This window comes from Narcine bancroftii, chromosome 6 (assembly GCF_036971445.1).
Source record: "Narcine bancroftii isolate sNarBan1 chromosome 6, sNarBan1.hap1, whole genome shotgun sequence".
In the NCBI taxonomy this organism is placed as follows: Eukaryota; Metazoa; Chordata; class Chondrichthyes; order Torpediniformes; family Narcinidae; genus Narcine; species Narcine bancroftii.
This window is the reverse complement of record NC_091474.1, coordinates 198,539,101-198,683,279: the sequence shown is the minus strand read 5'-3', so window position 1 is coordinate 198,683,279 and position 144,179 is coordinate 198,539,101. Positions and strand designations below refer to the sequence as shown.

At 39.9% G+C, this 144,179-nt stretch overlaps 2 protein-coding genes and 2 long non-coding RNA genes across 11 annotated transcripts in view; 1 reads left to right on the top strand and 3 right to left on the bottom strand.

Moving 5' to 3' along the window:
• Positions 1-7,509: 7,509 nt before the first annotated feature.
• LOC138736942 (uncharacterized) lies at positions 7,510-8,324 on the bottom strand. Its single transcript, XR_011340674.1, has 2 exons — positions 8,180-8,324; positions 7,510-7,858 (listed from the first exon to the last, which is right to left on the bottom strand). It is a non-coding gene; the product is annotated as an uncharacterized lncRNA (long non-coding RNA).
• A 35,268-nt stretch (positions 8,325-43,592) lies between these two features.
• LOC138736941 (uncharacterized) lies at positions 43,593-83,753 on the bottom strand. 7 transcript variants are annotated; one of them, XR_011340668.1, is made up of 6 exons: positions 83,703-83,753; positions 71,748-71,808; positions 63,361-63,447; positions 63,191-63,263; positions 48,210-48,283; positions 43,593-43,949 (listed from the first exon to the last, which is right to left on the bottom strand). It is a non-coding gene; the product is annotated as an uncharacterized lncRNA (long non-coding RNA). The 7 variants fall into 7 exon arrangements; XR_011340669.1 differs by lacking the exons at positions 43,593-43,949; positions 83,703-83,753 and adding exons at positions 73,321-73,398; positions 83,432-83,678 and having other exon boundaries at positions 48,075-48,283; XR_011340667.1 differs by lacking the exon at positions 43,593-43,949 and having other exon boundaries at positions 48,075-48,283.
• A 1,664-nt stretch (positions 83,754-85,417) lies between these two features.
• On the top strand, positions 85,418-107,518 carry LOC138737719 (G-protein coupled receptor family C group 6 member A-like). Its single transcript, XM_069888319.1, has 6 exons — positions 85,418-85,704; positions 93,296-93,599; positions 96,098-96,964; positions 97,647-97,850; positions 105,342-105,462; positions 106,311-107,518. The coding sequence occupies exons 1-6, from the start codon at positions 85,514-85,516 to the stop codon at positions 107,327-107,329; spliced, it is 2,706 nt and encodes a 901-aa protein (XP_069744420.1). The 5' UTR covers positions 85,418-85,513; the 3' UTR covers positions 107,330-107,518.
• A 25,176-nt stretch (positions 107,519-132,694) lies between these two features.
• The window catches only part of me1 (malic enzyme 1, NADP(+)-dependent, cytosolic), a 536,434-nt gene continuing 524,949 nt past the window's right edge, over positions 132,695-144,179 (bottom strand). For both annotated transcript variants that reach the window (XM_069887178.1, XM_069887179.1), the window contains one exon: positions 132,695-134,641. In XM_069887178.1, the coding sequence (XP_069743279.1) occupies positions 134,474-134,641 (168 nt within the window). In that variant the 3' untranslated portion in view covers positions 132,695-134,473. The remainder of the gene's footprint in view (positions 134,642-144,179) is intronic.

Here is a 144,179-nt window from a genome sequence, read left to right as displayed (position 1 = left end):
ACTAAGTTCTGGAATCTCACAACACAGAGACAAGCTCAGTTTTGTGTTTCTATTAGACATTCACTGCAGTCAAGAAACATCAAAGGAGAAGTTAGATAATGCCAGATTTTAAGATTCAAGGGAAAGGAGGTGAGACTAACAGGGCTTATCTGTGATGTGGTGCCAGGGAGGAAAGATTAATTAACAATTCTGGTATTAATGGCTAATAAGGACAAGTAAAGATATGTAAGATGATTTTGAAGGAGGTGGAAGTAAGAGCGAGCAGAATTGTTGCCTGAAATTGCCAAAAGAAAAGAAATGGAAAAGATGATTTGTTCATATTGTTGAATTCAATATTGAATCTGGAAGACAGCAAATATGCCTGGTTGAAAAACAATATGTTATTCCTTGAGTTTTATTTGAGCCTCACCAGTGTGTTGTGGGAGTCTGAGGCATGGGAGGCCAGACTAAGAGTGTGATGAAGAGTGAAACTAGCAGGCAACTGGGAGATTGGGATTAAGACTCCAGTATTGACAGAAGTGTTCTGCAAAGTGGTCATTATTTCTGTGTTTGTCTCCCCATGCAAGGAGGGTCACACCATGTGTCAAATTGGATAATGATGAAGTAAATCACTTTTTCCCCCAGAAAGATTGTTTGCATTCTTGGAGACAGAAGGGGAGGAAGTAGAAGAGTCGTGTTTTTATTACCTGCACTTGCACGTGGCTATGGGAAAGGGAGTGGGTATTGCTGGAGATAAGGGGTAAAACAGTGCATTCCAAGAGAAAAGATTGATTCAAATGATGAAAGGAGAATAGAAGAGAGAGAAAAAAGTTGGTGATAGCATCAAATTGGAGGAGCAATACATTCATTGTGAAGTACGGTATGTCGAGAGAAGAACAAGGCAAATTTAACTTGATTCTAAGAGTGGGGGGGGTGGGGTGTAGTGAAAACAAAATTATAGGGAACGAGATCAACATTGTGAAGGTCTTGTCCACTGTTCCAGCGGATAGAGGAACCCAAAATAGAATGAAAAGGAAGAAATTGGAAGCACTGATCATAATGTTAGAACAGACACGACAGAGAGATGGATACACTGGCTAAATGGAAGTAAATCTCTTCAAGAAGCAGATTAGGAATAAAGGAGCCATGAGTTTCCTGTTACTCATCCAACTTAATTCTTAATCCAACTGTAATGGATTTGTGTTTATCTTTAAAGTTGAATTCTTTAATTATAAATTGTATATTTCTTGGTAAATAAGTTATAGAGTTAAAATATTGTATAAGCATCCTTAGTAAGTTAGTTGTGGGCTGGATACAGGATCAAACACAGGTCACAGCATGTTAGAAACACTATTGCACTAAGAGAAAGACCATCAAGGAAGACAAAGCCAATAATGAAACAGAAGTGGTCTTAATTGAAACTCAAGGATTATGTGTGGTTTCTTAAAAAGCTTTTTTTTTAGTATATGCAACATTCTGATGATATGTGCCAGACTTTCCAGAACCAAATCATTTAAGGCACTTGAACAGAGATGAGAAGAGATGAAGTCAGAGATTGTTATGGATATGAGATGGTTTTGAAGAAAGGCAGGATGTTTTGCAGAAATTAAACTAAAACTGTGGTGATGTCATGTCACATGATGTTGGAGAACTGTATACTGAAGGCAGAGAAAGATTTTGGATCAGAAGACTGAAGACTGAAGAGATTAAAGAAACACTTGAAATCCTGGAAAGACAGGACTTATTATAGGAGATATACAACATAAGTGGCCTTTAAATAAGTAAGACCACTCTAACTGCTCTTATAAGAAAAGAGAGACAGCCTCGTGTACCCAGAAGATGGTCACTCCTGTTTAAGAAATAATATTCATCATGAAAATCATTGTTCCACCTCACAAAAAAGGGGGAACTTTTGAAAACATTCATTAAAAATATCTCTCTGAAATACAGCTCATCAAGAGACTTGAGTTTAAAGAGATATGAAGATATAATATTTTAAAATGCTTTATAATTACTGCTGAACCACAATTTAAAAATATACTGAAGTTCAACAATAAGTTTTAAAATTGACTATTCAGACTCAAGTTTAAATTGAAATCAGATTCTCCAAAATCTTAATTTATCTGAATTTTTTTTTTAATTGGATAAATGAGAATATCTGAAACAAATCAGAAATCCTCACTTATCTGAAAATTTTTTGGAGTTGAACTGACCGGAGATGTTGGAGGAGGTATCAGTGATCGGCATTGTGGCCAGCATTTTTTTGGTGAGAATTTAAACATTATTTTAATGTTGTTTCATTGTTGTTTAAACACTGATTTGCTGTTGTTACTGGGTGATTTTTTTAAAAAAAGACTAGTTCTCAATAAAAAGGTTTATCTGAAATAGGCCTGGTCCCAACCATTTGGGATAATCGGAGTTGTACTATAGTTAAGTTTAGAGATAAGTAAGAAATGTTATATTATTAATAGTTTAATAAAAACTATTATTTTGAATTTACCATTATCTGGTGAATTTTCCATTGCTGTTCCTTTGTAAGTGCTAATAAGGTTTTATTAGTTCATAACATCACACCCACCAAACTATCCTTGTCCTCCTCCACTGTTACTTGGAGCTCATTGAAAGTTCAAGAAATGGTACATCATTGTATGACTAGATTTATAACAGCTATGAACTAAAAATGGTGTAGAATCTGAGGTGCCACCGCATGCACCTTGCCCATGTCAGTCCTGCAACCATGCCAACTATGTGCCCAAGGACCTCAAAGCCTTGCTGTCACTTCAATTCTGATAGGCAGAGAGGGCCCTAAGTGATGAAAAGCCCTCTGGCAACATATCTGAGCCCCACTCACTAAATACTCTGATGGCCTTATGGTGACAGATGCCCTTTAGACTACAGGTATTTCCAAATGTTTATCATAATGTAAATTAAAACTTTAGCACTAATTAAAATATAATTTTTAAAAAACAAGCAATTTGACTTAATTTATCTTTTTAATAAAAGTTAATGACTGCATTCGAATGAATGCTACTGCATTGGATTTAACATTAATGGCTGGCATTACATTGAGGAGCTCGTACATTATGGAGTACCCAGATTTATGGTGGTATGTTCACTGTTGAACATATATCAGTGATCTAGCCCATAATTTCATATATATTCAGCAGGTCCAGCATTTGTATTTCAGATTTCCAACTTTTAAAATGTTTTGCATTGGTAATTTCAATTAATGATTCTGTTTCCTCACATAGATTGACAATTTGTTCCTATTGTCTTGTTAACATCTCTTCCTCTACCATGGCTTGTTACCAAAGAACACCCTTGCCTTGCACTCTGTTCCTTATCTCACTCCATCTCCCTCAAGTTCACTGCATCTCAAACTTTGCCAAGTTCTGATGAAATGCCATTGCCCTGAAACTTCAACTCCACAGATGTAGTCTGACTTGCACGAACCCTCGGATCATCCTGAATGACAATTTTACAATCATTAAATAATTGAGGCTTATAACTCAAGAGGATGCTATTGGTCAGTGAGTAGAAATTCAAATGTGTTTCAGTTTTTTGTCTGAACTTAAAATATTAATTTTCTTGTGTCATTAAAAGACAACTTACTAACATCTTCTCAAGGACAATTGGGGTGGTGTTGTACAGAAGATCACCTGACCTCTCTGGCAGGAAACTAATCAGAAGTCATTTTACCTGTAAATCAAGGAATAGTTCCACCCACCAGTGAAGCTGCCACACAATAGGTCCTCGCAGGTCATGCAGGAACACCTAGGCCAGGTCCTCCAGCCAGCTGGGGTATAAAGCCTTCCACGAGGAGCAATTCACTCTCTTGTTTCCTCAAGACAATTCCTGAGCTCCGTTTAAAGTTGCAGGTTGCGGGCCACACTGGAAGACCAACTGTGAAGGGTTGGATCCAGGTTGTGAGCCATGGGCAACCCTATTGTATGTGGTAAAGGGTGAGGCTATTGTGGCATACACCCAGGAGAGACCACTGCATTTTACCTATTATAGTTGTAATTAGATTAGTGTTTCTCTTCTGATTAGTGCATCAGGCTTGCATATTAGAGAGCGGTAGTGTACATTCTTGTATACCCTAGCATTGCTATCGGGAGTGGCGAATATTTTTAATTGACTAGGGTTCAATGAGTATGATTTGCATGTTCCTGTTGTGTATGTGTCTATGTTTCCCTGTTGTGAATTCCCTTGCATGTAAATAAAGATCACAGTTTTCCACTAACTTTGTCTAGAACTTACTACTTTTTGAATCTGTTGAATCTATTCTCACCATCAGTTGGGCAATAAATGCTAGCCTTTCCATTGACAGATGGGTCCTAAAAAATAACCAATAAGAAAAAAAACATTTCACTTTTCCTCTCTGTGTTAGTTGTTCGGACACAAATCAGGATTTTGCTTTTATTTTCAACTCCTGACTTTATTCTTTCAATCGAGAAGATTCAGTTTCTGCGATCAAGAACAAGCCTGCTGGAAGAAATCCTGCAGTGAAATGGGCTGTTGTGCAAAATTAAAATAAAGATTCGTGGATGGACTTCAAAACTCTTGGAAAACTTAGAAAAGTTGCTTCGGAAATATATACAGACTTCTGGCTGCAGTTGAGATGGTGAGTGGCTGGGGAGGATTGGTGCCTGTTTGACACAATTCCTCCTTCTACAATGTTCAAAACCATAAAAGCTGAATGGTGACCCATCGTCTAGCGTTAACACCTCAGTTATGCCTAAAATGAATGTCAGCTCTTTGATTGGATGTTTTGCTGATGTGCATGATCCTGCACTTCGAACATCAATCCATTATGGGGATGCATTGAGAATTGCCCTTTTTATAAAAGCAATGTGAATTCTTTAGATGGTTGTATTGATCACCTCCATGTTTCTGAATCTGGCATGCTGGTTTAGTTCTCCACTTTTGACTGACTGTGTATATTGGAATCTTCTGAATCCCTATTAATTTCACTGGACAATTAAAATTTTGCTTCCTAAATACATTTGGGTGTATTTTATGGATTTTGGGTTGCTGATCATGAATTACACCTGAAAATGTTCCTATTATGTAGTTTTTTTAGATATAACCTATTTTTGTGATTTCCTGTCAAATGTTTAAAATGCTTCAAGCATTAAAAAAAAGACATGAAGTGCAACATTTCAATGAAAATTCATTTTTTTCCCATTCTTCCCTCCTGAGCTTGGTGCAGACAGTGACGGACATGGTAAAAAGATTCACAAGGCCTTGCAACCATGAAAAAGTGGTAACCGGGCAACTGGAATCCATCAGCGTTGGCTAACTATTATTGGACATAAAGTGAGAGGCATCAGATGCTGAGTACCAGTGAAAATCAGCAGAAAAACATTTTTAGGTCAATTTAACTAATGCAATGCATCAGCATCTTTATGCAACTAAAATGCTAAATTCAATAAAAGCTAATTTAATGTTTCTTCAATAGCTGTCATACAGCAAATCTGCTTATCTTTATGTTTAGCATGAAGTTGTCTATCATAATCCACAATTTATTTTTTTTAACAGGAAGCAATTATTTTTTTTAAAGTTGTTGTCCGTTGTATTTGGCCAACATGAAAACTATGGCAATATGATAGAATTTTCAATCTGTTCAGTACAATTTGCTGAGGATCTGTCCTCTCAGGACATTGAGGCTGATTATTCAATGACGTCCTTGATCCACAGACAATTGATAACTTTTGTTGTGCAAAAAGTGGACTGTTTTCTCAATCTGTGCACACTTAGAGAGTATTCTTGGAGATGTGTTGCCTCATTCTTTTGTTTTAGCAATTTCTGTAGCTGTGACTGGAATGATCTCACCAATGAGTTGTAAAGTAAACATTTTGAATGTCTCTATTTGTGTCAGAACCTCTGTATGGTGGCCTGCATAAAGTATTAGCAATTGTTTGAAAGCTTTATCATCAATAGTAGAATAGTATCGAAGTAATCACCTAACCTATGTCCAGTTTATATTTTGCCAGGAACACTTGGTTCCAGACCTCAACATTATGTTAAACCATAAGCTGAATTGTAGACATGATGTGAGTGCGAATTTTCTTGACATCAAGGTTGAATTTGACTGAGCATGGCATCAAGTGGACATGGTCAATGACATCAAAGGAAAATAGTCCACTAGTAGGAATCATTGGAGTTAAAATCTCAGTCCAAGGACATCATGACATGAGTTTCCCATGTTAGTGTCCTCAACTCAGTGATCTTCTTCTGCTTCATCAATGACATTCCATCAGGTTTGAAGTGAGGATATTGACTGATGATTAATGTTAAATTTCATCTCCTCACCAAATAAAGTAGCTTAAGTTTACATGCAACAAGAATTAGATCATTTCCAAATATGGATTGATATATGGCAAGTAACATTTAATAGTGTTGGGCAGTTAATTGATTACATTGGAAGTGTGCTCAATGATATTGATCTCAGAGAAACCTGTATTTGTAACCTTACAACCATAAATTGGAGTTTTTAAGTCCAGAAAATGGATGTCATTTTTAAGTCTTAAAAAAATGACACTTTTTGGTCAACAATTTCTTACATGATCCTTCAAATGACAGGCCCAAACCATACCTAGAGCTAACATGCTTTTATAAACCCACCACATGATAATAGGAACCAATGAGATACAAGCAAAACATAAATGGCTGGAAAAACTCCGATAACCAAATAATTCCTATCATTCTAAGCACACATTTTTAGAAGTATGGTCTGCAATATAATTAGCTTATCAATAAATTGCCAGACTTAAAAGAAGTCACTAAAAGACTTTGCTTTATCGCTAAAGAAGCAGGCTATCTGATTGCATCATGTCCGTTACTGGAAAAAAGAACTATAGCCTCGAGTGATTAAACAGGAAAGTCTGCAGATGCTGTGACTGTAGTGCAATGCACAGAAGTGCTGGAGAAACTCAGCAAGTCATGCAGCCAAAATGTAGGATGTAACCAAAATTTTGGACCTGAGCCCTTTGCCAAGTGTGAACAAAAAGCAAGCAAGTGTCTGAATAAAAAGGCGGAGGGGAGGAGAGAAGAGGAGGGAAGAAGAGGCAGGGGGAGGTGCACAGGCCAACAGGTGAGAGGTGGATATGTGTGGGAGAGCAGAAGAGAAAAAAGCTGGGAAGTGTTAGATGGGGGGGGGGGCATGCTCTGAATGGAGAGGGAAGAGTTTGGAGAGGTAGAGGTTAGGACAGAGGGACAGGGAAATAGAGAGAGATAGAGCGAGGCCTCATGGAAACTGGAAAATTCAGAATTCAGACATACAGCCCATGCCACCCAATTACACCCAATTAACTTACATCCCCCAGTACATTTTTAAGGGTGGGAGGAAACCAGAGGACCAGGAGGAAACCCACAGAGACACAGAGAGAACATACAAACTCCTTACAGATAACATTGGATTTGAATCAGGATCATTGTTGCTGTAATAGCATTACACTAACTGCAATGTTAACCATACCATCAATGTTAATGCTATCTGGTTAGAGAGGGTACAAACAGAACATTAGGTGTTTTTAGGTATGATGTATGAGACATTGGTTTCTAAGTTGCTCAGGACAGAGTGGACGGTTAAGGCTATAGTATCATCTGTGGCCCAGTTTGGATGGTAGGCAAAATGGAATAGGTCCAATGTGACTGGAGTGTGCGCTTTGAACTGTTCCATTACTGGTTGCTTGATCATAAAGGTCGCTCCCTTGGGCACCAGGATGATGATGGCTGCCTTGAATCCTGTGGGGACAGTGGAATGCTGCAGTGAGATGGTGGAGATTTCCATTAGGACCTCAGTCAGCTGGGCCATGCAGCCCTTCAGCACCCAGCCAGGTACATTATGTGGTCCTGCTGCTTTGCATGGGTTCACCTATGATGGACGTAAATCACAAAAATTTGTAGACATTGTGGTTAAGTAAAAATACAAAATGCTGGAGAAGCTCAGCAGGTCAAACAGTGTCCTTTATGTAGCAAAGGTAAAGATAGATCACTGACGTTTCCCCCCCTCCCCCCCACCCCCCACACTTTTGTCCTGATGCCTGCCGGTATTTCCTCACACTTTGATGAAGGCCTCAAGCCCGAAACATTGATGATGTATCTTTACCTTTGCAACATAAAGGGCACTGTTTGACCTGCTGAGCTTTTCCAGCATTTTGAGTTTTTACTTCATCTATGATGGGATTCTCCTCACCTCAGTGCAGTTATGCAGGGAGCCTCTTCTTAAGTGGAAGATAAGGCTTGCTTTGGTGTCAAATCATTTTTCTCATCAAACCGTGAATAGAAGGTTCGAGGAGAAAACCATCCCAGCCTGTACCCATGTTATTTACTGTAATATACCTAATTTCTTCAGTTTATAATAGAAAATGTTTGGTTTAAAATAATATCATTGTGAGGTAGTAATTTCTGAATAAATTATCATCAATAAAGATGTCACCATTTTTTTTAAAACACAGAGACAGAGAGAAAAGTGGAAAATATTGGGAAATGACCATAACAATTTGCTCTGATACATCTTTCATCAAGTAAGGTCAGAGTTCTTTACAAAGGAATTAAAGATTAAATAAAAGTTGATAATTGACTCAGACCAATGCTTGAGATGCAACAGGAACCTTTGTGCATGCAACCTGGACATGTACGAAGGTGAGACCCTTCTGGGTGGAACTGGGCCAAGTCTTTGAAAAAATCAAAGGTAAAGAATTCCCACAGGACCCAGGCTTGTTCCTGTTGGGAAACATAATGGACATAAGACTTACAATGAACCTGTCCAGATTTCAAATCCTGGCATTGGCTAGGAAGTGCATAGTGGTTACCTGGAAATCTGATGCCTGCTCAAGTATTGCATGCTGGAGCACAGAAAAGCAAAGCTGTGTTCCCCTGGAGAAAATTATTTACAACTTGAGGAAAAAGTTTCTTAAAATTTGGCACCATACCTAAATTCCATAGGAGCATAATTATAGTGCCTCGCTACCCTTCCTTCTCTGTCTACCCTTCAATGGGCAGAAGTGGGAGGCATCCCATCCCAACCAGGAAAAAGTCTAGAAAAAGGTGACAGCCTGAGCACTAGCTGCCGTGACATGAGAAACCCATAAATCCCCAATAGATGTTTCATATCTTTGTTGTGAATGTCCTGAATGTTGTGTTAAACTTACTGTGGTTGGTTAAGTGTTAAATTTGGAGGGGGTAGGGGGGAGGGTATGGAAGGGGACAGAAAAAACTTGAACTCTACAGAAATTCTTGTATAGAATTGATCATTGTAAATTGTAATCAATGTTGATGTTGTCAACATTCACATCAATAATATTGATAAATGAGTTTAAGTTTGGGAAATCACAAATACTATATTTTTTAAAATGTTGATGATTGACAATGGTAAAGTGGGTGAGTTGAGGCAGAGAGAGGCAAATTAAAATGTCATGCTTTGAGAAGAGATGCAACAAATATATTCAATTTTAATAAGATGTTATTTTTAACGATAGAGAAAAAGATAAAGCGACAGCCATTTGTTTTATTTAATGGGACCAAAGAGATTTAAAACTTTCTCCTGATTGGCAAGGTGACATGCAGAGATACATATGAAAGCTTGACTGAGGATTGGAGTGGAGTTAACCAAGGTAAAATGGAAGGACACATTGTGGAAGGATAAGGACAAGCACCTGACGCCTGAAATGGGTCGGAGAACTTTGTGCAGTAGAGGCAATCAATTTACATGCACGTTGTGCACCTGCAGGATAGTTTTCGTCATATGAAACCCAGTGTTAAAATATAAACTCATGCTTTCACTGTTCACTATTTATGTTGCTCATTTCATCACAGAAATCATAACTCAACAGACGTGGGACAATCCAATGAGCAAAATATCTGATGATTTGAGAACGTTCATTGATTAAACCCAAAGAGCAAAATGGTGTAATGAGGAGAAGGAAATAACTGAACCAAACTAGAACATAATAATCCTTTCCATCTACACCTTGGCCTTATGTTTCACACAGTCAAAATAAAGGCAAAGATGCCCAAAGCACTCAGAATAATTGTACAAATCTATTGATATCAATACAATAATATTTCTTGAGATATATATTTACCTGGTGTATATTGAACTTGACTTTGAAATGTGGTTCCATTTCACCTTGAATGAACAATTCTACTGCATTTAAAATTAGAACAAAAATGCATCCATTCCTACAATGTGTACTTAGTGTATAAATGTGAGTCAATTTCTAATGCATTATTTTCAACATGGTTCTATATGCCCGTCTTAAGCTTGAACATAGAGAAGAAGCCAAACCCTTGAATTCATGCTGATTCACAAACTATCACTGACCTCTGAATGCCACAGATTCCAGGAAGCATTTTGTCCATTTTCAGAAAATACAATCCAAACTCATCTCAGGAATCCACCGGTTTGGAAACTGAGTGGCTAGTCTTAAATTTATCCATCCAATGGGAATCTGAGTTTCACATTCCTTCTTCTTTCACTTTCCATTGTCTTCAATCAAAAGTCCAATTGGATAGGGTTTAAAACAAATGGCAAATGTGATGCCTCTTGTTATTTGCTGAGCAGTATGCATTAAACCTCTCCATAACTTTATGCCCAACATTTGGAGGAAAAAAAAGAAAGTGAAACATTTCGAGAATAAGTTTGGAATAAGGCAGGAAAAGAAGAAGCCTGGGATAGTGTTCTCAATATGACTTCCTTACTTTAGAGCCTATTTCCTTCTGTTGCTAAAGCTAAAATTTATGTATGGATTAACTGCTTTCTCAGCTTGCTTTGATTTCAGTGATTTTGTACGTATACCTCCAGTTCCTTCTGCACCCGGACCCTTTTTAAAAGAGTATCTTTTATTTATGTTGTCTCCCAACTGAAATGCATCATTTCATATAATTTTCAGCTTGAGAATTCATCTCCCATTCCTCTGCCCCTACCGCCTACTTGTTCATAGTCCCTGCTGAAATTTAGACAAACAGCAGGCCCTTTGGCCCAATTGACCCACAAGCCCCCGTATGTTTTGAAGGGTGGGAGTTTACCCACAAAGCCATGGGGAGAATGTACGAACACCTTACAGACAGTGCTAGATTTGAACCCATAATCGCTGGTGCTGTTAACCACTGCAAGAACCGCCCTTCTTCATAGTCCATAATACTGCCAAACTTTGTGTAAATAAATAGGGAAATTTTAGCTTGCACCCACCAATCTAGGTAAATAATAGAAATAAAAAAGATATTAATCCTAACACTGAATCGTTGGACCACAACCGTGGATCCCCAGAAGATGGATGACCTGGCTTACAGAAATTTGACCTTACGCAAATTGTCCTATAAATCTTTAAAATATTTTTCAAGATAGGAATAGTAATAAAATGTTTTGCGGTATTCATTAATGACTGGATACAGTATAGAGGCCATTTGTTTATGCGCTATGTTAGAGTCCAAAGCCCGCTGCGCAGCTCAGACGGCAAAGTCCTCCTCAGCGACAAGATCTCCATCCTCAACCGATGGTCAGAACACTTCCAATCTCTTTTCAGTACCAACCGCTCAGTCCAAGATTCCGCCCTGCTCCAGCTCCCTCAACAGCCCCTAAGGCTAGAGCTGGATGAGGTTCCCACCCTGGATGAGACATATAAGGCAATCGAACAACTGAAAAGTGGCAAAGCAGCAGGTATGGATGGAATCCCCCCAGAAGTCTGGAAGGCTGGCGGCAAAACTCTGCATGCCAAACTGCATGAGTTTTTCAAGCTTTGTTGGGACCAAGGTAAACTGCCTCAGGATCTTCGTGATGCCACCATCATCACCCTGTACAAAAACAAAGGCGAGAAATCAGACTGCTCAAACTACAGGGGAATCACGTTGCTCTCCATTGCAGGCAAAATCTTCGCTAGGATTCTACTAAATAGAATAATACCTAGTGTCGCTGAGAATATTCTCCCAGAATCACAGTGCGGCTTTCGCGCAAACAGAGGAACCACTGACATGGTCTTTGCCCTCAGACAGCTCCAAGAAAAGTGCAGAGAACAAAACAAAGGACTCTACATCACCTTTGTTGACCTCACCAAAGCCTTCGACACCGTGAGCAGGAAAGGGCTTTGGCAAATACTAGAGCGCATCGGATGTCCCCCAAAGTTCCTCAACATGATTATCCAACTGCACGAAAACCAACAAGGTCGGGTCAGATACAGCAATGAGCTCTCTGAACCCTTCTCCATTAACAATGGCGTGAAGCAAGGCTGTGTTCTCGCACCAACCCTCTTTTCAATCTTCTTCAGCATGATGCTGAACCAAGCCATGAAAGACCCCAACAATGAAGACGCTGTTTACATCCGGTACCGCACGGATGGCAGTCTCTTCAATCTGAGGCGCCTGCAAGCTCACACCAAGACACAAGAGAAACTTGTCCGTGAACTACTCTTTGCAGATGATGCCGCTTTAGTTGCCCATTCAGAGCCAGCTCTTCAGCGCTTGACGTCCTGCTTTGCGGAAACTGCCAAAATGTTTGGCCTGGAAGTCAGCCTGAAGAAAACTGAGGTCCTCCATCAGCCAGCTCCCCACCATGACTACCAGCCCCCCCACATCTCCATCGGGCACACAAAACTCAAAACGGTCAACCAGTTTACCTATCTCGGCTGCACCATTTCATCAGATGCAAGGATCGACAATGAGATAGACAACAGACTCGCCAAGGCAAATAGCGCCTTTGGAAGACTACACAAAAGAGTCTGGAAAAACAACCAACTGAAAAACCTCACAAAGATAAGCGTATACAGAGCCGTTGTCATACCCACACTCCTGTTCGGCTCCGAATCATGGGTCCTCTACCGGCACCACCTACGGCTCCTAGAACGCTTCCACCAGCGTTGTCTCCGCTCCATCCTCAACATCCATTGGAGCGCTCACACCCCTAACGTCGAGGTACTCGAGATGGCAGAGGTCGACAGCATCGAGTCCACGCTGCTGAAGATCCAGCTGCGCTGGATGGGTCACGTCTCCAGAATGGAGGACCATCGCCTTCCCAAGATCGTATTATATGGCGAGCTCTCCACTGGCCACCGTGACAGAGGTGCACCAAAGAAAAGGTACAAGGACTGCCTAAAGAAATCTCTTGGTGCCTGCCACATTGACCACCGCCAGTGGGCTGATAACGCCTCAAACCGTGCATCTTGGCGCCTCACAGTTTGGCGGGCAGCAGCCTCCTTTGAAGAAGACCGCAGAGCCCACCTCACTGACAAAAGGCAAAGGAGGAAAAACCCAACACCCAACCCCAACCAACCAATTTTCCCTTGCAACCGCTGCAATCGTGTCTGCCTGTCCCGCATCGGACTGGTCAGCCACAAACAAGCCTGCAGCTGACGTGGACTTTTTTTACCCCCTCCATAAATCTTCGTCCGCGAAGCCAAGCCAAAGAAAGATGTTAGAGTGCACCACAGCACATTTAAGTAAAAGCCTTGTTTTCTTTTCACCTCACAGAACATAAATATTTTTCATGTTTTTTTAATATATAGGTGGTAGGAGAGAAGTAAGAAGAAACAAAAACCTTACTGATTCACAGGGAAGGGGGCCTTTGAACTTTGAGCAGATTCTGGGGTGAGGGTGTGTACTGACAATTACCACACCAGCAGTGTGAGTATAAGACAGCTTTAATAAACTAATATGTACACTAAGAGGTCTTGTCTCTTTGCAAGACGAACCTGGAAGGCTAGACTGTAGCTCCGGACTGCTTTATATACAAGGTCACCGGGATGACCCCTGGTGACCTAGTGGTGTAATTACATATCACCTGAAGAAAGGTTGAGAATGGCTGCAACAGATAACTGATGTTTTTGATGTGGAGAAATTGAACAATGGACAGTTCTCAGGAACAGAATGTAATGCAATCAATGACCATTTGCAGACACTATGCAAGAGTCAAAGGCTTTATTGATCAGAAGACCTAGACATGCCTCTGCCTGCTGCTGGCTCATGTCCAAGGCAGGTATGAAGGAGGAAACTAGGGCTCTCAGCCTTTATTAGGGGATCTTATGGGGAGGAGCTGCAGGAACAGTAGGCAGCCCAGTAAGGACATGCCTGCAGTACCATGTTCCACCACATTCACCCTTTCTTTTTTGAATGGACTGGCAGGATCATGCAGGGCAATGTCCATCAGCACGGGTCTTGTAGTCCATACAGTTCAAAGGTTCAGCCGCTCCAGCGGTCTTATTCGGCGCTGAGATCTCCGAAGTACTGCTGGCTGTATCGTTTGTTCCAGCGGAATGGTGGTTTGTTCACTCGGCTGGGTGTTGGAGGGCACAGTGTCTGTGTCCACTGGGTCCAATAGGGGGTGGGGAATTTGTTTGTAACAGTGGGGGGGGGGGGAGGTGGAGAATACTCGAGGAGCCATGTTGGAGGTAAGATCACTACTTTATCTATCAGGGTAATCCATGGGGCCGACTGGTCGCTGCACCAGGTCCCAGATGGACACTATATCATTCCGTCCATCCAGGTACCTTACCAGCACATACTAGAGGCTTTTAAAGCAAGAAGTGCACTTCCTCGACAAATAGGAAACATGAGTGCTCGTCCACGATGCTCAGGAAGTAGATGTTCTGATTCGTGGATGGGAGGGGCCCCTTGAAATCCATGCTAAGACGTTCAAAGGGGCAAGTGGCCTTGATGAGTTGGGCTCTCTCTGGTCTGTAAAATTCCGCACAGAACAGGCAATTGTGAGTCAGCTCTCTGACTGATCAGAAGACCCAGACATGCCTCTACATGCTGTTAGCTCAAGTCCAAGGTGGGATTGAGGGAGGAGAGTAGGACTCTCACCCTTTATTAGGGAATTTTGTTGGGAGGACCTACAGGTACAGAAGGCGTTCCAGCCTGCCGAGCCCAGTGAGGACATGCCCGGACATGGCCACAGTGCTGTGTTCCACCACATGGAATTAACATCTAACCAAGGGACAATATTCCTTGTCTGAAAATAAAACATTCCCCATATCCCTTGGTCCTCTCAATTGGCCCTGTATGTACGATAATGTACACACATACACCAAGACCCTTTGGGACTTCACTTCTCTAAGGTAATTACTTCACCAGTTTTCCATCGTGCATTCAATCCTTCAATATTGCTTTTATGCCGTGCATCAATTTTGCTGATCAGTGTAACAATCGCAATACTCTGGAAGTCCATTTGTACTAAATTGACTGCATTAGTCTCATCAACTGTTTTAGACACCATAGTTTAATCTTTTCCTCTACAAGGCCAGACAACAGTAACATTGCAAAATTATACACTCACAATATAATGGGAGGCTTGGCTGTTAAATATTAAACCTATCGCAAACTCACCTCCCCGCAGTCTCACACCAGGCCATCCATGAAGCGTGGTGGAATAGTCTCTCATAATCTCTGCAGGCTGAAATTTGCACCAATGTTGGATCAAAATCACAGTCTCAACAAAAATGGTTCTATTCAACATCAGCTCCTTGGCAAACAAGATGTACATCCTTAACAATTTCTCCACTGCCACAAGTCTTGACTTTCTACTATTGATTGAAACTTGGATAAATGCAGGCAACACTGCCCCTCTACATGAGCTCTGTCCACAGAACTGTAACTTTCTTAGCACTCCAAGGCCCTCCAGATGGGGCAGGAGTCTAGCCATTGCATTTAAAGATGATTCAACTACTGTGTAGTAAACCCCATGGAATTGTCTACCTTTGAGGTACAACTAATCAAAGTGGACCTGGTCAATCTCTTCTTAATTGTTCCCTTATACCATCTACACAAAGACTTTCATTACCGAATTCACCAACTTCCTCTCTAACATCATGCAAAATCTTGAGTTTGGATTCTCAGAAACTTTAATATTCATGTTTGTTTCCCTTGCAAACCCCTGATAGGTGAGCTTATGCACCTACTGGAATCTTTCAACTTAGATCTGCTACTTACTGGACCCACCCACACATTCGATCTAGTCCTGTCAGCCATTAGCAACTCAACATTAATTGATACAGGTGTATTGGACCACACTTCTATCACCTTTGACCTTTCCCTACCCTTCCCCCAAAACAAATCCCAACTCCTCCCCCCCTCAAGTTGCTATTCCCAATGTATTAACTCTCGGACTGCAGAGGAGTTCGCAAGAGCCCACATCCCTGCTCCATGTATTCCCATCATCGAGGCACCCATGTGTCCTGCTTTCCAATCCCGGATGCATGGCTCCACTCATATTGAAAAATCCCAAGCCCAAGAGAGTGCCCTGGCTTAACAATGTGACAAGGGCCTGAAGGAGAGAATGAAGAAAGGCTGAACAAAGGTGGAAGCGAGACAAACTCCATGTCTCCCTCGGGATCCTAAAACACAACCTGAACACATATCAGGATATGGTGAAGGCCGAGAGAACAAAATACCTTGCCAACCTAATTGCCAATAACTCCCATAAACCCAGAGTCCTCTTTAGCACCATAAACTCGGTTGTAGGTCCTCCACCCACTACAAACCTGGACATATCCTCCTGCCAAATGTGAAGAATATTAGGAAAAAATATACTTCCCTCCATCACCTGTAACCTAACTGGACTGCAGCTCTGTCCATGCAACCTGAACGACTTCAATTCCATCACATTACCCACCCTCCGAAAGATTGTGTTTTCCTTGAAACCTATAATCTGCCCCCTTGATTCTATTCCTACTACTGTCCTGAAGGATGTCTTTGACATCACGGGTCCGAGCATCCTCAACATCAATAGCTCCCCAGTCACTGTCCCAATCTGGTTCAAATGCGAAGTGGTTCAGCCCCTCCTGAAAAAACCTAACCTTGACCTCACTATCCCCAAAAATTACAGGCCTGTTTCAAAACTTTTTTTCCTCTCCAAAGTCCTTGAAAAAGTAATACTTTACCAACTATGTCTCTACCTTCACCAAAATAAATTAACAGAAAAGTTTCAGTCAGGAATCAAAGCCCACCACAGCACAAAGTCTGTCTTTTTGAGGGTATACAATGACCTACTCCTGACCATGGATGGAGCAGCGCCACTGTTCAAATGCTCCTAGACCTCAGTGCAACACCGTCATTCATGCTATTCTAATGGACCATCTCCAGCAGGGGGTTGGCATCAATGTTATGGCCCTGAGCTGGTTCAAATCTTACCTCACTGACAGGACATTCACAGTCAACACCTGCCTCAGCCACTCTCTCTTGAGGGGTTCCGCAAGGATCCATCCTTGGCCCCATTCTTTTCTCACTGTACATGCTCACTCTCAGCTATATCATGAAGAAACATGGCATCTCTTTCTGCTGTTACACCGATGACACCCAGCTCTACCTCCCCCTAAAACCAGATGACCAGTTAAAAATCACCATCCTCACCAACTGTCTGGAAGACAGATAATTCAGCATGGCCCGTAACTTCCTCCAACTTAATGAGACAAATTCTGAAATCATCCTATTTGGCCCTACTAATTTCACCAAAAGTTTCATGACTTCCTAGGTAATCTATCCACTTTTATTAAACCCCACGTTCAATCCCTTGCTTTCAAATTTGACAAACAGGTCAATGCCGTGGTGAAGGCCTACTTTTTCCTGCTCTGCACCCTTGTTAAAATAAAACAGTACTTCTCACTCAAGGACCTTGAAAGGGTTATTCACACCCTTATTTTTTCACATCTGGACTACGCTAACTCTCTATAGACTGGAATTAGCCAATCCTCCCTTACCCACTTCCAAACGGTTCAGAATGCTGCAGTTAGGGTCCTGAAAGGTGTCAAGAAGAGGGACCATATCACCCCAATTCTGGGCTGCTGGTGCAGCTCAGAATTGACCAAGTTGCTGCTATTTACATATAAGGCCCTCAACGACCTTCCCCCCTCCCCCCCCCATTATATCTCCGATCTGCTTACGCCCCTCTCCGCTCCCAAGCAGCTCAAATCATCTACCGCAGGACATCTGGCTGTTCCATGCACTAAGTGCACACAAAGGGGAGACCAGGCCTTCATGGTTGTGGCTCCAAACTATGGAAGAACATTCCCTTGACCATTAAACTAGCCCCCTCAATTGCTTTAAATCCAAGTTAAAAATGTACTTTCTGTTATTAGTGTTTAACATCTGAAACCCTTTGTACTTCCCTAGCCTCCAATAGTGTTGTACTATTCACTGCATTTGTGGTCTATTTATAATGTCTTAATGCGTTATACTGTAAATAGTTGTACTACTTTCAATTGATTGCCTTGGTTTGTACAACACTTTGGTCAATCCAAGTTGAAAAAAAATGTGCTATATAAATAAATAACTTGAACTGTCTTTCACAATGAATTTAAATGACAGTCTGAACAAGCAACAAGTTCATGAAACTTGCAGAGAACTCGAGGTGAGACATTGCTCTGGTGAGGTTACTGACAGAGCAGTGCCAACCACTAAGTAACTTTTGGCAATTCACAAATCATGAGGATTTTCTTCCTTGGCACAAGTTACGGGACAATATTAATGTATTAATATCTGTAAAATAAATTATTTTGAAGGCAATGCTACATAAAGGGATGCAACAGTCTAGAACCTATTAAGAAGACCACAGAAGGTATGAATTACAGATCATACATTATCTAATTAAATGATGGCATAAGTTCAAATGGTTGAATGGGCTTTCTCTGATCATATATTTCCAGCATCCATGGGTTGTAAAGATTGAAGATTGATGAGGATTTGTTATATATATGAGAAAAGATAAAGATTGGAAATAAATGAATCTTAATCTCTTGTACCAACTTGCAGCTAGCTGCAGGGAATTATTGGCTGAGGAATGACTATGGACTTTCTACCCCAATGAATAGCATAAGAAAGGGCTAATATTGGGGAGTATGGAGAATCACCTTGAAATAATCAAGGGATTAAAGATACAGTATAAAAAGTCTTGTGTGGAAGATATTAGCAGCTGTTGTGATAAAAATATGTATTCATGTATGCCAAATAAACCTTAGTAACTAAAAAAAAACTTTTTTTTTCCTAAATGGAGAAGGCATTTCCCTTGTGTATTGTGCTTACTACTTAGGTCAACTTTACACTGTAGGCAGAACAAATGTTAAGTAATAACTTATATCTGGGTATTTATAATTTCTTTATCCACTGGATTCTTATCAAAGAGAGAAATAGTACTATAGATGTTCAATATGTTTCTCTGTGATTATGTAGGTCTGTCCTCTCAAGAATGAGTCCAATTCTCAATCCTATTCCATGCTCATGACATATAACAGATGGAAACACCAATGAACATTTTGCATGAAAGTACACATTTACCACCAATACGTAAATGGATTAATCATGGTAATTTCAAGGATTTGAGTCAAATTGAGACAACCGGATGACATACCAAAAGATGATGGGCATCATCTGACCATAGGCTAGATTAGAGACTGAAACTAAATGAGATGTAGAAGCCATAACATTATTCTAAGTAATTAGCAGTTTCATGGATTATCTTCAGCATCTCACACTGGCAGGCTGTAATACCCATTTGTTTCAAACAGGTGCCAATCATATTAGTGCCTAAGAAGTCTGTGGTAACCTGCCTAAATGAATATCGACCAATGGAACTCACATCAACAGTGATGAAGTGTTTTGAAAGGTTGATGTTAAAGCACATCAGCTTCTGTCTGAGTGGCGACATGGATCTGTTTCAATTTGCCTACCATGGCAACAGGTCTATAGAGAATGCCGTCTCACTGACTCTACACAAATTCCTGGAACATCTGGTCAACAAAAATGCATTTAGCTCTTCATCAAATGCTTTTTTGCATTCAGCACCATTAAGATTGATCAGCAAACTCAAAAACCCAGGACTGAACAACCCACTGTATATTTGGATATTGAATTTCCTCACCTCCAGATCATATTCAGTGAGGATTGGTAATAACATCTCCTCCACTATCTCCAACAATACCAGAACATCATAGGGCTGTGTTCTTAGCCCACAGCTATACTTACTATAAATGTGTCACACAGTATGATAACCATACCATCTATAAATTCACTGATAATACCATGGTAGTGGTTTGTAAAAAAGGGGCAATGTCAGAATACAAGAGAGAGATTGAAAACTAGGCTGAATGGTGTAGCAATAGCAATCTCGTACCAAAACTAAGGAGCTGATTATTGAATTCAGGAAGGGAAAGCCAGAGGTACTTGATTCAGTGATCATTGGGGGATCAGAAGTTGACAGGATGAGCAAATTTATGTTCTGGCGATTCACTATTTCAGAGGATCTTTCCTGGACCCAACATACTAATGGCATCATGAAGAAAGAACATCAGCGCCTCTACTTACTCAGCAGTTTTCAGAGGTTTGGTATGACATCAGAAACTCGGGCAAATTTCTACAGATGTGTGGTGGAATGTGGACTGAGCAGCTGCATCATGGTCTGGTATAGGGACACCAATACTCCTGAGTCCTGCAAAAGGTGTAGTGGCCTATCTGACGCAATTGGCAATAAATGACACTGGAGTCAGTTGAGTCAGGAATCAGTCCCTTTATTGTGCTTAACCACAGCTTTTATAGTTCCCACTGCACGTTTCATGCTAAGCCTTCTGGGATGCGGTAGTGATGTCACTTTCCAGCCTAGGGTGTCAGATGCCATAAAAAATGTGGGCTCTTATTCGCACGCTTTTCCTAATTGCTGGTGCCTGACCTGCATCTGGAGGACTGGGACGTTGTTGGAGGCTAGGCACCCTGGTAATGCGCTTGCTTAACTTTTGTGGCTGTGTGCGATTCTGCTGTACACGATGGGCTCCCGCTACAAAGGTAGTGGACACAGCCCATGACATCGCAGGCAAAACCCTCCCAACCATCGAGAACATATACAGGGAGCACTCCCGTCAGAGAGCAGCAGCAATCATCAAGGATCCACATCAACCAGCAAATGCTGTTCTCACTGCTACCATCAGGAAAGAGGTATACTCACACCACCAGTTTCAGGAACAGCTGCTACCCCTCCACCATCAGTCTCCTCAATGGGAAACTCAATCAGAGACTCATTTAAGTTCTCTTATTTTGGCATTTTATTGTTTTTTTTTCTCTCTGTATTGCACATTCAGTTTGTTGACATGTGGACATGGAGTACTTTTTTTTGCACCATCAGTAAGCGGTAATTCTGCCTCACCTTCAGGAAAAAGAATCTCAGGGTTGTATGTGATGTCACATATGCACTCTAACAATAAATCTGAAAACTCTTTTCATGTGCCATCTTCCAATGATAACACGTTATGTCACATGTAATTTAATATCAAGTTTACCAACCACTTGAGGCAAATCCATTTTGTTAGGGAGCAATAAGTATTCCATAACTGAAAATACAGTGAAAATTTTGCATGGATATACTTTATATCTATCTATTTGTATCTACATACACATATATATCTATTAATTAACTTAGTGAAATTGAGTCAGAGAAAAATACAAATAGGAATAGATCTTGAATTCATTGGATTTTCATCCACAAAATTCCCAGCAAGATGGATCTTGGTATTCTTTTTGAAAATTTTATTTATTAAACCATGATGCACATGTTAAACATACAATTAATGAATACAACTTAGAAAATACACAAAATACATACATGATATTTTGAAAACTAATCCCCTACAATCCTCCACCCCCTTCCCTAACCCACCCACCCTCCTCTAATCTACCCCAATGAAGGAGAAAAAAGAAAGAGGAGATCACATCAACATTCATCAGTTAATTACTATGGTTTGGAGCAACGCAACTAACGTGCAGGAAGGGGATTTAAAAATTCAACCCATATGAATCAAATACGAGCTCCAAGTTTTACAATAAAAAAAGATAATTATTGCATAAATTAGATGTTATCTTTTCCAATGGAAAACAAGACCTCAACTCCATATGCCATCTCTGAATACTCAAATCAGTCTCACTTTTCCAAGTAATTGCCAAACATTTTCTGGCCACAACGAAAGCCAATCTCAAAAAAGTGATTTGAAATCTATTTTGTTTTAATTTTAAGATATTACCCAACAAAAACACCACAGGATCTAATAGAAATTTCACTTTCAAAATAACTTCTAAAAATTCCTCAAGTGTATTCTAACAGAGGTTCACTGTCTCATGCGACCAAGTAGAATGTAAAAAGGAATCTACCTCCTTATGACATCTAAAACATGAATCCGAAGAAATAAAATTCTACTTCCTTAATTTTTCCGAAGTTAAATATAATTGATGAATGGTATTCTTAATTTAAATAGAAATAAATATTTGTATAACAAGAAGTATCAAAGCATAATCATTTGTTTAAAAGGTGTCCATTGATGATTAATTTCAAGTAGTGGTTTTCAAACCATTGAAGTGAGACTCTTTTGCATGTCAGTATTTGTTTGCACCAGCATAGAACACATAGAATTTAAAAGTATGCTTCATAGCCCTATCTGAGACCTTAACAGTTAAATAATAGCTATCAGTATCCATAAGCTTCCAACGTTCATACACTGACCAGAGTTTAACATCTATGTTATTGTAAAGGGTATGTCTGCTTCTTTACGTATAATGTGCTAACTTGTGAAAATAGAGGTTGTTCTCTATTTAAAATACTAATTCTTTAGCACAGCTACATCAAATTAACACAGTCAAGATTAAGCAAATGTTGATTGAAGAATTGGATATTTTGAGCCAACTTTTGGCCAAAATATTTCCACATTGCTATCCAATTTAATTAAAACTTGCAGGGTTTGCTCACCCTGAAGATTATCAGCTCCACCTACTTTTTTTCCATGTTGTTACAATGGTAACAAATCAGCTACAAAAGGCCAAGCATTCCAGTCATTCCAGGGTACATTTGGGAAATATTTATCCAAACCAGTTGTGAGAAGAATAATCCTTCATATGCTCTGAAGACTCCATATTGTGATTCTATTTCATCAATTGCAGTGAAAGACAGGAGTGTTACTTAAGAATCTTCTTAATATTTTAATTCCAGAGATGTCATTAATTGGCTATCTCCAATTTCTTTTACCTCATCACTGGCTTCTTTGCAGCCCAATTATGAAAGAGCTTGAGAGAGAGAAAGAAAGAGCATGTATGAAACAGGTAGAGAGATTGTAAAAGAGAGAGAGAGGATGGCTGATAGACAGCCAGACCTCAGACAAAAACACACTGCTGCATCAATCCTGCAAGTCAGGTCTTACCTTAGGTTTTTCCCCTGAATGAGTAAGAACCCTTGAGACAGGAAGGGGAAGGGGATAGGCTGGGGACTCAGTACAGGAATTCTCATGTCCATGTCCTGACAACGAGCACAGTAATTTCTCAATTTATAAGAGATGTGCTTCTGGAAAACATGCTATTATATGAAATTCCAGAATTGGGAAATACTGGGTGAAATGAATTGTGGGTACTTTGATGCAGTGTATACCTATGCACAGAGAGAAGTGCGCTATTAATTTAGTAAATCAAAGATAAATTTCCCAAACATATTAAAGCTGCACATAGGTTTAGAACATAGAACATGACAGATGTTGTACCAACCTATATATACCAAAAAGAAACTTAAAAAACACTAAACCCACCCTACGTTGTAACTCTATTTTTCTTTCATCAGTGTGCTTGTCTAAGAGTCTCTTAAATGCCTCGATTGTCCCAGCCCCACCACCATCACTGGCAATACATTCCAGGCACCCACAAATTGTCCCTGACGATTCCCCTAAACTTTCCTCCCTTCCCTTTGTGCAGATGTTCTCTGGTGTTTGCTACTCCCACCCTTGGTCAAAGGTGCTGACTGTCTCCCTCCCATAATCTTACAGACCTCTATTAAATCACCTCTCATCTGTTTACCATGTTCAGTTTCCATATACATTCTCATCTACTTCTGTTATTCAGTTACACCAAAAGCCATTTACTTAAAAATCTTTATTTCTTATGTGGACCTTCATGAGACAAAAACACTGACTGTACATATTTTTCAGCTGGAAAATGGTAACATTTCTTCAAGAAAAAAGCCACATGTAGACTTTTGTTACTCTGTATTCTTTTATCACAAAATCCACTCTTTTAACAAAGACTCTGAATATTCAGTCAAGGAACAATAATTTTACAATGATTGGAAATTTAAAGACCTTTAAACAGTGTGCCGCATCAAAATATAAAGCAACATACGAGGGCAGGTGTGGCTACAACATGGATGCATTTTTTTGAAACATCCTGATACATGAAATTATTTGATTTATGAATACACAAGATCATTATAATGTCTGAATAACAGTATAGTCAAATTCTTCACACTAGAGGATCAAGATAAATTAATAGAGCTACTTAGAACATTTAAATCAAAAAGAGAAACTAACAAAGTTGATTAAGATCATAAAGAGGAGGATATAAGAGACTATTAATATTAAAATTAGATCATTGTCTATTGCCTTCCCAAGATCGTGTTATATGGCGAGCTCTCCACTGGCCACCGAGACAGAGGTGCACCAAAGAAGAGGTACAAGGACTGCTTAAAGAAATCTCTTGGTGCCTGCCACTTTGACCACCGCCAGTGGGCTGATCTCACCTCCAACCGCGCATCTTGGTGCCTCACAGTTCGGCGGACTGCAACCTCCTTTGAAGAAGACCGCAGAGCCCACCTCACTGACAAAAGACAAAGTAGGAAAAACCCAACACCCAACCTCAACCAACCAATTTTCCCTTGCAACCGCTGCAACCGTGCCTGCCTGTCCCACATCGGACTTTCAGTCACCGACGAGCCTGCAGCAGACATGGAGATACCCCTCCATAAATCTTCGTCCGCAAAGCCAAGCCAAAGAAGAAAGAAGAAGATCATTGTCTAGGCTCCAGGGTCTTTGTGCATGGTATTAGAGAGCTTACCCCTCAACACCCATTGATTTGGTTTGAGTAAAACCAAGAAATATTGATGCTTCACTCAGTCCAACACTCCCTCTTTCACTGCACCTCTTTGGTTAAGATTTGAATCACAGCTGTGAAGTCAAAAACTTAAACCCAAAATGGGCTTCAGTGAGCAGGAGTATTAATGAGATAGGTCTGCTTGAACGTACTGCCATTAATATCTTTCATCATTTTGTTGATGATTGTGAGCAGACTGATTTGGTGGAAATTAGCCATATTGGAATTGTCCTGCTTTTTGTCAGTAGAACATACATGGGCAATGTTCCCTACAGTGTTGTGACTGCACTGGAACAGCTTGGCTGTAGTCCCAGACCTTCATTGTGCACGTTGTTGTCATGTGGAGTGACTTAAAACACTTCTTAAAGCGTTAATCATAAGCTTTCAAACACTCTATTTTCTCAACAATAACTATTTCCATCATTACATTACAAATAAATTGTAGCCTCATTATTTCATATTTGTGGAAAAGATGGTAGGATCTAATAGGTGGCACAGTTGGCATAACAGATAGCGCAAAACCGTTACAGCACCAGCGATCGGGACCGGAGTTTGAACCCTGTGCTGCCTGTAAGGAGTTGGTACGTTCTTCCCACGTCTGTGTGGGCTTCCCCCCGGGACTCCAGTTTCCTCCCATCGTCCGAAAGATACTGGAATTGTAGGCTAATCAGATGTAATTGGGCAGCACAGACCATGGGCCAAAATTGTTTGTTACTATGTTGTATGTCTAAATTTTTTTTTAATTGGAGAAACAAATAATTGTTCAAGCTGAACAGAAAGAGCCAACAGAGTGTGAATGGGTATGTCACCAATAACAAACTGAGTAAACATTTCATCAAACTTTGTTAGTTAAGGATGTTTCTCCAAAAGAATTTAAGACTTCAAAACTGAAAGTATGTGGACTTGGAGGCAACCTGATGGCTTGGATAATGAATTGGTTGGGCAATAGAGCATAGAAGTAATGAATATGAATTAATTTGTAGGATGCAGCAGTGCTGACTGAATGGAATTCATGCTGCTATATTTCTGTAAATGCCTTAGGTTGAGGATCTAATAAGTGAGTCTGAATTTGAACTACAGCAAATGACCACAATGACAGGAAATAGTTGAAATGGAACGTTCATGTATCAGGTAAATAAATAAAAATATGGTAAATAGAGTTTGAAGTAGAAACAAAATCAGTGCTGTTTCTTAATAACAGAAAGCTAGAACTTTTAAATGAATATGTTGGTTCTGCATTACAGTCAAGGCAAGAACTTGTCATCTATCCCCAATTGCCCACTAGGCAGAGGTGATGAGCTTCCTTCTTGATCTACTGCAGAGCTTCCAGTGAAGGTGCTCCCATAGTGCTACTTGATAAGGAGTGCCAGGATTTAGACCAGATGACAAAGAAAAAATGGCAATAGATTTCAAAGTTAGAATGCAAATAGTGGTATTTTCATTTATTAGTTCTTGTGCATTTCATTGAAGTAGATTTCCATTTTGAGGGAGAGCTGTTGGAGGTGCCACAGCAATAAATGATGTGAAATTTGTTGATGGTCCATACCGTAGCCACAGTGCTCTGGTGCTGGAGGGAATGAATATTTGAGGTCATGGACTGCATGCCAATCAAGTGGAATATTGGCAAGTATGTTTAATTTGACAACACCTTCAATCACTTCCATAATGATGGAGAGTAAATGAATTTGGTGATGTTAAGTGAATCAAATGTGTTCGACGATTTGTGCACAGGAGAGACCTGGGAAATTTTCTCCATTATCTATGTTGAAAATGTATTGGAGTAGTTTGCAATACACAAACTTGATGGAGAAACTCAGCAGGTCATACAGTATCCATAGGATGTATAGGATAACGAACATTTTGGGCCTGGACCCTTCTCAGCTCAAGACACAGCTATTTCTGAACTATAGGCCTTCAAAACTATATCCAGAGTACAGGGCTTCAAGGCTATATCTGGAGTACAGGGCTTCAAGGCTATATCTGGAGTACAGGTCTTCAAGACTATATCTGGAGTAGAGGTCTTCAAGATTATATCTGGGTCTTGTCTGGTCCCAAAGCCCCAAATATATCTGGTTCCTTCACTCATTTGTTGATATCGCATGGGGTGAATTGAATTGGCTGGAGATTGGCTCTTATAATCGTGGGGATCTCAAAAGAGATTCCTGATTTCTTTACAAGGCTAGAAGGGGTGATGCATCATCCATAAGATAGCAGGTTCTAGTCTTATACTATTCACCTCCTGCAATTGATCACAGTGTCTTCTTGATGCCCAGTTCTGAGCTTCCACATCTGTTCCACATTTAGTACAAAGCACTGCGTATTGTAGGATTTCCTCAGGTGGAATTTTGTTCACACAAGGGTTCACCACTATCAATGCTTTCTTGGATAGATGCATCACTTGGCAGTGGTGATCAAAAACATTCAAACTAATAACAGCAACTGTTGGTTAGACAAATATATTAAAGGTAAAATGATGTAGGTGGAATCAAGGTACAGATCAGCTGTTATGTAATTGAATAGCAGAACTCAAGGGGCTGAATGGACTCTTGCTCTCCTGAGTTGTTGGCCTCAGGATGAGGAGCCCAATTAAGGGACAGCATTTTCAGGAGTGAAAAGTAGATTTCAGATTTCAAATTTATGTATGAGTACATACATGACATCACATACAACCCTGAGATTAATTTTTTCTTCAGGCGAGGGAGAATTACCACTCATTGGATGTGCAAAAAACATTAAAATGTGCACAGCATATACATGTAAACAAATAGCAGATTGTAAACAGATAACAAATGTAGACAAACTGACTGTGCACTGCAGAGAGAATGTTTTTTAAAAACTCAATAACGTGCACAAGTAAGAATCCTTAAATGAGTCCCTGATTGTTATTATCATCCGCTTGTTCTGCTTCATCCTCATTTCCATATACCTGCACAAGGAACACTTAAACCCACTCAGGAATATTTTTGCTCGATAATAACATTCCTGAGTGGGTTGGCAACATCCAGTAAGGCATGATTACTCTTCTGCTGGTAGAGACCATGGTCCTTTTCTACAAATCCTGGCATCTAATGTGTCTCAATAGAGTTTTGTTTTAATTTGCTAAAAGGTGTATTCTTGAAACAATGCTGGTAATTCCACTCTTGGTTTTCTGGCAAAAAAAAAGTACCTACAGATTACACTAGCTGGCAAATTTCATACACAACTTCTTCTGTCCCTTCCCCTTGGTCTGACTTGATAAAGCTTCAGTGATTGCAGAACTGTGATTTCAACCAACCGATACTTTGTCCCACATGAATATTTTGCTTCATAAGCATTCAGCCTTACTGTGTTTAATTCAGTTTCAATCAATCTCCAAAGAAAATATTCACAAAAGAGCAAAGAGATTAGTTTGAGAGCAATTAGAATGAAACATTTATAGGACTGAATATTTTCAATGAAGAAAATATGATTGGCAGGCGTTAAGGTATATGTGCTTAAAGTCTTGTGACCAGTGATAATGCTGCCTATTTGACACAGGAACAGGAGAGCACTGGTTCAAACTTGAAACTATCAGTTAAATCCGGAGATTAGAGGGTCATTTTCCAATTGAAATCGTTGGAACAACTAGCAGTTCAGCGCTATTACATGTTCAAGAATTGCTTTATCATTTGATATAGTTGAAAATAACCATTATTCAAATGTTATTCACACGTAATAATAAAAAAAATTAAAAATAATCAAACTCAGTTCCATTAACCTCATCTCTTAAGGAAACAGATAAACAGCTACAGCTGAAGTTATGGTGGATACAAGGGATAAGGCCTGACTCATTGAATGGTGAATTGGACTCAAAGGGTTCAATTTCCTTTTACTGTGTTCCTATACTTAAGAAGGCAGAATATTAATCAGAATCAAGATTTATTGTCATGAACAAGTCATGAAGTTCGATGTTTTGTAGTAGCATCATAGTGTAAACATTCATATTATAACCATCTTACAACATTACGATAGAAAGGAAATAACTATAATAGAGCAGGAAAAGTAAGGCAGGGTCTTTGGTTCATTGATTATTCAGGAATCTGATGGCAGCGGGGAAGAAGCTGTCCTTGTGCCGCTGAATACTTGTCTTTAGGCTTCTGCACCTTTTCACCGATGGTAGCAGAGTGAAGAGGGCATGGCCTGAGTGGTGGGGTCTTTGAGGAGAGAGGTTGTTTTTTTTAAGACACTGCCTCATGTAGCTGTCCTCGATGAAGAGAGGTCTGGTGCCTTTGGTGTCACAGGCTGAGTTAACAACCTTCTGGAATGTATTCTTGTCCTGAGAGTTGGCACCTCCATACCAGGCTGTGATATGACCAGCCAGAATGCTCCCCACTGTATACCTGTTGAAGCTTTCAAGAGTCTTTGGTGACATACTAAATCTCCTCAGACACCTGACAAAGTATAGCCGCTGGCAAGCCTTCTTTGTGATTGCATCAATAGTGAGACACCAGGACAGATCCTCAGAGATGTTGATACCCAGGAATTTGAAGTTCTTGACCATCTCCACTACTGATCTCTTGATGAAGACTGGGGCACATTCCCCTGACTTCCTCCTAAAGTCCACAATCATCTCCTTGGTTTTGCTGATGTTGAGCACAAGACTGTTATCGTTATATCATTCAACGAGCTGATCTATCTCCCTCCTGTTCACTTCTTCATTGCCGCTTGTGATTCTGCCAGCAACTGTGGTGTCATTGGAAAACTTGTAGACAGCATTGGAATTGTAGCTGGCCACAATTATAATGGGTAGAGCAATGGACTAAGCAAGCATTCTTGGAGTGCAGTTTTGTTGATAATCAGTGAGGAGGAGACATTCTTTCCAATTTGTACTGACTGTGGTCTTCCAATGAGAAAGTCAAAGAGAGGCCTAGAGTTTGTAGCTTCTTGACCAGCACTGATGAATTAATGGTATTGAAATCTGAGCTGTAGTTTATAAAGAGTCATATGTATGAATTGTAGTTTTCAAGCTGACCCAGAGCTGAGTGGAAAGCCAGCGATATTGCATCTGCTGTGGAGCGATTGTGACAATAGGTGAATTGCAGTGGGTTCAGATCTTTACTTAGGTACATGTTAATTCTAGCCATGACCAATCTCTCAAAGTATTTCATCACCGTAGAAGTTAGTGCTTCTGGGCGGTATTCGTTGAGGCAGCCCAAACTACTGTACTTGGGTACCGGTATGATTGATGCCCTTTTGAAGGCTGCCACAATGAGAGGTTGAAAATTTCCATGAATACTAGTTGGTTGGCGCGAACTTTTAGTCCCCTGCCAAGTACACCATCAGGGCCCAATGCCCTTCTTAATGATGTTCTGACCTCATCTTCAAAAACAGATATCACAGTGTCCTCAGCCTTTTCAGAGATTCTAGTAGGCACTGTTTGGAGGTTCTTCTCAAAGCGGACATAGAAGGTGTTCAGATCATTGGGTAATAAAGCATCACAGCCATCTATGCTGTTCGCCCCAACTTTGTAGGCTGTAATAGCCCGCAATCCCTGCCATAGCTGGTGTGTATCCGTCTCTGCCTCTAGCTTCCTCTGGAATTGCCACTTTGCTTCTAAGATGGCTTTCTGCAGGTCATTCTTGGACTTCTTATAAAGATCCCGATCCCCAGCTTTAAACACCCATATTCTCACCCTCAGAAGGTTGCAGGTCCTCTGATTCATCCAAGGCTTCTGGTTGGGAAACACCTGGTATTTAAACATAGGTTCACACTCATCCATGCAGGTCTTGATGGAGTCGATGACACCAGTTGCATGTTCATTCAAGTCTATGGATGAGTTCTTGAATATGTTCCAGTCCACCAATTCTAAGCAGACCTGCAGACACTCCTTCACCGCCCTCGTCCATACCTTCACCATCTTCACCACTGGTGCTGTACTCTTCAGTCTCTTTTTGTACGCCGGGAGCAGAAGTACTGCCAGGTGATCAAACTTGCCAAAATGTGGTTGTGGTATGGCTGAGTAGGCATACTTCATGGTGGTGTAGCAGTGGTTGAGTGTGTTGGTTCCCATGGTCTCATATGTGACGTGTTGGTGGTAGTTTGTCAGAGACTTCTTCAGTTGGCCTGACCTGATTGAAGTCCCCCACAATGATCGGGAAGGCATCCAGGTGTGCTGTCCCATGAATGTTTATCCCGTGCCAGCCTGATGTTAGCTTGGGGAGAACTGCACACTGCAACCAGGATAGCGGCGGCGAACTCCTCTTGCAACTAGAATGGGTAACACTTGATCACCAGATGTTCCAGGTTGGGAGAGCAGGATTGTGTACCATAATGAACTGATGATGGCAAAAATACCACCTCCCTGGTTTTTACAGATCAGTGCAATGGAGAGTGTAGCTCTTGGACTGCAGCGCCATGTCCGGAATGTCCACACTTAGCCATGTTTCCGTAAAGCACATCACGCAGTGCTCCCTGATGGCTCGCCGATGTTGAAGTCTGGCTTGGAGTTCACCAAGTCTGCCCTCCAAGGACTGCACATTGGCTAGGGGGATGGTAGGGAGTGGAAGCCACAGGCCCCAGAGACTTAGCTTGACCTGTAGCCACCCCCCCCCCACCCCCCACCACCACGTCCACGTGGTCGGGTCTTCTTTACTTGGCTCATGGGTCCTCAGCTGGAGTTGTTGTTGTACCTGGTTGAGCAGTGTAATCTGAGAAACAAGGTGGTTTTCTCTATGGATTTTCATACTTACCTGTTGTAGTCCAAATAAAAACAGTGAAAGAATCACATATATCACTGAACCTCCGAACTTCCCAACCAATTTTACAGCAGGTCAGCCTTGCAAAATTTTGCCCCCTGATATTTCCTGCATTACTACCAACAAAGGGACCACAGAGCAGGTAATTCAAAAGTAAATACAAACCAAAGAGGTGCAAATAGGTTTTTTGTCGAAGAAGAGTAGATTTCTGGTGAAATTGTGGAGAAACGAGTTCTGTATAACTATTTTGGAGGCAACAAGTAAGAATTTATATGCATCTGCACATAGTTCAAGGCAAATGATAACAAATTAATTACCACTGTCAATAGGAATACATATTTTTTTCTTCAGATTAAAAAATTGGCTGAAAATATTAATGAAAATTGCAAGTGCTTTTGAACAAAAATAATAAGGATTCCACATTCCCTTGGGCTGTTTGCTTTGGCTAGAAGCTACTTTTGTACAGCAGGGTGGGAATCAGAGCTACGACGCAATAGTCCTTTGCAACAAAACCCCCAGTGAAAGAAATAGGCTCTGAAATATAGGAGTTTCTGAGGTTTCACTCACCCCATTGAGCCAACTCTTTCCTGTGATACAAAGATTACCAATAATTTGATGAAAAGCTACATTTTCCAAACAAGTTTTGGTTTAATTTAATTTCATCTGTACAATAGCAGATTCTAGAGAAAGCAAAACAGCCCAAGAAAACATGGAATCCTTATTATTTTGGTTCAAAAGCACATAATTTTCATTAATATCTTCAGCCAATTTATTATCTGAAGAAAAAAGTGTATTAATATTGATTACATTGTCTATTCCCTGAAACTGGAATATTATTACTGGAGAATGATATGCACAAAATTAATAATGACCCCAATCCGCATGGATCAGTAATATCACCTCCTTCATGACCACTAACACAGGGACACCTCAAGGCTGTGTATTTAATGGTTGTTCAATTTCTCTACATTCATGACTGCAGAACCGAGTTCAGCTCCAATGCAATCTATAAATTTAATGATAATACCTGCTGCTGTTGTGGTTGACCAAATTACTGGACATAATGATTCAGAATATAAGATGGAGATAAAAAAAAAATCTGGTTGGCTGGTGTCAGAACAACATTCTTATTCTCAACCTCAATAAGACCAAGGATCTAATTGCAGATTTTAGGAAGAGGGGTGGGAGTTGCGGGTGGTGGTGAGGGGTGGGGTTGGGGCTGAGGGATCTTGCAATTGGCATTTAGAGGATTAGTACCTTCAAGTACCTGGGAGACCATATATCAGAGGTCCTCTCCTGGAGCCAGCAGATCAACACATCCATGAAGAAGGTACACCAGCTCATTCACTTTCTAAGAGTCTGCGGAGATTTGGAATGTCATCAATTACCCTATCGAACTTCTACTGGTGTGCTGTGGAAAGTATACAACTGGTTGCATCACAGCATGTTTTTGTAATTTGAACGGTCTGTGCATAAGACCTCTTATCCACTGAATATATCTATGAGAGGTGCATAGGCAGCCAACATCAGAAATGACCTCTATCACCCTGCTTACAACTTCTTCTCACTGCTACTGTGACAGATTATGGATATGGTTCGGGGAGATAAATTTGGGAAGGTTTTTTAGTGCAGGTCACATACAAACATTTCAAAACAGATCTCATTTAAAATACTAGAGCTCTGCTCAAGCTAGACAGGTCAAAGGAACATAGGAACATAGGAAGTAGGAACAGGAGTAGGCCAAAAATGGCCCATCGAGCCTGCTTCGCCATTCAATACGATCATGGCTGATCTAATTTGTGACCTAACTCCACCTACCTGCCCTCTCCCCATATCCCCTAATTCCTCTATCATGTAAAAATTTATCTAACCGAATTTTAAATATGTTTAATGAGGCAGCCTCAACCACTTCCCTGGTTAGAGAATTCCAAACATTCACTACTCTCTGGGAAAAACTATTTTTCCTCATCTCCGTCCTAAATCTACTCCCCCAAATCCTGAGACTGTGTCCTCTCGTTTTAGTTTCCCCGGCCAGCTCAAAAAACCTTTCTACATCTATCCTATCCATACCTTTAATAATCCTATATGTTTCTATAAGATCTCCTCTCATTCTTCTGAATTCGAGCGAATACAATCCTAGATGATTTAATCTTTCATCATAAGTTGACCCCTTCATCCCAGGGATCAACCAAGTAAACCTCCTCTGGACCGTCTCCAAAGCCAGTATATCCTTCCTCAAATATGAGGACCAGAATTGGACACAGTACTCCAGGTGCGTCTCACCAGTACCTTATACAGTTGCAACATTACCTCCCTACTCCTCTAGCAATGAAGGCCAACATTCCATTTGCCTTCTTAATAACCTGCTGCACGTGCAACCTAACTTTTTGTGATTCATGCACAAGCACTCCCAAATCCCTCTGAACAACAGCATGCTGTAGTTTTTCACCCTTTAAATAATATTCAGCTCTTTTATTTTTCTTGCCAAAGTGGATAACCTCACACTTACTAACATTGTATTCCTTCTGCCAGACCTTTGCCCACTCATCCAGCTTAACTATATCCCTCTGCAGACTCTCCACATCCTCATTACAATTTGCTCTCCCACTCAATTTGGTGTCATCCACAAACTTGGCTACACCACATTTTGTCCCCTCCTCCAAGTCATCAATGAAAATGATGAACAGTTGTGGGCCTAACACTGACCCCTGCGGCACCCCACTTACCACTCTCTGCCAACCTGAAAAACTCCCATTTATCCCGACTCTCTGCCTCCTGTCAGACAATCAATTTTCAATCCAGGCCAATATACTTCCCCGGACTCCACTTTCCTGTAACTTACTGATAAGTCTCTTGTGCGGCACCTTATCAAACGCTTTCTGGAAATCCAAATATACAACATCAACCTGTTCCCCTCTACCCACCACACCCATTATATCCTCAAAGAATCCTAACAAGTTTGTCAAACAAGATCTTCCCTTTCTAAAACCATGCTGCGTCTGCCTGATTGAACCCTTACGTTCCAAAAGTTTCACTATTTCATCTTTAATGACGGCTTCAAGCATTTTTCGAACTACAGACGTCAAGCTAATTGGCCGATAATTTCCAGTCTTCTGCCTACATCCCTTCTTAAAAAGTGGCGTGACATTTGCTGTCTTCCAGTCTGCCAGGATCTGCCCAGAATCCAAGGAATTTTGGTATATGACCACCAATGCATCAACTATAACTTCTGCCATTTCCTTCAGAACCCTTGGATGCATATCATCAGGACCAGGTGATTTTTCTGGCTTTAGTCCCATTAGTTTCTCCATCACTACTTCCTTTGTAAGAACTATTTTATAGTCAGCTCCATCTGCCTTTACAAAATCTTTGGAGAGTGCCCAAGAGACTTCACTAATGGTTTGTTGTTTTGAAAAGCAACAGATGAAAGAACTCGGAGGAGTAGGTTCAGAGCCTTAGGCTGTCTGGGAGTGCTGTTTGCTGTTCTAAGAGGGTCATGTGGTGTTTTGCATTCAGAGAGGGAGTCAAACAGGCTTTTCTCTGAGACAGAGAGAGAGAGAGAGAGAGAGAGAGAGAGAGAGATCAGTTCTGCAGTTTTACAGTCAGCAGCAACAGCTGGGATTGGAACAGGACAAGCTGGCAAGCTTGTGGTAAAACCCCATTTGGAAGATGGGTTGTGAGTGCTTAGTTCAGCCTGGTCAAAGCCCCTATGGTTCATGCAAGAGAAGAGGACTGGCTGTCTAATGTTTCACTTGAAATAATAGAAACAAAATGGAACTCTGTGGTGACCTGAAAGAAAGAGGTTATCATCTGGATAACCCTGATTGGGCAAGTTTCTTTGGAAAGAAACTGATGTAGCTGATTAAAAGGGATCAGTTGTGGGTGTCCAGTAAACAACAAATCTCTCTCTAAAAACTGACAAGAACCTTCCTGAGCAGTAACCATTTACCTTTCAAGCACCAAAGCCTGATGAGCTTCATAAATGTTAAATTCTGTGCACAGTATAAGAATTGCCTGCAACCGGTGAACTTGGAGGGGTGAGAAGTGAGATTGGACTGTGAATCGAATAACTTTTCTGAACTTACATACATGTGCGCTTAGAATTAGAAGGGAGTTAAGTTAGGTTAGTTAAGTTAATAGTAATAAGTTAAAGTTTGATCCTGTTTTCATGTTTAAAGAGAATTAAAAGTAAGTTTTGTTTAAGTAACCATTTATCTTGGTGAATATCTATTGCTGCTAGATTTTGGGGTCCTCTGAGCTCATAACACTACCTTCAGACAGAAGTTACAGAATCCTGAAGACCAGCATCTCTAAGTTCGAGGGATGTTTTTCCAAGCCCCTGAACTCTTGTATTAATCATGAACTGCTCCAATGCTGCAAAAGGTTTGTCTGAACTATTGTAAAATCACTTTTAATTGCTCTAGGATAACAGGGAATATTTATCATCTATCTTGTATTTATTGTCTCTTTTTAATTCAGTTATTTATAATATTGTAGTCTTTTTTTACAAAAATGTTGGTGCACATGTACATTACACTTATGTGTTTGACAATAAATATATCATTTTCATTATACTTTACTTTAAGTTGAAGAGTTCTACTTCAAAGGAAATGATCTACCATGCCATTCAAATAAATTCACAAGAAGGCTGGTTTATCTCTACAGTTTATATCTTTATCGTACATTGTCTTTCAATGTTTCATTCTTTTTCATTGGTATGTATCTCCATTTAATTTTGTTTTATAAAATATAGGAGTTTTGTTTCCCCGTAGGCTTTTAGGACTTCTGATGTGAAACACAAATAGTTTGTCTGATTCAAAATACTTTTGACTGTCAATGGATTCCATGATAGATGTTGTAGTTTAAAAGTTATTTTCTTCACTCCCACATTTCCTTTGAGAACCCCACGTCCAAAGCATCTGATGCTTCAGTCTATCATACAATGGCTTTGCAAGCTGGTCAATTTTCCCCAAACAGTGAACATATGGTCACGAGGAATTCGGAAAACATTTAACTTTATAGAAGATTTATTCATTCACCACAGTCAAGTATAGTCAAAATAAACGTCATCAGATATCATTTTTTTTAAATTACTGAAATTAATCTGCAGTTCTCCTAAGGTTAAATATAATACTCTTTGAACTTAATCCTTGCCTCCAGAATCTCATTAAATGGTTCATCTTAAAATACTGCAGGTTGTTAACTTAATTATATTTATAAACCACAAAATATTTATGTTTGTCACTGCAATACAGCAGTGAGGTGCTGTGGTTCCTGTATAGGTAATGTATAAATTTTGCTTATTGATAAACTTATGAGTAATATATAATTAAGTGAAATCTATTGTTTATACACACTGAGATGCTTAGTAATGTCATATCACTGGAGAGCTGTCAGTCAGCCTTCCATCCATCTGGCTAATTGGCTTCTTGCCGCATTTCAGTCATGTTTTTCTTAACTGGTCGCCTCTGGCAAAAAAAAATGCAAATGACAGACAGAGCAGTCTGGCAGTCTGCAGCTTCTTAATTATCTGTCAGAGTAAAGACCAGGAGAGCCCAGGCCACACAGTGGAGATATGCTAAGCAGCAATGCATCTTGGGAATAAGACTGACAGCTCATTTTCCTCCTGTGTTTTTGGCAGCCGACACCATAGGTATGTGGGTTTCCCTGTTTCCCAGTGAACACCTGGCCCATTGCTCAGGAGACCATGGTACCAAGTGTCAGGCTTATCAAGTCAATGGCTTTTTTCCCCCATTCCTGTGACAGGATTGTTGACAAATGCCAGCAGTTGTTCAAGCATCATGGGAAATGCCTGCCATGACTATGTCAGTAGTCTGCCACAAACTGTTATTGTTAAAAATACTTCCAGTGACAGAATGCTGTTGTACTGAAATCACTTCTCTTATGAACTGCAAACTTTATCAAACATCAAATAACAAGTATAATGGGAAGCACTTGGGAGTGTTAAATTTGCTATTCCAACTGGATGCAAAGAGCCTTCGACAGCTATTAAAAGTTAAATTTCTTTACACCTATAGGTAGCTTAATTTTCTTTTCATTTAATCAAAATTAAGAAACTCAAGATGCACAGACAATATTTATGTTTGCATGTTTTTTTTCCATTGACTATTTGGAATAATTGCAGGAGTCAGACTTACCAATGACTCCAAAAAATTATGAGAAAAATCCTTCAGGACTAAGAGGCGGATCATCTAACCTGGGGCTTAGCCCTCAGCCAAAGTGACCATCTTGCCTATTTCAATCTCTGTTGTTTGAGGTGCATGTTTTTCAGACTTGGTCTACAGACCAGTTAGAGGGATGGAGTGGAGAAAGCAGACTCGGCGGTGTAATCGTGATGTGTTTAAGTGGTATGGAGTGGAAAGAAGTTTCCTATGTGCATCTTTCCCCTCACTTCACATCGAAGTTGCTTTCCCAAATTGTGACTTCTGAAGTAAGAACATCTAGATGGGTCTGGCATCTGATTAATTAGAAAAGACAAGCTTCAGGAAGGCTTCTTCAATCTGGCCATCAATCTTTCATTGACGAGAAGATTTTAGGTGGATGCATGGAATAGCTAAAAAAAAAGACTATTTAAAATCAAATGGCACCAGAAGACTGTTTCACAGAAATAAATGCTGATAAAGGCGCAATAAACACAAGTGAAAGTTACACTTGGTCTAGAAAAGTCATGAGTGAAGCAGCATCACTGTTTAGGTGGAAAATGGGACAAAATGCACACAAATGCAGAGAGGAGATGTAGCCATTGTGCATGAAAAGTGTAGAAATATCATTTACTGCTGAAAACATTCATGTACAAATGCAGGCATCGAATACTGCTTAAGAATGTAAGAAGGTGATTGATGGAAATTGGCTTTGAGACTTATCATACACTTTCTAATCCGCTAACCCTGCAGAAAGGCAGTGATGTCCCACTCACAGAAACAGTACTGACATTGGAAGATTATTTCAACCCACTTTCATATTAAATAGCTGAGAGTTACATGTTTGGCACGAGGAATCAAAGAATAGGAGAAGGCATCGGTCACAAAATTGTTCCATTAATCTTGACATTACAAATTTGATGAATTCTTAAAGCAGGTATTTTATTTGTGACTTCAATGACAAATGGGTTCAATGTAAATTGTTAGGCACACAGAACCCTACATTTAATCTGGGTTTTTTATGTGGTAGCTTTGATGGAAGTGATAATGAATAATGGGAAGGAACCCTCACTGTCATCTGGCACAAGCAGTCAAAAAGAAGCAGTGATTAGTCCCTAAATAAATAAATAGAAAAATTGCTGATACTCGTATTCTGAAATAAAATTAGAACATGCTCAAAACGTTCAATAGGTTGACCTAAACATTCATTCTTTTTTCCCTTTCCACATATGTGGCCTGATCTACTGAATTTTCCCAGTATTTTTCTGGTACGTTGAGTGCATTTGTCTTGAATTCTTGCCGCAGGTTTAGTTTCAATCAAGTCTGTTCTCTTATGGAAGCAATTTTTTTTTAGAAAAATTGGACATACAGCATAGAAAAAGGCTCTTTCACCCCATGAGCCCATACAGCCCAAATATCCAAAAGTATCAGCAACTCCCATATGTCTTGAAGGGTGGGAGGAAACTGAAGCACCCAGAGGAAACCCATGCAGACCCAGGGAGAACGTATAAACTCCTTATGGACTTTGTTGAATTTGACGCTACGTCACTGGTGCTGTACACTAACCCTGCTGCCCCCAAAGGAATGAATCTGTCAGAAGAAGGAGCGTAGTGACAATATATAAATCCTTACCCAAAATGACTAGTGCAGTGCTATCAACATAAACTTTTGAGACAAGAATGTTAAACAACAGAAAAATACTAATATTTCAATATTCATAGAACACAATGTCTAAAAAATTGATACGATCAACAGAAAGAGTGAGATGCAATAAGTTTGCAAGATAAAATGCAGGTGAATTATCATGCTCTGGAAAGTATACACCATCATAATGGATGATAATTCTATCGTGGGGAGAAATATTTACTGCAGGAAGTTCAGTCATATTTCTCTGTCAGAAACAACAATTTGTCTCAAGCAATACTCCATTTAATTACTGAAGGCCATCTACAACAGATCTTGTCCAATGATTAGAATTGCCATTTGGCAAAGCTGACAACACCAAGTGGGTGACATTGCTGGTGTCATCAAAATTTATATCATGGAAACAGGGACCTTGGTGTAAATGTTTCATGCTGACCAATTGTATTCACATCGATCCTCTCCTCTGACAGCTTGCTCCACATTCCCATAATTCTTTGTGTAAAAATGGTGCCCCTCGTCTCCCTTTTAAGTATTTACCCTCTCATATTAAATCTATGCCTCTAGTTTTAGATTCCTTTCTGCAGAGATAAAATCCATAACTATTTACCTTATCTATGCCTCCCAGAATGTTATATTCCTCTACCAGGATCCTTCTCATCGTCCTACATTCCAGGGAAAAAGTCCCAGTCTTTCAGTGCTAGTAATGGGCAGACAAACTCAATCAGCATTTTGCATTGGTTTTCACTGGGAAAGATGCCAGCTATATGCAAGAAGTTCAAGAGTGTCAGATTTCAGATTTATTGTTAGAGTACATACAAGTCATCACATTCAACCCCGAGATACTTTTTCTGAGGGCAGAATTATCACTTATTGGTAGTGCAAAAAAAAACTAAACAGTATACATGCAAACAAATAAAGATCTGTAAACAGATAATGAACATGAACAAACCAACTGTGAATACAGAGAGAATTTTGAAAATCAATAAAGAGTCCTTAAAGGAGTCCCTGATTGAATTTGTTGCTGAAGAGGTAGCAGCTGTTCCTGAATCTGGTGGTGTGAGGCTCCCAAGAATTTAAATTTATTCATCCTCTCCATCTCTGATCCACCTATGATCATTGGATTGTAGACCTCTGGCTTTCTCTTCCTGAAATCAACAATCAGTTCCTTTGTTTTGGTGACATTGAATGTAAGGTTATTGTTGGTGCACCATTCAGCCAAGTTTTCAATCTCCCTCCTGAATCGTGACTCATCACCTTTCTTTTTACAACCCAATACCATGGTATCATCGACAAGTTTTCAGATGGTGTTATTGTTGTACCAAGACACGCATTTGTTGATGTATAGAGAGTAGAGCTGGGGGTGGGGGGGGGGGGCTACAAATGCTGGCTGGGGTTGCTCCAGTCGTGATGGAAATTGGGGAGGAGATATTCTTACGAATACTCAATGATTGGGGTCTGGAGGTGAGGAAATCCATGATCCAATTACACAGTGGGGTGTTGAGTCCCAGGTCTTGGAGTTTGCTGATCGGTTTTGAGGGGATGATGGTGTTAAATGTCAAACTGTAGTCGATGAAGAGCATCCTGATGAATGCGTCTTTACTGTCCAGGTCTTCCAGGGATTTTGTGTAGAGTCAGTGAGATGGCATCCATCATAGACCTGTGCGATGGAGGCAAATTGGAACTTATCCATACCAACTTATCCTGTCAGAAGCTGACGTGCTTCAACACCAGCTGTTCAAAACAACTCTTCACTGTTGATGCAAATGCAACCAGTCGATAGTTATTACGGCAGATTATTATACTTCTCTTCAGCACCAGTATGATTAACATCTGTTTGAAACATTTGTGTACCACACCCTGCTAGAGTGAGTTACTGAAGATATTCATTGGAAAGTTGATCAGCACAGATTTTTAACAGTCAGCCAGGTACTCCGTCTGGGCTGGATGCTTTCCTTGGATTCACTCTCCTGAAGGCAGAAGAAGGTGTAGTTGCTGGGAAGTTGAAACATCTGAAGGTAGATAAATTATCTGGACTAGATGGATTATGCCCCAAAGTTCTTAAACAGGTAGTTGAAGAAACTATGGAGGCATCTGTAGTGATCTTTCAAGAATCAATGGAGTCTGTAATGATTTGATAGAGTTGGAAAATTGCAAAATGTCACTCCATTTTTTAAGAAGGGAGGGAGACAAAAGAAAGGAAATTATAGGCCAGTTAGCCTGACTTCAGTGGTTGGTGAGATGTTAGAATTTATTATTGTGAGGTCTCAGTGTACTTGAAGGCACACATTAAAATAGGCCCAAGTCAGAATGGTTTCCTGAAGGGGAGATCTTGCCTGACAAACCTGCTGGAATAAGGAAATAACAGGAAGGGCACACAAAGGAGAGTCAGTGAATATACTTTACTAGGATTTTCATAGGGCCTTTAACAAGTTGTCATACACGAGGCTGTGAAGCAAGATAAAAGCACATGACACATATTAGCATGGATAGAAAATTGACTGACTGAAAGGAGGCAGAGAAGGGGGTAAAAGGAGTTGACTGCTGATAATCAGTGGTGTTACATAGGACTTGGTGCTGGGACCATTTCTTTTCACATTATGTGAAAGTGATTTGGATGACAGAATTGATGGCTATGAGACCAAGTTTGTGAATGATCCAAAGCTAGGAGTAGGACAGGTAGTGTTGAGGAAGCATCGAGCCTACAGAAGAACTTAGACAGGTTAGGAGATTGGAGAAGGAAACAGAAGATGGAATACAGTGTAGAGACTGTATGATCATGCACTTTGATGGTAGGAATAAAGGCATAGACTATTTTCTAATCAGGTGTAGGGGAACTTAGGAATCCTCATGCGAGAATCCCTGAAGGTTAACTTGCAGAGAGTCTGTGGAAAGGAAGGCGAATGGAATTCTCATGTTAATTTCAAGAGGGATAGAATATAAAAACAAAGATGAGATATTGAGTCTTTATAAGGCATTGGTCAGACCTCAATTGTAATATTGTGAGCAGTTTCAGATTGCTTATCTAAGGAAGGACGTGTTCACATTAGAGAGGCTTCAGAGGAGGTTCAGAAGAATGATCCCAGAGTGAAAGAGTTATCATATTCAATGCACTTGATGGCTCTGGGATTGTACTTGCTGGAGTTCAGATGAATGAGGAAGGTTGAAACCTGTGGAATACTGAAGGCCAGAAAAGAGTAAATGGGGAGAGGATGTTCGCTATAGTGGGAGATCTTGGACCAGGGAGCACAGCCTCAGAATACAAAATCATCCCTTTAAGTTAAGTCAAGTTTATTATCAAATGATTGAACAAGTAAAACCCAACAAATCAGCATTTTCCGATCCTCGGTACAAAACATGCAGACACACAACCAGGCCTAACATATATACAGACAACAATACATATGCAGGACAAATATTCATATGTACAAATAAATAAATAAATATTGTTTCGTGAATATGAGAGTCTCAGATTGGTCCTTCAACATTCTCATTGCCTGTGTGAAGAAGCTGTTTCTCAGCCCGGTGATGTAGGCTCTGATACTCCTGTATCTTTTTCTGGATGGGAGCAGCTGAAAGATGGTGTGTGCAAGGTGGAACAGGTCCTTAATGATTTGTGCCCCCTCTTCAGGCAACAATCTGGTAGATCACGTTGATGGGGGTGGGGGGTAGGTGGAGGGAGTCTCCAGTGATCCTCTCTGCCACTTTTATGGTTCTATGGATTGACTGTTGATCTATTTCTCTGCAGCACACTGTGATACAGCCAGCCAGGATGCCACGGTCTCAATAGAACTCCCATAGTAGAAATAATGGTGGCCAGTAGCCTTTCCGAGGTGCAATTGCTGTTGCCCTACTCAGAGTGAGCCTGAGGGATTGGGCTCACCACGCCCCCCACACCCCAGCCTGTGACCTCTAGTAAGCTTTCAGATGGCCATGCTGAGGCTCCACTGCCTCATGCTGGCGATTCTGGAGCGGGTCTAGAAGTCAGTCCTTCCCACACTACAGACCCAGGAACTGTACCAGTTCCCAAGGTTTCAAAGGAGCCATCTGTTTTGAGAAGGAGCACCAGAATTCATAAACAACCTGATAGGTTGACCTATTCATAAAACATCCTAATAAGTGAATTGAAGAGAAATTTCCTTACACAGAAGATGTGAATTCATGGCCTTAGATGACTGTGAAGCCCAAGTCATTGGCTACTTTTAACAAAGATTTCGATAGCTTCTTGATTGGGAAGATAATCAAGGGTTACAAGGAGAAGGCAGGAGAATTGAGTTGAAAAGGATTGTAATAGAAATGCTGGACAGACATGATGGGCCAAATGGCTGAATTCTATTCTTCTAGTCTTCTTATAATTCTAGCCCATCAGTCCTGGTAACAATCTGGTGCATCTTTTCTGACCACTTTCCAATTTAATGATCGTTCGTATTTCTGGGTGGCCAGACATACTCCCAATGCTCCAAGTGTGCTCTCATGATCATCTTGGGCAGTTGTAACATGATGTCCCTACTTCTGGCCTCAGTGCCCTGACCAGTGTAGACAAATGTGCTCAAGGTCTTCTTCACCACCACCAGACAAGGATTGGCTACAAAAAAAAAATCAATTGGAAAGATCTGGTTAGTATTCGTGTATATGATGAGAATTTATGCTTGGGATCACGATTGTACAAATGTGAAGATTTTTAAGGATGCCTAATATGATACTGGCTAAATGGCAAACAACCAGATTGTAAAAGCTGACCAGTACAATATTCTCAAGATGCATTTGGGAGATCTGGATGATGATCAGATGTGGAAAGGGAATTCATTGTCATAGATGTCAGTGAATTTACAAATGAAATTCTTATTGTTTGTTGCAGCTGTATGGAATATGTTTAATACATGAGTAAACAATAAATATTAATTAAATATCTACACAATAAAAATAACAAATACAAAAGATTAGATAAATATTCATAATTGTCATTAGTGCACAAATATGTAAAAGGTTCCATTCCAAATCAATGCTTGTGGCTCTCTCAGGCTGGTTTATTCCATTCCATGAGAGGAATATTAAACATGACGTGAAATAACAAAATATTGACAAGCTCGGCCTGTATTCCAAACCTCATTACCCAATAGTATGCAAAGCAACCTGTTCACGCATTGGAGTACAAAATATAATAATTCAGCAAAATTGCTCTCAGCACTTCTGGAGGATTTACGTGTTATGACTGGCTTTGCATTCACCAGGTAAAGGATGCTTTCTTTGGAAAATCATTTTCACAAAATCACAAAGGTACCAATGTTGGTAAATTTCTCCAGGTTCAGGAGACTTGGCAATGGCTCACTTCAGCATGGATCCAAATGAGTTTGGATCCATACTGGGGCAATGCAGTTAGCATAGCTGTTCTAAGCATTGTGCAGCGTCATAGACTCCAGTTCAAATCTGGCACTGTCTGTAAGGAGATTGCATGTTCTCCCTTTGTCTGCATAGGTTTCCTCTGAGTGCTCTGGTTTCCTCCCACTGTTCAAAACCTACAGGGATTGTAGGTCAATTGGGTGTAATTTGGCCTGTTACTGTGCTGTATGTCTAAATTTAAATTTAAATTGAATTCCAAAAATACAAGTGTTTCTGCTTCCTGAACCATCAGCACTGATTCTCTGTATGAATGTCTAATTTTCCAAAAGGTGTGATATGTCTCGAAAAGGATAGTATGGTTTCGCAGCTCTAAGTGAGGAAGACAGCCAGATATCAGGTTGGTTACAAAGTGACCAAACATCCAGGTTTCATGATTCCATTACCAGTGTAGCCTCAAGCAGCTGAACATCAGAACAATAAGGTGCATTCAGCCACTGGTATCATTATTGGGGACTCTGAAAGGAGATTACTGGAACCATGGTCTGCACTTACAATATGGATCTCTGACATTGTAGCCACAAACAGGGCCTTGTGTACCTTTTGGGAGGAAACAGGCATGATAGTATTTTACAAGATATACACGTAACTATGAAAGGAATGGAGAAAAATGGATGATGAGCCAGAAGAAATGTAATTTAATTTGGCATCATGTTCAGTGCAGACCAAAAAGCTGGTGCCTGTTCTGCACTGCTCTATTTTCAATGACTCTTCAGATATGAAGTGCATAGTGTCTCTCGTAGTTTATGCATAATCCCACACCAAAAAATGGAAGAAATCTGGAGTGTACCTGAACTATTATATCCAAGTCAACCGATGGCTATACAGAGTAAGCTTCCTCAACTTGCCTGATGAAAACTAGTTAAAAATGTATGCCAGCAAATGCAATATTGAAGTCAATCCTCCCAGACTGCAATCTATCAGTGCTGTTTAGTCTTACGTTTACCAGGTAAAGGATGCTCTTAGTAAATCAGCCGATTCACAAAATCACCAAGGCAGAAATTTGCAGCATTGCTGGATTGCCCCAGATTGTGAGGACAAGAGAAGGGCTCATTCTGGAGTGGATCCAAAAACTCTTTCTTAACTCCTATGGACTATCAGAATTATGAAAGAATATCAATGAAATGTCTGGTGTAAATGGCAAATATTAATCTGGTGCAAATGGATAAATATTAATATTTATCACCCAACTACAAGAAGGATATCAATAAGATTGAAAGAGAGCAGAGAAGATTTACAAGGTTTTTGCCAGGTCTTGAAGAACTGAGTAACAGGGAAATGTTAAACAGGTAAGACTTTGTTCCCTGGAGATTCAATGATGAGAGATTTGATAGAGACATACAAAATATGATGGTTATAGATAGAGTAAATGCAAGCAGGATTTTTCCACTGAGGTCAAGTGAGATACGAACTAGAAGGGTGAAAGGTGAGATGTTTAAAGGTAACATTAGGGGGAACTTCTTTTCACAGAGGGTGGTGAGAGGGTGGAATGAGCTGCCTGCTGAGGTGGAAAATCCATGCTCAATTTTGACATTTAAGAAGCATTTGAATCAATACTTGGAGGGGAGGGGTAGATATGGTCTGTGTACAGGTCATTGAAACTAGATAGGATAATTGTTGGACACACACTAGATGCAATGAAGGGTCTGTTTCAGGGTTGTCATGTTGTATGGATCCATGCAAGTTGTAAGGTTACAGGCAATAATGTTCTTGGGTCTGTGGTATGCAAGGAATGAGAAGTGCTAACTTACAGCACTGGCCTCCTGCTACAGGTTAAAACTTTCATATTGTCTCATCAGAATCCATTGCAGGAAGTGGTAGGCTTCATTTGAAATCTTGATTTACCAATGACAGAGTGGAAGCAGAATTAGGCTCCCAAAAGTGATCAAGCACTGAGGCACTGGAGAAGTATCAGAAATTGAAATGCTAAAAATCTGAAGTATCTGCTGGAAATGCTCAGCAGGTCAGGGAGCATATGTGAGGAGAAGCAGCTTTAAATCGGAGAGAAATGGGGATTGATAGGGTGGGGGAAACAAAAGGAATGTCTGCAAGAGAATGAATGACACAAAAGGTGATGGTACTGATGGAGAGTGGGTAGTTAAGTTTTGCTAACAAAGTTGATCTGCCTGGGGCAGGTATAAATGAGAGACTTGGTTTGAGAGGCAACTGCAAAACAAATTAAAAAAAAATTATTAGCACTTTGAGATACTGCACATTTCTAAACTAACAAAATGCTGGAAATGCTCACCAGCTTTGAGAGCATCAGTGAAGCAAGAAAAACTGATCTAATCTAACAGTTTTCCTCAGGTCTGGCCAGCTCAATCTCAAAAATGGAAAGACTGGGTATCAGAAATTGTTCAATTCATTGTACTGTTCCGAAGGCTATAATGTCCTAAATCAGAAGATGAGATGCTCTTTTGTGCACTTAGGACAGAGGCATAAGAAACGTCAAAGGGAAAGTGGGATGGAGAATTATAGACACTTGGAACTGGAAGTTCAGGGCCATCCTCTGGACTGAGAAGAAGTGTTCCGTCAAATAATCACCCAATTTACATTTGGGTCACCCAAAGTAAACTATATAGTGAGCACCAATAACTTGGGAGGAGTACACAAAGAACGACTTCCCCATTTAGATGCCTGGACGATGAGAAAAGAAAAGGATCAGGCTTTGCTCCTTCTGCTGTGGCATAGGAAGGTGCTGTGGGAAAGGAAATGAACATTGCTGGAAATGGAAGAGTGAACCTTGTAAAAGGGCTGAAATGTCAGTTATATGCCTTTATGGATGCTGTGGGACCTGCTGAGTTCCTCCAGCACTGCTGTGTTTTTATTTGAACCCAAGAATTGCAGAGGTATCAATCTCACTGTTGAAAATTATGAGGAGCGGAAGAAGAGTGTGGGCATGGTATCACTTTGGAGATGCAGAAGATATGCAGGATGATTCACTGAATCTGAAAGCAGGTGAACTGGAGTGTAGTTCTACTGTCCCAACTTGAAAAAGGATTTATTGCCTTTAGCAGTGGTGCAGAAGAGGTTCACCAGATTGATTCCTTAGATGAAGGGGTATCTTTGAGTAGATTAAGACTCAGGTGACTCACTCAGAAGAATGAGAATGATTCTTACAGAAACATATAAAATTATGGAAGGAATAATTAAAATAGAGGAAGGAATGCTGTTTCAATTGACAGATAAGATATGTAGCCTCAAGATTTGGGGGAGTAGATTAAAACAGAAACCAGGATGAAATGCTGGAACTGTTTTTCATAGAGAACCTGAATCTGTGGAATTATTTGACCAAGGAAGCAGTAGAGGCTGCCTCATTTAATGTCTTTAAAACTCAGTTGAATAGATTAGGAAAAGACAGGTAGGTTGAGCAGAATCCTTGGCTAGATCAGCCATGAACATAAAATAGTGGAGCAGGATTGACTGGCCAGTTATCCTACTCCTTCACCTGTTTCCCAGGTTCTTTTTATGTTCTGATAGTCTCCAAATAACCTTTGTCCTTGGTTTCTTTGTGGATTCTTGCTGAAAGAATCAAATACAACAAGCAGAATGCATGTGTTAATAGTATTTGCTTCCATCTACTTTGCAAATTCTCTCTTTTCTTTTTAAAATATTTTTATTGGTGTTTACATTATAAACAATCAAAGAGTACAGTTATATATTGTGCTATAAGATTCATGAGAAAAAAAATTACATAAACTTTGCTCATGATAAAAAAAAATCCAGACCAGAATGCTATTAAAGAAATAGAATTTAACAACACACACAAAAAAAAATTTCCACAACCCCCTACCACTAAGCAAGTTTAAAAGCTGACAAGTAGGAATCAAAGTGACACATCTTGGAAATGGACAGCACAGCACCACATTCTCTCCTGCCCAGCTACAGAGATTTTTTTTTAAAAACTACCGGAATGCAAGCAAGGTCTCAAAGCACATTCAGTTAAATGAAGAATGACTTACTGTTGAAGCAAATATTAAGCACTGAACGACAATATCCCTTAACAAAAGAACAAGGCCAGGAAAAAGTTGGAAGAGCCCTTCCATACCCAAATTATTTTCAGTTCAGAATCTCATGTATATGCCTCAAGCAGGAATTGCACTTTGTCCCCTAGAAGCTAAGAAATGGCTGGTTCTGCATTCTCAACTTGTGCAAAGTTCAACTGGAATTTTATACTCCTGTGCTAATATTAATAACCAGAATTTCCCAAATGAATTCTTTCTTCAGTTCACCAGGCTATTGCCCTAATTTATCCAAATTCTTTCAAAAGCAAACCACCTCCCCTACTGTAATTACTTAATCACATTACATTGCAATATCATCACCCTTTAAGAACTAGATTCAAAGAAATCTTCCACCATTTGATTTAAGGAATTCAAAACAGCAAAAGAGACATTTTTTTTTCAGCTAACTGTCCCAAAACAGATTTTCACTTTGAATTAGCTGCCTAATTAACAATTCCATGTTATGGTAGTTAGCAATTCTATGTTACATTATCTTCACTAGCTTCCATTCTCCACTCCATTTAAAATTGTTCATTCATGATTTATATTTAAATATCTTAAAGCCTTCCATACATTTTTTTTTTTCTATTGCTGTGTGAGATCATTTTAACATAACCTTTTAAAAAATGTGACTGTTTGCAATATCTCTAAGGCATCTCAAATGTCCGTGGTTTCCAAGAAGGACAAATCTGAAATAAAAAGAGTGTTCAAACTTTCCAGTGATGATGCAATGTGAGTCTGGTTTCCTTTGTATTTAATATCTTTATATGTAATTGGATATAGTGTAGGAGAATGAAGGAAATTGTATCCTGGGGAAGATCCAAGTGTATGCAGGCTGAGGGGTAATTTTCTTTCTTTTCTTTTTAAAATGTTTTAAATTAATTTCAATAAAACAGTACATTTATACAATTATGGAATGTGCTACAGAAAAAAAGATAAAACCCTCCAAGCATTATCATAGAAATAAACTCCAAAGCATGGCCATAATAAAAAAGCACATAATGAATTTAAAGGTAATTTTCAAATGCATTCCTTACTGCCAGCAAAACAAAATATGCACAGAAACAGCCCCTTCAGCCCATCTACTCCATGCTGAAAAACACCCATCGACCTGCACCCAGATCATAGCCCTCCCATCCATGAACCTATCTAGTCTTCTGATATCAAACCCATATCCAATGCCTCCACTGGCAGTTCATTCCATATTCTCACCACCCTCTGAAATAAAGAAGTCCCCCCCCTAATTATCCCCTTAAACATTTCACCTTTCATGCTCCTTCCAGTTCTTGTCTTACCCAACCTCAGAGGAAAATATCTGTTTGCACTAACCCTTACTATACCCTGAGAATTTTGTATCCCTCTATTAAATCTCATCCCTTTTTTCTGCCGCACTATGTGGTTTACTGACCCTGGTTTATCCTCCCAAAGTGCACACCTCATATTTTTATGTATTAAATTCCACCTGCATTTTAAAGCTCATTTTTCCAGTTAGTTCAGATCTCTCTGCAAGCTTTGAAAGCTTTTCTCACTGTCCATTACACCCCCGATCTTAGTATCATATGCAAACTTGCCAATCTAATTTGCATATTATCATCCAGATCGATGCTATAGATCACACATGTCAAACTCTGGCCCGCGATATAATTATATTTGGGCCGCAAGATCATTTCAAAAATGTATTAGAGGTGGCCCGCTGGCTGCCACGCCAGTATAGTGCATGCATAGTAATACAACAAATCCCAGAATCCATTGGCGTCAGCCTGCTAATCGCCCCCACCTCCTCTGTTTACGTTGCAGGGTCTCACCGTGGACTCTGGTTTTGGGGCCCGGCCGGTGTCAGGGGAAGCCAAAACCGCTTCCCAGTGCCCGGAACTGGAGGCCTCGGGCCTGACCTCGCCAGGACCGTTGCCCACTCCCCCTCCCTGCCGCAGGCCGATCCGCGACTTACGGTGACGGGGCCGCTGATCCGCCGAGATGCCGCCCTGCAGCGAGAGCCGGTGCCCCCGCACTGTCGTTGTCCAACCCGATCGCCCGCAAACCCCGCCCTCCCGCACACAGGCCTGAGTAAGTATTATGAACTTTAATCTCAGGATAAAACAACCTTCCAATAGTTTCATGTCACTGTGATAAATATTTTCCTGGTTAAAAATGGTCCTGCACCTGGATACAAGCTTATTAGGCATAAAACTTGAAAAGTGTGTAAATCAAAGGATATCTGTACCAATGGAAAAAGGGCATGGCAAATAACCCTGCTAGAGTTCATGCCCACAATCAGTCACCCATTTGATTGTTTCAGGAATCATGTTATTCTCCCACATTCTCAATAGCCCTCAGATTTTATTATTCGACAGCACACTAGCAACATTTGACAAATCCTCTATAGAGAAATATTATTTATTGAATATTTAATTTCTCATTTGTTAATGCTTCTGGAAAGAGTTTATCCAAAACTATTATTAAACATTTATTTTAATAAGAAAAAGTTTAACATTACATATATTGAAAGAAGAGAAAACATTGCAGATGTTGTTGAAAATTTTCAATAAATATTTAGTTCGGCCCTCGACTTAGTCCAAGTTTTTAATTTTGGCCCTCCGTGAATTTGAGTTTGACACCCCTGCTATAGATGATAAACAAGAATATACCAGCGTTAATCCCAGAAGAACACCATAAGTCATAGGTTTCCAGTGAGAGAGGCAATCCTCTACTATCACTCTCTGCTTCCCCTATAAATTCTAATCCAATATACTATCTCATCCTGGATGCTGAGTGATAGAACCTTCGTAACCAACCTCATATGCGGGATATTGTCAAAAGCCTCATGCAAGTCCATAAAGACAACATCCATTGCCTATCCTTTATCAACTTTCCTGGCAACTTACACAATAAAGGAAGGAGCAGCATTTTGTTGTTAATGACCGCAACTACGTGAGCTCCAGCATAGCTATGGGCAAGGATAAAAGCAGACAAAATGGGAAAATGTTTAATTGGGGTAGGACTAATTATAATGGGATGAGGAAGGAACTACAGAGAGTAAATTAGAAAGCACAAAACTAATGTGGAGGATGTTTAGGGACAACGTGCCATATTCAGGATCAATTTGTGTCACTGAGACAAGGAAAAGATGGCATAAGAAGGGATCTGTAGTTGACAAAATGGGTGAGGCTGCTGTTACGAGCCCAGAGGACCCCAAGACCCAGCAACAATAGAAATTCTCCAAGACAATAGGTTACTTAAACAAAAGTTGCTTTTAATTTTCTTTAAACATAAAAACAAGATCACACTTTAACTTATTACTATTGACTTAACCCCCCCCCCCCCTTCTAATTCTAAGCACAAGTGTATGTAATGTGTATATGTTCAGGAAAGTTCTTAGCTTTAATAGTCCAATCTCACTTCTCGAAGTTCATTGGTGTCAGGAAATTCTTATACTATGCAGAGAATGTAACATTTATGATTTTTTACCAGGCTGTGGTGTCTAAAGTTAAATGGTTACCACTCAGGAAGATTCTTGTTGGTTTCACAGAGAGAGATTTGTTGCTCATTGGACACACACAAATGGATTTCCTTCAATCAGTCATTTCAGTGTCTTGCCAAAGAAACTTGCCCCATCATTGGTTTTCCAAATGATAACCTCTTCTTCCAGGTCACCACAATGTTCCTCTTGTTTTCCTTATTTCAGGAGAAACACTCTAGCCAGCCATTTCTTCTTGTAAGGACTACAAGGGTTTTGAACAGGCTGAACTCAGAATTCACAACCCATCTTAAAAATGGGGTTTTCAACAAACCTGCCAGCTTGCCATGTTGCAGCCTCAACTGCTACCGTAGAACTGGCTTCACACACACACACACACACACACACACACACACACACACACACACACACACACACACACACACACACACACACACACACACACACACGTCCTGATTGTTTTTTCATCTTTCTCTGCTTGTAAAAACCTGAACTTATAGCAGACCTCCTAACCCAATCCTTGAAATATCATATCAACCTCTGCCTATTCCATTTGCACCTACTTCTGAAGTTCCTTCAAAAGCAGTTCCATTATCTTTTGCAAAGCCACTGGTTCCATTATGTCTAGCTTCAGCAAAGGTCTTGCATTTGAAAAGTGTTAAGTATCTGTTTGTGAAGTGACTTATCCCCCTCCCCCCCCACAATCTCTCTTTTAAAAACAAATTTATATTAATATAACCCGTAACACCGCTGGTTAAGAAGAAGGAAGCATACATTAGATTTAGGAAGTAGAACACAGGAAGGGCTCATGAAAATCATGTGGTAGTTAGGAAGAAACTTAATAAAGGTCAGGAGATCTCAAAGGGGGCATGAGAAGGCCTTGGCAAGTAGGATTAAGGAGAACCCCAAGGCATATTCTGTGTTTGTGAAGAACAGAAGGAAGTGAGAAAGAAGGTGGGGCCACTTAAGGATAAAGGAGGCATGTGTATCTGGAGGTGGAGGAGTCTTGGGAGGTCCTAAATGAATGCTTTGCTTCAGTATTCAACAGAGAAAAGGCCCTTGATCAGGGTGCGGTTGGAATAGAACAGACTTGTGTGCTGGATGATGTTGAAATCAGGAAAGAGGAAGTGTTGGATCATCTTAAAAATATTAAGATTGATAAGTCCCTAGGGCCAGATGTAATATACCCCAGGTTGCTGAGGGAAGGGAGGGAAGAATTAGCTGGTGCATTGCCAAAATCTTTGAGTCCTCTTTGGCCACATGGGAGGTGACGTAGGATTGGAGATTGTCAAATGTGTTTCCCTTGTTTAAAAAAGGTAATAAGGGAAATCCTGGAAATTATAGTCTGGTGAGTCTTACTTCAGTAATGTGCAAGCTATTGGAGAGGATTCTTAAGGATAGGATTTATTAGCATTTTATTGAGTACAGTCTACTCAGATAGCCAGCATGGCTTTGTAAGAGAAAGGTCATGCCATGTGAGTCTAATTAAGCTTTTTGAGATCATAACAAAGGAAATTGATGAAGATGGGGTGATAGATGTGGTTTATTGATTTTAGTAAGGCATTTGACAAGGTACCTCATTAAAAAAATCATTCAGAAAGTCATAAGGGATGGAATCCATGGAACCTTCTCTGTGTGGATTAAAAATTGGCTTGCATGTAGAAAGCACAGAGTGGTAGTGGATTTCTGCCTTGAGGTCAGTCACAAGTGGAGTTCTGCAGGGCTCTGTTCTGGAACCCCTGGTCTTTTTAATTTTTATAAATGACCCAGATAAAGAAGCAATAGGATGGGTCAAGTAAGTTTGTGGATGATACACAGGATGGAGGAGTTGAGGATGGAGCTGAAAGTTATTGTAGATTGCAAAAGGATATAGACAAGATACAGAGTTGGGCGGAAAAGTGGCAGATGGAGTTCAATTCAGATAATTGTGAGGTAATGCATTTTGGAAGGTCAAATCAGAAGGCTGAGTATAGGGTTAATAATTAGATATTTGACTATGTGGAGGAACAGAGGAATGTTGGGGTCGAAATCAATAGATCTCTCAAGGTTGCCATGTAGGTTGATAGGAAAGTTAAGAAGGCCTATGGGATGCTGGGCTTCACTACTAGGGAGATTGAATTCAGAAGTAGAGCGATCATGTTGCAACACTACAAATATCTGGTGAGACAACAATTAGAGCATTGTGTTCATTTATGGTCACTATATTAGAGGAAAGATGTGGAGAGAGCAGAAAGGACATTTACCAGGATGTTGCCTGGATTTGAAAATAAGTCTTATGAGGCAAGGTTAGCAGAACTCAGACTTTTCTCTTTGGAGTGAAGAAGGATGACTTAATAAAAGTCTACAAGATTATGAGATCCATAGATAAGGTGGGCAGCCAGAACTTTTTTTTCCGCAGGGCAGGCAGAGTGCACACCAGAGGACATCTGTACAAAGTGAAGGGAGGGAAGTTTAGGAGAGACATCAGGGGCAATATATATATATATATATATATATATATACATATTTTTATATATATATATATATACATATTTTTATATATATACATATTTTTATATATATATATATATATACATATTTTTATATATATATATATATACATATTTTTATATATATATATACATACACATACACACACACACACACACACACACATATATATATATACAGAGAGTTGTGGGTGGAACATTAGGGGCATTTAGGAATCTCTTAGGCACATGGATGAAAGAAAAATAGAGGGTTATGAGGGTTTCATATTTTTTGGTAGAAATATCACAGACCCTGTGATGTTCTCGGAAAGTCTGCAGAGAGATCGAGATAGTTTAAGTGATAAAGTAAGGATCTGGCAGATTGCATGCAACATCATAAAGAACAATAGTAGGTTACACTGTTGTTTAAATGTGAAAGTCTGCAGCATGTTGTCCTGTAGAAGATTTTGGAGTGATTGTGCATGCATCATAGCCTGATGTAAAGCACCAATAACTCCTAGAAGAAAGTTCTGCTACATTTCTATCTTTTCATTGAGTACAGTTTACAGTCTAGGTAGAAATTTTGCCTGGCCCACAGATAAAAGAATCTCAGGGATGCATGTGATGTCATTTATGTACTCTGAAAATAAATTTGAACTTTGAACTGCAAAATTTAGTTTGCAGGTCTGACAGTTTATGAAGAAAATAATGAATATTGGCCTTCATTGCTGGATGAATTGAATTTAAAAGCATATTGGTTCTGCTGCAACCCTACACAATACTAGTGAGGCTACACCTGGAGTTCTGTGTCAATTACTGGCCTCCTTACTCAAAAAAATGTATTGTAGTGTGCTGCACTGATCCACAAGCAAAGTGATCAGGGAGGTACAGGCTTGCACTGAGCTGACATCACAATGGTCCCTGTTGGAGGGGCTGAAAAGGATTATGGGAGTCGTGCAGATAGGTTCAACTCGCTCACAACTTCTGTGTGTTTTTTTTCCCTTTCATTTGCTGCACAGCACACCACTGGTGACCCCAACAGTCCAAAACGGCATTTTGGACCCCACATTGAACAATAGGAGCACTCAAAATACAGTCTCACTGAAGCTGCTGACCTGTTGGACCTCAGAGCCGCAAGACTGGTTTGAACAGACTAAGGCCCAGTTTAAGGACAGGCAGATCACTGTAGATGCCACAAGACATTACTATTTGGTCAGTTTGCTCGACCAGAAGACTGCTGGACAAATCATCAACTTCTTACATCAGCAGGTAGCAGGTTTGAGGCAATTAAGGCTCTTCTCATTGGCACCATCGGCCTTTCCTGCCGTGAATGAGTGGCACAGCTGCTCCACATGGATGGCCTGGGTGACCACATGCCATCTGCCCTTATGAACGATATGCTGGCATTAATGGACAGCCACAGTACCTGCTTTCTCTTCAAGCAGATATTTCTCAAACAGATGCCAGAAGACATGCATCTACTCCTTGCCGATGATGACTTTAGCAACTAATGCAGGTTAGCAGCCCATGTGGATGTCCTGTGGCATGCAAAGCAATATGGCGGGGCATCCATTGACCTAGTTGCTATGTCACACCCAGCAACTCATCATTCTCCCACTCTCCACTGAGGAGGCTTGGAGATAGCTGCAGCAGGTGGAGACTCAAACTCGGAGCAGTGGTGTTTCTACCATTGAAAATAGGGTCTGGAGCACGCTGCTGCTGTCCACCTTGCTCCCATCTCGGAAACGCCGACACCAGCCATTGCTAATGGCTACAACTGTCAGCCTCTGAGACATTGTCCTTTATCTATGAGTCCGGCACTCAGGGGGAATTTCCTCATGGACACGGGCAAAGATCAGCATCTTGCCTCCCTTGAACTGAGACACACGTGCCAGGAAATCAGGGACATCCCTCACCATTGCCAACAATAGCAGCATATGCACGTATGGGGTGCAGACCATCCTGCTCGAGTTTGGCTCCTGCTGTTTTACTGGGACACTCACTTTGGCTGACATATTTCAGCCCCTACTGGGCACAGAGTTCCTTCGAGCCCACTGCCTCCTGGATGACTTGAAATGGTGCCATCTGGTCAATTCCAGGGCCTTCCAGACCTTCAAGAAGCCAAGTTCCTGGCCCCCACCTCGACTCCATAACCTTATTGGGCAATGGATTTGCCAGACTCCTGCCACTATTCTCTACCATGGTCCAGAAACATAGCATCCAGCACCACAGCCCCACACAGGGACCGTTGCTGCATGCCCAGGCAAGCAGGCTTCTTCTTGACAACCTACAGCTTGCCAAGGAAGAATTCAGGAATATGGAGGAGATAGGAAATGCTCAGAAAGCCCCTGGGCATCTCCTCTACAAATAGTGCCAAAGTTTTATAGGGGATGGAGACCTTGTGAGGTCTACTGCCAGCTTACCGATGCCACAACAGCCAACGGGTACCCAGCTCCCTATATCCAGGTCTTCACAGCAAATCTACACAGATGGAGGATCTTCTCAAAAATTGACCTGGTCTGGAGGTACCACCAGATCTCCATGCACTCCAGCAACATCCCCAAGACAGCCCTCATCACTCCGTTCCACCTTCTTTTAGATCCATCACATGCAATTCAGCCTCAGAAATGCAGGACAGACTTTCTGGAGACTCATGGACTTGGTGAGGTGTGGCCTAGATTTCAGTTTTATCTACCTAGACGACATCCTCAAGTCATTTGTGACAGGAGCACCTAACACACTGTGGGGGGGGGGGGGGGGGCAAGAAGGTGTAGGAAGAAGACGTGCAATTCCTCCTCTCCCCAGTTGAACTATTTAATGCCCGAATTGAAAAGTCTGAAAAGTTTTTTTAAAAAGTTCTTGAAGGTGTCTGAAGATTGAAGATAGACAATGGTTACAAATGTGAAGAAGACAAAAGCTCAATTGCAAAAGAAATTACCTTATAAAAGTGCTGAAGAATTGAGGCCTACTTGTCAGAGTGAAGCCACGGAGTCAACTGATCCAGCTCCTAAAGCTCAGTGAACTCCTGGACAGATAAACATGATGCCAGCACCTGTCCTGCAACTGCAAGATGGCATCACGGGCACACATTTCAGAGTTGACCATGCAGGCGCATCTTCCGACGTCATCGCACAGTCCTGCTATTGTGCCCGGTGGCTCCAAGATGCGCAGTGGTGCGTTGGAAGATGTGCCTGCACAGTCGATGGTACTGCTGGGTATACGCGGAGTGTCGTGTGTGCATGAACTGTTGGAAAGTGTCTGGGTGGCGGGAGCCCAACCGACGCCGGACTGAAGAAGTCAGCCCAGCGTTGGTAGGGGTCCAGACCCACAGACGAGTGACACGACTGGCAGCAAGTGCAAGTGAAGAAGAGGAAGGAAGCCCTGCCTTGTTAGAGACACAGAAGTATGAAGAATTTATTACAACTACCACAACTAAAGAAGGTAGGCCTCAAGGAGGTGGAATGGGAGAAACCAGGATTTGAAGCTGTCTTGACTGTTTTGGAAGGCATGGCCCAACAAATGGAAAATAAGTCATTTCAGATGTCTTCTCAAATGAATCAGGGATTTATGGACATGAAAGTTAAAATGAATAATATCTGTGAAGAAGTGTCGTCTGTCAAGAAGGATATGACTGTTGTTAAGATTGATGTTAATAAATGTCTGAAAGCAGTGGACACAGTACAAGATTTTTTTTTAATTCAAGAGGCATTTCATGAATGTAGAGATTAAGTGGAGCAGAATAGAGAAAAAATAGAAAAAGAGGAAGATTCATATTTTGGATGGGAGATTCAGAGGAGAGAGTTGTGAAAAAGATTGATTCTTTGGAAAATCAAGGTTGACGGAATAATGTGAAAATAGTAGGACTTCTGGAAGACATTGAAGGTTCAGACTCGGTGAAGTTTTTTTTAAAAAGTGGATTCCAGGTGTGTTGGGAATTGAATTTTTTTCTGGATAGCTTGGAATTGCACAGAGCACATAGGGCGTTGAGAAAGAAACCTTAATCGGGTCAGCCGCCTTGAGCAGTTTTAATTCGCTGTCCCGAAAGCTCGACAAAATCAGCTCCAATGATAGTTCAGGGCAGTAGGGTGTGTTTTTTAAGATGACCTTAGTCAGGAGATTATCAAGAGGTGTAAGGAATTTAATTCAGTTAAAGAGACTTTGTGGAGACACTGGTATAAGTTCACTTTTCGATACCCTGTTGTGTTGAAAGTTTTCTCTGGGAATTATCAACCTCAGTTTTTTGAGAGTGATAATGATGCATTAACTTTTGCTAATTCTTTGCCGGGTCCGTGGGGATCTGATCGACCCAAGAGGAGAGCATCTAATAAGAGGAATAGAAAGAAAGGAGTACTGACACAAAGTCTGCTTGATATTGAGGATCCGGAACAATCTTTGGGACTGGAATCAGTGGGATGAATTTGATTGAGATGAATAATTGTCAAGAAATTCGGCTGGCATGGGGGGGTGGGGGATGGGGGGTGGATGACTCTGAAACTTTCGAAAGTCACCTGCCACTAGTAGATTTATGCACAGCCAGTTAATCTGGGAGTTACTACATTGGTGTAGTTTTAGGGGAATTTTTTCTTTGTGTTCTTTTTTGTAGGGTTTTTATTTGTATTTTATCTAAGGGAAGTCTTTTTTTATTGTTTAAGCAAGGGGAGCAATTTTTATATAATTGTTAACTGTGTGAATAATAGAAGATTTTTTTTTAGTAAAGTATGACTAATTTGAATTTTGTGACTTTTAATATACAGGGTTTGAATAATCCGATTAAGCACAAGCGTGAATTGGCTTATATTAAAAAGATGAAGGTTGATATTGCCTTTTTACAAGAAACACATTTAATTGAAAAAGAACATTTAAAATTGAGAAGAGATTGGGTAAGTCATGTAGTTGCTTCTTCCTTTAATTCTAAGGTGTGAGGAGTGGCGATTCTGGTTCATAAGAAGATACCCTTTGAATTGGAATCACTTTCTGAAACAGCTGGTAGTTTTAACAATAAATTGTAAGATTTTTGCAGAATCATGGATGTTGTTGAATGTTTATGCACCTAATGTAGATGACGAGCGATTTATATCTGAAGCTTTTTTAACATTAAACCAGGCTAATGAAAATACTTTAATTGGAGGAAAATTTAACTGTCTTTTGGATCCATTAATGGATAAATCTCCGAAAAATATAAAGAAATCTAAGATGGCTGTTCAGATGAAAGATCTGATTTGGTCGAAATTTAGAGAAGATTAAATCCAACAGAGAAAAATTTTTGTTTTTAATCATCCAGACACGAATAGATTTGTTTTTATTATCAGCATATCTCCAAGGTCAAATTGTTCAGGCTGAATATAAGAGTAGGATTGTCTCCGATCATTCTATGTTATTTATATCTTGAGTTGGTTCTGAGGTTATGCAATTAACTTACCGATGGAGATTTAATGCAATGTTATTGGGAAAAAAATGGAGTTCATTGGCTATATTAAGGGACAAACTGCTTCTTTTTTTAAGTATAGATACTCATTCAGTACAGAGTAATTTCATTTTGTGGGATGCTTTGAAAGCATATTTACGGGGTCAAATTATTAGTTATTCATCAAAATTAAAGAAACAATATTTGGCAGAAAGTTTGACATTGGAGAAACAGATAATTGCGTTGGAAAAAGAATTTCAGAATACTACTGAGGATTTAAAAAAAGCAGCATTGATTAAGTTGAAACTTTATTATAATACATTGCAAACATATCAATATGAGTGGTTAATTCAAAGATCTAAACAGCATTATTATGAATTAAGAGATAGAGCTAGCTCATAAGGTATTAGCTTGGCAATTGAAGATTGACAAGTTTCGAGAACTATTAATGCTGTTACAAAGAATTCAATGCTTATAAACCTCAGGAAATTAATGATCAATTTTGTTCATTTTATTAGAAATTATATACTTCTGAGGGGGTTCAGGATAATGGTTCCATTGAATCCTTTTTGACTGCTTTGGATTTGCCAGTCTTAGGAGAAGATGAAGTGGAAGAATTGGATTCTCCATTTACAGATTTTAAAATTGAGGAAGCTCTACAGGTGATTCTAAATGGGAAGTCTCCAAGAGACAATGAATTTACTGTCGAGTTTTATAAGGCTTTTTATGGAGATTTGTCTCCTATATTTATGGATGTGCTTCAACAAATAACAGATGAACAATCATTGCCAGAATCTTTTTCAAGAGCAATGATTACAGTGATTCCAAAGAAAGACAGAGACCCGTAGGTTGTGGCTTCTTATCAACCAGTTTCTTTATTAGATGTAGATTATAATAACTAAAATATTGGTGAATAGACTTGGTAAATATTTACCTCAATTGGTACATGCTGACCAAGCAAGTTTTATTAAGAATAGGTATGCTTCAGATAATATTCTTAGATTGATTACATTGATCAATGCATTGAGGCAGCAACCCAACCAACCAATGGTTGTCATTCTTGATGCGGAAAAAGCATTTAATCGGGTTGAATGGAATTTTTTTAATTTAAAGTGTTAGAAAAATTTAATTTTCAGCCATTTTTACTGGATGGGTTTAGGCATTATATAAAAATCCAGTTGCTAGGGTGGTGACGAATGACCAAACTTCTTTATCATTTAAGTTAGCACAATCAACACATCAAGGCTGTTCATTGTCACCAGCCTTATTTGCATTGGTCAAAGAACTGTTAGCTCAAGCAATTGTAGAAAATGACAATATTAAAGGGATAAAAATTGCAGAAGATGAATACAAGATTAATTTATTTACTGACGATGTATTGATATATTTAAAAAATCCAGAACAATCTTTGAAACATTTGCAAAAATGTTTGGAGCAATTTGGAGTATTATCTGGGTATAAAGTAAATTGGGATAAGAGTGAAATTTTACCAGTTTCATATGAGGATAACAGAGTGTAAACAGATTACATGATTGTGATGGTCTGATAAAATTAAATACTTAGGGGTAATTGTTGATACAGATTATCAGTCCTTATACAAATTAAACTATGTACCATTACTAAAAAAGATTAAAGTGGATTTGAATAAATGGAAAGATCTTCCATTAACATTAATAGGTCAGGTAAATTGTATTAAGATAAATATCTTTCCTCATATTCAATGTCTTTTTCAAACGATTCCATGTATTCCAAAAGTATTTTTTTCAGGATTTGAATACGGCGGTGCAGAAATTTTCTATGGAAGGTAAAGTTAGCTAGAGTAGCATTACAGAAATTGACACGGAAATAAGCTTTAGGAGGACTTCAATTACATTATTTTCAAAATTTTTATGAAGCTGCACAATTAAAATGTGTTACTAGGATGTTAGATATTACAAAAACTTCTAGTTGGGCCAAAGTGGAGTTAGCTTGTATTTCTGAGTTTCAGTTTCATCAAAGTATATTGAAGTGGAACTTGTTTATTACAGAGATATAATATGCCGGTTTTAAAACATTTATTAGGGATTTGGAATAAAAGGAATTCGATTATAGGTTTGAGGGGTAAGATATCATCTCTAGCTCTATTATATCAAAATATGATTATTCCTTTTTCAATGAATAATATGTATTTTAAAGATTTGGGATTCTTAAGGTATAAAGGTGCTCAAGGATTGTTTTGAAAAAGGACAGTTTCTTTCTTTTAATCGACAGGGAAAAATTTGGAATACCATTTAATTCTTTATTTCTGTATTATAAAGTTCGTGCTTTGTTAAGAGATAATTTTGTAAGAGATATGAAGCTACTTCAATTTATGTTTTAGATGTGAATTACATACTATAACATTTTTACATGCAGTTTGGCTTTGTGATAAAGTTCAATCATTTTGGGAAAAAATTAGAGTATTTTTAAAAAAAATATTTAGAATTAAACTGCCATTAGACCCAGAATTTTTTTTTGTTGGGTTATACTGTATCTTTGACTGGTTTGGGGTTGGACAAGTTTCAGATGGCTTCTGTTCATCTAACATTAGCAGTAGCTCGGAAATGTATTGCAATTACTTGGAAAGATAATGTAGAAGTGAATATAGTCCCCTGGCATATGGAATTGAGATCTTGTGTTTATACGGAAAAAATAACGTATAATTTGCATGATAATTATTCCTTTTTTGTCCAGATGTGGTCTCCTTAGTTGGAATTTATGGTTTTAGAAATATCTTATTTTTTTAAATTATGTTTGAGATATTACACAGAAGATGTTTGTAATTATATATGGGTTTTTTTTGCTTCTCCTTAGTTTCCTGCCTACCCCCATGCCCAAAAGGCATGTAGCACCTTGGCCCCCATACCAACCTCACTCCACAGTCCAGCTGCATCCTATATCCTGAGAGATCTTGAAGATTGCAAATATGTCTTCATAAAGACATATGTCTTCAGCACCCATACAAGGCTCCATACAATGTGTTACGACACTACGGGACTACATGCCTTTTGGGCATGGGGGTAGGCAGGAAACGTTCACAGTTTATCACCTCATACTGACCTTGACCAACCAGTACCTGTTTCAGTTCCACGGCAGAGAGGTCAGCCTCCCAAACGTACAAACATTTTACGAACTGTGGGCAGAAAAGAATCATGGAAGTGGGGCTGATAAGCTATTGGAGAGTTTCAGAGAGTTCCAGAGAAATTTGTTGGTTGGTTCAACTCACTTACAGATTCTGTGTGGTTTTTCTTTCGTCACTGCACAGCACACTGACCACAATATGATGGTGACGCCGCAGAGGAGGTTCATCAGGTTTACTATGGAGATGAAGGGGTAAGACTATGAGGAGAGATTGCATATCCTGTCACTATACTCACTGGAGTTTAGAAAGATGAGGGGTGGTATCTTATATGACATTGTAGGAATAAATAGAATTCAAAATAACGATCTATTTATTAAAACTGATGTGCATCAAAGCAATCAAACCTGATTTTGGTGCAGGTTTTATACCCTCAAAGGACATGATTACAGAAATTTGATTAAACTAGTTTTACCATTTTCATTACAGAATGGGAGTTACAAAGATCTAGTTACTGGCAAGATAAAGATTGATTAGAATTTAGATGACTGTCTCTAAGTTTAACTTAGTTAACAATGGGTCTGAATTTTTGTTACAACAATGTGATGACTGTAACTTACTTTATAATAAATCCAATTTCTTGTTACAGCAAAGTGTGTATGCTCAAACATAATTAAGTTCCTGAAACTTGGGTGTTATCACTGTTGTACTGCACAGTCTACTCTTGGGCCTGTCTTTGGTTCCCTGTTACCATAATAGCACAATCCACATCCTTCTTTACTAGCTGTAGTCCTCACTATACTTTCACCTACAACAGTCATTTCCCCCCACCCCTCCCCAACTAGGCTCCGGTCCATGTACAGCCAATAGAGGCTGAAAGTTAATTCCCTATCAATACCTTGTTTAGCCTGTTATTGACTGACTGGATGCATCACAGCTTGGTATAGGGGACCGAAACCTCTGAGCGGAAAGCTCTGCAAAAGATAGTGGACACATCCCAGTAGATCAAAGGTAAAACATTTTCCCACCATCGAGAAAATCGACATGGAATGCTGCCATCGAGAAAGCAGCGGCAACCATCAAGGATATAGACCAGCCACAACGTGGTCTGTTGTCACTGCTGTCACAAAGAAAGAGGTATATATGCCACAAGAATAGTTGCCACCCCTTCACCATCAGGCACCTAAACAACAGTCAATCAGACTTGTTTAAGTGCTCTTACTTTCTACATTATTTAGTACTGAATATGTCTTTGCTGTACTTGCACAGTCAGTTTGCTGACATTTCTTTCTATGTTTATATTTCTCCCTTTTGAATCTGTATAAAAACTGATAAGACAAAATTCTGACTGCCCCACAAGAAAAAGAATCTTGGGATTGTATATGAAGGCATGTTCCAATAATAAATCTGAACTTTGTACTCTCCTTCTGATGCCCACGTTTCATCTGTTATCGCAGTAAGCACACTAAAACAATCACTTGTCCAACAGTGATTTTCTGGGAGATAAGTTGAATGCAGGGATGAATTTTTACATTCAAACCCCAATTCCAAATACAATCCCAAAAGAAAGAATTGTCCAGAAGCCATTTTGGCCACACCTATGAGGAGAGATTGGGGCTCTATTCACTGGAATTTAGAAGAAAGAGAGGGGACCTTAGAGAAATGTATATAATTATGGCAGACATAAATAAGTTGTAGGCAAGTTGTTTCCATTGGTGGGGGAGACTAGAACTAAGGGACATAGCCTCAAGATTCAGGGTTGAAGATTTAAGACAGAGATGAGGATGAACTGCTTTTCCCAGAAAATGGAGAATCTGTAGAATTTGTTGCCCATTGAAGGAGTGGAGACTACCTCAATAAGCATATTTCAGACAAGGTTGCATAGAATTTTTACATAGTAAGGGAATTAAAGGATATGGGGAGAAAGCAAGTAGTGGAGATGAGCCCATCATCAGATCAGCCATGATCTTATTGAATGGCAAAGCAGGCTTGACGGGCTCCTATCTCTTATGCTCTCATTTCCCTTTCTCCCAGATGCTTTGTTCCCAGTCAGTATCGAAGTGTGGAATGGGTGGTAGTTCTATTACTACATTCTTGTGGAATCCTTTTCTCTACCATAAACAGCCAGCTTCAGCTCCAGTGTCCCTTCAGCAGCTTGCTTAGGCAAGTACTGCCCTGCAATCATTAATTCAGTTCAAAAGTCACTGATTGCCATATTGTGATCAGTCAAATTGTACTGCAGCTGCCCCTTGTAATATGCTCTTGTTGATGTTATGACAAAGTAGATATTGTTCACTGAAGTATATTTCAGGAAGGTTTGGTTATTTACAGGCAAAATGGACAGGGAACAATTATCGTTTGTAGTGAAACTACATTCAGTCAGGCCTTGCTTTGCAATCTCCTCTGTACATTCCTAATGGTTTTCCTTGCGGTGACATTGAATCAGGTCCACCCCCCCTCTTAGACGTTTGCAATTTAATCATATAAGCTGGCAGATTATTAGAGAGCCATGTTCCTGCATGGTTTTTTTTCTGACATTATGCTCACCTCATAAAAGGGCATGTCTGATTGCCATGAATTTGGGTAATAAGGAAGACTGAAGTAACGTGCAGTGGGCTCCTCTCATTTTTGCATTCTCCAAAATCATGGTTATTCAGAGTGAAATTCTAGATGTGGAACACAGGGGTGCCTTCACCCACCCATTCCTTCAGCTGACATTTGGATATCCATTCTGGGACTCTAAGGCCTTCGAGCTGTAGGATGTTTCTCCCGGCTATTGGCAAGAGCCAGGCAGCATATGTTGTACAGATTACATCTTTGTCGTGGTGTTGGCTGTCATTATTCACTCTACCAAATAAACTCATTAGTTATATCCTTTAGTGGCAGCAATAGCTGGAGAGTCTACTTCTGCCCCTTGCTTCCCTATTTTACTGGTTTATCCCAGATTACCATAATCTTGTTTTATGAGCCTCTTCAACTTCTGCCAAAAATGCACTGATTTATGAATCCATCTCTGTGATATCTAAACTAATAACAGCTGTGGATACACCTACTGCATAAATTGCAACTAACAACTCTGTCAAGCCACTTTTCCTTCTCTGTCTTGCTGTCCTAAATTTACAATGACTGATTTGCCTGTAGAGTAGATGTTGGAAAAGGTGATTTGATCAGATAAAACAGTAATGTAATACTCCATAACATTCAAAGCAGACAAAGATTCGCTATTAGAATACCCACCACCTCCTATGGTCAGAGAAATAGAAGCAAAAGAGAGTCTCCATCCAGTCACTGAGTATCCGTGGATTTTCCTTCAGCTCTAATTCAGTTCAAACCATCAGCAAACTGAGCCCAGATTCAAACCACGGATATTCGGTGACTCTGGATGGAGACTCTCTTTTGCTTCTATTTCAAACTCCTGACAGCACCCATGTCCTTTTGGGACCTCTGCTTGCCCTAAGCATCCTCTCAAATCCCAGTTCCAATACCTACTTGACATTAGCCAGTCTCCAGCAGCAAACTGCCTGGTGCAAGTCCTTTGACATCAAATTACCAGTAGCCTGCAGTGTGCAAGTTCCTCATCCACAAGTCACATACAGCTCCCACCTGTTTGTGCCCTTCAGCCACAGAGTTCCTCGCTGGTCTGCCACTATGGCCACTGTCATTGATTTCTGGATATCCTCCAAAGAAGATGCAAAAAGTTTCTTTAAGTATATAAAGAGTATTAGAGTTGAGAGTAGATATAGGACCATTAGAAAACTGATAGATTTTGGCATGGTCCCAGAGGACTGGAAAATCTAAAATGTCACCTCATCATTCAAGAAGGGAAGGAGGTAGCAAAAAGGAAATTATAAACTGGGTAGCATGATGCTAGTGGTTGGGAAGATGTTGGAGTCAAGGAGGAGGTTATGGAGTACTCAGTGGCACATGACAAATAGGCCAAAGCCAGCATGGTGTCCTTGAGGGAAAAATATTGCTTAACAAACCTACTGGAATTCATTGAAAAAATGACAAGCAGGCTGGATAAAGGAGATGCAATAGATGTTCTGTATTTGGATTTTTAGAAGGCCTTTGATAAGGTGTCACACATGAATAAAAACACAATTCTGGAGTAACTCAACAGGTCAAACAGTGATCAGGTATCATACCTTGATGAAGTGCTCAGGCCCAAAATGATGCTGATGTATCTTTATCTTTGCTTGACTGTTTGACCTGCTGGCTTTTTCCAGCATTGTGCTTTTACTTTACATGGCGTCTGCAGACTCTCGTGCTTTACTCCTACCACACATGAGATTACTTCACAAGACAAGAGCCCGTGGGAAAACAGGAAATGTATGAGTGTGGGTAGGGCATTAGCGGTTTGGCAGGAAATAGAGAGTCGGAATACAGGGATCATATTCTGGTTGTCTGCCAGTTGCTAGTGGTATTACACAAGGGTCAGTGTTGGGGCTGTTTCTTTTTATCCTGCATATTAATGATTTGGCCAGGTTTACAGATGATACAAAGGTAGGTGGAGGAGGAGGAAGTGTTGAGGAAATAGACTCTTAGGAGAATGGGCAGAGAAGTGGCAAATGAAGTACAATGTCAGAAAGTGCACGGTCATGCACTTGGTTAGAAAAAAATAAGCAGGCAGACTAACTTTTAAATGGGGAGAAAATTGAATGTCCCTAGATGGAAAGAGACCTGGGAGTCCTTGTGCAGGATAGCCTGAAGGTAAACTTGCATGTTAAGTCAGTAATGAAGAAGGCAAAAGCAATGTTGGCATTCATTTCAAGTGGAATAAGAGCAGGGAATTATAAGGCACTGGTGAGACCTCTCAGAGGATTGAGTGTAGTTTTGGGGTCCTCATTTAAGAAAGGATGTGCTGCTGTTGATGTCAGAGGAGGTTCTCAAGGATGATTCTAGGAGTTATCACACGAGGAGGTTTTGACAGCTATTGGACTGTACTCATTGGAATTTAGAAGAATGAGGGTATCTCAATGAAACATTATGAATGTTGAAAGGTATGGATAAAGCAGAAGAAAAATGATTGTTTACCATAGTGGGAGAGTCTAGGACAAGAGAGCACAACTTCAATATTAAAGGGTGTCCAATTAGAACAGAGATGTGAAGGAAGTTCTTTAGTCAGGGGACAACCGGTGGGGAGTGAGCACAAGAGGGGACATTTAACATGTTGATATTTATCATGGTGTGGAGCAGCACCAACTAACCATTCAAACTTAAGTGCAGCAATGAATCTTGTGTGGTAATGCAACAGGGCTGGTGAATCTTGTGTGGTGAATCTGTGGAATTTGTTACCACAGGTGTTTGTGGAGGCCGAGTCATTGTTTGTATTTAAGTAAGATATTGATAGGTTCTTGATTAGCCAGGGCATCAAAAGTGAGGGGGAGAAGGCCAAGCAGTGAGACTGAATGGGAAAAATGGATCAGCTCATGAATGAATAGCAGGACAGGCTCAATGGGCTAAATGGCTCATTTCTGCTCCAATGTCTTATGGTCCTTTTCAATAGTAGGTGTCCTGCCCTGTTACTGGTGCCCTGTGCAATCCATGCTTCCCCAGATTCTGCAATCCTTCAAGGCCACTGCTAAATACAAGGACCACCACTTTGGGCCAGACACCATGGTAGCAGGATTTTAAATAAAACACCATCATCTCCTTTAACAGGCCATTTAAAGCCTGCACAGAGCCATCAGCAGTAGGACTAAGCTGAAGGACCCTATGGGGAACACTGTGTCTCCACTTCCCAATTTCACCTACTGTTGCATCCATGTACTGTCCCAATAAAAAAAAAACTAGGGAGGCATAAATGGCCAGGTTCAAAACATATCTGAATACTAGAGTAACCATTTCACCCATTTCCTCCAATAATAACCTAGTTCCCTCCAGACTCCCTCTGTTCCTCGCTGCAATGTTGTAACAGGGGACCTGCGATAGCAGTAGTTGATTGCTGATAAAAGCAGCCCTGTTGCATTACCATACAAGATTCATTGCTGCACCTAAGTTTGAATGGTTAGTTGGTGCTGCGCCGCGCCATGATAAATGTTAACATGTTAAATGTCTCCTCTTGTGCTCACTCCCCACCGGTTGTCCCGAGTGCTATAAAACTTTTAATTGTCCATTTCATAGCACCACATGCTAACACGTTCCCCATGTGAAACCACGTACCATCAGTACATCTCACTGCTTGCAATCCTTTGTTGTTTTACTGATATACAGTCAGCATTTTCATTGCTGTGAAGAGAGATTTCAAAAGGGTGACACACCCAATTATCTATGTTCTTCTAGCCATGGCTTGTCAGGTTCTACATTTACTGTTCCTGAGGAGATGTTTTTACATGGTAAAATCTTTCCTGCCCAAGAGATCATTTCAGGTAAGGTGTATCCATCTCGGCTTTTCCTTAGTTTCTCTCAAGGCACACATTTCTCCAAGCAAGATTACTGAAAACTGTTCTATCTGTATTTTAGACCCATCTTTGCTGGTACAACTTTAACCATGACCTTACCTCCAGCTTATGGCATGTTTGCTTTCACTTGGGCATTCTTGTGCTCCCAGGCTCACATTCTCTGTCTATCCCTGACTTTCTCTTTTAGATCAGTAAGGTGTGGGCCGGACTATCTGGCTCATCAGTGCAACAGGTTCATGTGCAACAACAGCCCAAGTTGCACAGTCTAGCGCTCGCATAGACCAATACATTCCTGCTGCTACAGGGACCCATTTTACAGAATAATGTGAGACAGGCCATATTCTTGAAATACAACAGCAGTACAAATCTCTCCCTGGTTGTTGCATGACCGGTAAACTCAAAGCCAGGGCTGTAACTAAGGTTTGCTTCAGACACAAAAGGTCCAATCTACCTCAGGTGTCCATTCCACTTGCTCTTTTCCTTGCTTCCCCACCACAACCCCCACAAGATTCTGCAAACTTGGCATAAATTTCCGTTAAAAAATCAGCAATAATTCACTCTGATGGATTCCTATAGTAGGGTATTTCAGAATTGCTTCCTTTTTCTTGGGGATTACTTTCTCCCCCATCTAATCTTGTGTCCCAAATACGCTACTCAGACTGTCCAAATTGTACCTTTGAGGGGTTTACCATCAGTTCTGCATTGCCGGCTGTGTGCAATTCATTATCGATACCGAGGCTCCAGTGCCTACCAATACAGTGCACTTCCAGCTTCCTAACTGCACATTAGCAAACATACTTGGATCTCCAACCCTTCCCACTGAGGGCCACCACCTGTCATTTTTTTCAGCTGTTGTTTTAACTCCTCTGAGAAAAGTTGAATGTAACCTCATTTTTATAATTAAGCTCATATGTGGACCCATGCCATCTTTTAGAAGTCGTAAGTAGAGCCCCGCCTATATGTAATAACATTTTCTTTTTGATATATTTTTGTATTGTGGATGTGCTATATGTGCTTTTATATTTTGTTGAGTTATGTAATTTGTCATTATTACTGTGCATTCCATAAATGTTTTTATTTGTGTAAAATCAATAAAAATATTAAAAAATAACAGTTGTAATCCCTTTTAAGGTTTTGAGGGCACTGTGCTGCTCATGTGCCTGCTACTTTCATTAGTATTACCCTCAACTTTCTCCTTCACTTGATTAAAGTGATCTCGGTCCAATTTGCCTGTCCTCTACTGATTACATCCTGAACTGCCTCAGTAAACTCCTCCAGTTTTTACTCTGGGAACTTGTTTCTTCCTTTCAGCCAACTTTTATTTTGCACGTGGCCAGTCCACACATCAGACCTGCCTGGGTATTTCAGCCTTTAAAAGGATGTGTAAATCTTAGAGAGTCAAATAATGAGCCTCCCTTAATTCTTCAAATGTAAAAAAAATCATATTGGCATCATTATGTTTGATCTCAGGTAATTCGTTTAACAACATCCGTTTCTCTGATACCATAAAAGATTCTGCCACCCTGGATTCTCTGGTGTTGCTCCTTATGGTCTTCCAGATGACAAGAAGTTGCTAATTCTGATGCGCCTTGCTGCTGCCCCATTTTAGGGTGGAGGTGGCAAGTCCCATACAATCACAAGTCCTGTACTTATCAGCTGCTTCAGTCAAATCAATTCAATTAACAATATTTTCTTGGGGTGTGCTTTGACTTGTGCCTCCGACCATTCTCCCTGAAGTTGAGGGATAATGAGCTTGTTTAATAATCATTACTCTGTGATAACAGTGCTGTTATGACTACTACAGCATTTTAATACTTGCCCTTCTCTTATCCCTGCCACCAAGCAATTTGCTCAGGAATTGTAAACTTTCTTTATCATATTAACTTGCAATTATGGTGCACTATCGTAGAGGAGGGATCCTTCCAGTTTTCACAGTCCTTGTTCTCAACATGACCATACTTTACTATTTTAATCAATTGCAACAGTAGCTACACAGACCAGTTACCCAGACTCCCAATCCCCCATTCTCCAACACAAGTTCCTTATGCTCCAACTTTTTTTTAAACTGCATCTTACATTTGCAGTTCACTATGGGTTATCTCCAAACCTAACAGGATGCTATTTCAAGCACACTTACCCAACCAGAAGCCTTATAGTTGGATGCAATCTGATGGGGTATCCCGCTGAACATGCCAATTCTAGGAGCAAATAGAAATAGCATTAGGAATTTATATTCAAAACACCAGTAAAAGTTGATCTCCTTTTAGCATGATTTTGGTACAGGTTTTATGCTCTCAATGGACTTGCAGTTCCTGAGAAGACTGAAGTTGGCAAGGCTATCAGCAGCCATCATATCAACCACCTACAAGAGCTCTATCAAGAATGTCCTGGCCAGCTGCATCACAGTATGGCATGGTCGCTGCAGAGAAATTGATCCACAAATCAAACCACAGGACCATAAGAGTGGCAGAGAATCACTGGAGTCTTCCTTACCTCTCCATCAACATGATCCACCAGGAATGTTGTCTAAAGCAAAATCATTGAGGACCCCTTCCACCCCACACACAGCATCTTTCAGCTGCTCCCATCAGGAAAGAGGTATTAGTGTCACCACCACCACACAATGAGAAATAACTTCTTCCCATTGGGTAGTGAGAATGCTGAACAATCATACTAACCATTTGAGACTCTCATATTTTCAAACCAACAAATACTTATCCTGCATATGCATTTTCTGGTTGTGTGTCTACATGTTTTGCACCGAGAATCAGAGAATGCGGTTTTGTTGGTGGTACTTGTGCAAACAGATCACAATAAACTTGAGTTGACTGACTTGGACACAATTTCAGAAATTCGATTAACTTTTAAATTTTACTGTTTTGATTATAGAACGTGAGTTACAAAAATCAAGTTACTGGCAAGATGGACAGAATTAAAGATTACTGTAGAAAGGGAAAGAATAATGAGAGCTACAACTGGTAATGAAGGCTGTGGATTGTGCTAATGTGATAACAGGGAACCAAAGATAGGCCCAAGAATAAACCCATGGAACCCAGCAGCGACAACACCCAAGTTTTAGGAAACAATTAATTGTATATGAAATTGGATTTATTATTAAGTTACAATCATAATGTGCATCCATTGCTGTAAACAGAAATTTAGACTCATTGTTAACTCAGCTTCTGGACAAGTAAGAATCCTACCCAGTAATCAATCTTTATCTTTCCAGCTAGATGCTTGTAACTCCCATTCTGAAGTCAAAACAGAAAATTATGTTAATTAGGTTTCTGTAATTGTGTCCATGGAGAGTATAAAATCTGTAAAAGTCATACTCAGGAGATCCACTTTGACTAGTCTCCTGATGTGCATCAGTTTTTTTTTAAATCACCCGTTGTTTTGAACATCAACTTCATATGGTATTTCTATCTGCATCTACAAATATCATACACTAACAGATTCAATTACAGTTTCTTTCACACCATTATCAGATTCTCAAATGAAACTCAAAATTTTAAAATAATGCTGCCTTTGCTCCGAACTAACTGATCTCTTGAAGTAACTGTGGATTTTCATCTCACTGTTGTATCATGTGGGATCTGTCAAACAGTTCTTCTTGCAAAATAATCTCCATCACTGTGTTTTGGTATGTGTGAAAATAAACTTGATGAGTTGTTTCAACTGGCAGGTGAAAGAAGAACCAGGAGACTTGCCTCAAGATTCAGGGAGCAGATTTATGACAGAATTTTCAAGGAATGGTTTTGCCCAAAGTAATGAATCCGTGGAATTCTCTGCCAAAGAAAGCAGTAGAGGTGGATTATTTAAAAATCACAGATAAATAGATTTTTTTTGAAAAATAGGAGAACCAGTTATAGGAAACAAGTGGGTAAGTGGAACTGTGTCCATGGCCAGACCAGCTTCTGCAGGGATTCTCATTGATACAGCTGAAATCTCCTTTTCAAAGTGAGCATAAAAGGTGTACAGCTCATTAGGCAGTGAAGCATTACAGCCATTTATGATATTAGACTGCAGCCTGTAGGATGTAATGGCTTGCAATCCCTGCCATAACTAGCAAGTATCTAATTCTATTTCTAAATTCACTCGACATTGCCTCTTTGCTTTTAAAATAGCCTTCTGAAGGTTATATATGGACTTCCTATAGAGATCTGGATTACCAATCTTAAATGCCATTGACCTAGCCCTCAGCAGGTTGCAAATCCTTTGGTTCATCAACAACATTTGGTTGGGATACTCATTTGATTGTGGACACACAATCATTCACACAGGTCTTGATGAAGTTGGTAACCGCTGTGGCATATTTATTAAAGTTTGAAGATGAATTCTTGAATATGGTCCAGTCCACCAATTCAAAGCAATCCTGCGACACTCCTCCACCACTCTCAACCACTTATTTCACCACTGATGCTGTGGTCCTCAGTCTCTGGTTTCATACCAGGATTAGAAGTGCAGCCAAGTGATCAGACTTGCCGAAGTGCTGGTGTGAGATGGCATGGAAGGCATGATGGTGTAACAGTGGTCAAGTACATTGGTACCTCTAGCTTTTTCTTAATATTTTATTTAATATTCCATACATGCAGTAACTACATTATACAACAGATATCGAAAAAGAACAAATTATATACATGATGATTTTTCACCACAACCCAAAAACCCTCCCTCTCAACCAACCCCCCCCCTCCAAAAAGAAAATCTATATATAAATTGAGAAAAGTTAAGAAAACAAAAGTAGAAAAGAATCTTTGGATTGCAGAGAAATTTTGTGTAGTACAAGTCATCAGTTCTAACAAACATATGCAGGAAGATTCTGCAGGGCAAGAGAGATAAAAAGGATATCAAGACAAACTTAATCCAATTATTTGACTATACGGTGCAAATTTGTAAAAAAAAACTTGAGTATTTATTTCTTAAATTATATGTAATTTTTTTTCCACTGGAAAACCTTTGAATTTCTACATGCCACCTTGGCAGAGTTAAAGATATATCTGATTTCCATGTAATTGTAATACTTTTTCTCACAACTGCTAGTGCTAATTTAACAAATTTCAATTGATAAATTGATCAAGGTACAGGAGCTGTACCTTCAATAATTCTTAATAAAATCAGATTGGGATTTAATGGAAAACAACTCTAGTAACTTCTTTAAAAAAAATTACTTACACCCAAAAGGGTCTCACATTTGGACAAGACCATGTTGAATGTTTAATATCCTACATCCTCACCACATTTAAAACATTGATCTGATAAATCTGATTTCAATCTATTTAAATTCTGTGGTGTAAGATACATGATTTAAAAAATTACATTGTACTAATCAATACCTTACATTAATAATATTAATCATAGAATCTCTACATAAATTTTCCCAAATTTGTTATCTATCATAATATTCAAATCAGTTTCCCATCTCTGCCTAGATCGATACAATCCTAATTTAGGAGTTCCTATTTGAAATAATGAATATATCAAAGAAAAAAATTTTTTGACAATCCCACTCCTAAGAAGTTCCACCTCAGTACAATTAGGTAAAAATATTGCTGGTCCTAATTAATTTCTTGAATTGAAAATAACAAAAAAAGTATGTGGTACATCATAATTGTTCAAATGACATTAATTGTCCTCTTTCAAAGCAATCTTTCACGTTAACAATCCCTTTAAGATATCATATATTTAAGAACTGATTATCATCTTGGGTGATAAAGACCCTTCACCAATATCTTGATTCATTTTATTCCAGATGTTGAGTAAATCCTTCCATAGTGGTGCGTCTTTGTCAGCAACCAACAGTTTTGATTCCCACTTATATATAAATTCTTCTGATTTCTTTTCTCCAATCTTGTTCAGTTCTATGTCGACCCATTGCCAGTTTTACATTTTCAAAGAAAGCAGCAAGGAATCTCCTCTGCGCCACTCAATAATAATTCTTAAAAATAGGCAGCTGTAGCCTCCCAATTCATATTTCCACATGACCTTCTCTTTAGAAATTATTGCAATTTTACCTTTCCAAAGAAATTTCCTTATTTGTTCAATTAATTCTTGAAAGATCTTTTGAGGTATTAATATTAGTAATGACTGAAAAATATATTGTATCCTTGGAAATGGATTCATCTTTATACAATTCACCCTTCCAGCTAAAGTTATGGGCAAATGTATCCACTTTTTAAAATCTTCCTCAATCTTTTTAAAATAAATAATTCAATTTATATAAATTCTTACCAATGTATTCCTAAATATTTAATACCTTCCTTTGGCCATTTAAACTATGCATCTGTCTGACACTGGGTATAATCACCTACTGTCAAAGGCATAATTTCACTTTTATCCCAATTTATTTTATAACCTGAAATTTTTCCATATTCTTCCATTTGGACATACAGTGTTCATAAAGATAACTCACGTTCAGTTAAATATGTTAAAGCATCATCTGCAATTAAACTGATTTTATGTTCCTCTTCCCTCTGGTTGTGCAGATAATATGTAGATGATATTTTGTCAGAGGTTGGCCTACAATGATCTGGAAGGGATTAGGGTGTGCTGTCTTGTAGCTGCTGATTACAGTGCCCAGCCCTTCCAGTGCCTGCCTGATGTTAGCCTGGGGTTGAATGTACATAGCAACCAGGAGGATGTCAGAAAACACCCTTGGATGATAGAATGGATGACACTTGATCACCAGATGTTTCAGGTCAATGGAGTAGGACTGGATGATGATGAAGCAAATGCCTTCACCTCTGCCTTCAGCTGATACTGGTGTCCTGTCCACATAGTGAAGGTGAAGCCCTCAGGCTGCAGTGCAGTGTCCAGAATTTTTAAATTCAGCCATGTCTCAGTGAAACAATTCAAACAGTAATCGCTGATGACCCTCTCCTGCTGTTATCTGGCTCAGAGTTTGTCTAGTTTATTTCCTAAAGACTGCATATTAACGTGGTGCGCTGTCAATCAGAAGCAAACACACAAAACCAAAAGACTGTACAACAGGCTTCATTCGGCGTAAACTTCCACAGAACCACCTGTGTCATGTGCTGAGGTAAACCCAGAGTGACTTTGAAGGGCCGGCTTAGCCTTATATCCCGGAGGGTGATTGACACCCGACTAGGTGGGCTTGGTCCATTCAGGTTGGCTGATTGACAGCTGACCAGGTGTTGTCTCGTCCCCATGCTCTTCTGCGGGTACAGAGGTTGCACCCTGCAGTAGGCCAGTGGTGTACCACTACGTTCAACCCCTTCTTTAAAAGTTGTAGTAAAGCCCCAAAACACATACACAATATTTACAGATTAAGACGGTCCGGCGTTCATCGGAGTCACTGCGACCGTCACAGGATTGGCTTCTGGTCACTGGTTAGTGCAGGTGTTGGTGGGCTAGGAGCAGGGGTCAGAGTGGCTGTTGTGGTGCAGTGCGGAGGTGTGGCTGGGGGGGCCGGGTTCAAGTTATGTGTATAGCATCGGATGGGTAGGAGGGCGGGTTCATCCCCCACGGTTGTAGCAAGTCCTTGGTGCCCAAGGTGGTCTTGGGTAGCCCATAGTGGTCCAAGGTCGGGAGAGTGTGTCAGGTCAGCAGGGTCCTGGGCTGGAGGATGCTGTGCTGTGGTGGGTGCTCCTGCCAGTGCCAGGTCCCTGGTTGAGATGGTGTCCTCCCTGCTGCTGCCAAACCTAACGTAGGCATAGTTGTGGTTCGCGTGTAGGAGGAACACCTGCTCGACCAGGGGTTTGGCCTTGTGCGCCCACATGTGTCTACGCAGGAGCATTGGTCTCGGGGATGCGAGCCATGCTGGGAGAGATGTTCCCATTGCCAATTTCCTGGGGAACAAAAACAGGAGTTCGTGAGGGGTCTCATTGGTAACCATGCACAGAAGTGACCGAATGGCATGGAGCACCTGAGGAAGAGCATCCAGCCAGTATTCTATGGACCCTTTTGATTAAGGGCCAGAAGAACTGCCTTCCAGATCACCCCATTCTCGCGTTTCACTAACCCATTACCTCTTGGGTTGTAACTAGTTGTGCGACTAGTTGCGATGCCCCTTGCTGTCAGGTACTGGCGTAGTTCCTCACTCATGAAGCTAGACCCCCAGTCACTGTAGATAAATGCAGGGTATCCAAACATGGTGAAGATCTGTGTCAGTACCCTGACGACTGTGGCCGTGGAGATGTCTGGGAAAGGGATGGCAAAAGGGAAACATGACTACTTGTCCATGTCCATGAGGAAATAGACGTTGCGATTCATGGATGGCAGGGGCTCCTTGAAGTCCATGCCGAGGCGCTCGAAGGGCCGAGTGGCCTTCATGACATGAGCCTGGAGTGGGCGGAAAAAGCGAGGTTTGCATTCCACGCAGACCCAGCATGCCTTGGTCATGGTCCTGACATCCCTGACGGTGTACGGGAGGTTCCAGGACTTGATGAAAAGGTATAAGCGGGTGATGCACGGATGGTAGAGGGACTCATGCACTGCCTGCAGCTGGTCACCAGGGAGCAATGCACAGGTCCGGGAGAGGGGGTTGGGGGAGTCGTTAAACTTCCCGGGATTATACTGGATGTCATAGCTGTATATTGCCAGCTCAACTCTCCAGCGCAAGATGTTGTCATTCTTGATCTTGCCCCTGTGGGTTGTATTGAACATGAACGCCAATGCCCACTGGTCGGTGAGGAGGGTGAACCTCCAGAGTGATGGACCATTTTCATGATCACCTAGGCCTCCTTTTCAATAGCAGAATGCCCCATCTCGGAGCCATGGAGCCTGAGGTCGTGGGGGATGTCCCTAGTCAGTGTGGTGGCTGCTAGGACCATCTCAAGATCAGAGTCGTCATTCCCCAATGGTGGAGGTGAGTTGTAGTCGTCGGTGTCCACTGCAGTCATTGTGAGAGGTGAGTGTCGACCAGTGGTGCGCTCCGTAGTTGTGGGGTGTTGTGTGTGGCATCAGGAGGCATGGGGTTTGTGGATGGAGCAGCCTGGTCCTCGCCCATGTTGACCACGTCGTCATCGCTAGAGGCCTGGGAGGGGGGCCTCGGTGTTGGTAGTGTCCGAGCCTGTCTGGACCAAGATGGCAGTGCCGCGTGGCAGGGTAAGGCATAGCTGGCCATCTTCCCCACCTGCGCTCAGTGCGCCAGGGAAGTGACATCACGCTGTTGACTGTTGGGGAGGGCAACGTCATCACAGCTGGGGAAGTGATGTCATTCTGTAGACCGGAAGTGACACCATTGTAGTCTTCGACAGGAGATGCTGGCGAGAGTGAGGGCTGGTCCGGGTGCATGGCACACACACGGCGATCATTGCCAGAAGTTGGGTCACTGAGACTGGGGAGGCCGGACGTGGCTGCAGGGGCAATGACGTTGCCCGGCAATCGCACTTGGCAGGGGCTATGGGTTGGTGCGGGGGGGTGGGGGGAGGGGTGGAAGAGATTGTAGAAGGCCACTGAGCTGACAGCAGGCTTTGAGAGGCATACCTTGGCAAAGTGGCCTTTTTTGCCGCATGTCGAGCAATAATGGTATTTGACCGGGTAGTTTTGGCTCGATCAACAATCAGACCCATACCAGGACCCACAGTACTTCCAGGGGTGCTGGGCCCACAGCAACAAAGTTTTCTTCCCCAGATTGATCCAGGACCACAGCAAGTGAATGTGCTGACCATGCAGAGGCCTGAAGAAACCTGTAATCGAAGGTGTTGTTGTGCAGGTCTGCTGCCTCCAGGGTTCAGACTACCTCCACTGTTTTGGCCAGGGTGTAGATATTTTCTTCTAGCACCTTCTGACTGACGGCCCTCGTACGTAGGTGCCCCTGATTAGCCTGTCGACCTCCCTTTCATTTACCCTGGGTTCAGCAAGACAAGGTCGGGCCAACTCACGCTGGGCTCCCAGGTAGGACTCAGCCGCCTCCCCGGATAGTTGGGCTCAGATACTCAGGAGGTACCTTCCAAATACCACATTCATGGAGGTTTATACTTGGTCTCAAGGGTGTCACTTCCAAGTACCCAGTGCAGTCTTTGAGTGCCTGGAAGGCTCAGGGACTCAGCTTTGATTGGAGTAAGATGAGCCTCTTTCAATCGGAGTCCAGGATGTCATCGGCGTGAGCCTTGATGATCACTTTGACCGTGTGCTTCCAGATCTCGAAGCATGTTTGGGATTCCGGGTGGCGTGGGTTATTTTCGAGGCTCCCCGCACTCAGGAGCTTTTCCACAGCAGCTTTAAAAAATTTACATCGAATAAATTGTGGTGCGCTATTGGTCAGAAGCAAACACACAAAACCAAAAGACCGTCCAACAGGCTTTATTCGACGTAAACTTCCACAGAGCCAGCTGTGAGATTGAGCTGCTGTAAACTCTGAGAATGACTTCGAAGGGCCGGCTCAAACTATCCTGTAGGGTGATTGACACCCAACCAGTTGGGGCTTGGTCCATTCGGGTCCGCTGATTGACAGCTGGCCAGGTGTTGTCTCGTCACTATGCTCTTCTGCAGGTACAAAGGTTGTCCCCTGCAGTATGCTAGTGGTGTATCACCACAATTAGTTAGGAAGAGGATAGGCAGTGGAGGCCTTAGGCCCTGGCATTTTATTTTAACCTGTAGCCTCCCTTTATGCCCACGTTTGGATTTTCCTTAAAGGGTCCATGTGCCGGCGACCTAAATCATCCATGGTCTGCTGGAATTTGACATTTCCATCAAACACCAAGTTCTTCAACCTACTTAATACATCATTACTTACAAGTACGATGGTTTCTTTGGCTGAGGTTTTAAGTTATAGTAGTTCTAAACAGGAATATTTAACGATTCTTGTCAGAGCTGCACGCAGAGTCGCCTCTACAGGATACCACCATGATTTGTTTAGTATTATTCTCAACATGTCAGAGGTCAGGAATCTTGCAAAACATTTACTCAGTCTGTTCAGAGTTTATTCCATTGAAATCGGAAAATATAATAGCTCGAAGGTAAGATCAAGTATTGTTTCACATGCAAGTCCTATTTTTCACTGAGCACACAGATGTGCAAAAGCAATTAAATCAACACTGTACAGAAACAAAGTTAACAATTGTGAAATATTCACCATGCTATGAATTTACCAAGTAGGGAATGAATATAAATTAGTGAGAGATGTCACTTTAAATTTCAAATGAGAAATTCAGACATTTCTTGGTGGCTGAGCTGGGGATTTGTGTACATGAATTCCCATGGCTTCCTATTAAAGCAACCTCTTTAAAATTTGCAAATGATTGAGATGAAAAATGGTAAGGTAGTTTGCAAAAGAAAAAAAAACCACATTTTCTTGTGAGGTGAATGGATGTGGCCTGGATTGTTTTATATGGAAGGTTGGCAAAGTAGACTCAATAACATTTAAAAGAGAAATAGGACAATGAAGTAAAGGGAGACAAATTGAACAATTTGAAAAAAATTATTACCTCAGTCTGAAAAAGATGCAGATATTATTTGTGGCATGCTGGAGACTGCAGATACTGGAATCTGAAGCGAAGCACCATCTGCTGTAGGAATTCAGCTGTCCGAGCTGCATCAGTGGGGGAAATGAAAGGTCAATATTTATGGCTGGAGCCCATCATCAATACCAGAAATGTGGACAGAATAGGATAATGGACAGAAGCAGTAGACTACCTTAGTCCACCAAACTTCACCGCTTCCTGGTGCGCCAATCCCATATGGGCCCCTGTCCTACTTCCTACCCTCTCCTGTTTACACTGATGGAGGACTCTGGCCTGAAATATTGACAATTCTTTCTCTCTCCCTGAGATTGGTCGACCTGCTGAGTTGCTCCAGTAGATTATGCATAGATTACGCACTAGATTTCCATCATGATTCAAAACAAGCTTAAAGAACAAATGGTCCCTAAAGTATATTTTACCTCCTAGTGTTTACTTTAATCTGTATGTCTGTAATGGAAGATTCTGTGTTGTTTTTTTACTTTTGCAGCCTTTGCTTCTGGAAGGCTGAGAACCTGCTTGTTTTTAGAATTAGCAGACATAAGCTAAATTCCACCAAGGGGCCAGAGATGTTGTTATCTGACGAAAGGACATCTGTGTACCAAGAACATTTAATCTTCCTGCCTGTTTTGGTCACAGACTGTCAGAGGCCTAGCCTTGATCTAAAATAAACCATTGTATTCAAAGTGATAAGCTGAAAATTATGTTATTCAATAGAAGCCTAGGCATGCTAGCTTGCTCGCTTATCTTTCTTGCTGTGCTGGGAATAGGTGCTTGGGTAAGCAGTTTTTGGGTAATATAAGCCATGGTCCCGCTGCTGAAGTTTGAGACTCTCCAAGAGGTGGCAACATCTCTCAGCAAGAAGAAGAACTTCTAGAGTCCAGCCAACGTCCCGGTCAGGGGAGGTGGAGAAGCTGCTACCGGCGCCCTGACAACCTACTACAAGTGTGCAGTCGTTGCCTCGCTTCGGCAGTTGGGACCAGTCCAGGCGTTGATAAGTATAGTTGGGAAGGGCTTGCATATTGTAGTTTGAAATCAGCTTTTGAATTTGTAATAAACATTTGTTTAAACTGAACTGCTCTCGGTGTGTGCGTCTATTTTATTTCGGTAGCTCAAACACTGTGACCAATCTAAAATGAACAAAATGAGAGGTATAAGTTTACCCAAGACAATGTCATAGTGAGATTTGCAAATATTCGTGGAAGGTCACCCTGTCTACAGAGAGATCTGACAAAAAAAATTATTTCTTTCCAATTCTTTTGTATTTGAATCCATTGAGATTTTTTTTGTCATGCAATTTCCTAGTTTATATCTTGAACAATGTAATGAAACGAAAATTCACAAAAATGTATAATTTCCACTCCGTCTTTTTCTTTTGATGCAAGACATTTCCTTAATTCTTACAGTGAGCTATCTCAGCCCAATGAGATAAGTGTTCATTAAAGTATCCACATCTTGGCCTGATTTCCAGCATCCTGACAATAAAGTTAATGCAGAAACACTCTGGAACAACTCTTGAACATTCTGTAATTGTCTTGACTGTTAACATTGAATAAAAATTGGCTCAAAATGTATTGCGAGCAATAAATAAAACAATTTTACGTATCTGATTGCATACCATGGCCCACGAATGTTTCACCTGGGAATCAGTTTGAATTCCACTCCCTTAATTGTGGCTCTGTATTATCAAAGAGGAGACGAAGCAGCAGGGAGGCTATCAGTCAATGAACTGAAGAATTTAAACACAAGGCAAAAACCAAAACAACACTGGTAAACATGCACGGAATTTAAATCATTCACTGGATAGAAATCATTATACAGGAAGCAAAATTAAGATTAAGAATAGAGGAATAAGAGAAGCCATTTCCCTTTCTAAATGACTATCACTCTCTGACTAATACATTATTTAATTCCTTACCCCTTAAAAGCTTTGGCTAACAAGAATCTCTTATATTTACAATTAAAAAATTGAATCACAAATGATTAGCCTGTAACAAAGAGAGTTCCAAGTCTCTACCATGGATCAAGGGGGAGGGAGGTGGTTAATGACTAATTATGATTTAATAAAGCATTAAAACAGTACACCTTTTCATGATATAACATTATCTGTCAGAATATTTCCTAAATACTGCAGAATCTCATCAGATCATTTTCTGAGTATTACCTTGGAGAAGGTGGGACCTGGAGTAATGAATTGCAGCAGCTCTGGATTTCTGCACTGAACTGCATACGTGCAGACTCAGTCAAATTGCCAAGATATTTATTTCATCATAACACTAATTATTGACATCCTCACCTCTATATTCAATCACATTTTTTTTAAAACTGAGAACACAATTGGATAAATATGTAAAAATCAAAATTCATCCCACCCATTACAAAATCAAATATGGCTTACCTCATTATGGCTCCTTCAATAGCGTAATTGGAGAAAAACTGTCCTTAACACTGAAGTTCACTGCCTTCACAGGATGAGCTAACCTGTCATCCCAGACTTGAAACTGAAAGACAGTACTTTCCATCTGAACTTACTTCACAGACTGGCTCCATTTTCTATCCCAGAATTTCATCTTAGCAGCATGAAAAAGTTATCTAAATTTGTAATATGCAAATATCTTATCACAATAAGAATAAGTATGTGTTTGGTCCCATCTCCAATTATAACTTACCATTTAAGTTTCAGTGATGTGAATTTTCTTATTGGTGGTTCAACTAATGATTGGCCCAGATGACCATAAGTTTGTTTACATCATTTCCCACCCCACTAGTCAATAATGGGCTTAAACAGCTAAGAGAAAAATCCACAATCAAGCTGAAAGGCTGATATTGTAATTACTGCAAAAAAAAAAGTTTACTGGTGTTTTAAAAGTCTGAGTTGCAAAATAAAAGGGAAGGAGAATTAAGACTTTTTTTTAATACATGTCATTGCCTTCAGTGTAATGGAAGCATGTTCTGACATGGTCTTCAAGAGGGAATTTGATAAATATATTGAGAAGAAAACTTACCAAGGGTGTGGATAAAGGCTGGGGGGATGGAAGGTGAGAGTTGCTCTGGTAGGTTGAATTGACTTTATCTATACTGCAAGTTTTCTGCAATTCTTTGAAAATAGTAAATTAAAGTTCAAATCATTAAATTTTCAAGACAACTGGAAACACGAATTGCAGGAGGAACTTTTGGGATAATCACGTGTGTGAAATAGGTCACCGGTGACAGAAAGGGAATTTCAAGAAAGAACTAGAATGGCGATTTATCAATGAATACAAAGTCATTAGAATGTATTTAGAACTCACTCTGGACAGGTGAGCCAAATTAATAGAAAGACAATAACTTTATATATGATTTAAACATACTAAGAGCTATTTCCTATTGGTCTATCCCTGCAATTAAGAAAATGTACACAGCTGCATTCCAAGTACAGATTGGAACCACTATTACCATAGCCATTCTGAAATCAAAGAGTTAGGTAATAGACAGCACCACCTGGATCTTAATCATGATCTTAATCAATGGAAGCAGGAGTAGGCCATGTGGTCCATCTTAGCACATTTTCAAGCACTATCCCTATGTCCATTAATTACCTCAATATTCAGATATCTCTCACTCTCTGCTCTGAATGAGCCAACCCTCCACAGCTCTCAATATTCAGATATCTCTCACTCTCTGCTCTGAATGAGCTAACCCTCCACAGCTCTCCAGTGCAGAGAATTTCAGAGATTCACCATCTGTTTAGTGAAGAAATATCTCTAGATCCCATAAAGCTTTTGCTTTATTCCTAAAAGTGTGCTTCTCTCGTCTCCTCAGTCAAGCCCTTTAAGAATTTTCAAGGATATTTCTTCTAATATTTCTCAACTGTAAAAATAGTCTTAGTATATTCAATCTCTCATTGTTTTGTCAAACTGGCCATTTCCAGAAGCAATCCCCCTGTACACTCTCAACGGAGACCAGAACGGCACACAAACAGATATACACAATTAAGTTTGTTGCCATTCGGAGCAGCCAATTGCACACCCAATTTTAGCAACATGGTGTTTAAGCTATTGTTTACATTCCACATACAGAATGAAAAAAATAACACCAAATGTGATCTGGGAAACATTTGTTTCATTATCCTAAAATTGCATTAATATATATTCAAGAGTTCAAATACACAGTAATGGATAAAATCTCTGATCAATGTCACAGGATGTGTGTGAAATATGTGCAATTAATCTGGTAATGACATCCCTGCCCTGAACTTACCTATCAAAGTAAACGTTGCACAATATTTTAAAACATAGAAAACTCTTCAGTATAATATTGCACATCCAGTAAAGGGCGTGGCTTCATTGTGAAGGAAGGGACTGTTTTATTCGTCACTCTGACATATCAGTAAGAATACCTTTTCAAAGGGTGGCAAGAATGGAAAGTATAATTTTTCACCAGGTTTTATGTTGTTTTTAAATACAGTTGTATAAAACGCTGCCAACATTTCCTAAGGACAATGTTCACTGTGAAGGCTGACTGTGTCTGGTATTGGGCCTTCCTGTGCTGCTCAGTGGGAGCATGCATTGTAGACGATGAACTTGTGGGAGCCAGAAGCCCAGGAGACATTATCATTGGGGGAATATTTCCTGTCCATCAACAGGTGAAGAATTTAAATCATTTTAAACCAGATCCGCTAGAATGCACAGGGTAAGTGTTTGGTCGTTGATACTTCTGATTTCTTTTAGTAATAAAAGTCATTAATAACAATGATTTGGAGTTCAGATTTCAATTGGAAAAGGTTTCACGTGTACAAAAATCAAAACTAGCAAAAAGAATGCTGATGAGGCAAATTTGTCTGATTATTAAAAGTCAATAGAAAACTTTAGGATGGACAGAAAAGTTTTTAATTTAAAAATAACAATTTCATTTGCCAAATTTCTCCAGTGGCACAGCCAACTCTTAAAGTCAGCTTTTGGGCTGAATGTGGGCATTTACATGTGAGGTGACTGCTCTGGTCTATATTATCTTTGCCTTTTTTTTGGTTGAGAGTTGAGGCCTAGTGCTGGAGGATTGAGTGTTGTAAAGGAGCAGATGTGGAAAAGGAAACTTGTTTTGGGGTCCAGCCCAAACCACTATCAATTTGTCACTTGACTGTTGGCTTATCGATTCATTGAATTATGCCCTCAATTGAAAGCCATTTGATCTTATTTAAAAATGTTTCATGAGACAGCACATTTAAATTAAATGTAAGATTTTTCTTTTCCTTTTTATTGAATTTAACAAAATTTTTTTACATAAGGTATATTAATGATAACATAAATCAAATCATATAATCTATATGACACAATTCAACTAAAAATTAGAAGCAAATCCATAATTATTACATTAACTTATTTCATTCAGCTCATCAAATTCAATAATTATGATAATTAAACATTTAAATCATAACTCGTACTATTCCCAAAATCAAGAATGAATACAAAAATTATACAAGTAATACACGTAAAATTCCCTTACATATTTTATACTTCTCTGATGTGATCGTGTTGTTCCGTTATATGATCCCTAATCTGCAGTTAAACCCCCCCCCCTTTACTATGAGTACTAATAATAAAAGGAAAAAAGAAAGAAACAAATATTCTCCCTCCTTATCTAAAATTTTTTTTAACGTGACAAATTATAATGAGAAGAGAAGCACATTCAAATTGTGTTTTCAAGTTTATCTGAAGAACTTTCAGGAAAATTTTAAACTTGATTTATTGTTTTTTTTTTAACCATATAATTGATCAACCTTTCTCTCTATGGAAAATCAAAGGTATTATTTCTTTTGCATATCTATTTAAGGGTTGATTAATGTCTTTCAAACAACAGGCAAGTAAATATGATTTACCAAATATTTATTTTGTTATATATTTACAGATTAGGAATTTCTTAAATACCATATTACCAGACTTTCCATTTGTAAATCCATTAGATCTAGTTGATACTATTTCTCAATTGAATCCTTCTCAGAAAGGATTAATTGGAATTATATATAATGGATTACTGAAATTACGTCCGGTACTTCACAAGAAGATTAAAATGGCTTGGGAATTGGAACTTGCAAGACTCTTATCAGAGGATCTATGGGATAAGATTCTTAAACTTTTGGATACATCTTCAATATTAACCCTTCTTGTGACAGAGGCAAATCTGAAATTGCTACATTGACACATAAGTTTTGGTCTTGGCCATCCATAGAAATCTATTGGAAAGACATTTTTAATACTTTTTCAACTGTATTTCAGGTGGAGTTACGACCCAATCTAATAACTACTCTTTTTGGGGTTCTTGAACCAGACATAGGGAGTTGTTCTGTACCTACGCATCAGGTTGTGGCTTTCTCTACATTGTTTGCAAAAGGAGCCACCTTATTCAAATGGAAAGACTCTAGACCTCCAACAGTGTTTCAATGGTTCTCTCTTATTATGTCCTGTTTAAGTTCAGAAAAGAATTAGATATCATGTATTTGATTTATCAGTGAAGTTTGAAGATACATGGTGACCTTTTATGTCTTATTTTCATTTTATGTCAATGTTTTTAATGTGATGTACTCACTCTTCCAGGTGAGATATAGTCTTACCTTTCTTTTTTTTGATTCACAGAAGCTAAAATATATATGTAACCCTTAGGATAAAATGCTCAAATGTTTTTTTGGTTAGTTTTCTATTTTTTTCAATAAGGTGGGGTTTTTATAGATATTTGATGTCTTTTCTCTCTTCATCCAGTGCAGTGGAGTTAATACCATTTGAAATTTTATTTTGATACATATAAATATGTGATATTGTATTTTCAGTTTTGTTCCCTTTACTTCATTGAACTGTATTTATTATTAAAAACCAATTTTTAAAAATTGAAAAACACAGATTTATTGATTGGTACTTCCTGAAATTGCAATTGGTTGAGTAAAAATGACTTCAGGAACTGTTGAAAATCCCCAATTAATTTGACCAAATTGTGTTCAGTCAGATCCTTAGTTGTACCATCCATGTGTGAATCTTCATTAGTTCTATTAATTGAACTGCCCAGGATTTAATAACAACACGTCATATACCTTAAATTTCAATAAGATACGATACATATCTTGCAGTCACACAATGCCAAGGATACTAATAAGGTTGCAAACCACATGGTTTAATGATTCAAAGACTTGCGTTACCAGACATCGTTTTTGTACTTAATTTAGAGTAACTAAAAAAAATCAATTAATTCGTTACTATTTGTGAAATTTGGAAGCCGACAAGTGAAAAATATTTTTTCCAAAATCGTTACTATTTGTGAAATTTGGAAGCCGACAAGTGAAAAATATTTTTTTCCAAAATCGTTATTATTTGTGAAATTTGGAAGGCGACAAGTGAAAAATATTTTTTCAAAAATCGTTACTATTTGTGAAATTTGGAAGGCGACAAGTGAAAAATATCTTTTCCAAAATCGTTACTATTTGTGAAATTTGGAAGGCGACAAGTGAAAAATATCTTTTCCAAAATCGTTACTACTTGTGAAATTTGGAAGCCGACAAGTGAAAAATATTTTTTCCACAAATCAATCATAATAAAATAATTTGATTCATCAACAGGAACCAGGGGAAACTAACCTGCATAAGGGGTGTTTAACTATTTGTCACAATTTAACTCCTTTCTTAATGGGTAATTGCACAATTCAGGAGATCTGCTGAGGAACAACACTTGATGGTTTTCTTCTTGTACTCAGAAAATAGACCCAAAATTAAAAGCAAACACACAGTCCAGATATGAAAATTTGGTCATAGTGGAGGCAATTCTTTAATTCTACATGGGGACAAAAGGCTGGAAAATCAGACTGCATTTTTGTTGTATTACCTTTGCTCTACTATTACAGTGGGCTAGGCATCACCCTGAGAAGGAAGGAACACCGAATTGATCCTGATTTCTGACAATGAGATATTTTGCAGAGTTGTAGATAGCATTGTTGCAATTGTAATTTGTTCACCACAAATGGTGCAAATCCTCTGGTTCTTTGAGCTCTTGAGATAACAAATGGAACATTACAAAAACAATTGAGATGACTTGCGACGTAAGGATTTTTATTTAAAAGAACCAATCAAAAATAAAAATGGTTTTATCTAATCAACGGAAAAATGTGGATTTCATTTGGCTGCAGCAAGGTATGCCTCAATGAGATTTAAAAAAAACAGAAAATGCTGGAAACAGGTCGGGCAGTATTTGTTGAAAGAGAAAGGTAAAATTTCAGGTCAAAGGTCCTTTACCTGAACAAACAAACACACAAACACACAAACAAACAAACAAACAAGAAAGAAAGAAAGAAAGTTAATTTTAAACAACAGAGAGGGAGGAAGAGGGAGAGATAGCATGAAAGAAATATGTTTGATTAGGTAAATCCAAGATAATCATGGTGATAAATTGTTGATGGGTTAATGCAAGAGGTTTGGCAGAGGCTAAACAAATACAGGGGCATGTAAAAGCAGTGAAATGCAGAGACAGGAAATGCCCAGCAGGTCAAGCCATGCTGGTATTTCAAGATTCAACGTTCAATTTATTGTCATAGTAATAAAATGGTGTCATATTATGTGAAATTTATTTTTACCTGCTGCAAGGCGGACAGATTCACCTCTGGCAGGAATTGCCTAAGCGCCTCTTACAGTCTGACTTACCGTCAGACTTATAGTCAGTGAGAGAGAAGCAAAAGAGAGTACCTGCAGAGTCACTGAGTGTCCATAGTTATGCCCCCAGCACTTTCACAGCCTCCTTAGCCACACAGAGTCCAGTCAAAACCATTGGCAATCCAAGCTCCAGATCCCAGCCTCTAACATGGTCATGGATTCTTCAGCACCCTTGGCACCTCCTTACATCCTGGTTCCGATACCTGGCACCTCTCCATCTAGTTTGAACTGGTCTCCAGCAGTTCACAGTCTGGCGGGAGTCTCCCAAAAGCAGTCTCCAGCTTCCGTGGGTTCCTTGCCTCAAATTGCCAGCAGCTCACTGCATGCATTGGTCCCTCAGCTGCAGAGCCAGGGGGACACCGTCGTGATTGTCATCTCCTCCACTTCTCCCTCTCAGATAGTGCATGATTATCCTATCCTTTGATGCCCTGCTCCAGTCCTTCCGCTTCCCTGGAGTCTGCAGCCCCTCATGGCTGCTGCCAATTAACAGGTGCCGTCATCTTGGGCGCAGACCCGCAACCGCAGGATTTCAACTAAAACAACCATCAGCAACTTTAATGGGTCATTCAAAGCCTGGGCAAAGCCAATGGCAGTTGACTGGGAAGCTGGACCCTATAGGAGCACTGCATCTCCACTCCGCCACTCCCTGTGGGTCCGCACCAGCAACAACATTGCTGCTACAGTGGCTTTGGCAGTGCCACCTCCAGAGTAACCTTGGAATCTGCACAAATATGGAAGGAGTATTTCCAAAAGAGTTATGAAGGTCAATACCGCATTATCCATCATCTCAACCAGAGCAATGCTAGACAGCAAGCATGCCCAGTGACATTCTCGCTGCTGGAATAGTACTTTAACAAATTCACCCTAACACCCAAATAAATATAAACAATTACAGATGAGTTAGCTACTTGCTTCTATAGCTACTTGCTTCTATAGCCTGAAGGGTGCTGGAACATTTTTAATTCAGCTTGCTCAGCAATTGACTGAAATTGTTCTAAGTTTGAAACATCCCTCTGACTGAATTCTCCTAAAGTACTCAAAAGACTCATATAAAATGTCAATTAAGATGATCTCTGGACAGTCCTTGGGATGATCACAGGATTTTGTCAGGTTGGATGCTCTTCATCTTCCTAATGCTTTTGAACTTCACTTTTCCTCCTGGTGACTGTAGAATTGCAGTACGTGGCCAAGCCAGTTCACAGCAGCTTGGTTCTATGTCCCTTCCTTTTTGATGCTTCTGCCAGCATTAACAGTTTCTCTTTTTGTCCTCTTTCTGGTTCAATTCTGATTTTAAAAATCTCTTTTACATCTCTGCTCCACTTCCAGGATAAACAACTCCACCTGCTCCAATCACCTGAAGCCCTTAATTCCAAACATTTTCTGATGCACACAATTTCTAAAGAACTGGCCATAATACTACAGTTTCTTATAAAGATTAATCATGATTTACCTGCCCTATAGCTTGATCCAAAGTAATAGCTTTAGAAGAAAGCCTTATGACTTTATATGGTCCAAGATCTGAGAGGCATTTTTAACGGCTATAATAAGCTTGTCTTGAAGCTTTTAACAAGCTCTGCTCATAAACCTGCAGATCTTCAAGTTGTAGTCCTCTTTTAAGATTGTACACCTCTTTCTATTCCCATGACTCATTCTTCCTGCTGATATGTAATACTTCATACATCTGAAATTTTTGTCATGCATTTGCTCATTTCTCCAGTTCCTCCATATCCAGTTACAATCATCATTGTTTCCTACATTTCCAGGTCCACTGCATATTTGGAAATTGTGCTCATACCCAAGTCATTGGGGTGGCACGGTTAGCGCAATGCTGCTACAGTACCAGCGATCTGAACTGGGTTTCAAAACCCACCCTCTCTGTAGGAGTTTGTACGTTCTCCCCATTTTAGCGTGGACTTTCCCTGGGAGCTCTGGTTTCCTCCCACCCTTCAACAAATATACAGGCGAAGGTTAATTACATGTAATTGGGTGACACTGGCTCATGGGCCAAAAGGGCCTCTTACTTTCCTGCATGACTAATTTAAAATAAAATTCATGGACATGTATTAGGAAGAACATTGATCCTAACAGAGACACCTGAGGGAAATAGCTCTACATATTTCTTTATAGTCCAAAACAACTGGTCAGCAGGTAACTTAGAAGAAAACATGGTCCACACAAATTAACATAGATAGAAATGAAAGATCCACAGGCTGACATTCTAAGAGTGATGGCCATGCTGGATTACTATCCAAAAAACTGCTGATATTTTTAATTTAAATTTTACTTTTGATTTGCTTGTGATGAATCCAATCATTGTCATGGTTAATCTTGTTACCTGTTGTTGTTTTCTGTGTTTTTATTTTGTAAATCCAAACTGGCACTGGAGAATGGTGATTTTTACCAAGTTGATTGCATGGCACATAAAACAATGTTTTTCCACTGTATCTTGGTAGATGTGTCAATGAACAATTCAATTCAAATTCCGTTGCATCATCTATTGTCTTCCCATCACCAGAAGGTCAAAAACGTGGAAAATTACTAACTGTTGCACAATGTTCATTTCTTTTTGCAACCACTCACCAAAGAACCAGGTCACACCTGTGTGTAACAAGACCTGGACTCTGTTCAGACATGGGCTGATAAGTGCCAAGTAGTATTTATGCTCCACATGTGACAGGCAAGGATCATCAACAAGAGAATCCAATTCTGTTCCCTTCTCATTCAACAGCATTATCACCACTTTGTCCCTCACCAAGTGCTCCTGACCAGAAACTCCACCAAACCAGTAAGTGATGGAGCTGGGTAACCTTAAGTTACTAACTTAATCATGAAATTCCATCATCTATGCTGCATGACAAGAATGTGATGCAGTCATCTATTTGCTGGATGAGTGCAATTCTACGAATGCTCAGAAAAAGTCAACTACATACGCGGCAAGGCATCCTGTTCAAGTGAACCTTACCAACACCTCCTGCATCTGTGATTCCCAAAAGCCAAAAGCATCAGGTGCATGGGACTATTAAAACTTGTACATTTTCCTCCAAGTCATGCAACATCTTCCTTTGGAAATATTTCCCCAGTTCTTCGCTGGTGGCCTTTTTTGCTTGAACTCCTTCCCCACAACAGAAAGGGGTACTTTCACCAGATGGACTACACAGATTCAAAATGATGGTTCCCCATCACCTCAAGGACAATTAGGAATGGAGAATAAATGCTGGGTTTGCCTGCAAAGCTCATAACCCAAAACTGGATGAATAATACATAACTATACTTAAGTTACACAAGAGAAAGTCTGCACATGTTGAAATTGAGGGCAATACACATATGTGCTGGAGAAACTCAGCAGGTCATGCAGAAATCATGGGAAGTAAAATACAATTAACTTTTCAGGCCTAAGCCTGATCTGCTGAGGATCTCCAGCACTTTTGGGTATTGCATAATTATATTTACATTTTAAGTGGTCAGCTTTACGTTTTAATTTCATTTCAAAAATTCATTTGACATTCTGAGTTACCATAGCAAATACAATGATCAATATAATGATACCAAAGAAGGAACCCTTTCAAAAATTAGCTATTAATGTTTTTTTTTCTTTTAAAGATTTGATGTCCAGAGCTTTATCTGGGTACAGGCTATGATACACACCATTGAAATGATAAACAACTCTTCACTACTAAATGGTGTTAAACTTGGATATGAAATATACGACACATGTTCAGATGCCTCGAAGGCCATAATAGCTGCAATGAAGCTACTTTCGAAGTCAACATCCACAGGCAATGTTCTGGAAGTCCATTGCAACTACACCAATTACAAGCCAATTGTAAAAGCAGTTGTGGGTGAAGTATATTCAGAGTTGTCAATTTCCATTGCAAGATTATTTAATGTAATGCTCATGCCTCAGGTATGTCAACCATTTATAATTATTGCTCTTCAAGGATACATATTCTCTTTTGTATCACGTTCACTAGTTCATGGGAAGTGTTTGCTATAGAAAGGCATTTTGCAGAACCTACCTGCAGTTGGACTTTCACGTCCTTCCATTTCAAATCTCTTTATCTATAAATTCCTTAAAATGTGAGTTTTTAGCCGACTGCTACAAAGAAACACACACACTCGCAGTGAGGGAGGTTAAGCTCTAAGATTTATTGAGGCTGGAAGGGCTCCTTTTATACAGTTGGAGTTCCTGCCATTTGTTTGATTGGCCGACATCAGCCACATGAATAACAATAGTGGGCGGGAACATTCTTGCATGTGAATACCCTTCTTCCCCAGCCTGTTATTGATCTGTTAGCTGGGCAGCTTGGCCAGCGCCATTTTAGGGCTGCTGGTGTACAGTTCCAGCTTTCAACCGTGCCAGTTCGCTATGTTAAGGTATATGTTATAGTGTGTTATGCTGCCGTTTACTACTGCGTGCACCACACGATGTGCTGGCTCAATCTCCGCGGTGGCAGGCCGCCATAAGTTAATAATTTTACAATAAGAGAAATCGAGCACGTGGGAATCAATCTACCTGGGCAGCTAAAAGTGTGTTTCCTTAATCACTGATAATTAATGATAAATTTAGAACGAAGGAGTTTTAAAACAAAATGAATTCATTATCAAAACAGGCAAAGAGAGAGAGAAATACTGAGACAGAAAGGAAAATTAGACTGAACAGGGAAACAAAAGATAGGAAAGGAAAAAAGTCAAACTATCACAAATAATTAATATAATAACATTAAAATGAAATAATTTAAAAAAAGTTATTCACCTTTCCTTTTGACTGGTGATCTGCATCTTTATAATTCCATTGAAATTAACAGCATGTCGGACGCTGCAATCGGATAGCCATCGCAGGATCTAAGAAGAATCAACCTGTGGCGTAAACTCACAGATTTAGCCTTTTGAATCTGTCAATAGATCTAGAACTTGAATGTTTGATGATGCATATGTGGAAGTCCCAGAGTTACCATTGATTAATGGCTCAACACCAGCATTTCTACTGGAACCAACTGGTAATTTGTAAGACTCAACCTAATCATTTATGAAATGAAGGAGTCAGTCTTTAAATCCTTCCACTTCTAGCGAGATTGATCAGCATTATATCAACACATGGCCTACTTGGCTCATAAACACCAGCAGTAAGTTTAATGGATAAGTCATTAGCAAATCTAGCAAATTCTTGCAAATTTTAAGGACACAGAGAGCAAAATAACGGTAACATAAATTCATAAGGAAATTCTGGAGATGCACAACTCTCACTCCTATTTGATAACCATTTAAGCACTCTGTTAAATGCATATATTAATAATAGTGTGTGTCATAAACATGGCATGAGTTTGGAGTGTGGTAGCCACCTGGAATCACCACTCAAGCATCATGCACACTCGTGCACCCTCTGACAGGAAGATTTGCTAGCCATCTGCACCCACGAGGAAGCCAATGTGGTTTCCGTGTCAAACAAGCCCAAGCAAATTCCTGCTGACACCCCACCCCTAGCAAGGCCCCAGAAGGCAATGCTTGGGGCAAGTTTTGGATCATGTCAAACCTGGAACGGCTTAGCTGCCATTTTAATATGGTTCTGATTTCAAGAGACATTTTAAATTATGACTAATGAAGCAAATAATCTCAAAAATGAAATAACTAATTTAATTAAAAGGCATGAAAGCACTCAGAAACAATTGTAATAATAAAAAAAAATATCTTTGCCACTCCTTCACCTCCTAATCCACAAGCCTACAATACTTATTGAAATCAATGGTGACTCAGATCACCTGCAGGATATGAGGGAGCAATGGAACTGAGTGGAAATTCTTCCATAGTGTTGGGAAAACCAAACTGCAGTAGGTGCTGTTCGAGATCACGTGGAGTCACCACCAGAGTTATCATCAGGTATCACCCAAAGAACTATTCCGATCAGTCATTGACTAGTTAGGAAGAATTAGCTTATTATTTCTACAACAAAATCTGGTTATATGGATTTTTATAATTTATTTATTGCTTTGTCGTCACTGATTATGTCAAATGTCATATCTATTGTAAGATGACATTCTCTCACTCCATTTGAAACCTACCAGCTCTTTATCCATCTTCACACTTTTCTAAATTCAGCTCAGTACAGCCACCAAAGTCCACAATAATCTTTCGAACTTCTGAAACAAAGCTGTATTTTGCTAATGGAGAAGGATACTATGCAGATGTGTGCATCCTTTACATGCTTAATTATTGGTAGGGCAGGGGCACATATGCCTACTGTTCCCCTTCCTTCCCTCCCCCTATTCTATCTTTCACACACTCTTGCAGATGGTGGAAAGCCAACACAAACATGATCATGGATGAACTTCCATGTTATCTGTGATGAATACTTGCTTTGACATTAATCTCATCAAGCAACTTTGCTTTATTCTGAATGTCTTACAGATTAGTTTTGCATCATCTGCTTCCATTCTTAGTAACAAGGGAAGGTTTGCATCATTTTTCCGCACTGTTCCCAGTGACATTCATCAGACGATGGCTTTGGCCAAACTTGTTGGCTATTTTAAGTGGAACTGGATTGGGATTATTGCTACTGATGATGAATATGGCACGTCTGCAGTGACTGACTTCACTTCTCAAGCACAGATGCATAATATTTGTATTGGTTTTCACGAAGAAATTCCAACTTATGTGTGTGATGTGGAGAGTAATGAAAGGATACAGAACTTGATTTCAAAAATAGAAAACACTCCTAATGCAAGTGTTATTGTTCTATTTGCTAAACAAGCAATTGTTGTTAAATTATTCAAAGAAATCATTCGCCGGGACATTAGAAGAACGTGGATTTCCAGTGATGCTTGGTCCATGTCCAGAGCAGCAGCAAAGATGAAGGATATTAAAAAAGTGGGAAACATTTTGGGTTTCTGTTTCAAAACTGGATGCATTCCTGGCTTCTTGACACATTTAAGGAACCTGAAATCACCACCTGGAGGATTTAACAAGTTTATTGAAAAGTACAAGCAACTTCATTCCACTTGTTCAAAGGAAAATATGGATCACACTGAAATGTGCGATTCACAAACTCCACAATGCCCATTTCCAGACACCAAGAAACTGATCCAACCTCTCAATTGTTTTAAAATGAATGAGGCCATCACAGATATCGGTGAAGATGATATAAGTCATAATGTCGAGTTAGGTGTCACTTATGCAGTATACTTGGCGACTAAATCCATTGCTCAGGCTCTGAGGAATCTCCTAAAATGTCAAGAAGGAGCATGTCAAAGAAAATTTGATTTTCCACCATGGAAGGTAAATATTTTTATATCATATTATTTTTCATTTGGTGTAAATTATTCTTATTTAACTATGAATTAATTATCAGAAATGTCTCTCACTGAGCATATTCACATTCTCTGCACTAAATAACAGAATATTTATTATCTCTCTTTAGTCTGATATTTATTGTCTCCTTTTAATTCAATTACGTATAATATTGTGGTTGTTTTTGTAGGTTTAATTTTACAGACTACCTGTTCAACTGAAGCAAGACTTTTGCTGCTTATGTAAATTATGCAACAATAAACATTATAATGACCATATTCTCAAGTTACACTTACTTTTGTTCCCATTATATGATGAGTTTTGAATGACTGTAATCTTTGCTGCATGACTCGCTATATCCCTTCATTATCTACAATTTCAAGTGTATCAAGTAAAAATGCATGTTTGATACAAATTACTGCTTCAATCCATAGCACAAACAGGCAAAAAAAATATACTATGACCAAATTTTTTTTTGAGCAAGATCTATGTCAAATCTTCAAACATGATTTATTTCAAGTCCTGAGGAGATAAGTTAGCAATGGTAATATATGCTGGTGGTTTTCTTCATATGACTGATATCTAGTTCAGCAATTTTGATATCTAGCTTCACAATACACAATATGGCTAAATGAGTTGGTAATAATTATCATTTGCCTTATTTTTACAGTTGCTGGAAGCAATAAAAATGGTGAATTTTACTGAAGGCACGGGACATTTTTACTTTGACAAGTGTGGGGATTCTATCAATGGATATAACCTAATACAATGGGTGATGGATGATGAAGTGACCATGTTTAAAATCGTTGGAGAATACAAACTTGTGGATAACAATATATACATATATGATGATGCCTTCAAAAACATTGTAAAGGTCGGGACTAACTCTTTGATGTTCAAAGCTTAATGATGTAATTGATTTGTTAAAGTTTTCGAGTCAAAGTTCCACAGCACACCAGCACTCCCTTCCATCCAGCGTATTGATACTGAAAATTGTGCATTAATTCTAATCCCATTTACCAGCACTTGTAGTCTTTATCTCCTTTCACACTTGCAAATGGTCCCAGGAATTTATGGCCAATCAGCCTAAAGGGACCTGGTATGAAAGGAAAATCTTTTCAATGATAACGTGAGATGATGTCAACCCCTGGTACAATCCCTAGCATCTGCAGATGCCGGCGTTGCAATCAGGCAAGAGTAGAATGGGCAATTGCATTCTGGAATAGAAATGATCTACGTTTTTTGCCTGAGTGCAGGGAAGTGAAAGAAGAAAAGATTAAAATGAAGGTATAAATTTTGCTGTGGGTAAGTCACAGTGGGAGAGAGAAAGAGAAAGGAAATAAATAGCAATAAATAGTAATAGCAGACAATTTTTAAACAGCGAGGAAAGCTGGTAGCACAAAAATCCATGGGAACCATGCATACAGTCCTTTCTCTACCACATGAAATTCTAGGAGGGCAGGTCTGCCATCGCTTTTTCCCATGGTATTTATATATTGTGCACAATAGAGCTACCAACTTTCTCAGTCTTTTATAAATTGTGTACTATGGCACTACCAACTTTCCCATGTTGTTTAACAATTGTTCACTGTTGCTATTTATTGCTAGCACCTATAGGTTTATATAGGTTGGCACATCAACAACAGATGCTGAAGGGCTCATACTGTGCTGTACATAACACTTAATTTTAATATAATTAGGCATGATTAATTTTGTTCAAATATAAATCATAGTACATTGGTCAGGATTTAGGGCAGGTCCACCGTCGCTTGATGCATCATGACATCACCAGTAGAAGGTAGAACAATCCTAACCTGGGGATGGCTCTTTGCAACAATGAATGCGTGCAGTGTCCCAATTAGGAGTGGTCAAGTGTGAACAGCAAAAATGCCATTCCTGTCATGGGACACTGAACGGCCAATTTTAGAGGGATGCAAGTGTAAGAGGGGCTTTTGATGCCTTATTCATAACTTGCTTGTCTAGATTCTTCACAAATATTGGGAGAGTACCTGCTACTGCTACCTATTCAGACAGTGCAAAACAAAATTTCAACCCCCACCCTCCCTTTGATGGAAACCTGTTTCCTCAGATCCCTTTATTCTAAAATTCTGTCCTCTAATTTCAGACACCTTTCTCAGTATCCATCTTATCTATGCCCCCTCATAATTTTGTACATTTCCATTGTATCCTGCATAAGCCTTCCAGGAAATAAACCTAACCCATCCAGTCTCTCTCTCTCCTTATCGAAATTCTCCATTCCTGGCAACAGCCTGGTAAACAATGAAGAGCACTTTTGATCTGAAATGTCAACAACTCCTTCCCATGCTGCTTTAACTCCCAAATTCAAGTTTAAATTCCACATTCCATTGCTCCATCCATCTTATTAATTTATCATTCCTGTACTCTACATCTATTTTCTACACTAGCAACAGTACCATCTGTGGTAAACCCATGTAATGCATAATTATCTGGTCAAGCATACCATTGGCCAGTTCTACCTGTGGCCCCTCCCCACAGGCTCCAGTATAAAGATGACTGTTCCATAGCCCCTTGCAACTCAGTACAGGGCAACCAAACAGTAGGGATATGCTATGTTCCCAAGTGAATTAAAGCCTATTGGTTTCACCACAATAGTCTACTGAGTGATTGATGGTGCATCAATTTAATTCATTTAAGAACATAGCATATCCCTACTGTTCTGATGTCCTGCACTGAGTTGCAGGGTGCTATGGAATAATCACCTTTATACCGGAGCCTGTGGGGAGAGGCCACAGGTACAACTGGCCAATAGGTGTGCATGATCTGATAATTATACATTATAGTGGTTTACCACACCATCTTATGTGTCAGCTACAAACTTACTCATTGTACCTCATACATTCATATCTATATTATTAACATATATAACAAACTAGATAGGTCTCAATGCTGACAATCTGTTCTGGACCAACCTTCCATGAGGAATCATATTTACATCATCTGCATTGCCCTTGTCAATAAAGCTGTTAAATAAAATCTCTTTCTAAGAAAGCCAAGCTGACTCTTCTTGATAAATCCCAGCTTTCCCAGTGTTGATAGATCCTGGCCGGCATATTTTTCCTAACAATAGCAGGAATACATCTAGTAGTTACAGGTTTGTGGTCTAACCACTGATGTAAGACTCACAGGCCTGGAAATACAGAGTTCCTGCTTGCTACATTTCTTGCTATCCTTTAGTCATCTGTCACTTCACCTGAGGCCAGTAACAATTTAAAAATGGAGACATCTTTAAAAATCTGTCAACATTCTCTTCTTTACCTCCCAGGGATACACCTCACCAGGCTTTGGGCATTAATCCACTGCTAAGTTCACTAAGGTATCTAATGCTTCCTTTTTAGTGATTTTTTTTCTAGAATTTCATCATTCTCTCCCTGAATTCTCCAATTCAAATGTTCTTCTCTTCAGGAAATACAAATGAAAGTTAGTATTGATTGCCTCACCTGCATCCTCTGGATCCTAGCCCAGATTGTTATTTTGATCCCAAACCTTTGCCCTTAATATATTTTTTTTTTTCCTTAATCTTGATCATTAGAGATATTTTGGGCCTTCTTTACCCTCCTAATTTCTTTCTTCATTACCTCCTGACACTTCCTATAATGCTATGGGGATTCACGATTTTTTTCTATACAGAAGCGTGTTTCTTATTATTCTTCATCTGGTCCTCAATATCCCTCAACATCCAGGGTTCCTTGGAGTTGCTTCTTTTTAAATATTTCACTCATGTAGAAATACTTTGGCCCTGAGCTCTCATTATTTCACTTTTGAATGAGGACTTAGCTGCAAGTAACTGTCCCCTCTCTATTTTAGCCTTTCCACAATTCAGGATCTTAATTTATCCTTTTACATTATCTTTTTACATAATCATTTCAAAACTTGTAGAAGTATGGTTCAAAATGCTCTCCTATAGACAGTTGAACCACTTGCCCCACTCTAGCAGATTTACTTTGCCCCTTCACTAGTAGGTATTGTCTCAAAAAAAATCTCCTAAGCACATTTTAGAAATTCCAGTCCTTCTATACATTTAAAAATTAAGCAATTGTAATTAATACTGTAGAAGTTAAAATTCCCTGCTGATATAACTCTATTATCTTACATTTTTCTGTAATCTGTGGACATATTTAGTTCCTCTATCACCTACTGATGATTAGAAGGCTAGTAAATGTGGCATAGCAGTACTCATAGATCCAATAAATGATGACAGCTTCAAAAAAGTAATCAATTATTTGCACAAAAATTGGGTAAAGTAGCAAGCGAGAAGAAAAGTCAGAAACAACAACAATGAATGAGCAAAGAGAAGCTGGAGGGACTCAGTGGGTGAGAAATGGACAGACAACCTTTTTGGGTTGAGTCCTTTTATCAAGACTCGAGGCTCAGTCCCGACCTGGAACGTTGACTGACCATTTCACTCCATGGATGCTGCCTGACCTGTTGAGTTCCTCCAGCTTCTCTTTGTTCACTCTAGATTCCATCATCTGCAATCCTTGTATTTCACTACAATGAAGCAACAATGGCCAAGATTTTGTGGAGATGTACCAGCAATTCCCCATTATCCTCACATAACTGCAACTTAAGAACTGCCGTGCAAATATGCTAATCTTAAAATGCTCTTTATGATTATGGTGCTTGGGAGTAAATGCAAGGGGGATGCATGAGGTAAGGTTTTCCACACCCTAACCCTAATGTGCATGGAATGTGCTACCTGCAATGATGGTGGAGGCAGGTACAATAAGATCTTTCAGCAGACTATTAGGTCCATAGAGCCGAAAAAATGGAAAGTTATGCTATTGGAGAACTTTAGGCAATGGTTAGAGTAGGTTATGAGATCGGCACAATAAGTGATGTAATGTGCTGTAGATTTCTATGTCCTTTGTTCTATACATGTTCTCTACTGCCAGTGAAGTAACAGAGATGCAACAGTTCTTCATTGGTGAAATTGCTTAAACAGCTTGCAAGAGTGGACCTAAATCAGAATAGATCAATAACAATGCAACAGCACTCTCTTCACTGGTTTCAATGGTATGAAATAGCTTTGAGTAACAATAACATAATTTAGATCTTAGTTGTATTGATTTTAGGTAATTTTAATTACTATTTGATTGTTTGAATAACAGTTATATTTTCAGTGTTTTTTGTAATTCACCAAGCCTGTTGACCAGGTCTTCTTCTATGTGACTGAAAGCAAATAGGAATCCACGACAATCCCTACCCAAAAAACAGCTGAGAAAATCCACATCCTTAGCCAAATGTCAAAGGTGTCAAAAAACTCTGAATTTTTTGATATTTAGAAAGATTCAAAGACTATTAAAATCTCCTAAAATCCACTTTGGTGTATTTACTTTAATTTTTTTATATAACCCATGTACAAATAAAATTAGGATCATGGTACTTTGCATCTATGCCCCTCCAAATTGATTAAATCAAAATATGTTTCCTCCACCAGGTGTCAAGATGATGCAGGAGTTAAATTAGTAACTCAGGGATTCAAGTTTAACTCCTGCTATGGCAATAAAGAATTCAATGTTAATAGTTAATAATCTGTAGCCTTAGAAAAGGAAAACTACTGATCATTAATAACAAAGCTATCAAAAGAACTGTAAAATTCCAACGTTCATTAATACATTTCCAGAGGAGGAAATCTGCCATGTTTACACCTCCCTGGAATGTAGGAGATCAAGGGGGGCGGGAGGGGGGTACCTTATAGAGGTTTATAAAATTATAAAAGACATAGGTAAGGTGGAGAGTCACAGTTTCCCACCCCCCCCCCCCCCACCACCACAGTACAGGAACTCATTCAGCGGCTCATTTAAGGATCCCTACTTAGCACATTATTTGTTATTGAATGTTTATTTTCTATATTACACAATTTGTTTGTACTTCTTTTCTTTCATTTCTCTCTTTAGTTTACATATCTTGTGCTCAGTTTTTTTTTGTACTGCCAATACGTAGGAATTCTGCCTGGCCTGAAAGAAAAAAGAATCTCAGGGTTGTATGTGATGCTTGTACTCTGACAATGAATCTGAATTTTGAATCTAAAACTAAATGTGAGAAGGTGAGAGAAGAAAGATTTAGAGGGGAACTCAGGGGCAATTCCTTCAACATAGAGTAATGGGTATGCCGAAGGAAACGGTCAAAGTGGGGACCATTGTAACATTTAAAACTGTTAGATAGGTACACAGAGAGGAAAGTTTTAGGATTTGGGCTGGATGCAGGAAAATGGGACTATCTTAATTGGCATGGACTAGTGGGGCCAAAGGGCCTTTTGCCATGTTGAAGAACTCAAGGATCTAAGATACCATACCCACCAGTGTACTTGAATTTTATATCATTCTGTTATACCATCATTGCTTCTTTGAAGGATAAAACTACAACTAAGCATCAAATTCAGATGCAATCAAATGGCTCCCAGACTTCTGTGAGTTAAAATTGGCATTTGAATGGGAAGGATTACCTAAGACCATTCAAGCAACATCCTGACACAATCGCCCTCACAGACAATGTGCCAGGCTCCTCTATCACAATCCCTTGGCAGCATAAAGATGGACGGACAGGCAAATTTGATCCAGGAAAACATCACTGATTATTACCCATATCTTCCCTCAGCTGATAAACCAGAGCTACCCCACATTTAACAATACATGGAAGAACCACTGAGAAAAGGAGGGAATAAGAAAAGGGAAGAACCACAGTGTTCCACTGCAAGATTGAGCTAGAATAGTCCGGGAGAACAAACACTGGCCTATTCTTACAGCCATGATATTTATGTGGCTGGTCAAGTTGAGTCTCTGGTCAATGATGAGCCAAAGGATATTGTTGGTGAGGGAGTCAGTGATGGTTACTGCATTGAATGTCAAGGGGAAGTAAAACATTTATGCCTTGTTCGTCATTGTGTGGCACAGTTGTGGTGCAATTGTTGCCTCCATTTTTTCAACTCGTGCCAGAATGTTGTCAGATTCTTACTATAAATAGATGTGGATGATTTCTCTTGCTGAGGAGTTGAGAATAGAATTGAACATAGTGAAGTCATCAGTGAATACTCATGTTCTGATGTTAGGAAGGTATACTGCAGTGAGTGACTCACCTGTTGGTATCCCAAAGTCTTTCCAACATGCACAAGGCACAATCTTGGATGAGTGCAGCTCAACAACTGTCATGAAGCTCCAACACCATCCAAGACAAATCAGCCTGACTGATTGACCACAATATTTATTCATTCCTCCCACCACCGATGCTTGTGACACTGCCTTCAAAATATACTGGTGATGGAGGCTGTGTGTTTTGAAGGTCCTGTCACATTAGCTACTCTCAAAGTACCTTCCAAACACATGTCCTTTATCTTCAGGGAGAACAAAAGGAGCAGCAGAAATGGAATGTCACCGGCTATGGGTCCCTCTTCAAATCACCCACCATCAAAAACTGGAAATATTTCATCATTCAATCAGTGCCACTTGGTCAGGAATTTCCTGATCAATAGCATTGTTGAGTATCTTCAATATCTTCACCAGAACGACTGCAGTATTTCAGAACGTTGGCTCAGTGTCACCTTCTCAAGGAATATGCAATAATTCCTGTTGACTACAGTATTGTCTAGATTTAAAATAAATAACAAGAGAAAACATGACACTGGTTGTTCAAATGGATTCTCTATGAGGATTCCAGCATCAGGGCACATGAAGCAAAACTAAAACTCAAAGGTTTCAGATCATTTTATAGTTTAATGTAGGCAAATAAGTGGAGATCCTGATGACAACATCACACTGATATCTGTAACACTGGCAATTTGGCAACTCTCCAATTAAACAATGAATTAATTCACTTGTACATTATAGCATCTGGAGAATATTTATGTGCCTAAAATATGATTCTTGTTTGAATTTCCCATGTATTAATTTCATGGATAATTTATCTTCTCTAATCATGATGTGATAATGTGTCTTTGAATGCATGATGTAGTATGATGGAAATTTTTTTTTTAATGTTTTTGAAAAGAAAATAATAATTTAGACCTACAGCATGGTAATAGACCCTTCTGGCCCACAAGCTCGTGTTGCCCAATTACACTCCTGATGCATTTTTTGAAGGGTAGGAGGAAACCAGAGCCTCCGGAGAAAATCCATGTAGACATGGGGAGAATGTACAAACTCCTTACAGACAGCATGGGATTTGAACCATGGCCCCAATCACTGGTGCTGTAACAGTGTTGCACTAACCGCTATGCTCACCATGCTGCTTCATTGAATTGCCTAAAAGAACAGTGAGGTGTAAATGTCAGAAATGCAATGATGCAACAATATGTTGGTGAATCAATCATTAATTATCATTCCACTAGGGTGTGTTTTCCAACTGTTCCCGGTCTTGCAAACCTGGAGAAAGGAAGAATGCATATTCCTTGCATACCTGCTGTTATGACTGTGTACCCTGTGCTGAGGGATACCATTCTGCAGAGTGGGGTGAGTATCAACAATTACTACATGTTATGATTGGTAGAACCAAATATCCAACAATATTGAATTCTGAGAAAAATCTTGTGAAACTAGAAATGTTTTTTTTTATTGAAAAAGTTGAAAAGAGGCCTAATGACAATATACAAGAGTAAAGATCTAAAGTCATTTTAACACCAAAGAAGACCACTTTACTATTTATGACAATATTAACTACATATCGAAATTTCACTTCAGAATATCGATGTTCCTTGTGGAAATGCAATTCATGTTCTGTAAAGTATTTGAAAACTCTCCATATTTTAAGTAATATTTTTAATTTGAGTTGTCTCACATTCACCATTGGAAATACATTCTGTTATTTATTTCATGAAATCCTCAGCAATTCTTTGACTGCACCATTTCACTAATTAAAGACCTGGATGCTTATTTTTTTTTAGAATTATAAAGCAGAATAAACTAAATTGCATACAATGTACTATTAATGGTATATGAAATAGCAAAATAACTAGTGAACTGAATCTGGATTTAAAAAAAGTTAAAATCATTTTCGTATCCGATTTTACAATTATTTATTAAATGTTTTCAGGGAAATAACAAAAATTACATTCTTTACTGGGCTGATTAAAGAACAAGATGCAGATTGTTATCTGGAAGAGATGGCAATTAATCAAGTTCTTCATTTATACTTATCTGTGATGTTGAGAGTGTAAGGCTATATTTTCACTATATAAATCAAACTATATAAACAAATCAAACAAAAATCTTTTCTGTTTTTTGATTTTATGCAGATATTGCAACTCTTCAAGAATATTTGATTAAATATGGAGTCTAACTTGGGCTTTATTTCATTGCAGACATGAGTGACTGTTTGAAATGCTTAGATAACCAGTGGTCTGATGCCGGAAGTTCTCAGTGCAATAACAAGACCATTGAATACTTCAACTGGGATGATGGGTTTGCAATTGTCCTTATAGTCTTTGCGTGTTTAGGAATTGCATTAATAATTGTAATTACAATAATATTCTCACTGAATTTGAACACACCAGTAGTAAAGAGTTCTGGAGGTAACTTCTGTTTTGTAATTCTCTTCTCACTACTCCTCTGCTTTATAAGCACTGGCTTTTTTATTGGTGAACCAACAAATGTTCACTGTAAAATTAGGCAGCCACTCTTTGGGATAAGCTTTACCATATGTGTTTCATGGATCCTGATCAAATCCTTTAGAATCATTCTGGCATTTAATTTTGATCCCATTGTTCACCATCAGATGAAAAAAATGTATAAGCCCTTAGTAATTCTTGTAACATGTACACTAGTGCAAATAATTATTTGTGTACTTTGGTTGTTATTAAAAGGACCTTATTATGTAATAAGTCATAGTATACCTAAAGTCATATTACCAAAATGTGATGAAGGCTCCAATGTGGCCTTTGGCTTTATGTTGGGTTATATAGCTCTACTTGCAGTTTTGTGTTTTCTGACTGCTTTCAAGGGGAGGAAGATCCCAGACATTTACAATGAGGCCAGGTTTATCACATTCAGTATGCTCATCTACTTAATTGTATGGATTTCTTTTGTTCCTGTGCATGTCAACACTGAGGATAAGTATCTCCCGGCAGTTGAAGTGGTTGCAATTTTGGCATCAAACTATGGAATCTTATGTTGCCATTTCTTTCCAAAATGTTACTTCATTTGTTTTAAGAAAGACCAAAACACTCCCGAAAGTTTTCGGAAGAATTTGCGGGAGCATGATGCTCAAAAGCGACAAGTCAACATTTCAGATCTTTCAGGGGTCACTGAATCTTTTTGGTCTGCACCAGCTTCGCGGCGTTCCACAAACATCCAAGTTTTTCAGATTCCTGTGAATACATAAATTAGAATGTGAACATATTCTATCCCTCAGCAAGGGAGAGAGGCCCAATAACAATTTGAGAGAATGAGAGCTCTGGCTTTTAAAAATTTTGATTTAAACCCCATAGTAACTGCAAATCCATAATTTTCCTACTTTATAAAACCAGTGATAGGCAAAAATTTGGAAAATGAGCTGCAACTCAATCCTAAAAGTCACATGGCAGATCTTGCAGAAAACCCCACAGAAGGGTATAGGACAATATTCCTTATACTCTTACAGGGCTGAACTCCGATACTTGCCAGAAGGGTATAGGACAATATTCCTTATACTCTTACAGGGCTGAACTCCGATACTTGCCAGAAGGCTATAGGACAATATTTCTTATACTCTTACAGGGCTGAACTCCGATACTTGCCAGAAGGGTATAGGACAATATTTCTTATACTCTTACAGGGCTGAACTCCGATACTTGCCAGAAGGGGTATAGGACAATATTTCTTATACTCTTACAGGGCTGAACTCCGATACTTGCCAGAAGGGTATAGGACAATATTTCTTATACTCTTACAGGGCTGAACTCCGATACTTGCCAGAAGGGTATAGGACAATATTCCTTATACCCTTACAGGGCTAAACTCCAATACTTGCCAGAAGGGTATAGGACAATATTCCTTATACTCTTACAGGGCTGAACTCCGATACTTGCCAGAAGGGTATAGGACAATATTCCTTATACTCTTACAGGGCTAAACTCCTATACTTGCCAGAAGGGGTATAGGACAATATTTCTTATACTCTTACAGGGCTGAACTCCGATACTTGCCAGAAGGGTATAGGACAATATTTCTTATACTCTTACAGGGCTGAACTCCGATACTTGCCAGAAGGGTATAGGACAATATTCCTTATACTCTTACAGGGCTAAACTCCTATACTTGCCAGAAGGGGTATAGGACAATATTCCTTATACTCTTACAGGGCTGAACTCCGATACTTGCCAGAAGGGTATAGGACAATATTCCTTATACCCTTACAGGGCTAAACTCCAATACTTGCCAGAAGCTTGAAATGATTGAAATTACTTTACTCATCATCCCTATCCAATAAAATTGTACAAGAACCTTTCCAAGAATTCACCGAAGACTTACTGTTAAATTATATGTGCTGTTTCCGTTCAAATTAGTTTTCAGATAGATTATCCAAAAGAACTATTGCAGCATATCTTCTATTGGAGAGTCGTATATATAATTTTGTATCCAACAAATAATAATCCAGGGTATATGACAATTTACAAAATAAAGAATTATCTGGTTGAAAAGCAGAAAATAAAACAAAAAGATAGGGAAAAAAAAATTGTTTGAAGTAATTGAAGTTTACCAATTCTCAACTCTAAAATCCATCCAATTACAGTACTAGTTTTATGGGGTTTTTTTGTGGAATTGAAATGTTACAGATTATCAGCATTTTCAATTATTCTAGTTAATCAGAAGGCCCAGAATGAATTGTTAACATGGTGACTGGGTTAAACAACAGATGATGTTGGATATTCTGTGCTTAATTCCATGGTTTCTGGACACTATCAAATCCCCTAAATTTGCTGCCAACTTATCACAAAAGCTTATGATACAGCCAATAACATTCTGTAACCTTTATACTACAATGCATTCTATTGTAATAAAAATGAGCTGCGGTTGCCATACCTTCATTCCTAACATGCCAATACTTTCTGAGAAACTCATGACTGTTGGTTCCCTCACAATGGTTATTCAGAAATTGACAGCAGATTTACTTAATGTAGATTAGAATGTGCAACAATTTAAAAAAAATATATTCTTTATACAAGTTTCCACACAGTCTATTTTTATATTTTTAATGTTTTTATTTTGACATACAGCATGTTAGCAGGCCATTTCAGCCCATGAGTTCATGCTGCCAAATTTACACCAAATTGACCTACACCCCCGGTACATTTTGAAGGTTAGGAGAAAACTGGAGTCCCTGAGGTGAAAGTACAAACTCCTTACAGACAGCACAGGATTTGAACCCCAGTCCCGATCACTGGTGTTGTAAAGGTGCTGTGCTAACCGCTCTGTCAACCATGCTGCCCATTATGAAATAGCAGAGAAAAGGTGTGAAAATATTGGAGAGGATTCTTAGGAGTTATGAGCATTTTGAGAAGTAAAGTGAACTCAAGGATTGTCAGCATGGCTTTGTGAAGTGAAGGTTCACAAGCCTAATTGAGGTTTTAGAGGAGTTAACAAAAGAAATTGAGGAAGGTAGGGCAGTAGATGTGGTATATATGGATTTCAGTAAAGCATTTTACAAGGTCTCCCATGAAAGACTCATTCAGAAAGTTATGAGGCATGGGATCCACAGAACCTTGGCTAAGTGGATTAAAAATTGGGATGCATGTAGAAAGCCGAGATTTTTGGTGAATGGAAAGTATTCCATGACTCACAGAGTTCTGCAGGGATCTGGGATCTGTCCTGGGTCACATGATCATTGTGATTTTTTTTTTTAATAAATTACCTAGATGAAAAAGTGGGTCACAAAGTTTGTGGATGATATAAAGGCTGGAAGAGTTGTGGATGAAGCTGAAGTTTGTTGTAGGTTACAAAAGGATAGAGATAGCAGAGTTGGGCAGAAAAGTGGCAGATGGAGTTCAATCCAGATAAGTGTGAGATGATGCATTTTGGAAGGTCAAACAAGAAGACTGAGCGTAGGGTTAATGATTATATATATGATAGTGTGGAGGAACAGAGGAATGTTGGGGTCGAAATCCATAGATCTCTCAAGGTTGTCATGCAGGTTGATAGGATAGTTAAGAAGGCCTATGGGATGCTGGGCTTCACTACTAGGGAGATTGAATTCAGAAGTAGAGCCATCATGTTGCAACACTACAAATATCTGGTGAGACTACAATTAGAGCATTGTGTTCATTTATGGTCACCATATTAGAGGAAGGATGTGGAAGCTACAGAGAGCAAGGGAGATTTACCAGGATATTGCCTGGATTGTAAAGTAAGTCTTATGAGGCAAGTTTAGCAGACCTGGGACTTTTCTCTTTGAAGCTAAGAAGGATGAGAGGAGGCAATAGAGGTCTACAAGATCCTGAGAGGCAGAGGTAAGGTGGACAGCTGGTGCTTTTTTCTCCAGACAGGAACAATAAACACCAGGAGGCATCTGTACAAAGTAGAGGGAGAAAGTTTAGAGGACACATCAGGAGCACGTTTTTGCAGAGTTCCTTGCCAGCGACAGGCACATGGATGAAAGAAGAATTGAGGGCTATGATACCACTTCTGTCAACATTCTCAGCAAGGGGTAACTTGGTGCTGTCATTAACCGACACAGTGAATCTAAAATTTCATCAAATTAAGAGAGATTCAAAGACTTCACCAGATTGGAAAAAGTTTCACGTCCTAGGAGATTAACTCAAATTGAATTTTTAACCAAATGACAGTAAACTAAGATCTCCATATGCTGTTAGATATGTTTGATGTGGCAACTACAAATGCTCCCTTTGGTCTAATTTAAACATGCAATCTCTTTGGGCTGCACAGTAATTTGTATATAATTGAATCACTATGTGACTGTGAAGAATTTTAGCCATTTACTTTAGCTTGTTAGTGAGATGAATTTCATCTGTAATATCTTGGTAATGAAATTCTCATGTTGAGAAAATTAATGTTGTATTTATGAACTGAATATTGCTGGAGTAAATTTTTTTTGTTTTTCCTATTGGCTTTGACAAAATAATCAACTTAAAGAAAAAATCAGAATAATATACAGAAAACATGAAAAAAATACAATATCCTTGAGCATAACAATAGAGTACTTTAAATTAATTTAACATTTCCGTATATTGACAGTTACATTGAGTAAGAAAATAAAAAGTTAATGCATAAAACAAAAAAAAACATCTAACTCCAATGAAAAAAAAGATTTAAAAAAACCAAAAAACAAAATCAACTGGTCAAACCATTCTGAGAGCAATTTCAAAGTAGAAAAGAGATTCTTCCTGAGTAAACACAATGCACTTGGTGGAAAGCAAATTAAAGGTGATTTAATTTTATTTATTAGTTTGAGTCATACAAAAATATTGAAAAAATGGCTGCCTGGTTTTTGCAAAGTTAAAGGTGGTATCGAATGTCCAACTTCTAATTTTTTTTTTTCTAAATCTAAGCACGACATAATGGAGGAAAGCCATTGAAGTAAAGTGGGCAGATTGCAATCTTTCCATTTAAGTAATATAGCTTTCCTTGCCATCAACGTTGAAAAAGCTACTATCCTTTGGGCTGAAGTAGGTGCAAAGCCTGATCCCAGCACTGTGATCCCAAAAACAGCTGGGAGTAACTTTGGCTGTAAATCTAGATCCAAAGCTTTAGCTAAAGTTTCACAAACAACTTGCTAAAAATTATCTAACTTTGTCCAGGACCAAAACATATGTGTCAAAGTGGCCTCTTCAGGTTTACACCTATCACAAATAGGACTTACATTAAGAAAAATACTGGCCAATCTGCCCTTAGACAATATTAAAGAAAATTCCTTCTTTAAATACCTCATCACAATGTTTTCTCAATCAATGTAACTCCTGCTGCTGAAAGAACTGTCATTCTGCTTCCGATATTTCACTGTTGCCAATCTGAACCTGCCAGCTCGGTGTGATTTGGTTCAATGTTTATGAATATCCCTTCTTTTGTGGAAGTATCTGAACTTCATATGTTACTTGCTACAAACAAAAAACAGTTATAGACATTCTGAATAGTTTTACCTTTCAGCTAAATGATTACCTAACTCCTGTTAGGGTACTGTATTTCCCATGTGTCATTGCAATCTGCAACCATTACTCTCCTAAGATCAATGGGAAACCTTGTTTATCTGCCTCTTTCCTCTTAAAAAAAATTAACCCAAGGATAGGTGGCTCAAAAGGGTAGGGGTAGGTCAGATGATTGTAAAAAATAGTCAAAATTTAACCTGTATTTGAATGGCTTTCTGAAGATGGATTGCTGAAGAATTATTTCAAGGCCAGGCAGAGAAATTGAGTAGCATTGCAGTCAGCCTTCATTAGAATATTGACTCTTTCTCTTTCTGCAGATGTGGTCTGACCTATTGAGTATTTACAGTATTTTCTGTTTTTGTTTTAGATTTCCAGCATCTGCAGTTTTATGTTTGATTTTCAATTACCACAAGGCTTCTTTAGAGTGATGTCTCAGAATTTTGTTGGTATTGATTTTTGTCTGGTTCTATTTTAGTGTCAACTTTAATATTATAATTGCACTCTTACATTGTACACAGCTTTTCCTTTTAATAAAACCTATAAACTTTGAAAGCTGATGTTTACAGGTAAATGTTCTCAAAGGTCAAATTGCACACCTGATCACAAAGATGTTTTCAATACCAAAGGTGGTCTTTTTTTTTGTAAAAACACAATCCTGGAGAAACTCAGCAGGTCAAAAAGTGTACTTTATATAACAAAGATAAAAAAATATATAACCAACATTTCAGGCTTGAGCCCTTCATCAAGGTATGAACAAAATTGTGGGGGGAGGGACAAGCAGGAGGTAATAGGTGGATAAGGAAGGGAGGGGACAGCAGTGAACAATGGGAGAGGGGATGGCTCTGTGAATGGAGAAGGAAGGGCCCAAAACATTGGTTATATCTCTTTATCTTTGCTATATAAAGTACAGTTTAACCTGCTGAGCTTCTCCAGCACTGTGTTTTTACTTCAATCATGGTTTCTGCAGACTTCCATGTTTTCCTTTTTTTTAATCATTTTTAACTGAAGAGGATCTTACAAAATATAAATAGAATCAGAAAAAGAATTGAATGGGGTAAAAATTGATTGAAATGTTTTGCAAAGTTCCACCATGGTTAAATTGAACTTTACTACAAGATGACTTGTATTAAAGGTAGTTGGTGAAACAGCTTTCCAAAATCTTCCAACTTTCCCCGGACATAGTGGATATAAGAAAGGATTGAAAGGTGTCAAATGTATCACCTTTATAAAGATAACAGGACATTCCAGGTAATGAAGGCCAATCCATTTAATATCATTTATGGAAACCTAGTGAGAATTGAATAAATGAATTAAACCCAGCACAGTTTTGTAAAAGCCAAATGGAACTTGACATACAAATTGAATATTTTGATGAAATGTCAAAAATTGGTGAATATTGTTTACATGAATTTTAAGAAAATATTTAACTATGATGTAGTGAATGCAGATTCAATCTTGAGTTTTAAAAATAAATTGGATAGATGCATGTATAGGAGATGTCTGGAGGGTTATGGAATGAGAGCTGGTTAGTGGGACTAGCTAGTTTTTTTGGTCAGCACAGACAGGAATGGCCTGTTTTTCTGTGCTGTAATGTTCTATGGTTCTATGAACCTAAGGTTGTGTCGACCTATATATTCCTACCAAAAAAAAATAACTTGCTACCTCTTAGCCCTCAATTTTTCTTTCATCCATGTGGTCTTTGTCGAGGTCTAAGAGTCTCTTAAAAGCCCTGTTGTTCCAGCCTCCACCATCATCCATGGCAAGGCATTCCTGGGACTCACAACTCTCTGTAAAAACGTGCTCCTAACCTTTCTCTCTCCACTTTGCACAGATATCTCCTGGTGTTTGCTATTCATGCCTGGGGAAAAAGGCACTGGCTGTCCACCTTTCCTATGCCTCTCAGAATCCTGTAGACCTCTATTAAGTCTCCTCTCATCCTTCTTTGCTCCAAAGAGAAAAGTCACAACTCTGCTAAACTTGCTTCATAAGACTTATTTTTATAATCCAGGCAATATCCTGGTAAATCTCCTTTGCACCCTCTCCAAGGCTTCCATATCCTTCCTATAATGGGGTGACCAGAACTGAACTAAGTGTGGTCTTACCAGAGATTTGTAGAGTTGCTACATGACCTCTCTACTCCTGAATTCAATCCTGCTATTAGGGTGCACACAGCAACACTGAGGGTGCCAGCTAAGCCTAGAAACTTCTCTCCCCACTGTTAAGATTATTGTGAGACCGACTATCTACGTGTGATAACTAAAGACTAAAATTCAGGCAGACAGAATGTGGATGTTACTGTGTATTGGAAGCAATCTTTCCAGACTTCTGCCAATTTCCTATGCAAGAAATTATATCTTTTAATTATGACTTTAATAATGACATCAGCCATTTTCCTGTCTTTAGAAAAGAGATTGGCAAAATGTAAAACATAAGCTTGTATCAATAAGTTCAACGAGATGCCTATCAGATTTGTATCCAAGTATATGCCTTAAATATTGTACTGTTTTGCTTGAACCTTCAAATGAGGTTCTGATATTAATAAGGGTGATATTAGGTCTACCTGACTGACATTAACATCACTCATTCATTCCTGTTAGCGTAATTGTAATAAAGGTTTTTATATTGTTCTATGGTTCTTGCACTCATCTTTCTCTCTTGACAGCGGAGTTGAACTCTCACAAATGGCTAACCATAATTAAACAACAATTATCAAACCACACAGGGCTGTGTTCTTAGCCTCCTGCTCTACTTGCTTTACACTTATGGTGGTGTGGCTCAGTATGACAAAAACACCATCTACAAATTCGCTTATGATACCACGGTAGTGAGCTACATAAAAAAAGGCGATAAATCAACATACAGGAAAGAGATTGAAAACTTGCCCAAGTGGTGCACCAACAATAACATCACACTCAATGTCACCAGACCAAGGTGCTGATTATTGACCTTAGGAAAGGAAAACCAGATGTGTACATTCCAGTGATCACTGGGGGATCAGAGGTGGAGAGGGTGAACAAATTTGTTCTTGGGAGTCACTTTCTTGAAAAATCTTTCCTGGAGCCAACAGACCAATGAAGAAAGCAAGTCAATGCCTCTACTTCCTCAGGAGTTTGTGGAGGTTCAGTATGACATTGGAAACCCTGGCAGATTTCTACAGATGTGTAGTGGAAGGTGTGCTGACCGACTGCATCATGATCTGGTAAAGGGATTCCAATACCCTTGAGCATAAAGCCCTGCAAAAGATACTGGACACAGCCCTGGACTTCCCACCATAGAGAACATCTACAGGGGCCGCTGCTGTCAGAAAGTAGCAGTAATCATCAAGAATCCACACCACCCAGCACACGCTCTGTTCTCACTGCCACCATCAGGAAAGAGGGAGAGGTGCCACAAGAGTCACACCACCCCTCCACCATCAGACTCCGAAATAACAAACTCAATCAGGGACTCATTTCAGGACTCTGACTTGTGCACTTCATTGTTTTTTTCTCCTCTCTGAATTGTACAGTTGTTTACATTTGTTTATTTGTTTACAGGTGCACATTTTGTACAGTTTTTATTGCACTACCAATAAGTGGTAATTCTCCCTGCAGATAAAGAGAAGCTCAAGGTTGTAATGCATGTACTCTGACAATAAATCTGAAATTTGAATCTGCAATCCAAGGCTTCATAAATAAAGGCTAAAGTGAAGCGAACAGTCTCTGAACTGGTCTGTGAAGCTGAGTAACACTAACTCTTTCACTCAAACAGAATATAATGAACGCAGCAGTTTATTGTAGATGCTGGTCTTCAACAACACTGCAAGAAATGTACACATCATGTTACAAAATATAATCAAATGTGAGGGTCTCTACAGGTAACAGTAACTACTCAGCCTTAAGTAAACATTTTTTTTTAAAAACAGCTGAAATGCATCACCATATAACTCCCCCCATAAAAAAAATGAATACTGTTTCACAAACTGATAAACACATTTACACTGGAGATCTATATAAAATTGTTGGTTAAGTACAAGCTGAGCAAAAATTTGAATATTGAGTTATATCCAAAATGTCAACTTGAAAATCTGGTTCCATTTCCAGAAATTAGATATACAGGGTATAAACAAATATACTTTTTCCTCCAGGGGTTTTGTGAGGCACCTCTTAACCCTGTATTTGCTCTTCACTTCAGATCTCCCAGTAGATTTCCCCTGATCCACATCATTTGCTGATTGTCACCATTGTCTTGTCTAGTTCAGCAGACAGGAGAACCCTGCACAAACACTGCATTTGAGCCAGTCATCCCCATCTCCACTGGTCGGAACATTTTCAGAGATTTTCTTTACTGCTGCTTACAATTGGAAGCTTTGACTTATGGACCTGACCTTTTCCTCCTACCTATTCTTTGGTCTCCACCCTGGGTAAAGAACCTCAAAGCTGTTCTCGAGTGGCAGAGATATTATCAGGGTTAAACCAATCTTAACAAATTGAACCGATTAACTGCTTTTCATTGACCCTGGTGTCCCAAAATTTACCATGGTGTTCCCATGGATTGTTCTTTCAAATTATCCAGCTTTTTTCTGCAAATGGCTTGATGTAGAGCTTCATAATTAGGAACAAGTGGGTTAAAATATTTGAACAGTGACTTAGTGTACTTTGGAGCAGAAACTTTAATCAGACTCGGGTGATTGTCTTGGTTGTGGAGCTTTGTGCTTGATCCCTGTTCACCTTGCTTTGATCCTTGCATTCTACATAGATACCAGGACTGTTTTGTTTTCTCGAGTCTGACAGACCCTATGCGAATTGTCTCCTTTGTTCTTGTGTCACCAAACTAAAAGAATCCAAATGGGCCTTTCTGAGAGATCCCACTCTTCTTGGGATCCCAAGCTCAGGTGAGTTATCTAACTCAAGATACACAAAACTATGAGGGGCTAGAGAGGGTAGATAGTATAAAACTTTTTTCCCCCAGAGTAAAGGTATCCAAAATCAGGAGGCAAAGTTCAAGCTTCCTTCATTGTCATGTGCACAAAATATGCTTTCTTTTGTTTGCCTCGTAAAGGGGCAAAAAATAATCACCAATAGTCCAGCACCAGTGAAAATGTGAAAGAGAAGCATAAGAGGGTCTTCTCAAAGTCAAGTGTCTATGGACCCCATCACCTCCTCCTCCAATACCATCATCTTGTGTGCTCCTGTAACCTCCTTAGCCATACTGCCTTCTATCAATTTCAGAGGTCAACCTGAGCTCAAGGCACCCAAGTCATCCTCCTTTACCCCTTCCTCCAATGAGGAAACTGTCAGTGTCCATTGCTGCTCGCCATTGGCACCTTCTCAAATCCTGGTCGACATACCTGGTTCCCAAAACTGGCCATCAGCAGCCCACAGCCTCCTGTGATTCCTTCGGCAGCTGTGGTCTCTTACCCTGTGGAGTCCTCTCTCAGACTTTTCACTAGTGGGTGAAGGGGAGGAGGGGGTCTCTTGCTCTGGTGCCCTGCGCTGGTCCACAGATCTCTGGAACAAGCAACCCTTGTGGTCTAGGTCATGGAGCTTGGGTGATGCCATCTTGGGCACAGACCTCCAGAGATCTTTTATGTTAAAGAAAACTCCGCAAGCCCTGTTCGACAGGCAAAGCTGTGTGAGGGTGTAAGGCAGAAGAGCCAGGCAGTAGGACCCGACAGAGGAGCATTACCATAGAAAGATATGGATGTCAGGTAAGTGAATATGTTGAGGTAGATCTATTTATAAACATGAAGACAAAGAGCATGGGTGTGGGGTGGGAATCTGGTATTGGGATGGAGGATCAGGCAATGATGTTTTTGACTAGTGGAGCAGAGTGAAAGGTTAACCACCTTACTCCTGCTACTATGTTTCTTTTTCATATCACCCAGTGCCAATCTGACTCAAACCAAAACCCTTTATCAGAATGTACACCAAACCTAACGTGAACTCAGGTGGAGTACCTGGGCTCCAACTCTGTCATGTCAAACCAATACTCCTATTTCTGAAGTCAATTCCTTGCATAATAATTCAAAAACAAGTTCCTGATGCAGCTTCTTGCTTCTGCATCTTCTCATTGACCATTCTACAATTTCTTTGTGTGGACCTCCGGTTACCCATTTCTGAGCCATTTCTTTTGGAGGGTTTACTTGAGGTTTTCCCATTGCTTCTCTGCTCTGGCCTCTGCAATGTTCGTCAGTGCTTACATTGCTGTGGGGATTTCTGATGGCCATAGTCACCCCGGTATCATCTTGTGCTTCTAATCTGCCCTGTCCCTGCTTTCAGTACTGTTTCTTCCCTTCATTCTCCCATGAAATCAATAGCAAAGTAAGTGATGCTAGAGGGAGAGTGCTGTCCGCTTATTTTCAATGAGCTTCTGCTCCACCAATCATTGGGCTGAAACAGAATACTTGTGGCAGTAAATAATTATCAATGGAGGCTTTAATGTCATTTAAAGCCTTTACTTTAATGTATATTCAGTGGGTGCAACTTCACCAGTGCAGTTAAAAAATGTGGCTCACCGTCATCAATGCAAGGGCAAATAGGGATGGACAATAAATACTGATAAATAGAACACAACAGCACAATACAGCCACAATGTTGTGCAATCTTATCCTTCCCTATTTCACATATATAACCTTTAATTTTTCTTATAGCTATGTGCCAATCAAAGATTCCCTCTCTACCAGCCTCCACCAACACACCCAGCAATGCATTTCAGGCATCCTCCACTGAGTAAAAATAACTTACCTCTGACAAATCTCCTAAACTTTCTTCCACTCACTTAAACAGATCTCCTCTGGTATTTGCTATCATCACCCCAGTAAAACGGTACTGGCTGTCCACCATATCTATGTTCCTCATAATCTTATGATAAGTCACCTTTCATCTTTAGTCACTCCAAAAAGGCCTAGCTCTGTCAACTTTGTTTCATATGACATTCTCCAATCCAGGCAACATCCTGGTAAATCCTCACTGTATCCTCTCCAATGCATTTACATCCTTCCTGAAATGTCAAGCAGAACTGAATGCTATACTTCAAGTGAGGGTCTTACCAAAGTTTTATAGAGCTGCAGCATTCCCTCTGGGCTCTTGAACTCAATATCCTGACTAATGAAGGGCAGCACACTATACATACACCTCCTAACCACCCTATTAACTTGAACAGCAACCTTGAGGGATCAATGGACTTAGACCCCAGTGCATCACTGTTTATCTCCATAATTCCTGCCTTGCAATAAATAAATATGGTTCACATTTTGTTGAGGTTGAGACATGGAGAGGGTGCCATGAAGCTAAAATGCCTGCTGAGGATTGAATATTTAGGATCAGGAGGAACAGAAGATAGATTGGACAAAAGCAAGTAGAGAGAGATAGAGTCAGAGGGAGGTAGCAACTCAGAATTCTAGAAATTAATCCTTTGGAAGAAAATGCACCTTCCATGAAACATCAAATGTGGGAAAGAGGAGCTGTGAACCAGGACAGCTCGGGAAAGAGACGATGAATCTGGAGGGAAAGGGTACGATCATTCAAATGCCAACTGAACTTGAACAGTTTTTGTATAGTTCAGATATTTACAACCATGGGTTCCTAAAAAGTGTGAGGTGAGGGTTGGAATCCACATGAAATGAGAACTGGAGATATTTTCTCTTGAAAGGAGAAAATAGTAAGAATAATCTGCAGTATAGATTCCATCAAAGAGTATAAACTCTTCTTATATCCTTCTGTAAGTCCTTCTCTAGTTCAGCAATCTGAATTTCCAACTATAAACTTTCTGCCATATATTGTTCCTTAATTTTAATAGAATAGCTAATGATCTGTCCCCTCAAATAAGCTATTAAAGCACCCCATACTATAAAATGACTCATTACAGAATTAATATTTTCGGTCAAAAATAAAGAAATATGCACTTTTACAAAAGTAACAAACTAGTTTTTTTCAATAACATTGCATTAAACCTCCATCTATATGTTGAACGTACTATCTCCGAACTTTCACAAGAAAAGATTAATAATGAATGATCTGATATAACTCTACTTTTATATTCAGTTTGCAATACCCTACCCTGAAGATGTGCTGATACCAAAAATGAATCAATTGTGGAAAACAAGTCATGCCTTGAAGAATAAAAAGAAAAATCTTTCTCTGTAGGGTTAACATTTCTCCAAATATCTACCAAATTTAAATCTTTCATTAACGCATTAAGTTGAATTGCCATCTTTGACTTCCTTATACTCTTTGGATTTCTATCTAATAAAGGATCCAAAACACAATTAAAATCACCACCCACTAAAATATTCTCATTACCCTGATTAACAAGAAAAAAAGCTTCTGAAATAAACTGCTCATCATCTGTACTGGGTGCATATAAATTAAGCAGTGTCCAAACTTCTGCAAAAAATTTACAGTTAACTCTTAAAACTCTACCAGCATTCCCTTCAGTAGATTCCAATTCAAATGGTAAGTTCTTATGAATTAAAATCGTTACTCCTTTTGGTTTTGAATTAAAAGAAGATTAAAAAACTTGACCAACCCAGTCTTTTTTCAATTTCAAATGTTCTTTCTCAGTCAAATGTGTTTCTTGTAAAAAAGCAATATCTTTTTCATCTTTTTTATAAACGCCAATACTCTCTTTCTCTTTATTGGGTTATTTAACCCCTGAACATTAAAAGTTGCGAAGTGCAATCTAGACATAATTTTAACTATTAGTAAATACACACACTAAAAAATTAAACTCTATAATATAATGCTCCCCTTTGTAATCCTTCAAAGATTACAAAAAGAGGGGAAAAAACCCTCTTAAAAAAAAATCAAAACAAAAATAAAAAAAAACAACATGCAAAAAAACCCCACCCAAAGGCAGTATTACCCTAATATTTACCTAAATTAGTACATATTGATCAAGCAGGTTTTATTAAGAATAGAAATGCCTCAGATAATATACTTGGATTGCTTACTTTGATCAACGTTTATCGGCGGCAACCTAACCATCCTATGGTAGTTGCATTAGATGCTGAAAAAGCTTTTGATAGGGTTCGATGGGACTTTTTATTTAAGGTATTAGAGAAATTTAAATTTGGCCCTTTCTTTATTGGTTGGGTTAAGGCTTTATATATGAATCCGTTTGCTAGGATGGTGACAAATGGACAGACATCTTTACCTTTTAAATTGACTCAATCAACTAATCAGGGCTGCCCATTGTTGCCAGCCCTATTTGCATTGGCTATAGAACTGCGAGCACAGGCTATTAGACAAAATGAGGATATTAGAGGGATGAGGATTAAGGATGAAGAATATAAAATTAATCTATTTGCAGATGATGTGTTGATATATTTGAGAGCTTGAGAGATAATTGAAACAGTTACAGGAGTGTTTATCGAAATTTGGAGAATTGTCGGGAGATAAAGTTAAATGGAATAAAAGTGAAATTTTACCAATTGGAGTAGAAGATTATTCTGAATTTAAAAATATTACAAAATGAAGATGGATGAGTAAAATCAAATACTTAGGTGTGTTTGTGGACAATGACTATCAATCGTTATATCAGTTAAATTATGTACCTATATTGAGGTGGATTAAAGCAGACTTAATTTAGTGGAAAGATCTTCCATTAAATTTAATTGGACATGTTAATTGTATTAAAATGAATATCTTTCCTCCATTTCAATACTTATTTCAGTCAGTACCTTGTTTGCTTCAAAGAGTTTTTTGTTAGGAGATTTGTATTCATTAAAGGGAATGGGTTTGGATAAAGTTCAAATTGCTTTTGTACGTTTGGTGTTGTCGGTAGCGCCTAAATGTGTTGCTACTACTTGGAAAGCTGATGTAGAAATTAATATAATATGCTGGCGTAATGAATTGAAAGCTTGTATCATTATAGAAAAAATTACTTATAATTTACATGATAATTATTTTTTTGTTGATGTGGTCTCCGTATTTGAAATATATGCAATTAGATGTATTTTGAACTGATATTAACATTTATATTTATATATATGATTTATAATTTTGGCTCCACTTAAGGGGGCTAGCTGAAGGGATGGGTGGGGGGAAGGGTTTTAAATTTTTTTTAAATGTTTGTTGTGATTTTTTATATATAAAAATCTTAGTAAAATTACTTTGTTTGAATATTTAGATTGTATGTTAGACTTTTTACTTATCTTTTAAATAAAGTTTTATTTAAAAAGGAGTACAAACTCCTTACAGACAGCACCACTTTCAAAACCACATCGCTGGTCCTGTAATAGTGCTTCCCTTTTTGCCAATTGTGCTGCTTGACCTTATTGCACTTTGATGTAGCACTGTCATAAAATGATGGGTTGGTTTGGCCATTTCAGAAAGGAATCAAGAGTTTACCACATCACAAAGACCCTCAAATCACATTTGACTGTCCACTGGGCTCCTGGCAGGAGGAGGGACCTCAGGCTCCTGGCAGAAGTGGGAACATCGGGCTCCCAGCAGAGATTTAATTAAACCCTGATTTAGAGCAGGCCTGCTGTTTTCTCAATGAGATTTTATGGACCCCAAAGATCACGTTATGAGGCCATATGGTACAAAAAATGCTCATGCTTGATATTTAGTACCATATTAGGTTTAGGCTGCCAGCTTTAAGAAATGTCATTGTTCTTTGCATCCAGTATTTCTACGAGGGAGAGGAAGAAGTCTCAAAATGTAAGAACTGAACATTCTAATCAATTGGAGGTCAAAATTGCCAGTATAAAGTGTCAAACAGTATGTCAAATAATGCTGAGAATAAGGCACAGTTAATTTAATAGGTAGAGTCAATTGTGTTAAGATTAATGCTTTTCCTGGAATACAACATCTTCTTCAATTGACTCCAATTGCAATTCCTTGAAAAAATTAAAGGAATTAAATATTTTTGTTAGGAATTTTTTATGGAAAAGGGAAATAGCAAAAATTTATTTGGAAAAATTAGCATGGAAATATGATTTAGGAGGTTTGCAGCTCCCCAATTTCATGAACTGTTATAATGTAATCCAGTTGTGTTTTAATAATGTAATGTATGACTTAGATAAAATACCAGCTTGGGTAAATATAGAATTTAGTAAGATAGGGAAAGAATCCCACAAGATTTTATTTATAAATGGAATTCAAGATTATTAACAGTGAATAGAGAAAACTTTATATTGAAACATTTAATTGAGCTTTGGAATAAGGATGCTAAATAATAAGGAATAAAAAGGAGAGGATTTGATGTCAAGAAGAGCACCCATATTTCAAAATAGACTCATGCCATATTCTATGGGAAATCAATTTCTAAAGATCTGGCAATGCCATGGCATTAAGAAGATTGAGGATTGTTTTGAAGCAAGGAAATGTATTACTTTTAGAAGAATGAAGGAGAAGTTTAAGGTATCTGAGTACCAGATTTTGATTCTTATGTGAAAAATTTGGTCATGATCCGTTATTGTCAGCAGGGACAAAAGTGGAGTCATTAACATAACAATTACAGCACGGAAACAGGCCATTAGGCCCTTCTAGTCCGCACCGAACCAAACACCCCTTTCTAGTCCCACCTCCCTGCACAATGCCCATAACCCTCCATCTTCTTCTCATCCATATACCTGTCCAACCTTTTCTTAAATAATACAATTGACTCCGCCGCCACTATTTCTCCCGGAAGCTCATTCCACACGGCTACCACTCTCTGAGTAAAGAAGTTCCCCCTCATGTTACCTCTAAACCTCTGCCCCTTAATTCTTAACTCATGTCCTCTTGTTTTAATCTTTCCTCCTCTTAACGGAAATAGTCTATCCACATCCACTCTGTCTATCCCTTTCATAATCTTAAATACTTCTATCAAATCCCCTCTCAACCTTCTACGCTCTAAAGAATAAAGACCTAATCTGTCTAATCTCTCCCTATACTCTAGATGCTTAAACCCAGGTAACATTCTGGTAAACCTTCTCTGCACTCTCTCCACTCTGTTTATATCCTTCCTATAATTAGGCGACCAGAACTGCACACAGAACTCCAAATTAGGCCGCACCAACGTCTTATACAATCTCAACATCACCTCCCAACTCCTATATTCCATGCAATGATTGATAAAGGCCAGCATACTAAAAGCCTTCTTCACCACCCTATTCACGTGAGTTTCTACCTTCAGGGAACGATGTACCGTTACTCCTAAATCTTTCTGCTCTTCTGTATTCCTCAATGCTCTCCCATTTACCACGTATGTCCTATTCTGATTCTTCTTACCAAAATGAAGCACCTCACACTTATCAGCATTAAATTCTATCTGCCATTTTTCAGCCCACTTTTCTAAGCAGCCCAAATCCCTCTGCAATCCTTGAAAACCTTCTTCATTATCCACTATTCCACCTATCTTAGTATCGTCTGCATATTTACTAATCCAATTCACCACCCCATCATCTAGATCATTAATGTATATAATGAACAACAATGGGCCCAATACAGATCCTTGAGGCACACCACTGGTCACCGGCCTCCAACCTGACAGACAATTATCCACTACCACTCTCTGGCCTCTCCCTTTCAGCCAATGTTCAATCCATTTGACTATCTTAAAATTTATACCTAAAGACTGCACCTTCCTAACTAACCTTCCATGTGGTACCTTATCGAAGGCCTTACTGAAGTCCATATAGACAACATCCACTGCGCTACCCTCATCCACATTCCTAGTCACCTCTTCAAAAAATTCAATCAGATTGGTCAAACATGACCTTCCTCCCACAAATCCATGTTGAGTGCTCCTGATCAGACCCTGTCTATCCAGATGTTTATAAGTACTATCTCTAAGAATTTTCTCCATTAATTTACCTACCAGACGTCAAACTTACAGGCCGATAGTTGCCAGGCTTCCTCCTTGAACCCTTTTTAAATAACGGAACCACATGCACAATGTGCCAATCCTCCGGCACTATCCCCATATCTAATGACATTTGGAAAATTACCACCAGAGCCTCTGCTATTTCCTCCTTCACTTCTCTCAATGTCCTGGGGAAGATCCCGTCTGGTCCCGGAGACTTATCCACCTTTATATTCTTCAAAAGCCTTAAAACTACACCTTTTGTAATCTCTATATTCCCCATATTTACCCAATTTGCTTTTTTAAATCTCACATCTCCCAATATCCTTCTCCTTAGTGAATACCGAAGAAAAGAAACTGTTCAATATCTCCCCCATTTCTCTAGGCTCCACACACAGTTTTCCGCTCTGATTTTCTAAGGGACCAATTTTGTCTCTAGCTTTCCTCTTACCATTAACATATTTGTAGAACTCTTTTGGATTAGTTTTCACCCTGCTTGCCATAGTTTTCTCGTACCTTCTTTTAGCTTTCCTAATTCCTCTCTTAAGATTCCTCTTACATTCAATGTATCTTTCAAACATCTCCTTAACTCCGTGCTTCTTATATCAAATGTATGCCTCCCTTTTTCTTCGAACCAAGTTTCCAATATTCCTTGAAAACCACGGCTCTCTCAAACCTTTTGCCCCTCCTTTTAACCTAACAGGAACATAAAGCTTTTGCACTCTCAAAATCTGATCTTTAAAAGACTTCCATCTCTCTACTACATCCTGCTCATAAAACAAATTGTCCCAATGCACACCCTGCAAGTCCTTTCGCATCTCCTCAAATCTAGCTTTTCCCCAATCAAAAACCTCAATCCTTGGCCCTGATTTCTCTCTTTCCATAATGACATTGAAGCTGATGGCATTATGATCACTGGACCCGAAGTGCTCGCCAACACTAACCTCCGTCACTTGACCCATCCCATTTGCCAAGAGTAGATCTAACACTGCTCCTTCTCTGGTCGGCACCTCTACATATTGTTGTAAAAAACTATCTTGCACACATTTCACAAACTCTAACCCATCCAGTCCTTTCACAGAATGTGTTTCCCAATCTATATGTGGAAAATTAAAATCTCCCATAATTACAACCCTGTGCTTATCACAAATATCTACTATCTCCCTACAGATTTGCTCCTCTAGGTCTCGGTCCCCTCCGGGTGGTCTATAATACACCCCTACAAGTGTAACCTCTCCTTTCCTACTCCTCAGTTCCACCCAAATAGCCTCCGTGGATGTGCCCTCTAATCTATCCTTCCTAGGCACCGCTGTAATATTTTCCCTGACAAGCAATGCAACCCCACCTCCTCTTGCCCCTACGACTCTATCACACCTAAAACAACGAAACCCAGGGATATTCAGTTGCCAATCACATCCCTCCTGCAACCATGTCTCACTAATCGCTACCACATCATACTTCCAAGTATCAATCCACACCTTCAGCTCATCCACCTTTTTTACAATACTCCTGGCATTAAAATATATGAATTTCAGAGATTTCCCAATTTTTAATCCCTGTTTTCCCTCATCTTTAAGAACAACATTATTTACTTTTCCTGCCAATTGCCCTTCATCTTCTTCCAGAGCATTTCCCTTCTCTATCACCTGCCCATCCATATTCAAATACTTACTACAAACTTTCTTTGTTTGCATTCTAACCTTCTCCTTACTGCTCTGTACTATTTTGTTCCCTCCCCCAACCATTCTCGTTTAAAGGATCCTGAGTAGCCCTAGCAAATACCTCTGCCAGGATTCTGGTCCCCCTGGGATTTAAGTGTAACCCGTCCTTACTGTACAGGTCACATCTTGTGTTATGGTGATATAAATACATTTATTTCAGTAATGTACAGGTTATTACATAAAAAAAGCTCAGAAAGTAGGGGTTCATAATTCAAGACAAAGATAGGAAATAGATTTGAATAAGCAAATAGATGAGCGCAATTGGATGGAGTTATGTAGAGCAAGTATGAAAAACACAATAAATGTGTGGTATATAATTTTATTCATCAGTTATATTTAACACCACAAAAGCTAAATAAATTGAATCAGACTTTCTCTATGCTTCAGATGTGGACAGGGAGTTGGTACATTTCTGCATTCTACTTGGCAGTGTCCTAAGGTTAAACCTTTTTGATTAGAAATAGGTAATTTCTTAGAACGAATAATGAGGGTTAAATTCCCACAGGATCCAATGTTAATTTTGTTGGGTGATATTAGCAGGGTTAAACCTCAATTAAAGTTGAATATCTATCAAGTGAAGTTTGTTCAAATTGCTTTAGCAATATAACTATTGCCATAACTTAGAATTCTGATATAGAATTGGGAATGGAGAGATGGTATGTGTAAGTTTGGAGTTGAATACCGCTTGAGAAAATTACTTATAATTTAAGAGACAAATATATATTTTGCAAAATTTGGAGCCCATATTTACAAACTGTGGGTATGAATATTTGAATGGATCTCATATATTCCCTTTCTCCTAAAGGGCTCTATATATTAGAAGATGTAGTAAGGACTGCTCCTGTAGAAGATCTCTTGTCCCATTCTTTTTTGCTTTGGAGAGGATTATAGGGGTGAGGGTGGGAAGTTTATGGAGGGATTCTTTCTCTTTCATTTTTTAGATTTTTCTTATATATACATGTACTTGAAATGGACATGTATTACTGTAAAATGCATGAACCTTTCATCATTTAAAATTTATAAATAAAATTTATATAAACAAATTAAGGTACAGTATAATTAAAATAGAAAATCTATTATATGTTCTGTCTTATTTCTATAACATAGTAGAATTTAATAATTACAAAGAAGTATGGCTAACATGAAAAAAAGAAACTAGCTAAAAAAACCAACTCGACTTTGAAATTAAGTGATTTTAAAAGAGTTGTATCAGCTGAGGTCACCAGCTCTGCAACCTTGTTATAAATGCCAGTTATTGCCTGACAATTTAGGACAACACTATTAGCATAATGCTATTATATGGCAGCGACTTGGGTTTCAATCCAGTGCTGTCGGTAAGGAGTTTGTAAGATTCTCCTTGTGTCTGCGTGGGCTTCTTCCAGGTGCTCCAGTTTCCTCCCACCTTTCAAAACGTAAAAGGGTTGAAGGTTAATTGGGATATTTGGGTGCCATGGGCTCATGGGCAGAAGGGTCTATTACTGTGCTGTATGTCTAAATTAAAATTAAAAATTCAGAGGCCCTGATAAAAAAAAACTCAGTTCACATTTTCAGGTTATGAAGTCAAACAGAAAAGCAAAAATCTAAATGAAATGAGTTGTAATCATTATTCATGTTGTAAATGCATCATATGAATCTATTGACCTTCTAAAAACTAGAATGAATATTTTTAAAAATGAAAACAGCATAATCTTCATTCTCAAATAGGAACCCTATTCTTCTTTGGCTTGGCTTCACGGACGAAGATTTATGGAGGGGTAATGTCCACGTCAGCTGCAGGCTCGTTTGTGGCTGACAAGTCCGATGCGGGACAGGCAGACACGGTTGCAGCTTTCATGTGCCAGCATTACCAATGTTCATCAAACATAGCAAACTCTTGGAAGTGTGGTGAGTGATAGGCAGGCATAGCTGGGACCCATGTGGAGAAAGTGGGATGAGCTAAAGGAGAAGTTATTCCGGGTGTCAACAAGTTCTGTGAGCTGGGGGGGGGGGGGGTGTGGTGGAGAGGCACTGGTTGGGTCTGTTTGTTGAGAAAGAAACTAAGGGCTTTGAGACATTCAATATGAAAGATGGAGGTGTATAGAGATCAAATGTCCACAGTAAAAATGAGGAAATTGAGTTCAGGGAACTGGAAGTTGTTGAAGTGATGGAGGGCATATGAGGTATCACAGATGTAAGTGGGGAAGGACTGGACCAGGGGAGGTAAAATGGAGTCAAGGTAAGATGACACCAGTTCAGTGGGGCAGGAGCACATGGAAATAATGAGTTTACTAGGACAATTGTGTTTGTAAATCTTGGGTAGGAGATAGAACCAGGCAGTGCTGGATTGAGAAACAATGAGGTTAGAATTGAGGGTGAGAGCAAGTTCTGCTAAGTGCAGCAGGGATCAGGGTCAGAACTCATTCTGCCAGGTGGAAGAGGGTTAAGGATGAGAGCAAGTTCTGCCATTCAGAAGAGTTAAGGGTGAGAACAAGTTCTTCCAAGCAGATGAGGATTGAGGATAAGTGGTGGGAAGGGTGGGTGGGTGAGGCAGTGGAAGATGTCAGGGTGAGGCAATACAGGGGCTTTCAATAATTCACTCAAAGTTTTATTGCACAAACCTTGCAACTTATTTTTTTTTAAATCAATTTTAGATTCACTGAAGTCTCTCAAAATCTCCTTAAAAGGCCAGTTGGCAAATCTATATCAACAAGGCCAACTTTCTGGTTTAGATCCCAATGTTGTTTTAATTCAATTTAAAACATTTTCACATTCACAGGACTATTGTATTCTTTATATACAGATACCACCCCATCAGCCTCTGCATAGAAGTTAATGCAAAGCCATAATATAGTGTCAGCAACCAAGGTTCGAATCCAGCGCTATCTGAAAAGTGTTTATACATTCTCCCATGACTGCATGAGACTCCTTCGGGTACGTTGGTTTCCTCCAAGATTCCAAACACATACGGAGTTAGTAGGTTAATTGGTCACGTGGGTGTAATTGGGCAGTGTGGGGTGTTACCATGCTGAATCTCTAAATGAATAAAATTAGAATGATTTTTGCCACCTACAAAGGGATCCCACAATCGGACACATCTTCCACTTGTAAGGACCACTTCTTTCACAATTCCCTCATCCACTCATCCCTTCTGACCAGTATATACATTCATGATCACAAGAAGTGTTACACTTGCATTTCCTCCCTCATCCCTAAACTGGGCCCCAAAACGTCATTTACTGCATCTGGTGCTCCTGATGGACCTCCTCTACATGGCCATTGCCAAGGGGGCATTGCCCCCCAAATGAGTTATTGTGCTCCCCCCCCCAGCCAGAGCACTAGTGTCGCTATTGTCTCCACATGATATAAGCATGCATGTTTGTCTGTTATGTTAGAGGGAGGGGGAAGTGTGATGGCAATGCATGGAGGAGATTCATCGCAGGTATGCCACCCATCTCTCCTCCTCCCCCCCCCACCCCCCGGCTGAGTGAGTTTTTGAATGGCAGCTTGTGCACCCCCCACAGTTACCCTAATGCTCCCCCCCCCGACTCTATTCTGCTACATCAAGGAGAATGAGTGCTGACTGGGAGATAGTTTCGTTGAGCAACTTCACTCTGTTCCCTGCAATTGCAAAGACCTCGCTGGGGCCAACCATTTTAATTCCACACACCACTGCCACATTGACATATCTGTCCATGGCCTCATGTACAGTCAAACCAAGGCCACCCCCAAATTGGAGGAACACCATCTTGTATTCCATCTCAGCAGTCTCCAACTAGCACACATTAACAGCAACTTCTCCAATTTCCCTTAACCCCCCTCTCCATTCTCCCATTTTCCCTATTCCTATTTCCTTTCCTAAAGCTCCCTACCCCCTTCTCTTCCCTCAACTATTAGAGTCCTATCCTTCTTGGCCTTGTCCTCTCCCCCATCACTTTATTAGCTTCTTTCAGAATCAGAATTGTCATGAATAACTCATGACATTTGGTGTTTGTAGTACAAACATACATATTAAAACCATCTTACGTTACTATCTATAAAAATAACAATAATACTGCATAAGAAGTAAGGCAGGGTCTTTGGATATTCAGGAATCTGATGGCAGTGGAGGAAGAGCTGTCCTTGTAGTGTTGAGTACTTGTCTTTAGGTTCCTCTATCTTTTCCCCAATGGTAGTAGAGTGAAGAGGGCATGGTCTGGGTGGTGGGGTCTTTGAGGATAAGACACCGCCTCATGTAGATGTCCTCGATGAAATGAAATCTGGTGCCTGTGATATCAAGTTAACAACCCTCTGGAGTTTATTCTTGTTCTGAGAGTTGGCGGCTCCATACTAGGCAGTGATTCAACCAGCCAGAATGCTTTCCACGGTACACCTGTAGAAGCTTTCAAGAGTTTTTGGTGACATACCTAATCTCCTCAGACACTTCACAAACTATAGCCGCTGGTGAGCCTTCTTTGTGATTGCATCAACGTGGAGGCTCCAGGACAGATCCTCGGAGATGTTAACATCTAGGAATTTGAAGTTCTTCACCCTCTCCATGACTGAGCCCTCGATGAGGACTGGGTCATGTTCCCCTGACTTCCTCCTGAAGTCCACAATCATCACTTTGGTTTTGCTGACATTGAGTGGAAAGTTGTCATTACACCATTCAATGAGCTGATCTATCTCCCTCCTGTATGCTTTCTTATTGCTATTTGTGATTCTACCAACAGCTGTGGTGTCATTGGCAAACTGTGGACAGCATTGGAATCATGCCTGGCCACACATAATGTAGCGGAAAAGAGTGAGTCAGAACAAGTCTTATCGGGGGGAGGGGGTGGCATTAGGGTAACTGTGGGGGGTGCACAAGCTGCCATTCGAAAACTCACTCAGCCAGGGGGTGGGGGGAGGAGGAGAGATGGGTGGCATACCTGCGATGAATCTCCTCCATGCATCGCCATCACACTTCCCCCTCCCTCTAACGTAACAGACAAACATGCATGCTTATATCATGTGGAGACAAAAGCGACACTAGTGCTCTGGAGTAGAGCAGAGGGCTAAGCACACATCCTTGGGGTGAGCCTGTGTTGATGATCAGTGAGGAAGTGATGTCCCTTCTCATCTACACTCTCACCTGTCTCCAACTGTTAGCCTGTGCTCCACTTCCTTCTTTCTCCACCTTTTTATTCAGGTGCCTACTGGTTATTTCAGATTCCTGATAAAGGGCTCATTTCTGAAATGCTGGTTACCCCTTACTTCCTACAGATGCTGTGTGACCTGTTGAGTTTCTCTAGCATTTCTGTGTACTGCACTCAGTCCCAGCATCTGCAGTTTTCTTGTTTAAATCCAAGCTTTGATGGGACTTGGGGTTAATCATCATGGCTATCCCTTGAGTTGAGGATGATGGCCTTCGTTCCATTGATCCACAGAGCGAAGATGACTATGTGTGTATTGGTTTAATGTGTACTTGATGTTGAACTCCAAGAAGCACACAATACTTCACAAATCAACCAAATCTAATGGCATGAAAATCACCTCGACTGGAGTTGATGGATTTGTTGCAGCCTCCGTCCACCTTCACAGCCACTGAGTTCAGATTAACTTAATCTGCCTGTCCCACCGTTGAGGACTTGTTTGAATTGTTCTTTGTCAGTGATGTCACCCTCGACCTTACCGCCATGGGTGGCCCTACCAGGAGCATAGCTCCAGATAGCATCACTCTCAGATCACATGACCACACAAGATTCTCCACCACGACAAGGCGATAATCCACAGAGAAGTTGGGGTTAATGATAGACTCATGCCACCCAACTATCAATTCTTTCTCATTACCCACGTGTTTCACTATTGTTCTTTTCCTTTGAGACATGCATTCCAAGATTTGATCACAAGAGGTCACTTGGCATGTCTGTCGCAACAATATCGCATTCTAAAGACGTTCCAAAAGGAGTTGCTTCCTTTCTAAATATATGTTGATGGTTTAGGCAAAATGTTCATGTTATACCTTCATTATTTTCCCATTGTATTTAGCCAAATAGCTCTAATAGTGTCAGCTCTCTAAAAATGCTCCAGATTGACCTCACACCCATGCAAGGGGACAAAAAATGATTTTCAAATCACCAAAATTACTGAAATTAATTGTCCTTATTTGACACAGCATTTTGTTCATAATGCATTTCATCTTTATTTTAGATCTCCACTTTCTAATTAAGCAGTACACTATCTTCTCTCTTAACACTCATCCTCCATCTTAACATTATGTTGCTGTATGCAATTGCCCAACAATGAGAGGAAAGTAAATCTGGCACAGCAATAAACAAATTCAGCCTTACTCACTATTTTTCCATGGAATCAACTTAAAGTACAAGTTCAAAATTCAAAACACCTATATAATTTTCAAAATTGAGAATTTGGATTCCAAGTGTTCAAAGCCAGAGCTGTGATACTGCACACTAACAATTCATTTTGAAACACCAGTGAATTTGCCCCATCTAATGCAAGAGAAAAAATCCAATATGAAAACAGTTCCATTCCTGAAAAACAAAGTTATTTTCTGTTAATTATTTTCCTGAAGTAAACCAGAATATAATGAATAATTTTTTAAAAAAAGCATCTTCCATTGTGAACAAACATTCAGTTTCATGCTTTGTTGAAAACTCTGCGACTTGATTTTTGACAACTGGTGACAGCAATGTCTTCAACAATATTCTGTACTTAAAGTCACCTAGAGCAAAGTACTGTTCCATGTAGCAGCAATAGCTGATTCCTAATTATTTCTGGAAAACATCTTGTTTTTTCTTTCAAACAAACCTGCAGCTGGTTAACCAAAAGAATGGAAGGCAAGCCCCATTTTTACTGCTAATGAAGGATGAGCAGACCATCTGGGACCAACAAATGATTCACATGGCTTTCATGATCAAGCCTCAGATCAAACTGGATATATGTTTCCCAAGTACAGCATCCCAGAAGGGGGTGTTTAGCTATTTAAATCAGGGGTTGTGGAAACTATATTCAAGTGATCCAAGGGAATGGTTCCTGATACAGGTTGTGTGAGGTTGAGGGGCATGAAAGGAGATCTGAGTCAGGTGGAGGCTTGGGGCAATGGGAGGTCTATGGTTTTGTTTCAGAATCAGGAAGAACACTTGTTTTCCTTCTGGTTTGTCAAAAAATGTTATAAAGTTTTCTCAATTGGATGGCTTTAGTTCTTAATGCAGCTTTCCATAGCTTTAATTTCACCAAATCACCACTCATTTCTGCTCACTTTTGAGGTGTCATAACAGATAATGAAAGGTAAACTTTGCCAAATTCTGGGAGAAATTTTATACCACATGGAGATCTAATTTACTGTCACATAGATTGGTGCAGAGAATCTCCACTCAACATATGCCACCCTTATCACCCAAGCCTACCACTGTCCACTCCTTAAAGTTCAGGGTTTCTACCACCATTCCAATGCAAACATTTCAAAAGCACTTGCCACTGTCTGCAAAATGGTGGAAATGTTTTGAATTACCACTTAGTTTTGCCTCATGATGTTATCGACTGGAATGTCTAAATTTTAAGTGCTAGCATTAGATCATTTCAACACATGGAACAACCTGCTGCCAAACTCAATGGCGAAGGGCAGAGATGAAGTCAGGATATTAGTGTGAGCCATTTCTAACATCCTGGATTGGTAAGATGCAGTGTAATTAATGAACATAATGGACATGCTATCCTGACTGTTGTCTGCTATTATTGCATAAAACCACAAATTAAATTTTATTTTTGTTACAGGAAGAAACATGTTTTGTGGCAGAAGAGATAGATTTATACCAGAAAACAGAATATAAGTACCTGCACAACACTGCAAAATTTAGAACTGAATCTTTTGATTAATTTCCTTATAATCTAAGCTGATAGACCTCTCTATAATGTCTGAATTTAGCAATAATATTTTCATATTTTGACTGTTTGAATCTTTGACGCTTCTTCTGGCCAGGTGTAGGAATCAATTACAAAATCGTCATAATTAGTGTTGTAAATGAAAGAGTTGATCAAAGCTTGCTTGTCTTCAGGCTCCGGGTACACAGATGCCATTCCATTTTTGAAAGCATATTCAGCAATCTGAAAGGGAAAACAGAAAATAGAAAGTTTGTCCGTTGCATAGGAACTGCATTGCAGGCGTACACTTGTTAAATGATGGATTGTAAGAAAAAGGTGCCATTAGAGAGCAGCTTGTTCTGCCAATCAATAAGATCATGGTTGATCTTGGCCTCAGCCCTGCTTTCCCACCTGTTCCTACAATTCCAACTCTCCCAATGATTAAAGATCTGTCCAATACCATAAAACCCTGATAACATATTACCTGATCCTTTAGAAGAGTGTGGCATCAGGGTAGTGATTCCTCCACCCCATTTCTAGTCACTGGGTCCCTAGCTGGTGTGGACTCTTCACACTCACTTGTTTCAACCTGCTGCTTCCTCCCTTGCCTGCCAAAACTACTCTGGGATGGTGTTTTCTCTGCTCCCTTCAAATTGATTAGACACACAGGACAATATTCTAAAGCAGTATTTCACAACCCATGGTCCATGGAACACAAGATGTCCATGGGTTTGTCATAGTGGTCTGCAAAAACATTATTACTGATGTAACAAACAAATAATATGTAAAACCAAGTTGTAAATTAGGCAAAGAAAAATCTCAAATTTCCCAACAAAACAAAAATCCCAGTGGCCTGGGAAGGGGCTCAAGTTCTTCAAAATCTCTCCCCAATCCTAAAGGGATTGGTAAAATGGTTTGTGGGTGGAGCAAAAAAGTTGATATCCATTCTTAAAATGTATATCATAAAAATGTTGGTCTGCAAAATAGTGCGATGAGTGCAGCACTAGTCCAGCACCAGCAACCTGCATTCAAATCCACCGCTGTCTGTGAGGAGTTTTTCTCCCTGTGACCATATAGGGTTCTTTGAGGCGCTCTGGTTTCCTTCATGCTTCAAAGATGTTTAGGGATAGTAGGTTAATTGGTCACGTTGGTCTATTTGGGCACCATGGGCTGGCAGGGTCTGTTCCAGTTCTGCATCTCTAAAATTATTTAAAAAAAAAGATTTTAAAGAGTGTGTTGGAAATATTTAACAGAATGATACATGAACATTTACTACCAGAGTGTGGAGAATGTTGGATTTTCTTTTGTAAATAGATGGAGCACTAAAGAAGCAGATTCCAGCCATTGAAGTCCATGCTGCTAATTATACCCAATTAATCTACATATCCCATACATTTTGAAGGGTGAAAGGAAACCCATGCAGTCACGGGGAGAACTCACAAAATCTTTACAGGAAGTGTCGGATTCGAACCCAGGTTGTGCTACCTGCTAAGTTAACCGTGCCACCCAGTAGTTTTAAAGTACTTTTACAGTCTATTTAATAATATGCCCTCCACAGCTCCTTGGATAGAGATATCCAAAGATTCGTGCTTCAGAGAAAAATATTGCTCCTCCTGTCCATTTGAAGCAGGTGATTTGTTATTCTGAAACAATGACCCCAATTCTCAATTCTGTCCACCTCCCACATGAGGAAAACCATCATCTCAGCATTCACTTTGGCAACTTCCCTCCACCTTGGCCTTCATTATCTTTCATCTAAAATTCCAATGAATGCAAGTCCCACTTGTGAACCTTTCCTCATAAATCAATCCCTTCACACTAACAATCAGATGGCATAGTTAACGTAGAAATTAGCACAACGCTATTACAGCACCTGCAAGCTGGGTTCAAATCCGACACAGTCTGTCAGGAGTTTGTTACCTTCTCCCCACGTCTGCATGGGTTTCCTCCCACATTCCAGATACATGCAGGGTTAATAGGTTAAATGGACAATGGGTGTGTTTGTGTGGCACTTGGGGCTGGAAGTGCCCGTTACTGAGCTGTGCCCTGAAACTAAAACAAAATGGTTTCTTTGGCTTGGCTTCGCGGACGAAGATTTATGGAGGGGGGTAAAAAGTCCACGTCAGCTGCAGGCTCGTTTGTGGCTGACAAGTCCGATGCGGGACAGGCAGACACGATTGCAGCGGTTGCAAGGGAAAATTGGTTGGTTGGGGTTGGGTGTTGGGTTTTTCCTCCTTTGCCTTTTGTCAGTGAGGTGGGCTCTGCGGTCTTCTTCAAAGGAGGTTGCTGCCCGCCAAACTGTGAGGCGCCAAGATGCACGGTTTGAGGCGTTATCAGCCCACTGGCGGTGGTCAATGTGGCAGGCACCAAACAAAATGGTTTACTCTTTCCTGAAATGCTTCCAATGCAACTATCTCTACAGTTGAATAAAGTGACCAAAACTGGAGAAGTATTCCTCCTTGGCAACTAAAAACAACATTCCATTTTCCTCCTTGGTTACATGCTGTGAATTTGTGTTTCATGCAGGACATCCTGCTCATTCCATACTGAGTAGTGGCCGTGTAGCAGGCCAAGCAGGCGCACAGCGCGGCAATGCAAACTGTCACCGGCGCGGTCCTGCGGGTGTGTATAACCATAATACGGGTGCTGCATATGATGTAGCAGCCATGCAGCGTGCTGAGAGGGTGCACAGTGCGGCAATGCGAACTGTCGCTGGCATGGTTCTGCGGGCATGCGAAATCCTAATACGGGCATCTGCCTAATCACCTAATGGACCGCACGCGAGGATTACTGAGTATCGAGGAATGGCACGTTGAGCTATTGAGTCTCCTGCCAGAAGGTGCGGGACACTTACAAGGCTAGATTTAAACCTGCCAGTTCCCGTGGAACCTGGGACACACAGTATACAAAAGAAGCCTGTAAACCCTGAATAAATCAGTCGAGTTGACTACTCTGGCATGTGTTTGTATTTCTTCAGTAGCTCTACCATAGTAGCCGCTACAATTGTGACCCAGACTGCAAGATTCAGCCGAAGTCTTGAGTCTACAGTCATAATGGACGCAGCTAAAGCAGCAGCCGCTGCCATGGCAGCAGTTAACGCAGTTGGACTTCACTTGCCTCCTTTCTGGACACATCAACCTCGGGTTTGGCTTATTCAGGCTTAAACCCAGTTTCGTCTTCGGGGCATAATGGTGAACGACACAAAGTTCTGGCATGTCGTAGGTGCGTTGGATGCTTTTACTGCATCTTGAGTGAGCGAATTTATTGCCAATCCCCCAGCAGAGAACCAGCACACCAGGTTCCACCAGTTTCTTCTGGATACATTGGAATTGACAAGGCATGAGCGCGGCATGCGGCTTTTGACAGGAATTCATCAGACCTAATGAATGAGTTACTGGCATTGGCGAATGGTCATTCTCATTGCCTGCTTTTTGAAACCTTATTCCTATCAAAGCTGCCAGCTCGCATTGCCATACCCATTGCTAACATGGATTTCCACCGTCCCCATGACATAGCATGGGAGGCTGAGAGGATCTATTTTACTCCTACACAAGTGTCTGCTCAAATATAGCCTGTTTTGGCAGCAGATACATTTTCCTCATCCTACGAGCCTCCTGTATCTGCAGTCCAATCAAAGAAGGAGGAACGTGCTGACGTACGTTGAGAGTGGTGTTTTTACCAGCTGTTGGGGGAAAAATGCCCATAAATGCATCCAGCCATGTAACTATTACAGGAAAAAGGTGGGAAATGAAAGAGTCGGCTGCCAGTAGTGGCTTCAGCAGCTGGTGCAAATATGGGCCCATTGAATCTTCAAGATGACGCGGGTAAGCACAATTTACCTCTTTGTGATGGTCTGGCTTTGCGTGCTTTGGTGGCTCACACCTGCACCACACTACAGCATACCATCCACAGTCCAACGGCCTTGTGGAACGTTTCCACCGGCAACTAAAGTCCACGCTTAAGGCCCGACTCACCAGTCCAAATTGGGTCGATGAGTTGCCATGGGTTCTACTGGGAGTTCGTACGGCCCCAAAGGAAGATTTGACTACATCATCAGCAGAGATGGTTTATGGCATGGTACTTACAGTTCCAGGGGTCATTCATTTCACAACCAACTCTGACCTGGATGTCCTTCACCAACTTTGACACAGAATCACAGCAGGAAACCTGTTCCTACCAGCTGGCATGGAACCCCTAAACATGTGTCCCCAACACTCCTTGATGCTGATTTTGTCTTTGTATGCAAACGGGTTCCAGGAGCTCCATTACAAAGACCATATGAGGGCCCTTTCTGTGTGATTAAGAGAGATGGAGTTGTGTTTACATTGGACATTGGGGGACATTCACAGCTGTTTGGTGTAGACAGACTCAAGCCTGCCCATATGATTCCAACTGCACCCATTCAATTCCCCCAGCCCCGATGGCGTGGGCATCCTCCTAAGGCACACGCAACTAGTGTTTTAATTTCCGGCGACAATTCTCGGGGGGGTGGGGGGAGGTTGATGTAGCGGCCGTGTAGTGGGCCGAGCGGGCGCACAGTGCAACAACACGAATTGTCACCGGCGTGGTTCTGTAGGCATGCAGAAGCATAATATGGGTGCTGCATATGATGTAGTGGCTGTGTAGCGTGCCGAGCCAATGCGAATTGTTGCCGGCATAGTTCTGCGGGCGTGCAAAATCCTAATACGGTCATCTGCCTACTCACCTAATGGACTGCACGTGAGGTATACTGAGTGCTGAGGAACAGCACGTTGAGCTAGTGAGTGTCCTGCCAGAAGGCGCGAGACATTTACAAGGTTAAATTTAAACCTGCCAGTCGCGTGGATCGGCAGCAATCTCACAGTGACGTCCCACCTTGTCCCGTTGAACCTGGGACACACAGTATATAAAAGAAGCCTGTAAAACCTGAATAAATCGGTCTTGAATTGACTACTCTGGCGTGTGTTTGTATTTCTTTAGTTGCTCTACCGTAGTAGCTGCTCCAACTGCAGCATTTTGTATTTTCGCCACGCAGACAATATTCTCTCTTTCTCATTCAACCTCTCACTCAGCATTTTCACCATTTTAGAACAAAAGTATGTGAATAATTGAGGGTTTAGCACCAAACTAGTTTCAGCTTGCCCACCCGAAAACTGTATATTTATCCCCACTGTTTGAGTCTTTATTTCACAAGAGACTACATCTTTGTTAGGAATATGAATATTTGCTCAGCCTGTCATTTTTCAATGATTACTTTACTTTTTAATCTTTATTGCCAGTAAACTTTTGCTAACTGTTTATGCTAATAAATATTAGAAATATTAGATTACTTTCATTTCTCATTCTCCAATGTAGTTATTTACTCCTTTGCTACCATATAATTAATGGTCTCATTGCACATGATCACACCTGAGAGAGAACGGCCCTCAATGGTTTCATAAAATATTGTTCCAAGAAGATGTCCCAAGGTCTATAAATCAGCCTCAAAGTTTTTATTGTCAATTTGATTCTTCTCATCTATGTGTAGAATAACACAGCTACAACTATGATGGTATTTTCTTGTCACCCTCCATATCTTGATTTATACTCCAGCCAATATTAGAAACAATTGTCAGAGAGCCTATAGACATTTACACTTGTGACTTCCTTCCCTTATTTCTACCACACCCAAACAGATTCTACATTCTGATTTTCTGACCCAAGTATTCATCTCATCCTTAATGAGCATAATTAGCTTATCTCTCTTTTTCATATTCTTTTGAGACTTTCAAAAACTCTCAATGTATTGCCTACCATATTCAATAATCAGTATTTGATTTCCCTTGTTCTCAACTACCACGCCACCAACCTCCATATCCAATATATTATCCTCCGCAATTGTTACCACTACACATTATTCCCTTTCCCCCCACTTTTGTCCACAAGGATTCCTCCCTCTGGGACACCCTTATCCATTCATCCATTTCCACTTATCAACCCTACCCTGGTTACTGCAGGTAAGACTATACTTGCACCCACACCTTCTCCGTCACCACAATTCGGGGCCCCAAACAGACCTTCCAAATGAAGCAACACTTCATTTGTAAATTTTCAGGGGTCATCCACTGCATCTGGTTCTCCTGTTGTGGCCTCCTCCAGATCATTTCATTGAGCACTTTTGCTCTGCCCACTGCAATAGTGGGGAACTCCCAGCAGCCAACCATTTCAAGTCCCCGCCCAATTCCCACACCGACACATCTGCCCATGGCCTCAGGCACTGCCAAACAGGAGGAACGACACCTATTATTCCATTAGGGACTCTCCAACCAGAAAGCATTAACATCGATTCTCCAGTTTCTTCAAGCCCTCTCCCCGGTCTCTCTCACTTTCCCCAACCCTCTGTTTCCTTTCCTCCAGTTATCCACACCTTCCCACTTCATTCAGAGAGCTATCCCCTCTCCCTATCACATATCACTTTTTTTCTCTTTTGCCCCCACCCCACCCCACCCCTATCTACCCCTTTCTTGTTGGTCTGTGCTCCTCTACCAGTTCCTTCTTTCTTCCTCCCGTCCCAGCTTTTCACTCGGGGCTCCTGCCTCTTTTGTTTTACTTGATGAAGGACTCCGGCCTGAAACATTGGTTACATATCTTTGCTTGCTATGGATGCTGCAGGAGCTGCTGGGCTTCTCCAGCTCTTTTGTGCATTGAACTGCAATCACAGCACCTGCAGACTTTCTTGTTTAACATCCTTCAATAATCATTCCTTTGGTCCTTGGGAGGCCAAACTTGCTTCAGGTAGGAACCACATACGATAAACTTCAGATGTTTGAGAGCCCCAAGACATGAAAATAATTACATACTTGTTTTTACTCTTACATGCACATTTTGAAACAAAAATTTTATATAAATATTAAGAAATACATGTATGTAATATGTATTTATTTATGTTTGTAGTTTTTAAATTCAAATTTGTATTGGTTTCAATAATAAAATTAAAAAATAAAATAAGTCAAATTTTGTGGACTAATTTTTAGGATAAAATTTTTCGGGGGTGGGGGGGGTCGATTATTACACACATACAACTTTTGACTGCGATAAGTACCTGAGTGGTTGGAGACATCAGGTCAGATGGGTGAATGGCAGTGACTGGGTGGTAAGTCCGCGTTCGAGATGTCAGGAGGTCCGATGGGCATGCAGGTGACCATGAAAGAGTCTATGGCCAGCGCATCAAGAGCTTGGTTGAATGGGTGGGTGGCCAGGGCGTTAGAAGCTCGAATGGATGGGTGGGCAGCCAGAGCATCAGGAGGTCAGATAGATGGATGGGTGGCTTGGGCAATGGGAGCTTGGATGGATGGCCCAGTGGCCAGAGTGTCGAGAGCTCAAATGGATGGGTGGGCGGCTGGGGCATCAGGAGCTTGGATGGATGGGTGAGCAGCTAGGGTGACAGGAGCTTGGATGGATGGGTGAGAGGGAAGTCAGGAGCTCAGATGGGCAGGTGGCTTCCACCAATTCCACTGCCTGTTTTAGTCTATTGTTATCTGATAAAACTCTCATTCTATTTTCTTTTTAAAAAAATACATTCCATTATGTTAGTGGAAACTCCACAACAAAAGTCAGTTTTACCCGTAGCTATTGAAGCATCAAAGAGCACATTGCTTTTTAAATATTATTCCACCTGCATGCTCTCAAGTTCTTTGGTGTAGCTTTTGTGGTCATCATTCTTTAGAGTTAAATGCATTGTGTCACCCAGCCTTTGCCCTCGTGTACTCATTCTTGTATCCCTCACTTGGCCATTGCACTTCCATGTTTTGTGCCATCTGCATTATTTTATATTGTATCGTGTGCCGGCGTTAATGAGCAGTTTCCAAACTGAGTTCTCGAGAAAAAACTTCCTTCAAACCCAGTTCACTATCGTTTTGTAAATTCTGCATCAGTTCTACTCACTGCCCCTATTACACCACTTATGGCATTAAATGCCAAATGCTCCTTGTCCCCCTCTTGCTCCTCTCCATCATCATCCCTCCATCATTTTAGCATTTTCACCCCCTCCCCATATCCTTCAATCGGGTATAATTATGGAGACACATGAGATACTTTAGATGCTGGAACCCAGAGCAGCAAACAATCTGTTGGGGTAACTCAGTGGGTCGAGCAGCAGCAGTGAGACAAGAATAATGGCCATCGTTTCAGTTTGGAACCCTTTATCAAAGCAGTCTTGATGAAGTTCCAATCCAAAACATGGACTTGTCGCGGTTGCTCAAGGCAGCACTACTGAAATGAAGCACGTTCACATAGCACGAGGGTGAACCTGAGAGTGTATTTCATTTTTAATCCCTCGGCCTGCTTTAAGGGGTTACCCACTTCCTGTCTGGGGTGCGCTGCTCCAAAGGAGTGACGTCAGCATGTTGTGGAGTCACTGCAGGCCCAGCAATGCACAACCAGGAAGTGGCAAAATCTCCTGGGCAATGAGTGTCACCAAACGTGGGCTTCTCCTGAGAATGGAAGGGGGGCCTACGCCATCTTTTCTCAACTAACTGCGGCAGTGATTCGTCCTGTTTAACCACGCAGTTGCTCGATCCACTACAATGCCCCCCGCCCCATAATTGCCGCCACCCTTTGAGCAAGTCACAGTACAGTCTTTAGGTGGGCGGACTCTTGTGTCTGACCTGAGGATCCGGGGCAGGCTGGCCTGAGTCCAAATGTGCTGCCTTGAGGTCAATGGTAAACATATCCTGCCGCCTGCCAATGTCAAGGGTGAAAATGACACCGTCATGCTGTAACACCTTGGATGAGCCTTGCAGGGGTGTTCCTTGCTGTCCTCTGTGAACTAAAAAGAAGTTGGTGGACTGCAAATTCGCAGAGATGACACAGGGTGGAGAGCCGTGTCAGGAAGGTGGTGGAGGTTTCGGCTTACCCATTTGTTCCCTCAAGCGTTAGAGGACGTCTAAGGCACTGGGTTGTGGGCCAATAGGGTTGAAGTGAATGTCCCTTGGGATGGTAAGCGGGGAGCTGAACACTATCTTGGTGGATGATGCTAGCAGGTCTTATTTTGGTGCTTTGCGAATTCCTAACAGCACCCATTGGAGTTGATCCATCCAATTCAGGCCTTGAGGTTGGGCTCTCCGGGCTGCTTTCAGATGGTGGTGAAAATGTTCGACAAGTTCATTTGCCTGAGGATGGTAGGCCGTGATGTGGTGTAACTGGCTGCCGCAGTACTTGGCTAGGTTGACCCAGAGCGATGATGTGAACTGGGAACCTGGGTCCAAGGTGATGTGGGTTGAGACTCCGAAGTGTGCGACCCAGATGGACAAGAAAGTTCTGACTCAAGTCTCTGTGTTGCAAGTGGGCAGGGGTATCGCTTCCGATCAATGGGTAAAACGGTCAATTACTATGAATAAATACCGCATACCTCGGCTCACGGGGTGTGGGCCAATGATGTCCACATACACATGGCCAAATCAGCATTGTGCCTGTATGAAACTCTGGAGGGGAGCCTTGGTGTGTCTGTGCACTTTGGCGTGCTGACAGTCCAAGCAAGTCTTAGCCCATAAAGTTACATTGCCGTGCCACCCGAACTTGTAAGAGAGCAGACAGACCGTGGACCTTATGGAAAGATGTTACAGGCCGTCGCCAGGTCGCAGGTAGGATGGGTCAGGGGAAGCTTGTGGACATGTCGCACAGTAAAGTTGGGCTCCTGGTGAAGGACAGAAATTGCTAACCTTCAGGCTGGTGATGCTGGTTCGGTAGGCTTGGACATCCAGAACCTCTGCTTGGTCCTTGGCCAGCTGAGCAACATCGAGCCCTCCAAAGGTAGTGGTGATGG

Coding starts and splice junctions, on each gene's coding strand:
- LOC138737719 (XM_069888319.1), top strand. CDS start 85,514: ATGTTCACTGTGAAGGCTGACTGTGTCTGGTATTGGGCCTTCCTGTGC. Junction 85,705..93,295: donor GATCCGCTAGAATGCACAGG/GTAAGTGTTTGG, acceptor TTTCTTTTAAAG/ATTTGATGTCCAGAGCTTTA. Junction 96,965..97,646: donor TTGATTTTCCACCATGGAAG/GTAAATATTTTT, acceptor TTATTTTTACAG/TTGCTGGAAGCAATAAAAAT.